Genomic DNA, 144,179 nt, shown 5'->3' with positions numbered 1-144,179 from the left:
ATGGGCCAAACTTCAATGGTGGTTTTCCTTTTCATTCCTCAGTGAAATGTACTGCTTTATCTTGCAGGGTTCTCTAAACTTTGGGAATCACTTCAGGGATGGCAAAGTCAAACAAAACTGGTTTATTTTAGTTATAATTACTTCTGTCTGGTAGCAATTAGGAAACCAGAGAGGCCAGACCAGTTTGTAAGTGGCAGGAAGGCTAAATTTATTGAGATTTTCATACACATTAAGATCAACTTTTCCAAAGAGATTTTTCAGGGAGAAGTCTTTAAGGAAAAAGGTAAACTAATGAGAACTCAGGCTGGAGTCCAGTTGTGCTACCAATGTGTCCTTTTTTGCTCTTTAGAACAAATAATTTACCATCTTTTGCTCAATAGTGAAACCCTACATTGTATTACCCTGCAATAGTATTTCAGCAGTCTCTATAAAGGTCATTAACAGGAAATGTAAGAAGAATTGCATGATGTAGTTGATCTTAGTTTGGTATACGAGAATAAGTGAAAAAAAAATCTCTTTTATGATTCCTCAGTTGAATTACAGCAAGTTGCTTCTCAGGATGCTGAAAGGTCAAAGCTGCTGTTTCTTGGTGACGTGTCAGAGCTTGTTTTGTTCTGTTCTCTTTCGTTGGCTGCCTAATTATGGTCTGCCTGCAGAAGGGAACTGGATGATCCATGATGAGTTGCTGTGCCTTTGGCAGATGGGCATTGCAGTCATACTCTTGGGCTTTCATTTGCATGTTTCTTACATCTCTGTATTTCCACAGGAAGATTCTTAGAATACATGAAAGTTCCAATTGTTACATAGCAAACCATTTTAAAGATCCACTTTAGAGTTTTACCATTTAACCAACACATAGCTGTTGTTTTTACACAAGGTGAGCCCCTGCAGTACAGACTGGGGCTGTACTCCAACCCTCTTTTTAACTGGCACCACATCCCAGGAACCCGTGTATGGCTCAGCCTGGTTACTGGAAAGAAGATGGTGCATTCGCACCTGTGTGGAAAAATTCCTGGTGCATACTCCTGCTGGGTGGCGTGAATTTCTCTGAGCACTGTCAAGACCATCACCCACCTCTTTACAGCGTGTGTACCCCCAGTGCTACTGATGTGCCTGTCCTGTGGAGTCCCTCATTGTTAATGCTGTGCATGTGTGCTCCCTGGGGCTGCCCTGAGCTATTCTGGTGTCAGCTTGATGTCCTGCACACTAGCAAAACTTGCACTTATCTCTCGGTCTGGAACATTTTTTTTTTTAATGCCTAAAAAGCTGATTGTGGTAGCCAATGTTGCTATAGAAACACACTGTATATTGGACAGAAAAGGATGGCTGCGATGGAAGTGTGTTGAACCTAAGTGCTAGATGTGACAAACTTGCTGATAGAGACTTGCTGTCTGTAGGAGCATGTTAGTTGAGGAAAGACAGGGATTACTGCACCATCAGTTGGTGATACTCAGATCATACATTCACATGTATTAGACCTGTTAAGTTACTTATGAGAAATAACCCAGATGTACCTTCATGGGTATTAATAACTTCCTTAATGTTATGAAAAGGACTTCATCCAAAGAGGTACAAGGCTGTGTCTTCTTGCCCAGTCAGCAAAATCAAACCATGTGTAAGTGACTTGCTGAATAAGAGTTTGCTTAGACACATCCACAAATAGCTTAAAGAACTAGATGAACACGTGTAAATGTAAGAGGAGTAATGGTCTTTGAAACAAAAAGCAGAACTCTTCCAGACGAGTGAAATAAAGTCAAACTTTTACTTAAATGATTTTGGCAACAAGCTCAGTAATCAAAACGTGAAGATCAACTTGCAAACCTTGATTGAGTGTGGAATATTTCAGACAGGTGAGCAGAGAAAGGGAAGAGAGCAGGCAGTGAGGACATCCACAGGCAGACCAAAATGAAGTTTGATGTGGCAGGTTTCTACCTGGGGGCATCCAAAATTCCCAGCATAATGAGTATTTTTTTCTCTCCAACCTGTAGCTGTTACAGTGAAGCTGAGCCTTTCACAACAAAACCTGTCCCTGAACTGAAATAATCCATCCTGCTGCTGCTTTTCAGAGTGGAAATGGTGTGCAGCAGGAGGGGAGGAAAGGATTAAATGAACCTTGACTTTAGTGCTCAGTGTTAGAATCCATTTTAAAGGAAAGTAAACATCTTACTGTTTTGGTGCAATTATGGGCTTAGAACAAGTTTATTTTAGGAGTGGTTTTATTTTTATCTTGAATTCAGTGGTAAGAACTTCAAGTTCTCTTATTTGTACCTATTACCTTTTGTTTCCCTTGGCACCCCTTTTTTCTGTCGAGCCTTGTAAGTTTGTAATCTGTTGTGCCTTTACATCTGTCTAAACACAAATGGTGTTTCTGATGTTTTTAACACCCTAAAGGAATTTATAAACTCTGACCCCATGGTTGACATTAATGGTTCTGACTGGCCATGGTTTGTTTTGGGCTGGCTGGGTACAGTAACACTGATGTAGGGGGCTGAGACACAATCTTGAATTGCAGGATTTAAGAAATAATTGTTTTAAATATGAATTTTCTTTGATGTTAAAATAAAATGGGCTGGCAAGCATAGTGCTTCTATACTTGTGCCTATAAATAGAACAAATTTTCCTTTTAAGCCTTTGATAAAGTCTTGAACCAGCTGAAACTCCTGCTTTCTTGTGTTCCAGCCACTAGCAATGAAATGACTTTAATATTTAAGTAACTGTTTTTATTAGACTCTGGTAGGCTTTAATAGGTGTTCCCGGAGTGCTGTTGACTTGTTCTTTATTGGTTAGCTGAGAGAAAAAGCTTTTATTCTTTTCCAGCAGGACCCTGAGGGTGTCATTCAACACCCTAGGGCAAGATGCTGAGCCAAACCCAGCAATAGGAGGCAAAGACAAATCTGGATTTGAGGGAAATAGAGCAGGTTAGGCCTCAGCTGCATTCTGTTAAATTTCATTTTTGACACATTCAAAATGTATTAATCAGTTTCTATTTCCAGCTGATGGCCTTCAAAATATGTTTATTCACACAAAATAATTTCTGTTGGTGCTTTGAACTGGACTAACTTTTATGTGAAAATGGTTCTGATAAGTCACCTTCTTGCCTTGCATCAAAGACAACTTTGTCACTTTCAAAGAAATGTTTTGGAGAAATAATGAACAATAGAAAATTGCACCATAAAACATTAGGTCTTGTGTGAAAGTAGGCCCTGAAGTGAGACTTCCTGTCCTACAACCCTAATGCCACTAAACATCATTTTAGCAGGATGTATAGGATTTTCATGTTAGACTGGAAAAACAAAACAGAAATGCCACTTCCACTAGTGAAAGTTGAGTCCTTTGCAATGTACATTGCCATCCTTTTGTTGGTCGGTTTGGGAAAGAATAAAGAACTTCTGGCACGTTTAAAACCCACCAGCACAACAACAAAGTAGCAATAGTTTTTGCTAGCTGGGGTGTTGAGCTTTGTATTTTATGTTTGGGCTGATAATTTGAATTAAGTAAAAAATGTATATTTAGACTCTCTCCTAAGCTGTAGGATCCCTATTTGCTAGATAAATACTGCATTCCAGTAAGGAATGTTGAAGCATCATTTGTTCCCACCAGACACTACAATCCCTGTCTAAAAGGGCTATTCCAACTCATTTTGCTGAAAATACTAAAAGAAAAGTATCATCTTATACATAGGACCTGGCACAGGAAATACCATCTGAAAAAAAAAATTCTTATACAAAGCTTTAAGCATATTTATCTAGGTTATAATAAAGTAATGACAGTATTTGCTGTCAGATTCAGATTCTAGAGTATTAAACAGTCCAGAACGGAAATGTGAATGTCTGTTTTTCTGAGTTTTCACCTTGTTTTTCTGTTATTGCTTTCAGCAACTACTGTTGTCAACTGGGCACTCAGGATATTTTTTCTCCTGCACAGAAGTGTTGATGGGCTGGGAACACTGCTTTAGGGTTAATTTTCTGAAGTGATGTTTTGAAGTGTGGTTATTTTTGTAAGTCACTAGTCAGAGTAAAGCAGACAAACTAACAAAATGTGAAATATTGGGGCTGCTGGGGATGACTTGAAGACTAAATATAATTAAATTGAAACAACAGGATGAATGATGCCATGCTCAGAATAGAACGCACATAATTTACAGTCCAATAGGATGTACTTAATGTTTCTTGCTTGAGCAGGTCTAGGACATTGAGCAATAGGCATTTAGTGGTTAGTACTTAAAATAGTACTGAAAAGAGAAGTTTAGTAACAGAATTCATTGTTTAATATAAAGGATACAGTTTTGCTATAGAAGCTAAAGAATGTGAAGCTCTACTTGCTAAACATAAAACTGAATATATATTTACGGGGTGGGGGGCAGGTCCAAAGACATGGGTGTAAATAGGTTGTCCCTTTCAGTAAGCATGTCTTTAGGATGAGATCAGAGAAGCAGAATCCTGATTTTCAAATGTAATTTTCACCCAAACACTTCCTAATCTTCAATTTATAAATCCTAGTGGCATAGTGGGGTATGTTCATCAGCAAAGCATCTGTGTGTGACTCCTCCAGGCCTCCATGAGGTCCTGGCTGCTCTGCTCCATCCTGAGCCGTTCCCTCAGCAGCTGCTCCCTGCCTGTTCTTGAGAGGTGTCCTTGTAGGAGAGACCCCAGAGAGCACAGTGCCTGGATCCAGCTGCTCCCTACCAATCAAACATGTGAGCAGAGATGAGGAATGATGATTGTTTACCTCATTCACACATCGGGACAGCTCTTCTCATTCAATCCCTCTTCTGTCCTCCTCACAGAGGTGCATTCCTGGCTCCTGGATGGGGCACGCTATTGCTGGACAGCCACAGAAACTGAGTGACGGAGCCTGTGTAAGCTGCACACCCTCCATGGGTGAACTCAAGAGCCTTCTTGATATATGCCTGAGAAGACTTTACTATCTTGTCTCTCAGCAGTCACCTCCCCTTCCTTTCCCTGATGCATACATAGTAGAATGAGTCATGTACTCTTGTGTCAGCACCATTTGTAACACATATGGAACATTTTATAATGGCTCCTTTCCTTTCAGCTTCTTTCCAGATACCTGCTGATGCTTTTCTAAGACTGAAATTTCGAAGGCCAAAAGCAGGTTTTTCTGTCCTGAGTTACAAGGTAGGCTACTGACTAAGATGTATCAGTGTTGCAGTGTAAATCAGGGATAATCGTAACAGCCCTAAACAGTTTCCAGAGGTTCTGGATGGAGCCTAAGTGCACCTGCACAGGTAATTGCTCTTCCTCCTCTAACAGGATGCTGGGGCACTGTGCTGTGGCTGCATGTCCTGGTGTTGGAAGGATGAATTCCCACACACTGTGTGAGCTTCAGCTCCCTGAAAGCCCATTTCTCTGGGGTCTTTCCCCTCTATTCTGATCGTTGTCTAACTGTGCCAGCAGCACAGAGAGCTGCTGATCCCCAGGAGCTAGGTTCATGGATACCACAGTGGAGTCACTTTTACTGAGCTGTATGAGCAATTTTAAAAAGTACATTTACCTATGCCTATTAAAAATGATAAATAAAATTCTCTATGGATAAATATGGAACCTTTTGCCAGCTAAGGCTACCATTGCAAATAGTAAGAAATCTGATCAGTTTTATACATATAAAAATAGTAGATAAATATTGTATTTTATGGACATTTGTATATTTGCCTGTATACATTTGTAATTTTCCTTCTTTCATATTATAGAATTGCTAGAAAAAATAGTTGATTAGCTTTTCTAAAAAAATTTAAAAGGATGAAAAAAATTCTAGAAAGTTAGAAAGATTTGTTTGGCTTTCAGCAAGAATAAACATGTCAAGTCAAACATCCTAATCTAGGCAATTTAGTTCAGCTCTGACATTTCTGCCTTAGGCACTGATTGGAAAATTGTGGTTTATGTCACAACCAGCCAACTAAGCTGCCTAATTTTGATCTTGATATTTCCATGATAAACATATTTTGGTTTGTTTCATCCTTGAAATTGAAACCTCTTTACTCTGGCTGGTTTTTAGCTAATTAATATTTTCCACTCTTCCAAAATGTTTATGCTTACCGTGAAGTAATGAGGAACTGGACCTTTTGCAAGGCAAATGCAGCTTAATTTGAAATTTTTATAAAAGCTGTGGGGCTTATTCCTGGTTCCTCTTGTCAGTTGAAGAATTTTCCTGAAAATCCTCCATGTATTTTACCAAACAATCAAACTTATGGGAAAAACAGTGTGCCATTCCTTATAAACCTACAGGCCTTTCACTGTGCAAGGATGAAAGACAACAGACATAAACTGAAACAAAGCAGGTTCAGATTGGATAAAAATCTCTTTTTTTCCCTTTTTTTTCAATATATGAGAGCAAGGCAGTGAAACAAGTTGCTTAGAGAGATTATGCAGTCTCCATCCTTTGAGGATTTCAAGACCCGACTGTATAAATCTTGAGCAACCTGATCTGACCTCACAACTGCCCCTGCTTTGAGTAGGAGTTTGCCCTAGAGACTTCAGGTCTCTTCTAGGGTGATTGTTGTGTCAACTCACCCAGTTGCTCTGACAAACATGCAAACCCAGCCTTTTTTATATATAAGGAATATGTGTGCATGTTCCATAGGAAACAGCTCGTCTGAAAATCAAAACCTCTGAGAAAGAGCTGTGCCTGAGACACTTCAGTAGAATGAGCCATTAAAATTGTAATTGTTTGAGAAATCCCTCTAACAGGCACTTGCTTTCCCTTACTGCTGTCCATTTTTGGGAGCTTTTCTGCTTTTTGTTGCCTTAAAGACAACTTTAAAGTTATCTTCATCCTTTTTTGCCTGCTTGATCAGATGTGGAAGCACCTGTCTCAGAATTGGCTGCTGCTTGATGGCACATTTCAACTTGAGGCTCCTTTTTCATTGTATGAAAAGGTTAAAATAAATGTTCTGGGATATGCCTGAGAAATTACATTTACATGTTGAAGCTGTTTCTGTGCAACCAATAAGGCAAGAATTACCAAACTCAAAGATACAAGATATAAATGCCTGATAAGATGATTACAAAACTGGAAAGAAAGCTTAAGAAAGAGCATCTCTTTACTGGTCTTACTAGTGTTGAAGGGTTTATTTCTAACTCTCAGAGCTTAAGATTTCTTGGTTTGCTTGGAAAAAATCTTGCTCTATTCACAGACATTTTTTCCTCCATTACATGTCTCTGGTCATTGTTTAACATCAAGTTCCTAGTAACCCTTTGTTTACCTTGCCCTGCTGCTGATGCTGCAGGGAGAGTTAAGCTCTAAGGTAAGTTGAGAAATCCTGTTTTGAATAGGGAAAATCAGTGCAGTGGTAGTGAAAAAGGGGCAGGAGCTGACGGAACAGAGAGTGATGTTTACAACTCTCAAGTTTGGTTGTTTGCAATGCAAGCCTGACAATTTAACTGGTCCAGTAAAAACAAACAAAAAAACTTAAAATCAATGAGTTCTCCAGCAGCCAACACCAAACCAAGTATCCAAACAAAAAATGACGAACTGAAAACAAACCCACCTTTCTTAGTGCTCCTTTGACCAGAGCAGCTGCAGTGGCAGTTGAGAAAGCTCTGCAGAGGCTTGGCCTCTGACTTCCACAAATGTCAGGGTGCACAGGGAGGAATGTCCTCCTTCCCATCTCAAAAATCCCTTGTTTAGCTTTACAGTTAGTTATTTAGATATATATATTTTTAAACCCTAAGTTCAACCTTAAATAAGAAATCTAGTTTCAGGGTGCCCCATGAGTACCGCCGAACAGAGTTGGGATTCCCAGGTAGAGCCCCTTCTGTGAGCTTTGAGTTATTTATTCTCATATCAAATAAACCTTTAATTTATACTGATGAGGAAAATCTGGTCCCTCCTCTAATGCACATGTCTAAGGATATTCTGAATTCTCTGTAATGGCTGAGCAGACTCAGATCCACATGGCTCAGGTTCGGTTGTGTTGCTTAAATCCACAATAGAAAAACCTTGCTAGCCAGCAAGAAAGCAAATATTCAGAGGTCTGGGAGCTCTACAGACCATGGCACACTGTAAATGAATTTAAAATCCTATAATATCAAAAGTATGGAAAGATAATGTATACACAAGTTATTACTTGTCTATTGCCATATTTGACATCTTTCCATCTTGGATGGAATTGATTCTTCTATTGCAAAGATGTGAAGGCCTCACTAGCATAGAATGGTATTCATAGGAATCCAGAAAGCACTAATCTGCACCTGAGAAGAATAGAAGCAGTGCCTTTAAAGTACTCTGTGTTTACCTGAGCATGGGAGGTCCTGTGCCCCGTGCTCAGTTGTAGCTTTCAGGGGTGAGAATTGAGTGCCTTCAGTTCACAGTTGTGAGAGCTTCTCTCGATTCTTTTCTTTTGTGACCATTCTTTTTTGCCTTTCTTATGCTAAAAAGATTTACTTTTTAAAGCTTTTAACTTAAAAGAAAATACTTCATAGAGAAATGGTAATTTTAAGGCCAGCTGAAAGGCCGACTAAAGTCCTACAATTGCCACATGGCCTCTGCCTTCCTTTGTACAGGGTTTCAATTTGGACTTTAGGGAAAGACCAGCACTTGCAAAGCACCTGTGGGGTCTTATCTGTGGCTGGGGCCCCTGGGTGATGCTGGGTGTGGGCTGCTTGTCCCAAACTCCTGTGCCTAGTGGGGACATGGGGGAAGAGTGTCTGTGCTTCGGCTGCTTGTGGGAGAACATCCTTTATGCTCAAGATGACTTGTCAGCAGTGATCAGACACCTTGTGGCATCTGAGCCCCACCCTCCATGTTTGTGTCACTGCTGGGAATGTAATCGCATGCAAGTGTAAAGGAAAAAAAAATCTTGCGGTGTTTGATTTGAGGATGGTTTGAAAAAAACTGATTAAAACACAGCTGATGCTGGGGTTTTGTTAAAGACTTGTGTGAAGTGCCCATGATGTTATTTGGGAAATAGAATGCAATGCTGAGTGTGCCTGGGGAAAAGAAAAAAAACAAACACAGAAAGGAAATAAGCTATTAATCCTAGAAAACAAAGAGAAAAGGACACAAAGGCGATAATTTTCTTCCATGCCACTTCTTCAAAGTGATTCTTCCTTATGCCATCTGATGTAATTTTGGCACTGGCTGAGGTGATGTTTCTAGCAAACCGCTTCACTCTGTGTTTTGTTTTCCTCTTTTTCATCTCTGATTGACAGTCCCACCAAGAAATAACAATGAAAAATTCATGAGGTCAATCCCCAAGTGATTCAGAAAGGACTTTCATGGGATTAGATAGAGGCAGTTAAATTTCCTGGGGCACAAGTGTGCTTTGAGGAAAGGGATAAAAGTGTATTATTCTCTGGATAATCCTGGCTGAAATATAAAGGACCACTTTTGGTGAATAATTAGAGAAAATGTGCCAAAACTATCTTTAATTGCTATAGCATAAAAACATGTATTAACAGAGATGAAAGATATTTTTGCTTTGGCTCCAGATAAGTGAATAATCTGTTGTATTTTACTTGCATTGGATTGTAACTTTTATTATTGGTTCACTTTAGTGACAATACTGACTCAGTAACTCCAACTGAGTCAAAATTATTAAATGAATATTAAGGTGAATTTTTATTTTATGGCATGACTTGTGTTCTTGTATCTTCTTCCTTCATTTTCTTCCTCTATAGGTAAGGGCATTTTCTTTTGCTTTATTTGTTTTTTAACTCTCATGGAAAACATAAAAATTATACGTATGACTGACATTGATTTGTATTTATGATCTGAATTGCTAGGAGATAAGAAGCTCTTTGTTCCTATCTATGGGACAGTGCGAAGAAGAATAGCTACAGAATTAAGCTATGCAGTATTCACCCCCTTCGTGCAACAGTCTGTTGTGCGCTGGGAATCAGCCTCAGGGCCTGACCAGGAGGAGGTAAAGACGCCTCAGGAAAGCAAACACTCGTCTGTGTTGATCTGCTGGTGCTTACAGAGGGACTTTCCGAGGGGGGCTGAGCCAAAGGAAGTTCAGGGCTTGCAGTGTCATGCAGCCAGAGAGCAGCCAGTCCAGGAGCTCTGGAAATAACCAGTATTTCTCATGGTGCGTGGGGAAGCTGGTTTGTTTGCAGCCTCTTGGGCTGCTGCAAGAACACCAGCACCAAACCCCTTGTGCTGAGGGGGCTGGCAGGGAGCCTTGAGTGCAGCCCACAGGACAGGGGTGCTGCCTGCTGAGTCCTCACTGTATCTTTGGCGTTTCGCTCGGGTTATCGTATTGAGCTGAGTTTGGACAGGTGGTTTTGTCCTTTGTGGAATGAGATTTGGTCTTGCTGCCTGCTGACTTTATCCTGTGTGCATCTGAAGCTGCCCATTTTCTTTGTTTCTGTGGCTTGTGGTAGCTGCACTGTGACCTTCTGCTGGGGAAAGAGGAAGAGAAATTACAAAGTCTGCATGATCTTGATGGAAGCAACATGTTTGGTGCTTGCCAGTTTGAATAGTGTCAGTCAGGTCATCAGCACATGTCAGAATCACAGTTCAGAACCATTGTCCTTGGATAATTCATTACCATGATAGCTGTAAGCTTTCACACACTGCTCTGCCAAAAGGAAAAATGTAACATTTATAAAGAGAAATCATATGGAAAATTGGTACTTATAAGGAAAAAAAAATCTGGTTTTTTTTAATGACAGTGTTAGAATAATTTTGGTCAGTCTAGATATGTTGTGGCAAAGTGTTTACGTGAAGATTACATCTTTCTTTGTGTGATGTGTAGGTATATATTTACCTATGTGCTGAAATAGGTTTTGTGTCTTTAAAGTTTTAGTTTTAGGAAAGAAGAACCTGTCCCTTTGACAAAATATAAATATGCTCCCTTTGTCTGATATCCTGGCAATGCACATTCTTTGTCCATCTAATTCTCAGTGAGAATTGTCCCTGCTCTTCAGTGTGGCTGTTTTGGTTCTGCTGAGACTGCCTTATACCAATCAATGATTTATAAATACCACAGAACAAGTTTGAGGGGATTCACTTGTGTTGGGAAAATTTTGGGGTTGTACTGAAGAAAAAGTTACAAAGTAACTTCCCTATTACAACTCACAACACTTAGTTTCTATTATTGCCTCGTTTAATTAGATCTACAGATAAGATACACAAAATTAATCTATGTCTGATGAGGTCATGATTCCTTAGTGCTCTCAGAACATTTGGGATGCCTGTTGCTGTTTTCCCAAACTCATTTTCTGCCTTTCACCTTGTGTTTCTGCTGCTTTTCCAGGGAAGAGCCAAATCCATTTGCCTTTCTGTAATAGCAGAGGAAGCTGAGGGTATGAGCACTTTGATACTGTGGGCATTAACTGAGCTATTTCACAGAAAGCCTCTGGAGAGGTGTTGGAAGGACTTGGAGCCTGCAAGCTTCCACAGTTGGGTGGTCTGCAAAACAGCCACCGAGAGCCTGGATGAGGTGGGAAAGGAAAGAATGCAATTACAGCCTAATTAGAAATCCAGATTCTCTTCTGCAAAATGTGTAGTTTCCTTTTCTGCCACAAAAGTGACTTTTAAGGCACTTAAAAACAAATGCTCCAGCAAAAAAATTACATAGTTCAGAATAGCCAGTAACCACTGGTTAGGTTTTCTTTTAGATTCAACTCTACAATCTCCAACCGCTTGCCTAGTGGCTACTCTGATGGGAGAATAGAGCCCAGCCATTACAAATCTCTCCCATAAAACCTCTTTGACATGGGTATGTTCCAAGAAAAAGGTTCTTTTTTTCCTTCCTCCTTCCTGCACCCCTGAAATGAGCATATTCTGACTACAAGAAATTTTTTTGCAATATCCTTAACACCTATAACTAGCAGCTGCTGAGTACTTTTTTTTGTTGAGGAGTGAAGTAGTGTGGTCTGAGCAATGTGGGAACTGGCCTTTCTAGAGAAGAGACAGTCACTTGTGAACATGATTAATGACAAATCCATGCTGTGATGCTGACTGGGTACTTGCTTTGGGTGGTGTCTAAGGAATTTATTAGTGGGTAAAAACAGTTTGCAGAAAGATCAGTTTACTAAATGGGTCTAGCAGAGGTTTTTCTTCAAATTTACTACATGTTTTAGGATTGCAGGAAAGCATGTCTGCTCAAATGTGTTGCTAGGCTCCTAGTGGAAATACTTGTCAGATATTCACAGTCAGATTTCATACCTGATTTAATCTCTGCATAACTGTTAACTAGATTTTATTGATTATCTATGTTAATTATGTATTTTAAAATGTCAATTCCCTTACTGCAGAGTTCTCAGATCATTTAGAAGCTTTATTTTTCCCTTGACTTAGTCATGTCTCTTGAATCTAACCAAGGAAAGCAGGAAGCAGCATGGAGCTGCGTGAATCACTCACACCAAGCATTATTTGACCTTGGGGTATCTTTTCTTCCCTTGCTACTTCATATAGCCATATAGTGGCTATTTCACTGTCAAGGGATGAATTGTCCATGAGTCCTGTTAGAACCAAGCTGTAGATAATGAATTACCACAGCATAGAATGACTCAATGCTTCCCAGTGGGTGATACAGGAAAGAGCAAAACAAATGAGGAAGATGTGCTGGAAGGCCCAGGCTCTGCAATCTGAGTCACCTATGCCTGCCTTGGGCTTCTATTTCAGTATCCTTTTAAATCATCTGTTCCTCTGCTGAGATCCTTTACAGTAATGCAAGTAGACTTTGTGAGTTGGGCCCTCTAAACTGACCTGAGATGGGGAAAGGTTGCTGCCTAAAATGGGAAAAGGGTTCCATGTACATGTTTGGAAGAGATAGTGTTGACGAAATTAAGTTAATTTTTTTTTTACATAAACATGGGTATTTTGTCATTATGTTGATGATTGGTATACTCCATATTGGTAACTGACTTTTTGGGGGAAGAACAAATTGAACTTTTAAAAATATTTCAAGGCAAAGATGAGGTCATCATCTGAACACCACTGGGGCCGGTTGGGAACAGAGATAGCAGCAATCCCAAGCAGTAGTAGAATCACGGGAAACAGGAACCTACAGGATTTGTGAAGCCATTTAACCCACTTCCCTGCCCCAGAGCAGGATTAATTTCATCTGCTGGAGTTTCAGACAAAGTGGTACATGAAATTTCAGTTTTCCTGGCTTGCAGAACTAGCTGATGAATAGAGCCTGAAGGGGAGGAACCTCTGCTCAGAGGACTAGTCGGGGATTTGATACCTGTCAAGCTAATTCTGTGATCCATCAAATCACTCTGGTCATTCTTTCTCCATTGTACTCTGTGCAGCGTACAAAAAAAGGACTGAGCAGGCTGCAAGCACGCCTTGGAGCACTCAGATCAGTGGGGCCATACAAAGACACCAGTTCTCATTCTTTGAAAACCAGCGTAGCCCGGGGCAGTGTATGTGATTTACCAAGCCCTGCTGGTGGGACAGTGCTGCTTTGTTTTGCTTGGCGCTGGGAGCTCAGGTGTCGTTTTACTGTTCTTTATTACACGATTCGGGTGTGCTGTGTCCAGTACCGGGAGACTCATGAGGACAAGGATTGTAAAGCATCTCAGATCGGCTCACACATAGAGGCACCTACGTGCACAAGCACACAACCACTTATTCATCCCAGGTACCTACATGTGTTCTGTTTGTCTCTGCCTCCCTGCACGTTGGGCAGTCACCAGAGCATTTGCCCTGTCCTGCTGGATTTTTATTATTCCAGTAGATGTCCCATCTGTGAAATAAAAGTAGCTTTCTCCTGTCTCGCTGTGGTGATTGCGAGTTACACGGTGACAGGGAGTGTAAAATACCCGCAGCAGACAAAAGTTCAGAGAATCTATACCAGTGTAAGGAGTCTCTTGGGTCTTTTGTCCCTTTGCTTGTCTGAAGTTACTCCCGGTTTATATCATCCTGATGGAATCATCAAGTCTGGGTTGCAGATAACAGATGACTCTAGCGTGGCTAAAAGAAGAGTCTTGAAGCTCGAAAACTGTGTCCACAAACTCTCCCCCGGTTCAGTCCGAGGCACAGTAACCCCATCACACAATGCCAGTGTCCTGTTTCACTGATGGCGTCGGTTCCTCTCATCCCCGGGTTTGCATTTTGTCAGGTTCACAGGCAGCTTTGAGGAGCGTTTGATCTCCGTTTTTTCAGTGTGTGACACTTTTCCTAAGGCTATCACAAGGAACATAGAAAGGCATCTGCTCATCCGTAACACATCTGAGCGCAGCGGGGCTCCGGGCTCGTTAGCACCTGTTAACAGGGACAATGCTCATTTGCATTTCTAAGGGTAAATGTGGAGAGCTCTGGTGGAGTTTGGGTGGTTTGGGGTGTTTCGTTTGGTATTCTCTGCACATACTAGCATGGTTTAGCTTCTTCATGTTGCTTTTTCAGCAAAGAAAGTAAAACAATGTTGAACTATCGACCGGGGTACTTAAACTACTAAGTACCTTTGAATCTGTTTATTGAAGTCTGCTCCGTTTGACCTGTATCTGAGGCTCTTCTGCACTAATTCAAGTTACTTTCAATGAGTATATTTTATTTCTTCCGTATTCACTTGTTTTAGCTTCTTGCTGTTACAGTGTTGTGTCGGACCCTATAAAAATCCCTTTTTCGAGAGCTTTAAAGCTGACAGTACTGTATGAAACTGCAGCATGGTTTAACCACATTTTTGTCTTTTCTTCTTAATCAGCTGTTATGGGTTCTGCCAGACGGTCAGAACTGTCACCGTTCGTCCAGAAATCTGCCAGTGTTTTTTTTTATCCTCTGTTCCTAAATCAGGGTACCCTCTTCCATTTCATATTTATGTAATAGTCGTCTGTCAGAGACCCTTCCTTTTCCAGTATTATTGTCTCCCTCAAAACCAAACAGAAAACCTGCCCAATGTTGGTGATGGCCCATTAAGCACTACGGACACCAGTAAATTCAGCATATGCCAGCAGTTTGCTGCAGTTATTCCTCAGTCTGATGAGAGCAGAGCTTGCCAGCCTGGTCCATGTATTACAGAAAATCTTCCTGTTACTCACTAGAGCTGCAGCCTCTCTCTCAGGCTGAATTTAGGTTCAAGTGTCTTCTCTCCTCTCAGCCTTTTTAATCAGACATCATAAAGTACATCAGTAAATGACTTGCTTTACCACTTCCATGCTTAATGAGCACAGGGCAGAGCAGTGGGTCCCCTAAAAGCTCGCTGCTGAATGGATTGATTTCAATCCCCTTCGAAAGAGACTATTTTGTAACGGTGCCAAGTGAGGCATTCATTCTGACAAATTCATTTAAGCACAGGCAGTTCGTGCAGGAGCCACATTCCCAGCTGACACACTGGTACAGACTGGTACTGGCAGCAATATTAGGAGGTGCATTTGAAGAAGCTTAGACCCTGATCCTATCTACAGCTCCTTGTGCGAGAACAGATTTGGCAGTGGACAGACAAGGATTATGTGTTGCGTCAAGAATTAATGTGGTCCCCTGGGTTTTAAGAATATATCCATGGACAATGGGTATTCTTCTATATATATATATTTTTTTTTTTACAAAAGTCATTACATATGAGCAACACATTTAGATATTTTTAATACCCCTCCAGTCTCAAAAAAACCCACCAAACAACACAAAACCCACCAAACCAACTCACAACAGCAACAAAAATAATATGGAGTTTCAAGATAATTTGTAAACCTACAAAAGGTGGGAAAGGGGGATTGTGATGGGGGGTTTTGTTTGTATTTGCTTATTTTTTGGTTGTTTGTTTACATTTATCTAAAAACTGGGATGACTTTAATTTTGCACTTTAATTTTTTAATGATATACTGAAAGCAAATCTTGTAACTTGGAATCAAAGAGAGAATTTCCACTCCTTTTGCTAGTTGCCATTATATTCTAGGGTAGTCGGAGTAAGGCAGTGAAACCTCTGGGAGAGCATTGTGCAAATCCTAGCTCTCAATGTGTCTGAGTGAGATGCAAAATAGTACACAGTTTTGTTTTGTTGTTGGGTAAGACTTCAAGACTAGTTTTCAATAGATAAAAGTTCAGTTTTTTCCTATGCTTATAGTATCTTTATTTCCTACATTTGCACAATCTTGAGTTTCTTTACTTCAGTTATTTCCCCCTGACTCAGTACAGACAATTCATGTCTCATATTTTTGCTTGCAAGCCTCAAGGATTTACGTAATTTTCTGGGAAACACAAACCAGCTCCAGACTAACAAGTGTTCATGGACCTTAACACTACTTAAAGAACAGATGATAAAAAATAGAAGTAAAATAAAACATCCAGCTTGGCTGTTTCACTATAAGGTCTCATGGAATTTTTGGCCTGACTCAGCATCTTTGAACACTTGGATCTGATAGTACCACATCATCCAGAATATGTCCATGAATCAAAAGATGACAGTTAAGAACAACAAAGAAAACCTCCTAAACTATTCATTTCATTTGTACTCCATGTTTAAATTTTAAAATTCCCTTTTGTAATGGTAAAGAAAGGGGTCAGGAAACATTTGAGAGCATGGTGGGTCTTGGCAAAAACAGTCCTGCTCTCTCTTTCTAATAGGCATTGACCCCAAAAAAGGCTAAAACCCATGCAAGCAGTTTTTCAGTTTTAGGTTATGAGCAGTGTTCTTGCCCCCTGTACGACATTTATTATCAGCATGTGTATCGCTCCTCCATGGAAATCCTCCAGCAATACTCAGATTAGTAAAGAGGTTCATAAAGGATGAACTCTTTCCTAGTAGGCAATGTGTTAGCAGCAACAATGTTACTGGTAGCAAATATTTTGAAAATTTAAATTCATGCAAATACATGGAGCAGGTAAAAAAATTATAACCAATTTTTTTTTCATGCGTTATTCTTTTTCATGTATAGTTTTTCCTGGACAACACCTGATAATCCTTCACTTTTTTGAAACCTTTTTTTTTAAAAAAAAAAGGAGAGCAAACAGGAAATTTTTGCCCTGATTTTCTACCCTAAATGTGTTCATGTGCAGTTTATTACAGGTTAAATCACACTAGCTACCCTTTGTGTGAACTTTCACTGGGCTCAGATGCAGTCAGGAAGAACAATTAAAGTCCTGTAAACTACAGATTAATTCTTATTGATTGCTCTAGTTTGAGCGCCCCACAGGATCTACAGCTTTATCCTACAGACAGTTATGCACATGTCTATCTTCACCTTCTGGGAGAAGTTATTTTTAGCTGGAAACGTGACAGTGTGTGATGCTCCTCACCAGCTGTGGCAGTGGCTTCTGTGGCTTCATTTTATATATATCTGTATCTATATATATAATATATTCAGCAGAGTGTACATCGTGCTCTCTGAACTGGCAAAGGTCTCAGGGAGGAACGGGTTAAGAAATGAGCTTTACCCAGGCCACACACGAGCTGGAGCTGTAGCATTCCCATCTCCCTGTTAGTCTGATCCAGACAGTGAGGGACAGAGAGAGGTGTCAGTCTCCTGCCAGGGGTAACACACAGAATCCTCCCTCACTCTTGCTGACAGCTTTGTGAGGGGGCTGAGGAGCCCCAGCCAAGGGAACACAGAGGAGGGACAACCTCCAGACCAAGACTGGGAACTGGGGGGAGTTTAAGAAGCAGCCAATGTTTATTTACATTAAGACCTGTGGAAGAGAGTTAGGTGTTTTGCGTGCACTGAGGCAGCACTTGATAGTTGGTGTTTCTTTATTAGGTTCTTTCCATGGCTCTAGTAATTGTGAGGTGATAAAGCAGCCCAAATTTAAGCATCTGCACTAAAACAAATCATATGAACTGCTCGTCCCTCTTTGGGCAAGGTGCACCTGGGTTGCTGCAGTGGTGGCTGCAGGGTGATCAGCTGGCAAATTGCCTGTCCATATGCTGTCACACTTGGCTGCGTGCTGGGCACTGAAGCAATGTTCCATGGACTGCTCAAATGGATGGACGTGTTTAATGGAAAGTTTTCAGTTACAGAAATTTTGTCTTATAATATAGCAGGAGATTTTTAATCCCCCACAGGCTTTGCAACTGTTGCTTCCCCAGAAGTTTTAGTAGCACTTCAAGTCATGACATGTATAAACCAAGGAAGGAAAATGAAGATATAGGTGAGGGTAAGATAGAAATTCTTAAGGGGGAAATTATCCTTGTGTATGTGTTTGTACAGTCTCTTTGTTTTGTTTTATTGCTAGTCATTTTTGCGACAAGCAGATTTTCAAGGAGCTCACTGGTGATGTGTTGTGCTGCAGCAACTGAGATGTTCAAGATGTGAATAATGGAGCCCAGAGCAGCCCTTCGGCAGGAGTCTCACTGGTGGGGCAAAGAACTGAGCTGTGAGGAGCTGGGTGTGTTCACAGCTTTTTCTGGTCGGGCCAGGTGCTGGGTTTGGTGGTCGTTGACCCCACCCAATGATCAGGTAGGACATGCCACAAAGCTTGTTTATAATGCTTTTCTCCATCAAACAAAACAGTGCCTGTAGCGGTGAATAATGACTTCCAAACTAATCTCACACTGGCCAGTTTGTCCAGGTGTTTATCTGAAAAAAAGGACCAACACTTCAGTCACTTTTGTTACTGAAGCAGAGCCTGGGCTGGTTCCAGCTGCATCCCCTGGTTTACTCAGTGGGGGGTTGCTTGCAGAATTTTCCATGCAGAAGGAATTAAAACAATTCTCTTTCCTCTCCTGTCCCCTCCCCTACCCCCCCCTATTTTCACCTGTCTTAATACCCTTTTATGCTTATGAACCACATATTACTCAAAAATAAATGCCAGGGGCAAATCTAAGTTTAACATTTTTTTAATAATACTTTTGGAGACATTGAGAACTGATACCAATTCTCTCTGAAAGAGTTTTAAATCTTCATGTTCAATTAGCGGGGAGATCTGATTGCTGTAAATGATAACATTGGCTGTGCAATCTGGAGCTGATTGACAGTGCATTTAAAGGGACTCTCAAACGGCAGTGGCCACATGTACTCCTTTATGCAGGTGGAAGAGGTGTGTAATTACCCACAGTTAGCGTGAACATGGAATTCGTGCTTTCTGAGAAGACTTGAGAATAAGTTTTGTAAATATACGATGTTACTATGATTTTTCCCTGTAACTGTTCACAGGAAATGCCACAAAATAAATTAATGTTTGAAATAGTAGAACTACAAATGTCTCCATTCTTCAATACAGATTTTTATACTCCCACTCTTTATACTTAGGTGGTACAAATGTTGTCATTTTCCTTATAGATTCCTTTATTTTCATGGGTTGGTTTGTGTCAGATGATGAGTTATGCCATGGGAAACTAACTCTTAGACAATTTTCAGAGAAATCCTACTTTTTTTTTTTTTTTTTAAATGAAATCATACCAGGGTTGACATTTAGCAGGAATGTCTTACAAATTTGGAAAAGGTATTGTTCTATCCTAGAAATTTTAAACTTTGCTGAAGAAAATGCATTCATGCAACAGAATCCTATTACATTCTGTGGGATATTTTTGAAGTAATGCATAAAAACAACTCCGTTTTTATTATACTAATTTTTATTAAGTTTTGATAACATATAGCCCTCTGCGGTTTTTGACTGAAAAATTAAGAAACTTCAAATTTAACCACATGTATGATTGATGGTCTACTTCTCTTTTGAATTCAATTTAGTATCTAAAGGCTCTTTTGCCTCTTAGTGAAAGTATCAGTACAAGAACAAGAACATGTTGCTTCAGCCTTAGTTTTAGCTAATACTAAGAAGAAAGGAAAGGTTCTTTAAATAACTATGCATTGGAGGAAATTAATCTGTGTAGAATTTCTCAGGTAATATTAATATATGGAAAACTGAAAGGAAGGGGAAACCAAATGGACTCCAGTCACCAACTGTGCACACAGTGTGCTCTTATTTCTTTATTTCTTTTTGTTTTTATTTTGAACAGCACATGGTGAACTTAAAAAATGTAGGTATATAGTTACATGACATAATTTGTTCATTTAAATATATTTCTTAAGGAATCTTGTAAATCTTAGGTTTTATGCAATGGACTTTTTAATTTGTTTATACAAATGTTGCAAGTTTAGCCTGAGTTCAGCTGGGTTCAGCTGAAGGTGATGAAAATTGTAGGTCTCTTGTAAAGTACTTCCTTAATGGCTCTGGTTTTTTATATACATGAAATAGATGTTGTTAAATTATTTAAGAATTCAATTTAAAATGTTTCTTTAAAAAATTGGGAATGATACACTGTGGCACTGATTGTCTAATCTGGGATGTTATTGATTGTACCCTGATGCTGACAGAACTGTTTTTCTTCCTTTTGTGGCTTTTTCACCTTCAGAACTTGCACAAGGTGACTCAGATATCCACAGGCACATTCAGTGATATGTAAAAGTAATAAATTATAAATCTCCAAGCAGAGTCTGAAGTTATAATTAAAAGGAAATGTGTTGGGGTTTTTTCACCCAAAGTTTGTAGATATTCTTAGGTAGCCAAACATGTAGAAATTAAATTCTCTGAGGAGGTTTGCCATCCAAGGGCTGTCTGTGCCACAGCTCAGAGTCCACAAAGTACGATCTCTTCTTTTACTACTAACACACAAAATGAATATATTAAAAAACTGTAGTCTCAGTTGAACACAATTACTGTATGACATAAATATTTACACTGTTATTAGTACCGACTGCAAATACACAAATGAAAATCCCTTACCTAGCGGTGCTTTTGTGCTTGGGTAGGAATTGCTCTAAATTTAAAATCAACAAGCAAATGGAAGAAGTAAACAAGAAAATGATCCAGACTCCCCCAGCCATCTGCTTGAAATACTGTATTTGAAATCTGTGTAATGGGAGTTACCACTATTTGTTTTTCAGAACAAATGCCTTTGTAACTCAGCGAATAAATTTGTAGTTGTGAATTAGTGAATGAATTTTGGCTTTTTTATCTTTCTATTTCCCCATTGTCCTCAAGCAGACTGTCGACAACTTTTTGTTAATTTTGGTTTTTGTTCATCATTCACAGGTTATTTCAGCAAATCATTTCTGGTTGGCAAATCATTTGAGTTCTTTACTGTGAATATTTGCTGTTTGTTTTCTGATGGTTTGGGCTTCTGTTCCACAGGAGTTTCGTATGTACAGGATCTTTTTTAGTTTGATGCTCTTAAGTGAAATTTTAGGAAGAGTAATTTAGTGCAATGAGAGTAGAAACCAAAATTAACGTCTCAAACCTGTCAGAATTGACGTACATTTTATCTCAGTTAAGGTTATGGGACCTTATATACCTACATATAGCTCTTGAAAGAACTGTAGGTTCATGGAGCCTGTACAAAATCAAAGACAGAATGTCAGAGGAAAGGAAATGATGCAATGTATTTTCCTCTGTTCACTTATAGTCTGAACTTCTCTGGAATCACATGTTATTTTTAAACTGCAGAAACGAATTATGCAAGGGAAAATGCAAAACTCCTGTTGCACAGCTTTTTTTTTCTGATAATTTTTTATTTAGAAATAGCAAGGGAAACTTCTACCTAGATCTTACCCAGCATGTCTGCAAAGAGTGGGGCAGTTGGTACAACAGGTGTTGTATCATAGTGCTTATTTCATAGTTATGGCTGCATATTTGTGGGTTTGGAGGGCAAAGGAGAGAGTTTGTACAGCTTGATGGACCCTCAGTAAACATTACCATCTATGTTTTATACTGAGCATCAATAGATCTCTCTTTTTTCTATAGCACATGGGGCAGATGATCAATGGTCTTTACCTCTTTCAGGAATTTGTTTTTTACTTTTTGATTTGCATTCTGGTTGCCTGAAGCAGAGGAGTTTTGTTCGGTTTTTTAGACAGAAAAATATGATTTAAATATTGTGTTGGGTTTTTTTCTTCTCTGCAAAAGGTGCTTTTAAGACACAGCTTCTTTGTGATGCCCTTTGCTTGGTATCTGCTCTTGCACAGCTGCTCTCACACTCTTGCCTGGGGTGTAGCTGGTGGCAGAGCTTTAGGAAAAAATTTACATTCCTGATGATTGAAAGAGCTGCTAAGACTAAGTGGCAGAAAAAGAACTGGTTGATGCCTCTGCAAGAGTCGTATACTTTCTAAATATTTGATAAATGATGATTGTCAGCACTCACACAGCACAGATGTGAGAAAATGCAGATGATTCACTGGCAGATTTACTGAAGGCAAAGCCCAGCTCAGCTGTTCAGCCAGGATTTTGCTGTGCCTTTTTGACTCATCCGTTTGGATGGGGCAGCCACCACATCCTTCATCTCTGATACTCACACTTGCTTACAACTATGGAATCTATTTCCTTGAGATGAAACATCACGGTCATGTTTTAGAATACTGTCTTGTTATAGAGAGCCTTAGTGGTCAGTGGTTAACAGGTAGTACTACTGCTTATTACTATTTAGTCTTACAGTCGTACTGGATGGATGGTGTGGGTTCAGAAGGAACATCTATTAAGTGTATTTACACTGCACATAGCTTCTCTGGAGAGTAACAGTCACTGATTTTCCATTCCGCATAGAAAGCAGCATCAGGTTATAAAAAATACCTTTGGAGTAAAACTAATCCTATTTTTATTTCTGCTTGATACTGTGGAAATTAGCTTACTTGGGGCTTGCTTTGCATTAAAAAAGAAACCAAAAAAAGCAAAAAAACAAACTTCAGTCTACCAGAAGTGTCCGTTGTTTGCATATATTATTGATTTAAAACCTCGCAGTAGAATAAAAAGGATAGATTCTCTTGGAAGCATAAATACTTGCCTGTGACAAGTTGACAAAACCGTGGTGGTGAAGGTGAAACATTTGTCAATAGTATCTGCAAATGCTTCCCTCACCTGCAGGTTGTCACCTTCACTATCACCCATTTGGGTGTGGCCAAATACCACGAAGACAAGGTCCCGGTCCCGCGTGTGAGGACTGCCTGTCAGCAGTGAGTGTGGCACACAGCCACCTCGTTCACTTCTCAAGCACACCAGATTGCCTGGCGTAAGCTACTTGTGACTTTTATTTGATGTGTCAGGGGTGCATGTTGCAGTCTCAAAAACTCCTGTGTGATTACGTGTTCTGGAGCCGAGGGTTAGATGAAGATTAGGGGAAACATCAAAGCTGCAGTTAAAATGAAAAAAGATGAGTTAAAGCCAAGTTATTAGAGATCCCTTTGAAGTGTTTACAGATGAAGCCTTGTCTCTTTTAAGCAGAATATTTATCTGCCTTTCAATATTTAAATAATAAGACACGACAGGCAGTGCTTTTCCGAAGGGTTATTGTATGGCTGTGCTGTGCTGAACGGCATCAGGCCAGGGGCAAGTGACTTCAGTCGTGGAAAACCTGTAATAATCCTTTAAATATCTCTCTGTGCCGATGTTAAGCAGACCTTTTGAAGGTGAGAAGACCACACAGTAGCACACTTCCAGATGAGTGTTGTAGACGATGATGTGACACTGGCGTTGGCCAGACTCAGGGATGGCTTTGAATGGGATGCTTGTGTTCTAGGACAGATAATAGATCTTCCTGTGAGATGTTTTAATGGCATTTTACAAGAAACAAATTTATTGTCTCTTGATCAATTTGAAATGCTTCCTTTTCTACTACCTGTGCTAATCCCTTCTGGCCTGCCAATCTCATTACAATTGTTAGAACAAGCACAGGAGACCCGGTGGACTGTTACTGTTAATGCAAACGAAGGTAAAGTGAGTCTCAGAATGTTTTTCTGCATAGAAAGGGACAGTTGGTTTTTTGTGTGTGGATATAGTGGATATATATATTGAGAAAACTCATGACATTCCACTAATAATTCTGAATATTCATAGCCATACCTAGAATTGTTACTTTTATAGTGTGAAATAAAAAATTGTTTTTCGGTTGGGTCTCTGTACAAAGCGCTTTTTCCCTGGAGAACCTGCATGACAAGGGTTAATGGAATCATCAATAAATTTATTTTGGAAGAGACTTCTGCAGGTCATCTGGTCTAGCTTCCTAAAGTGAAATATAACAAGAGAGACAGATGGGAGGCAGGTATGGAATAATCAATATAAGTATAAAAAGGGTACAATTCTCATCCAGATCCAGTCATTGCCACTGGATGCAGACTTTTGTGTTTTAACAAGTAGTGGTGAGTTGACACAAGTCCTTTGAGGGACAGCTTGATCAGCAGGTGCACTGAGAAACGAGTGGCACTGAGCAGGAAGGGGAGGGAAAGGGGAGCCTATTTCTGCTTTTCATTGTAAAAAAAATATTCACCATTTTATAATGATAAATTTGCATTCCATGGAAGGGTTTCTGAGCTTTACTTTAAAAGTGAGAAATGACCTGTAGGTAGTGGAATGAAATGCACAGTCCTGCCAAGTAACGGCAGGGAAAAAATGATCATAATAATGGTTTTGGATAATTGCAACTACATTTCATGGAAATATGGCACCCTAAACAAATGTCTTCTGTGCAGTTTACTGCAGCCTGTGTATTCATCCCTTCCCTTGAGAGCTGTTGCTGTAATTTCTGTTGGGGCAGCTCCCAGGCTGTTGTAGGAGGGAGTGTGTTCCTGGCTGGTAGTAGCTGGTCTGCCACAGGAGACTGGAATTAGATTGGGTGTGATATTAATCTGCGGTGGGGGGAAGATGTTTCAGAGGGAGTTGTAAAGCAAAGCCTCCTCTGTTTGAATGAATGTTGAACATGTACAGATGCCTGTGATGGGCACGAGTCTGTCCTGGCGGCTTGTCAGTGGGAAATTGATTCCACGAGAATCAACTTTCTTAAGGTTCAAACCCTCTTCTCCTGATGATGTAAAGATAGGTGCTTGATAACTGAGATGTCACAAGCAGCTGGTGTGCTCCCTTGGCTCCAGAAGTCTTTTATAAGAGGATGAGTACTGCAGAATGGTTACTTGTAGGTCCCAGGTCAACTAATATGAGCTCAATATGCATCGTAGGTTTTGTGGGTCAGTTTCCATAAAAAAACTCTGCATTCCACACCTACATTTTCCTATTTACTTGTTTAGTGCCATTTACAGTACAAAAAAGGCAATTTGTTTTTTCACAGAAGGAAAATATTTCTTTTTGATACGGTGCCTTTCAATTCACATCTGATGCCTTTTTAATGTTTAAAATTTTACCATTAGAGTTACAGATCATTCATCGTTGTCATTGCTGGAACTGAAGGTGTCTAATTGTAGTGCTTTTAGTACGATGAAGACTGACTACCCCCTTCCATGCTACATCATTGCCATTCTCTACCTAGATACCTGTGGAGTTTTTGTGAGGGCTTGTTGAAGCAGCTGACAAAGTGCTCAGAAGCTGAATATTTTCTGTGTTCGACATCTGGTTCCAATATAAAGAAAAACTAAAGAAGTTACACAGCAAGCTGACCAGCAAATTTGATTACATTTAATATGTATTTCTGATAATGTGAGAGGTTTCTAGGAAAAAGTGATTTCCCAAACTTCGCAGTCCAGTCAGAGTAACAGCCCCTGTGGCCCAAAGCAGGAGCTGGAATGTGCAGGCACATTCCCACTGCAGGGGCACAGGTTGAGTCAGTTGTGCTGCAGCTGGGTCAGTGACAACAGTTGCAGTCTGGGAATCTCTCCTTAAGGATGTGTCCTCGTCCCTGTGCATGTGGAAGCTGTTACACGTGCTGGAGCTCTGAGCCTGTGTGGCCACAACCATGGCAGTGAGGGTGGTTTTCCTCTTTTGGGGATATTTCAGTTTTGCTTAGCAATGATATTTTCAGTTAAGCAAATACTCTTTGCTGAAAGGTTCAAGTTAAATTCCAAACAAAATTGCTGTATCGTAATGAAATCCCCTTAGGTTTGTCCTGGCATGAGAGTACCTGTGCAAATGGCAAGTACTTTTCTCTGGGCAGAAGGTAATTTTTTGGTAATGTGCACATGACACATAATTTTCACGTTAATGCTGTTTTCTGCTTGCAACAGTTAAAGGCACAATATTTGGCAGCATTCCTGCTAAAAAAAAATACTTTAGAAGATTGCTTTTTCATTATTTTTTCCCCAAAATTCAAAAATGTATTTGGATTATAAATGAAACTAAATTAAACCTTTATAAGGTACATTTGGGGATTATAGCCAGACTCAAAATTCCAGTTTCTCCCTCTCAAACACGGAGTGCCAGGCAAGGAGTCCTGTTAGGCGAGGAAAATAGATACAAGGCAATCACAGAATTCTTGCAGATCGTTAAAGGGGTATTGAAAGGTCTCCGCTGTTTCAGGGCCTTATGGGTGTCAGATGCTGTATTGTATCTTGTGTGAAATGTTGTCCCCTAACATGGGGTTAACCATCAGTATCACATAATAGGAAAGCTTATTAATCATTCATGAATCTTGTATTGACTATTTCTAAATGTACCTTAATATGTTATCCAGAAGCTACAGGCAAAAGAATTCTGAAGAAGGCGGTAATGTATGGTGAGAATTCCCTTTTTTTGTCTGCTGCAAGTTTCCAGATTGCTTGAGCTTTCCTTGCACAGGACACAGCTGAATGGCTCTCAAGCAGTTTCCTGACAAGTGTCATTTTCGGTTTCTATTCTTTTTGCCACTTCTCTCCAAAATTGTCAATATGTTAATTTATTACTTTTTTTTTTTTTCCAGTGGAAAACTGCAGAGTGTTTGTGTTTCTTTCCTAGGTGAGGAGGATTGGTAGATGAGTTGCTTATTATGTGTTAGGTAAAAGAAAGCTCAGGCTGAGAAAAGCAGGAAATAATTGCTTAGTGAGAGTAGCTGTACTGCATGGTGGGACATGAGGGGTTTCAGGTTGTTCTGCCGAAGGTGTTTGGGTGGGAGAGCACTTCCTTGGAATGGTTATTAAAAGCTGTTGGATTGAACACAGAGTTTCTATTTTAACTTGTTCTGTTTTACTGTTCAGCTCTCTAACAGGATGTAAGGGAGGAATGCTGTCTATCTGTATTCCAGGTCCCAATCTGTTTGGGATTTAGTTGTTTGGGCAATGCACAGTAGATGATGTTATTGAAACAGAAAGTTTTTTCCTCTCTTGGTGCCTTGTGTTACTCACATTGTTTAGGAGCTAATGGAGGATGCCGTTTACCCATCTGGAGCTTTCTCTTCCAATCATATTTCTAAAACCGACTTTCACAAATGTGTCAGTACACAGTAAAAGTGTTCCCTCAAATTGTAACTCATACTACTAAAATATGTGACTCTCTCAGATACATTTCATCTACCTGCCCTTTTTGTTTCACTTGGCAGATAGAAGGTGGTAAGAAAAGTCTTTAGGATAAACCTTTAGATTGGAGTTGTCAGAACAGCCTAAGGGAATTCAGGTGTCCAAATCCCTGCCCCAGACAGAGGTTTTAAAACAGTATTTTATTCCTGCCTATCAGCTCATCAGTAATGATGGGGCCACATTAAGTCTTTCCATTCAGTCAGGTTTTGTGGGCTAATGTTTACTGAGAGTTTCACGCTGAGACACCGCTTTTTTCTACAGCACCTGCGGGTACACCCCAGGGGTTTCTCTCTCTACCCAAGGTCAGGCCCACCTTGGTTTCGCTGTAAGGCAGGGAACATCCAGCCCAATATGTGATTGTGAAAAGCATCATTTGCCAAAAATACTCTTTTTTGGGGGTAAGATTAATTTTTCCACTATTTATTTTCATTGTAATGAGAAATTATAGTACCTAAACAAAAACTGGTAGTGGTTAAAATGAATTAATTTCCCTCTTGTTTATATTACTGAGGATTGTGCCTATAAAAATTTTTATTGACTACATCATTGCGGATGTCTCCTTGAAAACATTCCCCATTGTATGCTGGCATCTTTTATGATGTCATAAAACTGCAATGCTACATAATGCCTGATTTTTCACCCCACTCTGGTAAAAAGCCTAAGTCCTGCTTTCCTTTTGAAAGGTAGATAGGTAGTTTTATACTAGCAAGATTAGAGCTTAATGTTACCAACCTCAGCCATATTCCTCAGGGACAAATGAAACAAAATTCAGTGAGATGGTTTGGAGTTGGAATTCTTCATTTTAGTCATATTCCCTACCATTGATAAGTAGTGTAAGATGGGAAGTCTGTTAACTGATTTAAAGAAAAAGAGCTGCCTGATTTAAATTTAAATTGTATTGTTCAACAATGTTGTGTAATTAGATGGAAAAGCAGCAAAGTCCTTTTATTAGAGATGTCTTTGTAGACAGTAGCCATGAAAGCCGCAGTGGTTGATGCTAATTACCATATTTTGTTTAAACTTCCATCTAAATGAAAGGATCATTCAATTCCGAAGCTGCAGCCATACAAAAACCACAAGTGAAGTTGAATTGCTGCTGCCAAGCAGATGGGGCTTTGATCAGAATAAGTTATTTGCAGCTTTATTGTCTAGCTGCCAGGGAGGGGCTTGTATTGAACCACCCCGCTCAGAAGAAGGGGAAGGGGAGAAATGAGTCTTGCTGATCTGAGCTAAGTTCATGGGAGAATGAATTTTCCCATTCTTAGATTATTTTTGCAGATGAAAATCCAGGCTTGAAAAGAACAGCAGTAAGGCACTCGATATTGGGCTGCTGTAATGTGTCAGATGGGTTTGGTAGGAAGAGATTAAAATGTTTATTTTAGAGGAATAGAGGGGGGACACAGAGTGTTGGGCACAGCTGACTGCATATTTCTCCAAGGTCGATTCTAAAACTTGCACTACCTGTGCCTTTTCACTGATGTGTTTCACACTCTATGGGATGGACAAAATCTGAGCAGCCTCACACATCCAGGATGCTTCCTGTAAAGACAGTGTTAGACATGGGTCCGTTTACAAAGCTATCCAGAGAGTAGGGCGGGGGTAAGTGAGAAGGAATTCAGGAGAAGGGGCTGAAAGGTTAGGGGGTTTTGGGGGGCTGTGGGTTTTTTCCAGTTATATAGTATTCCATGTGCAGGGGGATCTTTGATTATAGCAATTTACTAATACAAAAACTGATTTCCAACAAAGAGTGGAGAAGGAAGAAAACATTACCTGGCACCGTGTGACTATGAGGTAGAAGATCAGTATAAAAGTAGAAATGACAACTGTAGAACAGGACTATCCTGAGAAATGCAGAGCAAACTTATTTTCTATTTTTAAATTTTATTGGTTGTTCTCAGTCTTGTCTCCCAGTGAAAGTCTAAAAGTGAGAAATAACCATTGCTTCTGTGATCTTGTTAGTCAAAAAGTCTGGCTATGAACATGATCTTATTCTGACCTGTACCATAACTATCTAAATTCAGGCATTGAAGTTTTCTCAAGCATAGAAAGCCTTTCACATGCAAAGACAGAAAGGAGGAGAGTGGGGGGTAGGGGAAAAGCCAAACCCAAACCTGATAACTCTGAATTTCTTCCAAGTTGCACTACAAATACTGTGGCAGAACTGTATCATTTCCAGGCAGTTACAGTCAGGGATGTTCTGAGGTCTCTTTAGAATGACATGTTTTTTCCTTTTTTCTGAGGTGATGATCCTGTTTGTGTGCATGTTTGTACGTGCTGCTGCTCAGTGTCATGCATGTAAAACTTGATAATGGTTTATCCCCAAAAAACAGTGTGTGGCCTCCAATTGGTTTAGATTTTGAGGTCTGTGTGATTAGTACAGTTGAAGTGGACTGAAGATAAAGCTGTAGACTTGCTGAGACTGGCTTCCATTTTCACTTACACAATACAAACCAAGCCAAATCAAAACCCTCAAAACCTATAATTTTGATATATTTTGGGGTTTTTTAAAGTCCTTTCCTTTTCTTTAACAGTTTCATTTCTTGTCATGTCTCTGAAAACATCTCCACAGTGCTTTACACATTAGAAGGGTCTCAAAAGAAAATATTATAACCATCTAGACCTTGTGTCAGACTATCTTCAAAAAAAAGCATGAGAAAGTTTAAAGTGAAAGGGTATTTCTTAGCACTTAGAAATTTTAATCACATTTTGTAAGCCAAGGTTTGTTTTAGAAGCACAGCAACACAGATGTCTTTGTTTTAAGTAAATTGAGTTCTCCTCCTAAAAGAAATAAATATGATCACTATTTTTGTAGTAAACAAAGAACCCCAAATTTGTGTTAAATTGAACAGATTTTGGGTGCAAATTCTAAAGCTTGATTCAGAATTTTAACCCCTCCTGCTTCGTCCCTGAAATGAGACAATAATAGAGAATATATTTTAGTATCTTATGCAGTAGAGTATTATCCTAAACATATGCAATCCGCTGTTCTAGGGGCAGTGAACATGGAGTTAAAGGGACTTTAAAGGATGCCCCACTGCCGTAAGTGGACTGGTAACAAATGAATCAGGCACCCAAATCTTCAGCTCTTCTGTAGGGATGACATGACAAAACTACACACTTAGGAGTAAGGGGGTCAAATACTGGTTCCAAGACTGTATTAATCTGTTTTTCTGAAAGCTCTTAGAGGAATTCGAAAGCTCCCAGGGCACAATTTTTGGAAAGTCTGTTAAATTGTAGGACAGGCTGTCTTCCCCTCTCCCCCCACCATGAGTAATGGTGAATAAGCAAAACCTTTTTGTCATATTTTTGGCAGCAATATCATTTACAAAAAAAATAAAAGGGGAGGGGGACTACAGAAATCCTTAAAAAAACCTCCTTTCTGTTTTGGCTTTTCTCCAGGTACAGAAGGCATCAGTGGTGATGGAGAAAGAAGGCATTGGTGGCAGGCAGAAACTTTGAGGTTTTTGGTTGGTTGGTTTTTTTTCTTTTTTCATGGTGATGGGGGAGTTCTGATTTCTCTCAGCTGTATAGTTTGGCCTAATGAGAAGGTAAACCCTCATGTTTTGGTCACACACAGCTCAAATTCAGTGTGTTTCCAGCATATCAAAGAAGTTCTGCTGCCTTGGTGCTGAGAGTGGTGCAGTAACTGTCTGAGCAGAGCCAGGTGTCAGGTGAACACTCCCGCTCAGGACTGGACAGTGAAACACAGTGGGATTGTTCCCAGAGATTCTCCTGCTGCTTCTGCCCCTCTTACTGCCTCATGCCAGGGAAATACCTGGTGGAGACAGGGGTATGTGCAGACAGCCGTGGTTTTTGGGGATTTCACCACAGCATTTCTCTGATCAGTAGAACCTTTTCCTCAGTAAAATGTTCAGATCAGTCCTCAAATTGAATTTTCAAGGTTACATATTATGGTATCATTGAAATACTTTTCACTATTGAAATAGTCCTTGACATACAGTTAGATGCAGCTCTGAACTTTTCAAAACTGGGACTGAAAATCTTTCCATGTTGGATTTGTTGTGGTAAAGAATAATACATCTGCACACAGACCTGTGCAGATGGCCACTCCTTCCACTGATCCGGAGCACGAAGCCAAGGGCTGACACTGCAATTTGTTATCTTGACAGTACAACGGGTGTTGCAGTCTAATTCGCAGTTCTAAGAATTAATGGTGAAATAATAAGAGGCGATAAAGATCACAATCTGTGTGAAGCAGCAAGGAGCAGGACAGAGTTGTGTCATTTACTTTGCTGCAAATTAGGTGTTTGTTCTGCATTGCTCTGGTAGTTCAAATGAGGTGAAGCACATGCAGAAAAACTGAGAAAATTGGTTTGTATTTACCATACCTGTTCATTTACCGCCAAGCTATGCTAGAGACCGATATGTCTTTATTGGCTGGTTTGTATCTTTACATTTGGACATCTTTACCAGAACAAAATAAAAATGATTAGCTGAAGAGCACTGTACTTACGTAGTTTGTTTTCTTTTTGCTTTGTTTAGTGAAACTTCAAGGTATTTCACGAACCATTATCATAACAACTTCTCAATTCACAGGTTTCCGTTCTTCTTAATGATTAATTGAAAAACATAAGCTGACAGCTCTGTGGCTGCTGTAGTGATGGTTTGAAAATAAGAAATGCAGTATTTTTTTAACCAGGAAGGAGGAAACAGCAAACCGAACTCCTGATCATGTGTAAGTGATCTAAAACTGGCAGCAATTCGGAGAACTTCCCAAATTGTTAAGGGTGGATTACAGTCATTTGGCATGTTAGCCTCGTTGTGCAATGGCATTTAATACAGTAGCTGGATGTTTTTACCACATTTCGGGGGACTATGTAAGTTCTTGAAAGCTTTCATGTAGTGACTTCAGTCCTTTCAGCCCTTCAGGAAATAGTTCTATTTTTGATACTCGAGTTTAAGAAGTCTCTGTGAAAAGCATTAAGTGTTACTAAAGCAAAAGGCTCTGTGGGTTATGGATTTGTGTTGCTTAGTTCCCGCAAAGCCGGTGGTGCATATATGGGTGTTTTCTGATTTATGTGGGGAAATGAGTGCTCCCCATGTCGAGGGTGAAATCACAGTGTATTCATTGCTGTTGTACAGAGCTTCTGCCTTTAGACTCCCACCTGAGGCTCAGGATTCCCACACAGCTAAAAGTAACACATAGGTACCCCCAGCCGGTGATTTACAAGGTAACAATAACTATCACATAACTAATTGATCTCTGGATCATACAGAGATCAGATCCATACAGACACCCCGGTGCTGCCCTCCAAGGGCCAGGGCCCAGTGAAAGGACAGAAGCTCTGGCTGTCCTGGTTTCGAACACTCAGACCTTGTGGGCTCTGGGCTCTCAGCCGCACCTCGGCTGCTACGGTTGGTCAGACTTCCACAGATTTTGATGACCTCATTTTGTAAACATACCTGTTAACGCCTCTGAATCACAGCAATCTGAGAACCTGTTGATGTGGAAAGTTTGCTCCATGCAAGATTTTAATCTCCATGATGTGCTTTAATGTATATTTTGTCTATTCAGTGGGTGGAGTAGTCGGTGTCTCCATGAGTACTGCTTTGTGATTAGCTTCTGTTCTCCGCATCGTAGAATTTTCCTTACATCATGTTTCAAGAACAATATTTGTGGAAACAAATGTGCCCCATACTCATGGCAGATCTGCCACTCATTTCAAAGTGAGTCTACTTGCAAGCAGGTGTAATTAAGGAAATAGTTTTAAAAATACCTGTCCTGACAATTCATAGTAGTTTTGTAAACTTTCACCAGAACATGAAAATTTCACAGGGAAAGCTTTAGCAGGGTATCACCAGCACATTTAATCTAAATGTATGGTTCTGTGACAGATGCACAAAAATGCTTGTAAATCTAATTTTCTAAAAATAATAAATAATACTTAAAATAACAGATCCTAATCTAAGAAGGTTTTCCTCCATCTTACTAAAACAAATCTATTTCAGAATAGGTTCACTAGAACACTGATTAGTTTCACTAAATTGATCCTTTTTGTTCTACTCTGAGAAAATCTACATGGTGAATTGCTTAAAGAATTGTAGTTAACTCAATTCTGTGCACTTAACCGATTTCAGGATGGTTTTCTTATTTAGAGAGAACTTTACTCTGCAGAAGAGCCCTGGAGGGACAGACTGCACCGGAAACAGGGAGAGCTTCCTCCAGGTTGTTTTGCTAAGGAGTATTTTTCCCTTACAAGACTTTCCCCTCCCTGTTGGCTCAAGGTCAGCAGTGACTTTCCTGGCTTGCTTGAAGCGCAGCAGTAATGAGAACACACTCCTGGAAATGTCTTTGTTGTCTGTTGCCCTTGGAACTAGTCCTTAAGAAGGGGGTTGGCCTTAAAAGCGTGGAGGAGAAACATTCAGCCTTGGCTCTTAGGTTCACAGATTTCGGGATGGGATGTGTTCCTTGGGCTTTCTGCCTGTTCTGCCTCTGTCCCCTCCGTGCTCACAGGGCAGAGCACCGGGGGACGGCCGAGCTGAGCCGCACTGGCCTCAGCGCTGCTCCTCAGGGCTTAATGTTAATTAAGACTTTGGTACATTGTCTTGAAGATTATTTAATCCTGTCATTGTTTTAGTGCTGATTGCTAATGCAATTAACAGATATTAATCCCTGTGCTCTTTAAGAAATGAGCAAGAATAGATTTCTATATCAGCTTGGTTTTTGCAAGCATCTTTCCCGAGCTATAGCTTTTATGGCAAGATGGTACTAACTGCAGCTATCTGCAGCTCTACTCCGTTTAAAAAGTCCACCATTTCACTAGAAACGGCTTAAGAGGCCCTAAAAATACATTTGAATTGTAGTCACCTTCATGTCCCTCTACCAAATATCGAGGAGTTTATTTTTTTTTCATTTCCATATTCTCAAAGCAACATTACTTCAATTTACAAAGTCTGTTGTCAGCAGCATGAATTAATGTTATCAATCAATCTATCTTCCTCCATAAAATAATTTTTGAAAGCCTGCATTTTGCCGTGTTGTAGTGAAAAGGAAGTTGGTGCCTTAAATGACTAAGTGATGGTTGAGATTTTAGTATGCATATATTTTGGCTACTTTTCCATTTCATATGGCTCAATTGATGATAAAGAGCCCTACACTCAATATTTTTAAACTTTTTCCTATCAACATTTTAAGTTACTTGCATCATGGTTTCAATGTTACATAATTAAATCAGATCTTGAAAGTATTTAATTTAAATTTTCATAGATATGTTTAGCATCTTCATTTTAGAAATCTCATAAAGAGATTATCTTTTACTGATCGATCAAAATTTTTTATGTAATTTTGTTGGTACAAGTCTGTAGATTTTTATTGGGCTTTTCCTTACCTGGAATTTTTGAGGGTGTAATTTTGGGGTTTTGTTTGTTGGTTGGTTCTGGTTTTGTTTTGAGGCAAATTATCAACACCTTTTTTGCTTCGCGAACAAACTTGTTTCTGTAGTGAAAATCTGTAAATATATGTAGTTGAACTAACATTTCGAAATGTTGATTGAATTGTATTTAATTTTTTCAATTATCTGGATCCACTTTCAGGAAAAAACCCTGAGAATGTTCTCAAGAGTTCCTTATTCAAAGTCAAGTGTAACTATCTCGAAGCCCAGAGAGAGAAACACATTCACAGGGAACCGTGTCTCAATAGCAAGGTTTCAAACGTTTCAATGGCAAACAAGCAATTATTTAAATAATAAAACAAACACCTGCTCCTTAAAAGCCAAAAGCAAAGAGAACGCAACGCCCCCTGCGAGCCCCCAAGGCAGGCACACACTCCTGGGCAGACAGAGGCACTGCCTCCGGAGTTTGCTGAGCAGAAAGGCTCCACAGCTGAACAATGCACCCAAGCTCCAGCTTTCTCTTTAAATAGATGTGCTTTGGCGAGTGCCTCTTTACTGAACATGCTTTTTGGTTTTTTTGGGTTTTCTGTAGCATCCTTTCCTTTCATCTCTTAGATTTTGAAATAGTTTTTGACAGTGTGATGTATTTAAGGAAAAAAAATAAAAAAGTTTTATGCATTCGTTTAGGGACTTTTTTTTTAAACCTAAGAGAATTGTAAAGGATCTTGTAAAAGTTGAGTTCTATGTGTTGATCTAAAGAAGTTGAGTTAAAAGCTTTTAAGCTTTTTGAAGTGTGTGGCAACTGCATCAGCAATTTATATGGATGGGAGATCAGCTCTATAACAAATAACTAGCTGCATATATATAACTTCTGAAAGCCTGCTGTCTTGTCTATTAAATAACTCTTTTTTTAATTAAAAGAAGCCTCTAATTAAGCATATGGTAATGTTAAGGTGTGATTAAGGGAAGTTTCATTTGAGCTAGAATTCTTCTATTTGCCAACAGTCTGACAACATACAATTTAACTCCATCTCTGACTCGAGCTTTCTGCATGGCAGTAACATTATTAGTTTAATGATAGAGCTGCTGAGTTACAATTCAGTGAGTGTGCAATTACAGAGCCTCCTGAGCAGCCTGTCCTCCTCCCTGCCCTGCTGGCAGAGATTCCTGGAGATGACGCCCCAGAGATGGCTCGCACTCCATGCTCAGGGTTCACCTCAGCATCTCACAGCAAAACATTTTGGGGAAGCGAGGCCTGTGCTCCCGAATGATTTCTGGAGGGAAGGATTGACCACTCCACCCCTACTTCATAGCATCAGGTTTAACAGGGAATGCTCAAGCCCTAAAACTAACAGGCAGCAGTGAAATCTCCCTTCACACCCTCGGCCATCACTTCCTGTGTCTGTGTCCTCAAGCTTTGCTTCGCTTCCTGCAGAGCTCAGGGAAAGGGTATCCGTGGAGGATCATTCTCCATCTATCGCAGAATATTGGTGAATATTGGTGGTGAATGCAGTTTCATGCTACTCTGAGGGGCCCCAGGGGCTCTCCTGAGTACCCAGCACCCAGCGAGGTCCTTGTAGAGGGTGGCAGGACTGGTTTTCCTTCCTGCTTCACTTTCCAGTCTGATTGTGCAGGCTCCTGCTGGAGGCACCTGGAAGTTCCTGAGAGCTCATGGCCAGACAGTGCCAAAACCACGAAGGATGTGCTGCTCAGAAAATCCCCCAAACTGTCTCTGCTGTCCAGTGTTCTGCTGCTGAATGTGATTGTTTCAAGTCATATTGAAACACACACTGATTTTGTGGTGAAGTACCCAGGTAGTGGTGCTCTGAGCATCATCTGAAATTTAGAGGTAACAGAAATCCTCTTATCGTGTGTTTTGGGATTGGACTGATTGCTGAAGGATATGAGAGGAAAAAAAACTAATCTGACCCTCCTTCCAGAGGGTTTAATGCTAAACTTTGGTTTCCTAGCCCATGATTGAAATAGTTGTCTTTAATGCTCTCCTCATGTGAAAAATCTGTGGCAAAAGTAGTTAAGCACGGAAGACCTCCAGTAATATACGAGATATAGAATTCAGACTAGGCTTGTGCTGATGCTGTTCTGTCTCCTGTGCGAAAACAAGGAAAGGTGACAAGATGAGGATCTTTTTTTCCCCTTTTCTGAGCAAAGAGGATTGTTCCTCCATATGTGTTTTGTACTTAACATTTTAGGTCCCATATCTTTTCTCATCAAATGTTCAGTCCTGCTCTTTTGGTACACCTGAAATAGACTGAAGCTTTGGCTGGTAAGGAAGGCAACTGAGGGTTCAGAATGGGTAAGAAAATGTCTTTCTGACAAAAATGTCATGGAAATTTGGCTTAAATCAGGAAAGTCCAGTTTTATATATGTATATATATATATTTAGGTATCATCAGTGATGTGTAAGTCATTTGGCAGGTCTGCTGTTTTGTTTTGCAAGGGTATGACATGGTGGGCAGCTAATGTGAGAAACGAGCATGGCCTTGCTGGCTGAGAGGATCTGCTGGTTTGGGCTGGGATAAAGTTAATTCTCTTCCCTGCACAACATCGAGGCCCTTTCTGCTTCTCACCCCACCACTGAGGAGACTGGGGGGTGCACAAGGATAGGGAGGAGACGCAGCCAGGACAGCGACCCCAGGTGACCCAAGGGAATTTCCATGTCATCGTGCTCAGAATGTGAAGCTGGGGGAAGAAGAAGGAAGGGGGGAACATTTGGAGTGAAGGCGTTTGTCTTCCCAAGTGTCTGTCACACATGATGGAGCCCTGCTGTCCTGGGGGTGGCTGAACACCTGCCTGCCTATGGGAATGATGGATGAATGAATTCCTTGTTCTGCTCCGCTTGCATGTGTGGGTTTTGCTTTGCCTCTTAAACTGTCTTTATCTCAGTCCACAAATTCACTTCTACTCCTCCGATTCTCTCCCCCATCCAACAGGGAGAGTGAGAGAGGGGCTGTTTGGGGCTGAGTTGCTGGCAAGGGTTAAGCCATGACTGAGAGCATCTCAGATGATGGCAGGACAGGGCAGAACCACATAAGTCAGCACCTTCTGTGGCACTGGACTGTATCAGCTCTGCTGAGATAAAAACTCAGCAAATTAATTTTGGGAGTGTATTAGCATTTTTGGTACTGAGGGGTTTTTTTAATGGCACTTCGTAGGCTTATAAAAACAGAAAGGGGGCCTGTAAGCAGTATCAGTTTTCCCCAAAGATCTTGCAGAGTGAGTGGGTTTGCTTTTTTGGAAGGCCATTCTGATGAGGTTTAGTATTTTGTATGTACTCAAGATGGGGTTTATTGTTCTGGCACTACGGGCACATCTGACTGCTGGAACATGCTGTAATTACCAGTTAAACTCTGAACTCGGGCACTGAACAACACAAGATTGCTGTTACATGTCCTCTTTCTTTCTTGTCAAATAGCTCCTCTGTCATATGACAGAATTGGGAAGAATTTACTGTTCAAACATACTCATTTTTCTTGACAGAACAATCTGCAACGGCAGATATTAAATGTTACAAACCACATATATAGAATCCATAAGATATTTTACATATAATTTGGAGTATTCCCTGAGAATACAGTTCATTATTAGAGCTAAACAATTACTCTGTTTCCCTTAAAGATGTCTTTTTATAAGTCTGATTAAAAGGAAGAAAAATAAAAGTTTTCTCTAAAAAAGTGAAAATAGTTGAAGTGCTTGGAGTTCAGCATTGCGAAATCCATAGTACCATGCAATTATTATTTAGATACAAACCAGTCAATCTTTCAAACAAAAGGAGCTCTTGTCATATCCTGTTTCACGTACTGGCTGCACTTCCTGGTGTCACCAGGTGAGGTATGTGACAGCACTCCTTCCCAAGAGGCAGTTCTCCTGTTAAAATATTTGGATTATGGAAACTAGAAAGAAATTAATTAGAAGTGAATAGCTTGTAGGTAGGAATGCTGTGCTTCAGGCTATGTGTTCATCCAAGTAACTGGAGGGAGGAAAAAAATTAGAGTTTATGAAGTCCTTGTTTAACTTCCAGCACAGAAAGACGTTAATTTTTCCAGTCTTGCTCTCCACAGTTTCCATTGAATGTCTTTTTCTCCCAGTGAATTCAAGGAAACTCAAGCTGTTAACTGGCTTGTAGGATGGTGTTTGTAGCGTGGAGTTGGTCTCAAGCTAAATGCAGGCTAAAATTTGGAAAGCAGGCTCAACTTAGAGACAAAATATACAGTAGCATTAACTCCTAAGAAAACCAGGTTGGTAGAGTAGAAATTCTGCCTGACTCAGCTACCTCGATATAAACAGGACCATTTGACTGATGAAAATGTATAGCTCCAAAGGTGAAAAAACAAAGATATCTCCAGCTGCACACACACTTCATTTTCATTTTTTGAGGGTCAGAGCTCTTCTGTGGTAGAAATACAAAAGAAATCCCAGGTCTCTAGGTTTAGGGGCCTTTACATGAAAATTTCAGCTAACAGAGGGGACTCCATATTAGTCCTGAATACTTCTTTCCTTCTTTCTCTAAACAAATTAACATAGTCCTGTTTGATTCCTTTTCTTAAAGTTGCATTGTGTTTTCTCTATGCTGATATGGTAGTGACACATTTCTAAATTGGCTCATCTTGATCTCATTCAAACTTTACATGTTTCCTGAACAAAAGCTCTCCTCAATATGTTCCTCATCCTTGTTCTTCCATGTCCTGCTGTACTGGTGTCATAGCTCAGCCCCACACAGCCCCTCACTCACTCCCTTGTCAGATGGGGGAGATAAATGGAAGAGTAAAAGTGGCAAGATTCATGAGCTGAGATCAAGACAGTTCAACAAGTAAAGCAAAGCAGAACAAGGAATGGATTCACCACTTCCCCAGGGTGAAGTGCTCAGCCATCCCCAGGACAGCAGGGCTGCAGCAGTGAAACGGTGACTTGGGACAACACCACCATCACTTGGAATGTTCCCTCCTTCCCTCTTCCCTCCAGCTTTTCCAGGGTCAGCTGTCCTGACTGCGTCTCCCCCCAGTCCTTGTGCATCCCCAGCCCATTCGCTGCTGGGGTCAGGAGCAGAAAAGCCCTGACTGCGCAGTCACTGCTCAGCAGTAACAAAAACACCCCTGCATTCCCTACACTGCTCCCAGCACAAATCCAAACTATACCCCTGCACAAGCTACTCTGAAGAAAATTAACTCTACCCCAGCCAAAACCAGCACAACTTGTGGGAGCAGCTGTTACTACAATACCACCTTTTCCCCCATCTGGCAGGCAGATGGGCTAATCCACAAAGAGCCACTATTTGTTCATGGATCAATTTTCAGAGTCTAAAGCGAACAACCGACAACCTTTCCAAAGATGCTGAACATGTCCATGCCTGGGGAATGTTTCACAAAACAAGAAAAGTCTTTCAAGACTTTTAAATATTCCTCTTCCTCTCTCTCTCAGAATAGGAAGAAAGAGCACAGTAAAATTTTTAAATTAGGAGGTTGTTTTGTGTACCCATATATGCAAGAGCTCTGCATTTCTTTATTTCATTCTATTTTTAGAGAGAGAAAATATTACAAAAGGAAAAAGGAAGGACTTTTCTTTCCTAGACAGCAGGTAGCTTAAGTATTTTACAAATTCGGCAAGGATTGTGATCAGAAGACTGATATGCTAGTTTGTATTGACCTATGATCTCTCTGAGTTTTTGGTTTTCCTGCTGACATTCCTGGTCTTTATTTAAATATCTGGGCTTTATTGCCTGTTGAATTACTATATCCTTGCTGTTTAAATACGATGTAAAACATTCTATCCTCTCCTTTTTTTTTTTTTTTTTTAATTTTTAGAGAAGGGCTAGAAGTACCCTTGGTCTTTCAGAGTTTAGTTAGCAGTGGGATGTATGCCAGAATATATCTGACATTGTGTAAACTGCACATTAAGCACCATAACAAAAAAGCTCCATTGGAGGGCAACTTGTTACTTTATGAATCCTATTTTTAAATCAATCATAAAAGATTGGAAGATAAGGGAATAATGGTTGAGTGTGTCAAATGATGCAATTGTTTTCTTTGTCTGCTCAGACCCTGAGTTTCTCTTCCAGAAGTCAGCCAGTGAGCTGTGTCCTCCCTGACAATGAGTAAACCAGAGCAGTATCTGGCTGCAGCCCATGTTGTTTTCCTTCACAGAGGTGGTACCTCTCTGGTGAGGCCTGTGCATCGTCCCAGGTAGGGCTGGCAATACTTCAGAGGCAATATTAACAGTGGGTTTCTGCCCTGTAGGGCCACACTTTCACTTCTCAGCCCAGGATGTCGCAGGAATTGTACCAGGTTGGAAGACAGGAGTGGAAGTGCTCTCCTGGCCCATGCGCATTTTGTGCTTTTCACCTTTGTTCACCATCTGTCCTCGCTGGAGCTGACGTCTGCCATGTGAGGGCTGCCTCCCTGATGCTTAATTCTCTGATTAGATGCTTATGGCACCCTCAAAAAGCCCCCTCAGAAACCCAGAGACAATCGGGTCTCTTTGTAAGGCGCACACTTCCCTATCCCCGTGGCGCTTTTGTGCACACACCCTTCCCAACAGCCTTTTGTGTGTTCAGACCCCAGATGGTTGCCTGCAGTCACAGCCTTTAGCAGAAGAATCATATTCTAATTGTCTAGTGGATAATAAACAGTACTGACTTTGCTTCTGATGTGAATGGATGTCTTCAAGTTGAAGAAACAAAAGATCTCCTGGGGAAAATCACTGAAGATATGTATCACTGTAAATCTTGAACTGGGGGGGAGGGAAGCTGAATAAATTAAAATTCCTTATTGGTTTTGCTGAGGAAACAAGCACGGCAGAAGTTGAAGATTAAACCCCAGAAAATATAATAGAATTAGCAGAGTGTCTCTTAAATCCTGCTTTCTAGATTACTGCAGCTAAGCAACTAATACAGCCTTTTTCCTATGTTCTAAATTCACACGGGCCATATTTGATACTCGGAATGCTTAGCAGTTTATTTTTGCTGAAACAAAATGCTTTCAAGAAGACTTTACAGTTGCTAGAGTATTCCCAGAAATTTCCAGTGGCAATAGCTGAAAACCTTTGAGGCTCTCTTCCCTCCGTTCTGCCCTTCAAATCAGGGAACAGAAAAATGTGACACATCCTGAGAGTTTCAGATGGAGTTTCCTGGACTTTCAGATATTGGTAGTCAATCTGAGCAAAAAAAGAGTCCACACTGATATTAGTCAGGCTTCAGTGTTAAGTTTGAGCAAGTATTCCAGGGTTGGAAAAAAAGTTTTCTGTTTGGTTTGGGTTTTTTGTTTGGTTGTTTTTTAATGGGATGAAAAAAATGTGTTAATGTAAACTTTTTTAGCTGTCTAAGGCGTGTTGCTATGACATGTTTTTCTAATATCTAAACAGAGATTTTCAATCTTTTTAGAAGTAGTAATTATCATTTTTATCATAGATAAAATTATCATTTTTATCATAGATAAATTATCATTTTTAACATAGAAAGTAGGATTATGAAATAGTAAAACTCTTAGGTGCACTAATAGTTCCAGAATATTATATATACATATATATTAAAAAAAACCTGTAAATCACAGGTGAATGTCCAGAACGTGCTGAGTAACAGCAGAAGTGTATTTTTATAGAAGGATTTGAATAAATCTGTCTTTGATACAGCTTCCATAACTTTTGGAAAATGCAGGATTTTTCTTCCAGAAGCAAGGCAGAATGCAGGATAAGCTCTGGCTTTTCAAAGAGAAGGATCTTTTTTGGACCTACCTCTTCACTTGTCTGTTAAGTTATATGTTGAAATCTCATGGAAGTTACCCATTACGCACTTCAGGAAAGCAGTGTTGAAACAAAAGCAGTCTTTTTCAGTTAAAAAATTTCTGGGCACTATATATGAGAAATATATTATTATTCCTTACATTTCCAGAAATACATCGCAGGGAAATCTGGGTGACAGACCTCCCCACATAAGCTCATGACAGGATTTGAAACAACAGCTAATGTGCTACGGTTCTGCACACTCAAATTGCCTGTGATCTGAAGTATGCACCTTGTGGCTTTCCATAACTAATTATTTTGGGATGATGTATTCACACTAAAAGAAAAAAGGAGACAAAGATCATTGCAGCCACTTCTTGCTAACTATAGAGTCAAAACTTTCCTGTGGGAGGCCATAAAGACCTATTCTCTCACTGGCTCAATGGACAAGAACCAATATTATCAAAAGTATCAATAACATCTGAGTTTCCTTCACGTGTGTAGTAGCTGAGTTAACAGAATGAATACACAGGGAACAAATGTAGCCAGAGGAGTTGGACCCATCATGATTTAGTCTAAATCAAGGGGAGATGCTATTGATGCATCAAAGAGACTTAAGTGAGCTAATGAGGATCCACTTGCACCCAAAACTCAGTGTCAGTATCACTGTCCTGTAGCAAAACAACCACTTTATGTAAAGTGTCAGCAGTCTCTTCTACTGCCTTGGGTTTAGGTGTTTCTGTGGCAGCCATTGTCCCAGGCTCTACATCCATCTCTTCCAACTGAAAAATCTGTGTTTGATTTTTCTCTTGACATCCATGTTCCTACAGTTGCATGTGATTGTGGCAATGTACTGCAGGCAGTGTGATGTAGTAATACCACTCGAAAGCTATGATTACAGTTATTATTAGAGGCCAAAGCAGAGACCACAGAGTCTGGGATGTGAATTAGCCACCAGTCAGGTTCTGATGGGTTTTGTGGCACTGTAATGACTGAAAGGGTCTGATGTAGTTTCAAAGCAAGTCCTAAGCAAAGGCCTTTATGACCTGGACTGCAGCAGGCAGTGGAGGCACAGGCTCAGTGCTTCCCAAACAGGAACTGCCACCTCAGAGACCATTCTCAGACAGAGGTTTCTGTGTTTGAATTTAACTACTGGAATTTGCTCTTCAAGTTATGCAGAACCCAAAATAAGTAAGTAGAATCAGTTTTGGATTGTTTTCAGTACTGTAATAACGATCTGCATTGTTTATCAGCTGACTCTGTTGCATCCTCTGAGATGTCCCTACCCTGTTTACTGCTGGCACAGGCCAAGGAGTCATTACAGTGTTTGAGACAAAACCCCTCCCTAAAAACCTTGTACTCTCTTGTTTCTGTGTTAGTGGAAACTTATGGTTGTCTTTGTCCAACTATATTTTGCCTGAGAGAAAAACTTGAATACCAGCTCCATAGAGAAATCAGCTTCTTCAGATAGTCCTCGAGACCATGAGCTCTGATAGAAATAACACACGAGGAAAATGAAGGGGAAGCTGAGCTGCTTTCTTCTTACCTGAGAGCACTGTGTATGTATAGTCTGATGTTTTTTCCCTTATCTGATGTGTTTGGGAAAGGGACTTGACTGTGTTATAGGACATGAAGTACACAGTAAGCTTTGGAAATACATCTCAGAGTGCAGGTAGCTCTGCTTTTGAATAGATGGACTTCTGACATTTTAAAATACTCCACTTTTGCATTGTTAAGTATTTCCGAATGCCATCCTTATTTCTCAAATGTGGTGTACATGATCTTTATGCTAAGAATCTTTGAACTAAGGAAACATTTATGCAAGTGCTGATTCCCTAATCTCTGTGGATTTTTGTCGTTGTGCTTGCAGGGGGATGAATTCTAAGAAGGTAAATTCTAACTTCTGTCCAATGGCCTAGGGGAGCAGATCTCAGCTTCAGTAGCAATTTGTCAGTTCACTAAGAGATGCAGTATCCTGGCTTCCGGGTTAATGGTTTTGCTAGGCTCCAAGGAGCAGTGGCAAAGTCTGAATTCATGGCTACCAAGATATGGCTGGGTCAGAATGGAAACACCCATGCAGAGAACCTCTGTCCAGACAGTGTTTTGAATGTCTGGAGCAAGGTAGAGGCTTCTGTGCTTCTCTGGGTGCTTTCATACAAATGTCCAGCATTCATGGAAGCAGAGCTTTAGGACTGGAATACTCCTAAAGTTTAAACGTCTTGTGTGGGCATTTTGTGGACTTTAGATTACTATAGTTAAGGTCACATCTTCACATGTGGGTATCTAAAATGCATGAAAATACAGATTTTCATCATAATTTTCAACTTTGGCTCCTCTGTAGGAATGATGACTAGAGTATTGCTGTACTTAAGAGGGCTGTTAGAAATAATATGCATTGCTTAAGCACCATAAATGGAAATTGTGGTGCAATGAAACACAGTTCCTTACAATCCATTAATCTCAGATGTGTATTTGTTTTGTCTTAAGGATTTCTAGGTGGGCTTTGTCCACACTGTCCATCAGCTGATAACCTTTTCTTTGTGGCCTCACTCAACTCTCCCCTCTATCTTATCTGGAGTTCACCCAAAACTCCAACCTGCATCTAAACAAGAAGAATTCCAGGGATGTAGATATACAAGACATAGCAGTGCCTAAATGGCCTTTTGTTGCAAGCTCCTTCTGCCTGTGCTGGGAGACAGCTCTGTCTGGAAAGCCAGGCAGCTGCAGGGCAGCCTGGACTGTCAGCAGAGTAACTCAGCCTGCTACTAAAAACCAGAGCAGATGTAGCCACCCTGAGTACAGCAATGCCCAGAAAATAGGTGGGTAAAATATCAGTGATCTGATGGGTTGTTTTGATGGATCACAGGATCAGGGCTCAGTACTTTTGTGAGCGTGTGTAGGAAATGTTTCCTAATTGCTTCTGAGTGGAGCTGAGGGTGTAGGAAGGTTCACCATGCAGTAATGTGGAATCTACCTTGAAGGTGAGTGTGTAGGGGAAGAACAAATTTGGGCAGTTACATTTTTTTGGCCTGTTTGCTATCAGATGCCAAGATACAACTTCAAATGATGAGTCTCACGTGAGACCCAAGTAGAAAGCAGATTACCATCTTCTTGATCCAAATCAACTTTCTTTTTCCTCACTTCTTTTTCTTAACTGCACCACTTCATGGAAAGCAGTGAACAAACAACTTTGATTCTCAACTCTCTGCCCAGCAATTCCAAGGTGACTGGAGAGGCAGAAGATTTCTCACCTGGCCCTCAGCACCTAACCATGGTGTTTCCCAGTCAAGTATAAAGTGTATCATTCTTAAGATTTCCTTTCCGACTGTGATTTTTATTTTGTGAGGTAATTTCAAAGTAGTGGAAGATTTGGGGAATGTGAGTAATGCACAGTGCTTATGATACAGCCTGGGTTCTGCACAGGCTTTATGATGCACAGCTCCAGGAACTGTACCTAAAGGTTCATTTTGTTGACTTTGTCACAGAGTTTATCTTGAAAGGTTTGTAATGTTACACAAACATGTGCCTCTTCCTCCCCTCCCCGGGTATTTTACGGCATCAGCTCAAAAGAATGGGTTGTATCTGTACCATGCTTGTGTGTTTTAAAATCACGTTAATATTTTAAAATGTGATTGTTTCCTATTCTTTTACATTCTCATCTATATACAAATAGCATGTTGTAGCCCTCATTAATCAAAATGACGCCTTCTACACCCTCAAATGTTTTCACATTTGCACATGAAGTGTGTTCCCAAAACTCTGTGCTGCCTGATTGATCTCTGCATTGTGCACTTTTCAGACCTATGTGTCTAAAGCTGGCTGAAAAGATACAAAGCTTGACTTCTAATGTGATTTCTTTAATCTCCTTTTGTAGAATTAGTGTTACAAACCATGTAGAAAGTCTTTCTAAGTTTGCTTTTTGCATCAAGCTTGGCACAGGCACGAAGAACCACATCCCATCTTACACTGGAAAACACACTGCTGGCTGTCAAAAGAAGTGTTAGGAAACACTGCTGTTTTGGGAAAGGGTGTAAGAGAAAAAAGGCTGTTAAAAACTGAGGAAAGCAAAACATCGTCCATGGCACAGACTTGCCCCACTGACTGTCCAGACATGGCTCGTTCTAGGGCTCCTCTTCCCAATGAGTGCCACAGAACTGACATTCGCTGGTGCGCACATCCAAGAGGAGGATTTAAATTCAGTAACTTGTCTGCTGGTAAGAGCACAGATGACTACTCATGTCAAGACTTCCATGTATGTATATATAAACCAGACAAAGACTGCCTGAGGGAATGGGAAGCAGCAGAAAGCCTTTTCTAGGCATAAAGAACTGTGGAACAGATAGAAAACTCCCATTCATCCTTTGTTTTCTATCTACTGTACATCCCAAAGGCTGTGGGGATGGGTGTGTATGCAGGGCCTGGAGAGGAACTGGAGTTTAATACTCTGTTTAAAATATTTCATTGGGGTTCAGGAGTGTCTGACCCCTGGAGGCACTGCTAGGTCCCCACAGAAGTGGTGCTGCCATTATCTGACACTTTTTCTGCCCACATGGCATGTGTGAAACACAGCCAGTTTTACTGCAGCTCGTATGGAGGATTTCTTGACTGAAGACTCTCAAAGAATTTGCAGAATTTCCTTTCCATTTTTTTTAATGGTCTGAGCACGGATATTTCTCTTGTCTATCTCAGTTCTTTGCTAAAAGCCTGTCTGAACATTTTAGTAAAAGAAATAAAAATACTGTAGAAATAAGTATCATCATGAAAGTGCAGTGGGGGTAAATTTTGCCCCCTCCATCCCCAGAAGTATAAAGCATAGGTAGAACAGCAGAATTTGAGGAAAAACACTAATCAGAAAGGTTTTCTTCAACTTTCTCAGTTTTTATTGTCTTGTCCTAGAAGACACAGTAATTTTACGTCACCTTTCTGGACTGGTCTAAGGTCTCTAAGAGAAGATAATCTAGTTTCGGGGTGAGAAGTGCACAGCCCGAGCAGAAGCAGCACCTAACATTTCTTGTCTTGAGTGTGGCCCCAAGCACTGCATGCATGAGAGAGAAAACAGCATGTGCGTGAGCCTGTGCTGGTGTTTCTGGGGGCAGAGGGGAGGGAAGGCGGTTTAGGGCCGAGCTTATTAGGATTAGAAACCACTGCTTTTCAGGTTGTTATTTACTGGTATCAATGAGCAGTGATGGAAGCACTCGCCTTATGACTGTTTTGTAAGTTGCACTGGGTTTGACAGGACTTGCCTTGCCTGCAGCCTTCTGGGAGACTTGAAGCTCACCCAGAAGTGTGGGGTTAGTTTTGGCAGCCAAAAGTTTAATTAGAATTTCACCCGCACGTATCTGGCTTACAGAGCCCGGATAACGCAAACCTCCCGGCAGCCCCAAGGACGCGTGTGCTGACTTTTCACGGCAGTGCCCGATGCCCGGCATTAATCCCGCGGGCGATCCCCGCCCGGCCCCGGCTCCGGCTCCGGCTCCGGCTCGGCTCTGCCTCGCACACCATGAGCCGCCCGCAGGGACTCGCTAGCAGGACTTTGGGCACCTCCGCGTTGCTTCCCCTTGCGAGCGGCACGCCGGAAGATGCTGCTGTGCTCTGCCGGAGGTGCGAAGCCGCCCGCTCTGGCCCGTAGGGCGGCGGCGATGCGGGCGGCAGGCGGCGAGGGGAGCGGAGAGGCGGCGGCGAGACGCGCTGCTGAGAAAGTTTGCCGGTGCCCGAGGGCGAGTTTCACGCGTGAGCGGCCGGGGCTGGCGGGACGGCTCGGCGGGTGCCGGAGCCGCGCCGCGTCCGCGGGGGCCGGGCCGCGCCGGGGCGGGGGGAAGGGGCGTCGCCATCTGCTGTTAATTCTCCGGTCATTGGATTAGTAACCCGCGGTGATGAGATCAGCGGGATCGGCTTTCGCGAGGGGGCACGGCGCTCGCCGCGCTCCCCAGCTGCGCCGGCTCTCGCATGAGGCGGCGGCGGGCGGCCCAGGGGGAGGCAGCGCGCACAAAGCCCGGTAGCCGCCGCAGGCCGCCGCCCCCGGGCACCGGGCGGGGCTCCCGGGCGGCCCGGCCGAGCCGAGCGCAGCCGCCCCGAGCCCCGCAGCCGCCCGCAGCCCCCCGGCACGGCGCCCGTCTCGCTCCGGGCCGCGGCTCCCCCCGGCCGCCCCCGGCTCCTCTCGCTTCCCCGGGGCAACCACGGGCAGCCGGCGGCGGGAGCAGCCTCTGCCGGGCGAGCGCGCTCCGGGCGGGGGCACGGGCTCCGAGCGTGGCGAGCTCGGCCACGGTGGCTCCCGAGTTTGTTTACTTGTACTCCGCGTCTCGTCCCCGGGATCACCTCTCTGCCGGCATAGCGGATCGGTGGCGGTGCCGTACTGGGGGTTTATGGTAAGTTTGCGATGGGCGAATCCCTCGGTTCGTGGGAATTCGCTGTTTTGTTGCAGTGTGTAAAGACACGTTTGTGGGGGGCTTCTTGTATTTTTTTTTTTTTTTTTAGCACTGGGTTTCAAGCTGGTGTTTAAAGGAATACACTTGCGAAGCGTCTTCTGCTTTATAATGAAATTGTTTGCAATAGAAATTAGTTTCCTGAGCTAATTAAGAGAATTATTTCTAGATGTTGGATAACTAGAGATCTACGTTTCTCATAAACTGAATGTATCTGACTTTGCGCTGCCGAACGCATACCCTCTTGCCTAATGATTGCCACAAGCTAATGTTTTACAGTGGTTACTTGGTGCTTTTTCGGGCAGTAAAAGCTAGACCTCAGTTCTAGAAGGAAACAGATCTGAAATACTAAACTATCTTCTTCGTAAGAGTAAGAGGCAAGCTGAACCTTTGTCAAGACAAGCCTGAATTTGTATGCGAGACTTGTGTTTCAACAAAGGAAGGTATTGACTGAATTTGCCCTCATGTTACTTGTAAGAACTCGGAGCCAGGCGGTGGGTTTGCTGTCGCTGGTAGGAAGCTGTTCCTGCCGAGGGACCAAGGGCAGGGGAGCTGAACGCTGCTCTCGCAGCCCCATTCGTTCCTGGAGGGGCTCTGGCGTTGATGTGGCAGCGTCCGTGCTGGCAGCAAGTCATTTTTATTTCTTTGTGCCTAGAACTTGGCGTGTAGACTGCTACAGGGTGGAAAGTGTCCTATATAGAGAGATGGCCGGCTACCACTTCAGCTGCCGGTTTGATGTTGGCTATAGCCCTTTGGTGCTGAAGTCATACCTGATATTTTCACAGTGCTCTGTTTGCCTTCCGGTGACAGAAGCAATCCCTGATAAGATATCTCCACGCTGCAAAAGAGCTTATCAGGAGAAAAAAAACAGTCCCAGAGAGTTGATGCTTGTGGGTGAAACTGGCCTGACTTGTGCAGTGTATCTCGAAGGATGCTACATTTTTAATGTTGTTTCTGTAACTAAAGCAGACTGTCAGGGACATGAATATCAAATTGCTGTTAGATTATTTGGTGCTGCTGACAGAGAAATGCCAGATACTGTACGTTCTCCTAACAACAAGCGGAAGTTTTATAACTGGCCTTAGTCATGTAAGTCTGGTTTCCTTGGTAGCTAATGTGCCTCGGTGTCTTGCTGCTAACTCCGGATGTCCTTGGATGACCGTCCTGTGCCTCAGTGTCCCTGCCAGGGCTGAAGGGAGGCTCGGTACTTCCCTGCATCACCAGCATGACAAAACTTCCCAGCTCCGTGCCTTGCTGAGGCCCTCATGTGGGTGTTGCTCTGGAAGTACACACTGGTGCTGTTGGGCTCGAGAGCCCTGTATGCATTCCCATCCCATCCTGCCGGCCTGTTTGTCTTTGCAAATGTCACTGCAGCCAGCTCTGAAGCACCGGGCTTCCTGCTCAACAGGCTCTGGGGCTCGGGACTAAGAAAGCAGTGCCACCTTTTTGCAAGGAGCTTTTCGGAGTTGTGAGACTTTTGGTCTGTTTGGTTGTTGGGTTGTTTTTTTTTTTTTTGCGGGGGGGGGATGTCATGGTGGGGTTTGTTTGTTTTTGTTTGGTTGGTTTTTTAACAGGAGCATAAAACCTCCCATGAGAAGTACTGATCGGGTATCTGTTTTCTTGAAAGAACCTGAACTTCTGATTCTTGGTTTGACCAAATGACAGTCATCTTTATGGCTCGTGCTTGTGCAGCATAGGAATTTCTGAATGATGGGACATCTCTCCTGTGACTCCACAAGCAACAATTCATTAACTCATCCGGCTTCATTGTTGCTGTTTTATAACTTTTTATAATGGATTTTCCATGTACCAAGAAAAACCAAGGAAGCTATTTTTGTCTCCTTTTCCTTCACAGTCACTGTTTTCCCTTCTTCTGTGTATAGGACATTGACCTCTTTTTATGGAGAAGGGAAATAATTTTCACAGTGGCACTCAGTGCCATGTGACAGGACTCCATGTGATGGTTACTTTGAGTTGGCTTCTTGTAATTGAGACAGCTGTGGAGTTTTCCTTTGAGGAGCTGATTTGCTGACACATTTGAGACCTAGTGAGAGCAATCAAGGAAGAAGGCATTACATGATCTTCTGAGGTAGTATTGTTAAAAATCCTTGGCTAAAGTGAGTAGTAAGATCATGCTAGATATTCAACTGTCCCATCCCCATAATTCTTCATGGCCAAGAAGAGGAGGGTAGAAAGAGTGATGCCTTATTCAAATTCTGTAAGCCATGCCATGTTTGAGCTGTCTGCTCTCTTCAGTCTGCTTGGCTGCTCACTACTGCTGCACTGACATCCTCTGCTTGATTCTTTTTGTGCTGGGGCAACTTCAGTGTAAACTTGTGGCTTTTGCAGTGGTAAATCCCAGGCTGAATAATGGTAATGCAGAGTGGCCTTGATATTCGCATCTATTTCCTGCATCAGTTAGTGAGGATAAATGCACTCTTAATAGAATATCTGTGTAAAGAAAACCTGGATGTATTCTCGTCTCAGCAGGTTTCCCAGGACAGAGGATGGATGTAAATGTTGCTGGACTTCATAAATCCTCTCTGAAGACTGAGGCGAGACTGATGGTAGAGAGGAGTGGAGACTGGTACTGCTGGGTGCCCGCCTTCCTGGCGCCATCCAGGAAGCAAAGCTGGGCTTGTGGCTCCAGGGATGAAGGGCTCCATGCTGGCAGAGCTCTGGATGGATGGATGGATGCAGTGTAGTCTCTCTGAGCTATGTCAATTCAGTATGCACCTTGAGATTAGCAGAGATGCAGGTCACACGTGTTGTCCTGGGAATTTCAAGTATTTACTAAGCCAGAATAAATCCATTTTCTGTGATGAAGGCATTGCTTAAACCTGCCCACTGAACAGTTAACCGGTTTTTGCAATCAAAGCTCTTTGTAAAGTTTCTATGTATGGCTAAATATTTGCTTATAATTTGGAAGTTGATGTTGTTGGACTGACTGAAAATAAACGAGTGCTGTGGGTTGAAACTTGCCAGACCAGATAGCTACCTCGCCCACTGTATTTTTCGTGGCGTTGTGTTCATGCTGGTGAATCTGTGTCACTCCCTGCAGCACACATAGCCTTTGGGGGTGACTTTAGGCTGTCTTTGCAACATGCAACCCCGGCAGCCCAGGGCTCTGTTAGCCGACATAGGTTGTGCTGTAGGATAGGATGTTAATGCATCATGTGCTTCCTGGAAGAGCAGTTCATGTTTTCCAACTTTTTAAACTTCAGTCAACTCATGCTCAGGTTGTTTGTGGGGATTGGTTGTTTGCTTTTTGCCTTGAAAAGGTGTGTGTGCATCACTGCCACTGGTGCTAGACTGTGTACTGCCAATATACTGGGGATTGCTGCTCCAGAAGGGCTGAATGCAGCTTCACTGAAAACTTTCCCAAAGAACAACAGGTGTCTGTTATTTTGTTGTAGTGTCCAAGATCTGTCGCTTGAAGAGAGCAGAGTAGTGTACGTGACCTGTGCTCCCTCAAGAGTTAAAGTATTTGAAATGGGGGGTGCTGTCTGAATCCTGCTTTCAGGTGATGTTCCGAATGATGTCGGGAAATACCTTTTCCTCAGCTGCTTGTACAGTTCTACAGCCCACAGCCCTTTAGATTGGATGGTGATTAAGTTAAAATTTAATTTTGGTTTGATTTTTTTGTGTTTGGAAAGCTGGCAGTATAATCAGTAGCATTCACAGCCTATCAGGGAAAAATCCGTGCCCTGAAGAGATTTAACAGTGTGCTCCAGTGGCCTTGGTGGCAGCATGGAAAACTGTATAAAGGAGAGCTTGAAAATGTGGGTTATATTTTTTGGGAGCAGTCGTGGTTAAGAAAGATCAGTGCTCACAGGGTGCCATGACTTTGGGCTAAGAACTGTCATTTGGCTGGCAATAATTGATTAAAGCTTGATGGCTCTATTTTGTCTTCCTCTGCTCTGTTGAAGACTGGCCCATCAAGAGTGCTGAGCAGAGCTCACCACTTTCCTTCCTTTGGCTCTTTTCCACCGGAAATGAAGTAGTGTCAGGTACTAGCCTGTTGAAATGTACATATGTGTGTTTGTATTTTTTGGGGGGTGTCTTTTTTAAGTGGATGTCACCTTTGCCTCAGAGGCCAATGTGGAGCAGCATTTTATTTCTGTAGGAATTGGAATGCAGAAATTTTACATAATTTGCTGTGGTTTGGCCATAGCAAAGAAGCATGTGAGGAGAATTTATATGTTTCCATCCTTAGTAAGAGGTCAGGTGCCTGGACTTGAACATGTGTGCTCTGTGACCTAAATCTGTTCATTCTGAAGTCATTTGAACTTAGACCAGTGCTGAGCAGTATTCTGTATAATTTCTTGCTTCTCTTTGCTTATTTGTGTATCTTTAGATTGAACATTTTGGGGTAATCCTGCTCCTGACTGGTGTCAGATGACAAGTTTTATTGTGTTGCATTGCAGAGTGTGGTGACTTAGCAACTTTATCTTTGAGGATTTGTCTGAGGCTGAAGCGACAAGTAAGCTTTGGTGTGCAGCATGAAGTGCAGCAATGTATGAAATCCATCTTGGAGCTGATTGCAAGCTAATTCTTTCAGAGCTGTACAGCAGACTCCTTAGATGAGCTTGCTTTCTTGATTAAACTTGTTTCTAAAAGCTTGTTCTTGTACTACCTTTCTCTTCCTAACCTATTGTTAAAGCCAGGGGTGCACTTGTCTGCTGTTGTGCCTTTCTGCAGTGACAACTCCTAAGGAGAATATTGCCAAGAGATTTCGAGAAAGAGAAAAGATTGGTTGTATTTACAGTGTCTCCTCAAAAGAATGAGGATTTGCTTCCTGCAGAAGTGGGTCCATGCCCTGGGACCTAACCATGGTCCAGACTGCAGGAGCTCATCTCCTGAAGCCTCTGCTTGCTGGGATAGGGAGCTGCTGAGGGAATTCCCTGTGGAGGGGCTGGACAGCCTGGACCTCTTGTCCTGAGGCAGCACAGGCGCTGCTGGCAGCCGACTTTGCTGTTCTGTTTCTTCAGTAGTTTTTCTGCTTGGCACCTGAATATGGCCCAGCTCTGTGTGAGAGGGGAAAGCGAGGCCAGTACCTAGAGACCATTCAAGCTCCTTCTACACCTTGCAGCAGCAGCTTCATGTAGCCTCTGTTAAAAAGGTTGTTTCTTGAATGTTCAAAAATCAACATACTTAGAATTGCTTTTTCAAGGGAGCATTAATCATGCGGGAGCACTCGCATAGCTTTAGGCATGGAAAAAGGTGGGATTTTTCAAATCTGATGAAAGGTTTAGGTACTTAATTATTATTTAATTTTAACTGTTTCTCCTCTGTCTCTTCTTCAAATGAATGCAGAAACAAATTACCACCAGCAGACGGATACCTTTTCCATTAGATATTGGAGGTCATAATTTTAAGAGAGCCACGTTGTGCAAAGTATTTACATCAGTGCTACATTTCATACTGAGAGTGAGCTGTCCACAGAAATCCCTACGTGGAGGTTGTAGGCGCAGTCATGATCTGTGTGTTGGTTCTAAAAAATAGTTTTGCTCTGGAAGGATGAAAATGGCTTGGAAGAAAGTTGGCTGGTATCTTTAAACACTGAACTAATTCTCCAAAATATTGAGCTTACTTCCCGATTAAACTATTTCATGATAGAAGCCACGCAAAATGAAGCAATAAATTCACAGTGTTGTCAACAAGGATTGTATTACTTCACCTGTGAGAAAATGCCATGACAATCAAATCGATGTATAGCCAAGGAAATAGTTTGTTTAAGTGGTAAAGGGCATTTTGAATTTTGAGCTTTAACTGTTTTTTGAGTTACTAGTGAAACTGTAAACGGTTTCTTGTTTTGAGAATGACTTTAAGGGCAGCTGGGACGCAGCAATTGGGGCGGGGGCCAGTACTGGTACTTCTGAACCTCTGTTTTCCGAGTGTTTTAGACTCCATGTCCACAAGAAGCTCTGCTGTCATTTGCTTTTGACAACAGAATCATTGCAGTGTTATGAAGTCAATGGTTGCTTTAAAATAAAGCTCATATATTAGTTTGCTTGAACTTCCTTGCTCGATGATGTCACTGCATATAGTTTTGTAGTGTGTCCTGTATTTTACTTCATTTATGTTAGTTGCTGGCTCAAGTTATAAATAATCCCAAAATCCAGTGTAGTTGACCTGGGAATTTATGAGTTAAAACTGAAACTTTGTCCTTACAGCATTGCTTGTGGTATTTTCTGACTGAGACACTTTCTTGAGTTAAAAAAAAGCACCCATTGAAATTTAACTAATTCATTTGTTTGATTATCTTGAAAGTTAATTCTAATTTAACTTGTAAAAAGGTGTACTTGTAGATACTTCAGATTTGTGTAACATCTTTGCATGGGGAATTGAGTGTCTGTTCCTCATGGCTTATCACTGGTCTGCTTGAATTTAAATTGAGGGTCTGAGAGTGTGATAGGACCACATGCTGAACTCTTTCTGAGACTGAGGATATTTTGAGGCTCCAGCTAGTTCACTTGGGCAGGGCCATTACTTTTTTCTTTGCCTAGGAAAGGAGCAGCAGCAGTGCCCTTCTGGGCATGTGCTAAACCTGAGAATAATAAATGAAATTCTGATCTTTGATGTTTTCATCTCATGCTTGAGCAAAGTCCCTGTCTGTAGAGCAGATTGTGAGGGTCTGACCCTGCAAGGAGGTTCAGGTGCATCTTGCTTTCAGAAATTATGATGCAGCATAAAGAAATGGAAATGCTATTTTCCTTGTTGAAATCTGTTGTCAAGCATGGCGGAGATGACAGAAGTTGTTTGAAATAAAGACAGTGGCACATCAAAGTCTATAAAAGACAGAAGCACTGCCATCCCAACCTCATTTTACTGTTGCTGCATACTAGTGTTACATCTGGTTTGTACCAGCACCTGACTATCCCTGTGCTTCAGTACCATCAGCCTCTGATGCTGTTAACATCTGGGTAATACTTGCTGTGATATTCTCACTTCTAAGTGTACTGATCATTCACTAAATATTTATAGAGTCCTTGGGTTTTGATGTTGCAAGATAAAAAGGGTGCATTTTCCATCATCTGTTGTATTCAAAGGCAAATAACACATTGAAGCTGGTGATTATTTAAAATATTATCACATCAAGAAGTTCCTTTGTACTTTGGTCACTGCTGACTTAACTCTTTCCAGTAGTCTAGAAAACCTTGCACGTAGTTCACTGCTGGCCTGTTTAGACTAAGATGCAGTGTTGTAAGTGCAGTGATCATCTACCAAAGATGTGAGAATGTGCTCAGGAAGGATTTGTTACAACATGTGTAGTATCTTGTCTTTTCAGATTTAAATAGAACAAGATGTATTAAACAAGCATGAGCATGAGACCTGGAATATGTCCTTGTTGTTTTTAAATTTTTTAGCATTCATATTAGCGTTGTTTGAAACAAAATGTGTGGGTGGAGAGAAGGAAGAGAGGCTCACCTGTGAGATCTCTTGGTAGCAACGTACTCAAGTGTGGACAGGGAAAGAGAGGAACACAGAACAGCAGTTCTTGAAGGTGATGGGGAAAAAGGTGATTAATTTGTCAAAGGGACTAAGCTTAAGTATTTGTCAGAATTTAAAAAAGGAAACAGGGGAGTGAAAATAGACTTCACAGGCAGGGTGCACAAAGGGAACCATCAGGAATTGCTGCAAGGTCCAACTCCTGTGCTGCTCAAACTCCTGTGAGGAGTCAGCAGTGATGTGGTAACAGAACTTCCCTCACCTCAGTAAGCTGCAGTGGGATGGGAGGAAGTGCATGAAGCTGCTGCCTTGACTTCATGCCTAGGGTTACAGTAGGCTTTCAGTTTATAATAATTGGGGTTTTCAGTGAGTCACCTTCAGCATTGATAACTGGCTTGCATTTCCTGCTCTTAGGCTCGGTAACAAGAATCAGCAGCTTGTTTTCACTCAAATACATCTCTGTCTAGCAATGGTGAATAATAGTGCAAGGGAATTAAAAATCCATATGTTCTAGTTCATCACAGTTTGACTGCTGGAAAAAGACACCAAAGGGAAATTCAAGCTGAAATGTCTCAACACTCCCGGGACATGAGAGTGACTGATGAGCTCGCTTTTACTGCTTTACTCCATCCACATCCTGCTAATAGAGGACATGGGAGCAGGAAGTCTTCCTCAATGCAGAAGCCATCCCTCTCCCTTTACTCCCTTTATTTTTAGGTTTTGTTTTCCCTGTGGTAAAATCGTTTGGAACCTGGGTGAGCAGTGCCCAGGGTTAGACAGAAATGTGACTCAGTAGTGCCTGCTGCCTGGTGTGTCATTCAGGAGATGAGCAGAGACTCTTTCTCTCACCCTGTAGCTAGAGGCTGGGGATGTAATTCCAGTGTGTGGAGTTCTGACATCGTGTTTTCTTCTGCACATGGATGAAGATAGTGAATGGATGCAGAACTGTTTTTCTTTTTGTTTTGACTGTTGGAAGAAGTGGAAAAACCACTGGCTAAACCTGACATCTAAATTTAGATGTCTGAATTAGCAATGCAGGAAGCAGTAGCGAAGCAAACAGCTCGGTTCCTCTGGAGCACTGCTGGCTGGCAGGATAGAAAATCTGGGCACTTAACAGATGCAGGCATCTCTTCACACCTCCTGGGAAAAATGTGTGTGGGATGCTTCCTCTGGATAATCCTTAAGCCTAGGCTAAACTGGCAGTTTAACTTTCGTCAGAATTCCCAGTGAAGAGGTTTTCACAAGGGATTTTTTACTTGTAATTTTTTTTTTGTCTATTTGCATACAGTGGGGTTTGCTTCCACAGCTGTTCTGCATTTGGTTTCCATAGTGGTAAGGAATGTGGTGTGCTGAAATCAAGGCTGAGCCTAATAGTCTATTGTAGAAATAGGATTGTAAGGAAAAATTCAAGCAGTTACTTTATTACAGCAAAGATGTGTGGGTTGATGGTCTTGGTAGAATTCAGTTCAGTCTCATGGTACAAGAAGAAATTTCATTACCTGTAATAATTAGCTTTTGAAATAGAGAGGTTTATCTTTCATTTTAATCACCCTGCCTTAATAGCAGGGAAGAAAAACCATTGTTTTATAAGAGTCCCAACTCTGTTCTCAGTGTTTTCTAGAATGACATTTTAATTGAATTTTATATTTACGGGACTGATACTTAAAACTTGTCATTCTCATGGGTTCTTACCTGTTTCCCCCTGTATATTTACCAGTTGTATTTTTAAAGAGTGTAAGCTTCTGTCCTGCTTGTCCTGCAAAAAAAAAATTCCGCAAACAATTCTTTATGAAGAGAATTATTACTTCTAGTGGTCATTTTTAACATGCAACTCTTTAATATTCAGCCACATTTCTCTTGTTAACACAAAGCATTGTATATATATGCTTCATATCCAGTGTGTGAATAACTTGTAAATAAATTACAAAAGTAGGTTTAAATTTCATGCCTGTACTTAGCAAAACTAATGGATAGTAATCAGTGTAATGGCTGATGATAGATTGTGCTGTGCCAGCAGGGGAACTGGCACCCAGAAGAAGTAACACCAGCTCAGGAGTGGCTAGAGACTGGCTGGTGAACGTGTTCTTCTCCAGATGCTTTTTTAATTCCTTCAATTAACTTGATTAAGCAGCTTAGCTTAAGTAAGCAGAATTTGTGACTTGGAAGTTCTCCCGTGTAGTATTTTCCCATTGCCTTAGGAATTAATTCCTTTAATGTCGTGTCTGTGTAAAGCAGGCAGCCGTGGTCGCTCCTGAGTCTTGCACAGACACGAGATGGTGTGTGCTTAGTATGAGAGGCACACACAGGGGTGGTGTTTCCCCTCTCTGCAGTTGGCTCTTGGCAGAAGTCATAAATCATGGTGATTTCTGCACAGTGCAATTGAATGGAGCCTGACTACTGTATTTTTTTATTGGTGTTGAAAGTTCCCCGTGCTTAGATCACTCTGAATCCTCCATCAGGAGAGAGGAGCACGCTCTCTCCTCTGTGCCCTGTGGTTCCCAAGCAAGGGAATTGCTCTCAGCAACCACTTTGGAATTTCCTAATTGTATCACTGGTGTCCCAACCAGGTAACTTGGTGCATTCTTTTTTCTACCCAATGTTTTATCTTCACAGCATGTGTCATTAGACAGGGAATAGGGACAGGGATGTTAAGTAGGAAGTCAGATGGTAGCACAGAGTTCTTGTCCATCTGTTTGCTTTCCTTGAAGACATCCCCTCCTGTTCCAGTAAGGATGGTGGTTATGTTGCAGTAGCCTGTATTTTTTAGAGCACAGAAAAGTGGCCTCAGCTGGAACCTATTTTGTGTGTCCTACAGATCCTGATGGTACTGGGGAACCCACCCATCAGTAACTACTGCAGCACAAGCAGGATTGACGGCTGAGTATTGTGGCAGCTGGAGCTCTCTGAGGCTCAGCTCTTGTGTTTACAGCTGCTGGCCCAACAAATTGTTGTTTTCCAGATTGTAAGTCATTCATTCTGGTCCTGGCTTGCAGTTTTTTGTATAAATATAAGTCTTTCTGCAGCATCAGAAGTTGCAGTGTCTTATATAGATTGCCATTAAATCAATGCAGTAATTTCAGAAATTTAGATCTGTGTTTACAGGTGGGACTTTTCTTAAGAGAATTTCAGAGAGGAGCCTGACACTACATCTCCTTTTTCTGCTCCCCTTGGTTTTAGTGTGTTAGTCAGATGATGATGTACTTTGGTAATTGCTCATGAGTCTGCTACATAATGAAAGGAGAGGGTTGAGTGTGCTTCCATGATGCTTCTCTTTCTAGCAGTGCCAGGTGGCGAGGTAAATAACAGGGTGCTAAAAAAAGGATAAAATTTTAAGCCGAATGTAGCTTCCCAGTATGAAGGAAACTGACAATGGGATATACAGGAAAAGGAGGGGAAGAGATGAAAAGGAAACGGAAACTAGAAAGACTGGGCTTGTAACAAAAAGCCCTTTGCCACAGATGTGATGAAGATATGTTGGGCAGTTGAAAATACTTTTGTTTTCCATTCCCTCCTTCACTGTGGAGGAAGATCTCTGTTCATGAGAGAGGTTCTTCAGGTAGTTAGAAGTGTTAATAGACCTCTGGGTTTTAATGCTTCTTTGAACTTCCATACTGTGTAAGTTACTTTCTGCAAACTTGCCTCAATTTTTGATCTCTTGACTGTAAATTGTAACAGAGTTCATGCTAAAAATGAAAATGCACAACTGCTCTTGATTCCATGATTCTTGTAGAGATTTCTGTGTCTGCACAGCGCTTCAGCGAAAAATATGTCAGTTTATCTGTTCAAAGAATGGTTGGAATTTAAACTGCCTTTGATTTCCAGTATCCTTAGACACTTTTTTCCTTAACCTGTAGGCCAAAAGTCTTGCTTTCCTCCTCTGAAGCTATTTGTAGCATTTGTGCAGTATCCCACATGGTTTTACATTCAACAGTGGTGTGGTTTGTATGTGACTTCCAAGTCTTTTGCAGCAGTAAATGATTGTTTGAGAAATGCAAGTTTGCATTTAGGCTCAAGTGAACATCTTGGTTAGTTGTCAAATGATTCTGGAAGGATCTTTGTATAAACCTACTTCATTTTATGCTACTTGTGCTGCTCTTGAGGATGTAGTAAACAAAAACAAGTTTAGCTCTGATGAAGTTGAAAAAAGAGTAATTTTCCTAGTATTCATTCAGGAATGCAGGCTGTACTGAGTATGTTACAGTTTTTATAACTCAGTGGGAAGATGACATGTTTTCCTGGAGTTAGTCCTTTACTTTTAAAGATATTTCTAAATGTTACTTTTATTCTTTATCATGATGGAAGTCAAGATGATCTGTATATGCCAATGCAATCTAGGGTTTTGTTTTTCCCAGAATTAAAAACTCTGAGCACTTTGTTTTTAATATATTACACCTGTTGCTGGAGCTTAGCTCGTGATTACTGATGGGCTTTCTCTTTGTCTAAAGTACAGCTGATCCAAATTTAGACTGAGCACATTTTTCTCCAGGGCAGAACAGGTCCCTGCCTGAGTTATTGGAGAATCAGAGTCTGGCAGATTTAGATCATATCTGGAAGATTGTCTGCAATCATATCAAATATGGGGGGTTTGTGCAAAGATTAATTGGAATATGCTCTTTTTTAATTTTTAATATAGCTTTTGCAGGACTTCTAGAATGTGATGCTACTTACTTTATTTCAGCAGCAGTACAGCTAAAGATTAAGTGCTAGTATATTTTTAGTCCCATCAAAACTTGCATCCTGGTACAGTTTTCTTCCAAATAACTTTGAATCTTTTTTTCCCCCCTTTTCATCCAATGCATTAAAGAAGGAAATATAGTTAGTAATTAATTGTTACAAATAAATTGCTGCTTAAAAAAAATTCCCTGCAGAAGACTGCTTAGCAGGGTGAACTAGGGTGTAAAGTTATTTTGAGAAATACAGACCTTGTGTTTGAGCTTATAGATCAGTCTGTGTTGAGAGTTGTCCTGTAGGCTGGCACAAAGCTGATTTATTTTTATCCATACCTCTATTAGGAAGTCTAGTGTGGGTTTTTTAAAGTATTTTCCTGTGGTCAAAAATACCTGGAATTGTTGGCTCTTGTAACATGAAATTCTTTGAGGATGTACGTTGTTAGGTCAGTAGTAGAGAGATGTAAATGCTACTCCAAGCAGCAACTTCTTTCACCATGGCTTTTCCTCGTTGGAGGCCCTCTCTGATTTTAACACTGCCAAGTCTGGGATAGTTTTTCTCTACAGAACAGTATTAATTTGAAAAAGCGGCATTTCTGCTTAAATCTGGCTCTAGGGCAATGAAAGAGCCAGAAGCTGTACCTGACAAATTTGGTGGCCACCTACGGCGACATTTTGGCATTGGTGGATCAGGAAAAAGGAGCTGGTGTAATCTACCTGGATTTATGCAAAGCATCTGACACTGTCCCACAGGACATCTTTGTTTATAAACTGGAGAGATGTGATTTTGATAAATGGATCACTCGGTGGATAAGGAGTTGGCTAGAGCAGGATGCCCAGAGATTTTTGTAGCTGCCCCGTCTCTGGAAGTGTTCAAGGCCAGGTTGGATGGGGCTTTGAACAACCTGGTCTAAGGACAGGTGTCCCTGAACCATGGCAGGGGCGTTTGAACTAAATCATAGAATCACAGAATATCCTGATTTGGAGGGGACCCATCAGGATCATCGAGCCCAACTCCAACAGGACACCCCAAGAGTCACACCTTGTGTCTGAGAGCGTTGTCCAAATGCTTCTTGAACAGGCCTGGAGCTGTGACCCCTTCCCTGGGGAGCCTTTTCAGTGCCCAACCACCCTCTGGGTGGAAAACCTATTCTTAATATCCAACCTAAACCTCCCCTTACTCAGCTTTATGCTGTTAACCCGAGTCCTGATGATCTTTAAAGGCCCTTCCAAACCAAGCCATTCTGTGGTTCACCACTGTGGGACCCATTCTGGGTTCTCACCAAGGTGTCCTTTGTGTCTTCAGGAGTCAGATTCTTTACAAGGGGACATAACCGTCTGTAAATCTTTAACTCCTTAAAACCCTGTGCCTTTTTTTTCCCAGCCTCTTCTGTATTACCAAGTGCCCTATTTCCTCAATTAATAGCAAACAGACACAAAAATACTACTTGGTAAAATGGGAAAGCTTTTATGAGCATGAGGAAAATCAATTTTGTTGCTTAGAGCTTAGACGGTTTGTTTCCATGATACTACTTTCCCCATCATCCCCATTTGTCTGTGCAATTGTTCTCTACTGACAGATGGGCTTTAGCAGTGGCTGGTGTTTGAAACAGACAAAATTCATTGCTGTTGTTTAAAAAATGTGGGGTTTTGAGAAAACATTTATTTGTTTATCAGGAAGTAGTTTTGTCTTTTTGTCAGCACTCCAAAGAGACTTGATTTGTTGCCTCACCTGGGAAATACAGAATCATCTGTGCAATCTGATTTTGTCATGATGCTTCCTTAACATATGTAAAGTGTGTTTACTTAATCTCTGTCCTTTAAAAGAAGGAACTGTGGGACTAATGAAGCATTGCTTCCTGGTTTTGTGTCTTCTGGCTGACTTGACATGAAATCTTCAGGTCACTTTGCCTGCAGTTACAGCTTTGATGTGAGCTCATTCTCTTCAGGGTTTCTTGGCAAGATGTGGCCTTGCAGCCCAGCCTGGTGTTCCATGTGCTCACTTCCAGGATGTCTGTCCTGTCCTGTAGGAACAGTTATCCTTGAGCCTGCTGCTGCTCTGTCAGATTGGGCTGAGGGTGGCTATTGACTGAAGTAGCTGAGGGGAAAGGGTTAGGAGGGATGCAGATGGTGTGATTGTGCAAGTCTATTTTCCTATTAAACAAAAGAATATGCTTTTGTTCAGGATCAAACTTGTTCTCATGCATTCATCTCCTGCATGTTTGTGCGAGAACAATGGCTGGGTTCCCTCCAGCCTTGCCCTCCCTTTCACACTGTGCAGCCCTGAGTGAGGGGAAGTGGGTTTGACCCCCATGTCTGTTTATGTCCACCCGTGGTTTGTCCAAGACAGCCTTTTGAGGCATCTCTTCAACATCAGTCTGTTCAGTTCACTGCAGGGGGAGGAATATCTTCCGCTCTTGTCTGCTGTATTTGGCTGGAGGCGTGGTATCTTTGTGTCACTGGAGTTTTGCAGCACTGCTGGAAGTATTAAAGTAATCCAGGTCACATCAGGAGCTGCCTCTTGTGGGCTGCTTCAGCTGAGCAGAAGGTATTGTCTGTACAGTGCTGCTTCAATCCAGATGGGAATTGAACAAAGACTTGGATGCAAAAGAAGATGACAAAAGCATCCTGGTCATTCCAGAAGCATTGCAAATTTTAAGCTGTTAGTGAATGTCTTTTTATAAATGATACAGAGGTGAGGCCCTAGAATCATCCACTGCAAAATGTACAGACAGGCACTGAGAGAACGGAGCCATCTCTTGTGGAGTCTGGCAGATCTACAGCAGCCTTGTGATGCTGTAGATGCCTGTGGAGCTACTACTAGTGAGTGTTCCTCCTTATCCCCATCCTCACCCTGGTACTGCCCCTAGAAAACCAATTGCAGACCAAGGCTCCCTCATGATGTACGCAGGCTTGCCAAGCTTGGAAAACATTGACACAATCAAAGACTGAAGCTTGAGCTGAGGGGCCAAATTTTCTCTCCAATGTGTTATTACAGTTTCTGCAGTTGCATTAAAGTTCTGGTGAATGATTCTGTCAAGCCAGAGGAGCTCTCATCTGTCTGATTGTCACTTTCTACCATCTGCAAGCCTTTCCTCAGTCTGCTCAGGGATCAGCTCTGGCATGTGCCCTGGGATTTGCAACTGGCTAGACTGAGGAATGATGCTTTCCAGGAGTATTTCTCTCATTTATGGCTTTTTAACTTATTTCATTTTAAAGGCTGACTGGCTCTACTACACATTACAGCAAAAGGAACTGCAGTGAAAGAAAGGCAGTGGGAATGTATTCGGCGACGTTTTGAGGCCATCACGTAATGGATATTCCAGTTTTGAAGCTGTAGGGCTACTGATCCTCTACAAAGCCATAGAGGTAAAATGTAACATGAATTGTCTAAAAAGAAAAGGGTTAGGCTGGTGAAAAGTAGTAATGACTGAGAAATTACAATATCAAAACTTAATCGTTCTTTGGGCTTTAAATCTCACGTGTGTGACACCTATTGGTATTACTTACTTGGTGAAGCAGGGTGAGTAGAAATGTAAAATGGCAAATTATCCTGTAAAATGCAAAGGGAAGCTGAAAACATAATTTTCAATTTAGCATTAAGCCTTCTTGGTGTGTTAATTTGCTGTTTTAGTATAACCCTGACACTTGAATATTCAAAATGGTCACATCAGCTATTTGGCAAGTCAGGAAGGTATTCACTGTGACAGAAGGGTGGCTGAAGGGTGAAAGATGAATGATTTTGTGCCCAAAGAGAGAGGAAGATGTAAGCAGAAGCTCGTGCCTGTGCTGAATTCAGACATGAAGTTCAGCTGTGCCCCTTAGGGCAGCTTGAAGTGACTATGGAAATTTGCTCCATGGTTTGGGCTGCTGCCTAAATAGATGGTTCTGCCTTTGAGCTTTTAATTTTTTTCCCTCCCTCTCTCTTTCCTTCCTTTTGCCAGAGCCAGTGTTTACATAACTGTCTGATATTCCAGATCAGAGGGCTTATCCACCTGAAAATAACCTGGCAAAATAAAACACTAGATTTTGCTTGCTTTAGTTTTCTGAGGCAGACCTTTTTCAAGGCCATTTGAATGCAGGTGGCTGAAGGCAAAAGGGAAGAATGACTAGGAAGGGTTGGTAGAAAGGAGGTAGCAGCTTGAACATTTGCACCCTTATGGTAATTGTGGGATCACATGGGTATTCCTGTTAAATACCCTGGAAAGAAAAGTGCCGTTTTCTTTCAGGAACTTTAGACTGAAATATTGCTAGTTTTAAAAGTACTTGCATAGTACAAGAAAGCAATTTTTGTTGTAATGTGTTACTATATTTGTTTTGCAAATTGCATTGCTGTATTCTGAGAAGGGATTATGCAGAAGAACTGTTTACAGACTTGAAAGTGTTTTCAGTCTTCTTTCATGTTTCTTCAGGATAGAAATGTCTACATTTAAAACCAACTTTCATCATGAGAGGGGAGAATTCCAGAAACACATGCAGAGAGAGGAAGGCTAAAACCAACCCAAAACCTCAAGTCAGCTCAGTTCCAGAGTACAGTAGATGGAAGTATTTAAAAATATATATTCCACTGTATTCATTGCTACTCAGGATTCTTTCTGCATTCTTCATCATATGACTAAACTGCTTCTAAGTCGGGTGGTACAGATGGTGTGGTATTTCAGATTATTCTAATTCCAAGCAGCTAAATGCACAGTCTTTTTTAATAACAAGCTTATCCTGAATTTTGAAACAATTACATTTTTTTAACATTACAGAACAAGTTACTCTTTATGGAGGAATGTCCTTGGGATTTTCAGGATTTGCATTCCTTTCAGGAATCGAAGAAATCATGACTTATTGCTGCATTGTTCATCCCACATATTAAATGTCATTTGCTAAGTGTGCACGCAGCTTAAAATTTTGTCTGTAGCGCAGGATAGCTTAGAATAGCCAAGCATTTTTGTCTGGTTGCTTTGTTACTGCATATTCCCAATTTGACAAAGGAAGCCAACACTGTTGATATATTGCCCATATTGAACAATGTTGGATACCAGCATCTATAGTTGAATCCAAGCTAGCCAGCCTTTTTAAGGTGCCAAAAATGTGTTTAATTCATTGTCACCCTCAAAACTGTGTTGTCATGGTTATGTAGCTGTTTGCACACTGGGAACAAAGTTGATAGACACTGGGCCTTGTGCCTTCACATTGTCTGGGTGGGGGTAAAAGTCCTTGTCCTTGAACATATAAACCCTTTTCATTGATCTGCCTAGCACAGCATATCATGTTTTTTTCTTCTTCCTATTCCTTCTATGGGGACTTTGGGGCTGGAGTTAGATTCAGTGTTCAAACACTGAGGGTATCTGTTCTGTTCAAGCATCTGGGGAACGAACAGTTTTGGTGCCCACAGAGGAGTGGCCTTGGTTCAGAGCCTCCTGCTGCCTCTCTTGGCATTCAGGAGTCTTGCTGGCTGGCAACAAAGCCCACATTGGCAGGGGAGGTGGCACTGAGGTCTGGCTGAAGGAGGAAAAAAAAGAATGAGGGCAAATATCGGAAAGAATGAGAACTGCTCTGTAGACATTGGAAATGCCGTTGGATAGAGGCATCTCCTTCCCTGTTTTTTGTGATAGCCACTGTCACTGGTCAGTGTCATTAGCTGGGGCTCACCTGCTGCTTCTCACTCTTTGGCTAAGTGTTGTTTTAGCAGGATTAACCTGAGCCCCCTAGCATGTTCCTAATGTAGTTTTGAATTTCGTTTTATGTGGTTCATTTCTCATGCGTGTTTGTCAAGCCTCCTGCTGTCTAGTTTGTGATCCAGAGGGAAATACAACTATGAATGCTGAAAGCTGACTTTGCAGAAGGCATGTTTCTTTTATCGGAGTTATGTTCTGCTGATGCCAACATACCAAACTGTTAAAAAATGCACCCTATTTAATTACAGCAAAGTGATGTCCCAGCAAGCCTTTCTCTGGTAAGTGTAATTTGTGGTTTTATTGTGAATAAGTTCCCTAAATATTTTAGCAGTCTGAATGAAGACACTGCTAAGTGACATTGACACACTTTTCCTGTTTGGAGTTGTATTGTTCCTGTACAGTACATTTAGTCTAATCATTGTAGCCTGACAAAGTTTGGCATGAATGGGAAGCTGTGAGACAGAAATTATTTAGGTTGCAAAAGCTAACAGTCTTCTCATCAGAGATTTCCAGGTGCTGATTATTTTCCACAAAATATCTTTTATCGCAGGGATAACTCGTGAAATTTAGTGTTAGTCACTATACCAGTGTAATGGAGAGGTCATACATTAAGCCAGTAACTCCTGTAGTGGTTAGAAATTACTGGAAGAGCAAAGATTTGGGAAAACCTTCAAAGCAAAACTTTACAGTGGAAATTCAGGTCTTTCTATTTCTGAATATTCATGTGTCTGGTGAGAAGATTTAGGCAAGGAAATCGAAGTTTCTCTAAGAGGTGTAAGATTGCAAAAAGTCACAGGAGTCGAATGACACTGTGCTTTGACAAGTTTTTGTTAACTCAGGAGACGGTAAGAAGGTTTTACAACCAAATATTTCTGTAAATGGGTTGAACACTAATGAGTCTGACAGGAATAATCTTCCGTCCCTAACCCACAGCTTTTGCTAGTGTTGTGTGGTGTATCCATCCAGTGCTGCAGACGGGAAGCCAGTCTGGGGTACCTCTGCCAGATGAATTGTTTGTCACTCCCCTTCCCTCTGGGGGAGTGTGCTCGGCTTTCCCAGGAGCTGCTGGGGTGGGGAGAAGCTGCCTGCAGATCCCCGTAGTAGGGGGGCAGGTATGACTTTGCTGAGGCTTCTGCGCTGCAAGTGTGTGACCTGTGGAAGTAGGGAGGGGATGTTTGATGGTGCAGATAGGCTGAGCCCTGGTGAGCTGTGTCCCTCCAGCAGCAGCTGCTGATGGGGTGGAGGGCAAAGTGGTGCTTCCCTGCTGTTCCATGCCTCGGCTGTGTCTCTGCCATCTGCTTGGTGTAAAAGGACAGGATACAGGCAAGGCAATAGATGATCTGGCCTTTGAGACACATTGCTCCTGCAAGCACCCAAGGGGACTGTTGTGAGCTGCCAGGAGGAGTTTGTGGATGAGTTGCTCCCCGTGGAGCTCACATTGCTGCTGCCTGGCTTGGGAGGCAGGGCTACTCCTCACGTAAAGTCTTCCTGTCAGCTACTACTCAGCTCCAGCAACCAGAGCTGTCTAACTGTAAGATTTTTCCACTGTTGTTTCAGCCTATGTCCATACAAAGCTATTTGGCAAAATATTCCATTATTTAATTAATTTATGTGGTAATGTTCATGTGTGAGGGAAAACCTAATATTGTAAGATACAGTTTCAAATCAAAGTACTTACCGAGGGCATCCCAGAGTACAGGCAGGGTTGTGTGTGTATCAAGGTACTCATAATGGTGCATTTTACTCCTCCGAATTACTGATCTATCTATTAGAAGCCTGTTTATGTTACAGTTTGGGGCACATGAGGAAGAATGTCTTTGGCTTGCCAAGTGAGTCAATTCAGTGTTTATAATTTCTTGGTGATTTGCCAGGTAAACCTCTGTGCCAAGTTTAGTTTCTCATGTGATCAGGAAGTGATACAGCAGGATGCACTGAGGACTTCCCCGGCTGTCTCCCCTCAGCACCCTGACAGGAATGTGGTAAAGTAGAACTTTTCAAAGGCATGTAGAGCTAAATCCTATACAGGAATCACTGACATTCCCCTTGAAAATCTGATGTTTTCCCTTTTCATTTCCTTTCAAGCTCAAATAATCACCTTTTTAAAAGGAACTACCCAGTCCCTGAGCATGTGTCCTCCTATGAAAGTTTGCTTACAAGATTTACTCCTGTTGCTTCCCTGTGTGTGTATTAGTGTCATTATTTAATTTCTCATGGGATTATTGGTGTGGAATAAAGTCCTGAACTTGCTTTTCTGGGCCAAATTGGCATTGTAGCTTTGAAACAACCCACGAGTGCTTCTGCACTACTGGAAATGGGAAGCATCAACTTAAATGTAATTGCTGTTTAAAGCTTTGGATTCCTTTTACATGGTTTGGAAAGGAATAAGGGGGATCATTCAAGTTGATCTCATGTGGAGAGCTCCTGTGAATTGTGAGTCTTCCTGCAAATGTGACATGAGAGGATTGGATACCTACATATATTTTTTTTCTTTTCAAAGATTAAAATTAGGTGCAACGAGTTGGTTCTTCCACATTGAGGTGTGGGCATATGCCCTTGTGGGACCAGTCACCAGAAAATATTTTCATGTAGTAACTTAACTGTCATGTGGTTTTAAAAATTCAATTTTTTACTTTTTTTTCTTTTTTTTTTTTTTTTGAAAGAAGGCTTTCACATAACATAGATGTGGTTTAATTTCTGTGTTTAATATGTACAGAAAATACTTTACATGGTATTTGCCATTGGAAATAATATGAGGACTTCATTCACTTCTCAAATTCGGTTGGATGGTAAACTTCACAGGGTTTTTTTCCCTAAACTTTTTTGTTTCCTTCTATTGTGATTGCATGTTTCTTATCTTCTTTCAGACATCTTTGGAATGGGATAGTATGTTTGGAGTAGAAGTTCTTTAAAAGGAAGAACATGGACTTGACTTACCAAGTGAAGTCTTGCAGGATGTTTTTTGCAAGAACATTTCTGCCCATCTGCTGTTTGGTATTTTATGACAACCCCCTGTCACCTGGGCTCTTCAGCCTCTTGAGAGTGTGGAGATTTTTTGCTTCTTGAAACACTTCATCACTCTGTCAGTAAATAAACAGAGTGGGTCTACTTGGCTATATTTGAGCATTCCTGGACTTGGCACTGATTTTGCTAGAAGACAGAAGTATGTCTGGTGCTGCAGATACTCTTGTTTGATCCCATGTCAATCCCCTATTTGAGTTTTTAGGACTTTGTCTTCATCTTTATTCCTTTAGTACTTTTAGAAGTTCTTGATTTACCTCTGCTCTCTGCCTGAGCTCTAAAACGTGACTAAATCTAGATTATCCAGGTTTTTCCTGGTGCTTTTTTACCATGTTCGTCTGTGGAAGCAGAGAAATAATACACTTCAAAATTATGTATTCCCCTTAATGTGTCTTAATGTGTTCTAGGTGAGCTGAATACTGAAATACGGGAACTGTGGATTAATTAGCCTGCTGTCCATTAGCAGGAGGAACATCCCCAGCTGCACTAGCTGCCCATTAGAAATGTCTGCCCAAGAACTGAAACTGCCATTCTTCATTTGTCCTTCCGTGGCTCCTCTTCCTCAATCCCTCTCTTTTTTTTAGCTTTTTTAAAAAAAAACAAAACTAAATCTTGATGAATTTATGATGGTTTTCTCCTTTTATTTAATGGCGCGATAAGTTTAAAAAGAAACATTTACATTTTGCAGCCATTTGCTGTTGGCTGCATTTGTTTTAATGAGGGCAGAGAAGCTGAAGTCTCTGTCACCAGGGCCCAGGGCAGAGCACATCTGGAAGTAAAAGGGGATTCTGACCTAGTGCATGTCTGAGACTGAACCAAAAGCACAAGTGAAAGTGAAGCTACTGCTGCACATAAAGTTTATCACTGTTGCTGGGGAACAGCGTCCGCTTGCTTTGGGCCCGCTGTGAACTTGGCCAGACAAAATAGGTGGAAGGGCAGAAGGTGGGGAATGTCTGCATCCTATTATGAATTGGAGGAAATGACTGTCTGCGCTCTGTGCGCTGGTGGGCTCCACATCCTGCTGGCAGCCTGGTTAGCGCTGCAGGACACTTCACAAGGAGGAGTGAATTTAGCTCTGGTGTTTCAAATAGCTCCTAGGGATGAGAAGAAGCACTTCAAAAATATGCTGTGGGTTTTCTGTTGGCTTTCTTAAACTAACTGGAAACTTTCTGCTTTCTTTCAGGAGCATTTTTTACTCTGGAAACATTGCTGTTAAAAAGCTCCAAACAGGAGGAGTAAATCCAGTCGGCTTGTCAGGTCACTGGCTCAGTGTAACGGTGCTTTCATGAGGTGACGTTGGGCCAAAGTCAACTTTTCTTTCTCCTTTGTAAACCTGCAGCCAAGCAATGGGCCAGAAAATCTCAGGGAGCATAAAGTCTGTAGATGTGAGGGAGCCCCCTTATAGACCTGTGAAACGAGAGCTGAGAGGCCCGGATTTTTGCAAGCCCGCACGCCTGGACATGCTGCTGGATATGCCCCCTGCCAAGCTGGAGGTCCAGTACAAACACGCTTGGAATAACGAAGATCGCTCTTTAAATATATTTGTAAAGGAAGACGATAAACTGACTTTTCACAGACACCCGGTGGCCCAAAGCACGGATTGCATCCGGGGCAAGGTGGGCTACACACGGGGCCTGCACGTGTGGCAGATCCACTGGCCCACGAGGCAGCGGGGGACTCACGCCGTGGTGGGCGTCTCCACAGCCGAGGCGCCGCTGCACTCGGTGGGATACACGTCCTTGGTTGGTAGCAATAGTGAATCCTGGGGCTGGGATCTGGGGCGCAACAAACTCTACCACAACTGTAAAAACCAGCCCGGGGTCACATACCCTGTCTTTTTGGAACCAGATGAGTCTTTTGTACTCCCAGACTCCTTACTGGTGGTTTTGGATATGGATGAAGGGACGCTTAGCTTCATGGTCGATGGACAGTATCTTGGAGTGGCCTTCAGGGGACTAAAAGGGAAAAAACTTTACCCCATAGTCAGTGCAGTTTGGGGGCACTGTGAAATTACAATGAGATACATCAATGGACTTGACCGTAAGTGTTACTGCATTTCTTCATTACCCTCTCAACTTTTCTTTTTCTTTCTCCTTTTGCTGTGGACAGTGTGCAGGAGGGAGCAGACTGTTCAACTGTGAGGAGACTGCACCCCATACTTACTGCCCACAATGAATATATCTCTGTTGTGTCTTATAATGATGGTATGGATTGTATCAAAATACCTTCCTTTTTGGCAGGCACAGAGGCAAGAATTCGATGTCCAAAGAAACTGAACAGGCTGAGAAAAAGATACTGAGAAACTTCCTGGGTATATTTAACAGTAAAACTCTTGTTTACTGGAGGATATGTTTTAAATCTGTGGTTTCCAAATAGGATTTGCGGATCCTGTAAAAATTTCCTGTAGTAGTGGAAACTCTTACATGGTGTGCATAAACATACTTGAACACAGGCCAGACAAGTTCTTTCTATAGTTGCCTTCTCAGGACCCTCAGAAGCAGCTGCGGATCCCCAAGAATCTGGAAACTGAGGTCAAATACTGCTTTCAGCAGTTTTTCTGAAAGAGAGCTCTGTTCCTTAGTTCACTTCAGAAGGTACTCTCTGAGGGTATTGTCCAGAAATCCAGTGTTTGGGATAAGCATGAGCTATTTCTGATCTAACAGGGTAATACCTAATGAAACTGTTACATAATGAGGAGCAGCATGTTGCTGCTGTGACCTCCAAGCAGCAGCCCAGCAGAAGGTGAGTTGCAGAAGTGGGTCCTGTCCTGTTTTCCATGCCCAGGAAGGCATGGGCTCTGCCAGGTCTGTGCCCAGTTTGCTCGAGGCCAGCCCTTCGCCGTCAGCTTCTCAGCTGCTGGAAGCTAGGGGATAAAAGGATGGGCAAGGTAGCAGGTGGAACTTGGTTCTTGTTTAAAACTGTGTTATCTGAGGTGTAGTAGGAGCTACAAATATAAATATATAGAAACAAGTAGATGGCAGGGCAACATTTTCATGTTATTTTGGGCTCTTTGAATGGAACTTAGTCTTTTAAGAAGACAGTAAGAGCAAGTGTTCAACACTGGCCTTTCAATTAGTAATTTCTAAAAGAATTTACTATTCTTTTCCATTAGGATGAAGTGGTCTACATTTTTTTCTGTCAAAAATTAATTATCTTCTCATTAACATTACATCTGACATCCCAAGTAGAAACATAATTAAATAGTTCAACCCTGCTTAAGATTACGTTTTCCTAAACATCTGTAATAAGCTCTGGGGGGAAAGACTTTTTATCCACAGAAGCTGTGCAGGTTTTACAGCTAGATGCTAAATGGCAGCTTCCCAAGTGCTTTCATACAGGGGAATATCTGAGTATCTTGAGTATTTTGCAATTACTTAGTCGTTGCAGAATGATGTGCTGACAGTCTTTTTTTGGATTGTAGGGGAGAGAGACTTTTGCAAACTGAGTATTTGTTTGCGAAAGCAGTTTTTGTAATACTGGGAATATCTGCCAAACTAAGCAAAGTACAGCTCAGCTTGGTCCACCAAGTCCACACAAGGAGTTGTTCTGCATTCCTTTTGTAGCTTTCACAGGGCTGCTCAAGGGAGCTCTAGAAAGATGAAAACACAGGAGGAGGATGTGAATGAGTTAGGTAGAAATCATAAAATAAAAGGGACTAAATGGAGAAGGATAGCTGTGGTCTGTGAGATGTCAGAGAAAAATTCCTATCCGGTTTCTCGTGGGATAATTTCGCTGGAAGAGGCAGGATAGCTTCCTAAACTATCCCTGAGAAAGTCAAAGTCTCTATTTTTTTTAAGCACGTGAACCCGTGGATAAAAGCAAACTTGTGAACTAAACTTTTATGTAGGCCTGAGTGTTAATCTGATCATGTGAAGAGGAAGTTTAAAGCCTCTTCGCCATGGGGCAGTTTGACATCCTGGATTCACATAATTTGCTATCACATGTTTGCTGATCCATTACTGTCCTACAACAAAAACAGCATTCAAGAAACCAAATGAGCTTGTTTAGCTGGTGCTCCAAAGCAAACACTGTCTCTTTTCTGCTAAAGGTGTTTCTATATAGCTAGCCCATGTGCAACAGTGCAAGCTTGGCTGTGGCACTCTTCATGTTTGCTCTCATTGCACTTTTGATTGCAGGTTTTTATAATTGCTTGTTCTTGTGAAAATCAGAGCAGGTATTGAAGGACAGTTGTGTTCATGAATGTAAATACATTGGAACATACATGTATGTGGGGTGTTGTTATTTTTTGGTTCTTTTCTAATCTTACCAATTAGCTCTGGTTTTCTTTTTTTTCCCTAATACTTTTTTTCCCCCTTCTATTCCCTGGAAGTATCTCCTGCAGCTTTTAGTAGATCTGGCCATAGTAACTTAGCTGGTTTTGCAGCTGCTGTCAAGCAGTGCCTCGTAACTTGCTATTCAGTGATTGATTGTTGCTGCTCAGAATGCAAACCACAGCTTGTGATGGTTGTTTGTGTGGTGTCCTACAGAGCAAACGGAGACCTCCACGGCAGGGATTTCTAGTGTTTTCAATACTTGCTGCTTAAATTGAAGACCTCTGAATATTTTAAAGGCCCATGTATTTCAGTTGCTTGGCAAAGAATGAAAAGCTTGCAGGAATGGAAGAGTGAAAGGCTCAGATGATGGGCTTTCATGCAGCTGCAATGAACTTAAACATACGTCACAGATGATGCAGGCTTCCAAGTGTGTTAATTACTGCAGAGATGGCAGATTCACAGGAGGATAAGGCTGCAGGTCAAAGATCAAGGACCCGTGTGCCCTCCGGGCTCTGGATATTGCTCCTAGAATAATGCTGTAATTAAAATCAGTTGTACTTCTTCCAGCTGCATCTGATACCCACAGTATTCTGCTTCAGAAACTACTTTGAACATCACATGATGATGATCTGTGACTTTTCACAAGACTTTTTTTCCTTTTTTTTTTTGAGAGACTTGGAGTTGCAAATATTTTCAGGATTTGGGAGGAAAGGCAGAGGGACAGGATGGAGAGTGCTCATAGTAAGTACATTGAGTTCTTCCCAGCACAAACTCTTTGATCAAATGCTATCAGTACTTACCACACTGATGTTTGCCCAGTTCCTAAGCTGGACAGAATTTTACATCAGCCTTCTGACTTACTGCCTATTGCAATAATTAGAAACCTCAAATAACATAAAAGCAGTAGATGTTACTTTTCAGATCAGGGTATGTGCTTGTGTACAAAAAGCTGGTCTATTTATATCTGGTGTCTGATGAGGAGTCCTGGAGACTATTTATAGACTGGAACAGAGAAATAGCAAAACACATCTGTGTAAATGTACATTGCAGATCATGAACTGATCCATTAGTGTTTAAACAAAGCATTGGGAGGACAATCAATGTAACAGTGCTGTGATGGAAAACTTGGTCATTGAGTAGGTAAACTGAACTCATTGCAGTTCTTGCACTAAACCTCCCACGGTCCTTACTCAATTCTGAAAATAATTGTTGAGCTCAGGAAGCTGGAAGCATTTGTCTCAGAAGAGAAGACTTTACTTCCAAGTATGATCTATGAAAAACATTTGTCTGTACCCATTTGTGTTTTAACCTGCAGATCCTTCTTGCAGGATCTGGCCCTCACCAGCAAGGGTCCCTGGGCTCTGTGTCAGCAGTTACTGAGCACTGCCATGCAACAGATCCCCTGCTTTTAATATCTCTGTTTACATCCCCAAAGGAAACAGAAGTATTATTCGATGTATATTCTTTGAATTTACCGACCATGAAGGAATAGGTGGACTAAAGATCATCCGAACAGAAATTTTGGCTCCTGTTTTTGTGTGCCAATTGCCTGCTCGCTCTGCCTGCAAGTTGGTTCAGTTCAGGGAGTTACGAGCCAGTGCATGCTCCTGTGTAGAGGCCCAGGAGCAGTAGTTCATGTTCCTGGATCCTGGGTTGCCTGGGGAAAGGGTGATGGTCCCTTGGGCTCCTGCCTCTCTTGGCTGCTGGGGTGCTTGCAGCCCACCAGGGAGGAGCTGGGGGTGGTTGTGTACTTCAGGTCTGGGGAGGGAGGAGGGGGTTCAGTGCATGTCCTCTCTGTTAGCTCATACAGCTACAGAACTTCTGGCATGTGGGGTGAGTTCAAACCTTTGGCTCTCAGCTGTTAAGACCACAGTGTAACCCCTGAAACTCTTTCAGACCTGAGGCTCTGTGTGTTTAGCATTTTGAATGAAGGGTGGTACTTCTAAGCTAAAATAGCAATTTTGGAGCTATGCACAACTTCTTTCCTCTTTCCTACTGTTCTCAGTTTATTTTCATTTGCATTGGTCTAACACAGCACAACTGCTAATTATAAGCATACACTCTTCCCCTTGGAGGCCTTTTTGCCATAAAGAAATCTAAGTCAAAATTGCGGCATTATTAACTGCCAGGAGAAATCCATAATCTCTCATCAGACTGGGTTTTCCCCCCACATGGTTTTCAATTAAAATTTTTAAATGGATTTGGTTTTTTGTTTATCTAAACTTGTTTTATGCTATTTATATAATACATTACTCAGGAGACTGCAGTGGGAATAATGTACTCTGAAAATCTGGTATTGCTAAACCTTAAAAAGGATTTTCCCTACAGACATGTAGTCAGAGGATGAAGCAGCAGCAATTAAGCAGCCAATGCTGTGAAGAAGCAATCTTTAACGTTTGAGATAATTTAACAGGAAACAGCATTTCAAGCTTCAAGAGTCTGATAACTATTGTTGGGGGTTTTTTGTCTTCTTCTATGTGCATCCCCCATCTCTGGCTTAAGTGTGTTTTTTGTCCTTTAATCTTAATTTGTTGACACTTTCTAATTAATTCTCAGCCTTTTCCCAGCAGGTTGAAATCACTTTATTGTCACTAGAATATGCCACTCTGCTAAGTGGCTTTTCACCCCAGCCACCTCCTGCCCCTTCTTGGTGATCTCTGCATTACATCTCTCTCCCAGATACTCTTCATTTATTCAGTCCCTGTTTCTTTCTTTCCTTCCCCAGCTGAGTTTCTCTTGTTTTCTGTTACCACACTAAGCAATAATAAATTCCTACCTATCTTTTTTTTTTTTTTTCTTGTCCCCAACTTCAGGTAGTGCATTTTTGTTACTGATAACTAGAAGATCAGATGCAGTATCACTCTTCCAGAGAAGGACATTTCAGATTTAAATGTGTGACTTCAACTGTAATGATGAATGGCATTTGTTTTATATAAGTGTGTCCTGTTAATACCTCCAGTGACAGAGCCTCCTCAGACAATCTAAGGCACATATCAGCTTTACAGATAGCAGGTTTGTTGGTTTGGGGGTTTTTTGTGAGGGTTTTTTTTTTTTTTTTCCCCTCATTACAGTCTTGTCTACTTTGTTTATCAGCAAGGAATCCAGTTATCATTGGCCTAGCACGTAAGAAGGTGCTGGGATACTTTATTTCAAGCTCGTTAGTTCCCAAGGCTAAGAACAGGCATCAGTAGTCCACAGCTGGGTTGTGGTTTCTTTGCATCCTGACATACCTGTGCTGTATCTTCCTTCTTTGGTTCATAAAGGTGCCATGGCAACTGCCAAATCTACAGTTTTAAGGAAAAAGTGCCTGATCATGTTTCCACTGATTTCCCATGTATCATGTTTTTAAGAAATAAGAACCTTGAAGAGCAGTGACTCTACCTCTGTTCTCAAAATTGATGTGAACAAGTTACACTGTGAATATTGTACTTACTACACTGAAATAGCAGCTTGGTAGCATTGCTTAATTCTTTTATGAATTTGCTTGAGCTATGATGCTGGAACTGCTCAGCAATATGAACTGGTTATCACAGGTTCATATTAGAAGTGGAAATTTGTAAAGGATTATTATTTTTGGATTTTCTCTATCTCTCTTGCTTTTGGGGATTGTAGACTAGAAATCCAAGTTTCAGGGCAAATAGTGGTGCTTCTGTTATTCAGTGAAATATTTATTTTATTGCCAAAAATGCACACTTTTTAAATTAAGACTGTTTTCATACATGTTTCCTCATAAGTTATATTTCTCCTTAAGATACTCCTTTTTTTTGTCTCTCTAGCCATGGAAGTTTCTACCCTTCCGTAATCATAAGCTCTTTTTGCAGATGGCCTCTTTCTCTTAAATCCAGTGTAGCTTCTTTGCTTGGAGAGGCAGTTAAACAACCTGATTTCTAGTTTGAGCTCAGAGAAATTTACACTCTGAAAAAGAATGTGTTGTGGTGAGTGGCAATTCCTACACCAGTCTTCGTATTATGGCAAAATCCATTTTGTATGGTAAACTGACAGGCAGTGGGTCCAAAATGAGCATGTCCAGAGATGCTGCTTTATTCTGCAGGTGGTTCCACTGAAAGCAGTGCTGGTGCTCCCTGTGTAAAGGAGAATAAAGCTAGCAGTAACACTGTGTGAAAATAATGCTGAGGCTGTGCAGTCAAGCACCTGGAAGCTGGCAAATGGCAGAATGGGTTTTGCTTTTTTGCTGCCGTCAATCTGAGCTGGGCAGCCTTATCCCACTTGGTCGAGATAGTTTCACTCTGCTAAAAGGTGCTAGGTTCAGCTGCAAGTCATCCTTTTGTACTCACTTTTTCCTTGACTCTTTTCTCCCCAGTCCTGTGTGTCCATGAGTTGGTGTATTCTGTAGTTTCCCCCGGAGAGCCAGAGTGGAAACCCCCAGAGCACGCCAGTCCCTGTGTTCTCAGGTTCAGGTTTGTGTTACCCTTTGAAGATAGCAGTGGAAAAGCCCTGCTAGCAGGACGGCACTGGATCAAAGCTCCCCCTCATCTGCTTTGGTTTGGCAGTATACCTTCAGTCTTTCACTTCAAACTGCTTTGGGGTGGGACTGATGATCAAATCTGTCTTCAGGTCTGTTATCAAACCTGATTTTTGCTGAAAACCTCCAACACTAGAAGTGTGAGATGGAGCATTTCAGTCTTCAGTGCTGGAACTCAGGGTTGAGGCAGAGGAGATGTTATGCTTGAAGTTATTGACAAAATTGAACTTCATGTACAAGTACTGAGAGAATGTTTTCAGTTGATTAAATGTTAGTTGGTGATGAAATACAGAAGATAAAATGATGACACTACAAAGAGAATTTCTGTTGGTAATTTCCAGTGTAACCTCAGATCAGTTAGTGAAAGCTATACCTGTATTTTCCATGGTCATGCTTAAGAGAACACAAATTTCATTTTGATACATGTGTCAAACTTGTATCATGAGTAACAATATAAGAGTATATCTCTGCTTTCTCTGAACATTTCTTTCTGAAAGTAATAAACTTCAGATGTGGGATGTCTTTGAGCTGGGTTGGCTTTTTTTTCTAAGAAAAGGTTCTTATTAGCTCTGTCTCTGCCAATTTCTTATCACTGGTTGGCCAAACAAATTGTCTTCTTCCAGAGAAGTGATTTGTATGAAACCAAAATGTATTATGACCAAAGTAGGTAACATTAAAAAAGGATAACTTTTGTTTGAGAGTTTTATTTCTCACAACAGACACTTGAATTTTTACAACATGCTGTGTCCCCATTGGAAATGGGAATTCCATTTCTGCATGTGTTGGTTTGGACACAACATTTAAAAGCGTCGTGTTCCTGCTTTTCAATAAAAAGTAACTATAAAAGTTAATAATATTCTTGTGTGTGCCACATATCTGCGTGTCTATTCACTGTGCCACTGAATGGGCCACAAAGCTTTGAGACACCATCTTGAAGCTAAAAAAAATCTGTTTCCTCCTCCCTCTGGTTTCAGCAAGCTTGACAGCTACAGTTTATTTGAGCAAGACAAAATGATTAATTTCTTTTAGATCCTGGTACTTTTCATCATTTCTTGTAGTGTTTACCTTTCATATTTTGGTGTTCTGTTAAGCATAGAAGCTGAAATTGCTCTCAAAAATATGTTCCTCTGTCCATCAGAACAGAACAGAATGTGGGGTTATACTAATGCCCTGTTCACATGTTCAAAACTGAAATGCTTTGTGCTTCTGAAAACTCTTTTTCAAGTGATTTGTATTACGTAAAATACACTATCTGGAGAGGCTTTTAAAAGATCTTAATGAAAGTTAAAATAATTTTTAAAGGCTTAGGATCTTGGTTTGTTTAGAACCTGGTGCTCAAACAAGTGCAACCCAGCAGCGTGTTTGGGGTTTGTGTACTGTCAGCAACAGCTTCTCTTCCAGCCTCACATTCTGAGCTTTTATATTCTTTGCAGTGTTAACTGCCACCCTGCTGAATTAGCTCATGCACTTAAAATTTTGTAATATTTTGACACTGGTGATGTCAAAGGCTGCCACTTCTCATTAAACAGGCAGTGTTGGGGTAAGTGACTTGGGTTAGGTTGGCGTGGAAATGTGTGCCTTGGCTCCTGAAGAAATACCAGTTAATTTCTTGGTTCGTACTTGAGTTTCACTGCACTGGAAGGTCTCCTCATCACATGTGTGGACTCACTCTGTCTTTGTTGTTTTAACTAAAGCAATTGCTTTAATGTGCTGTGTTGTAGCCATGACTCCAGCCCTGTTCCATGCATGCTTGCCATATGTGTAAACAATTTGCTGATTTTAGTGGTATGACCTGATGGCCTCTGCTTGTATAAACAAATGAAGGCCAAAGTTCAGAGAGATCAGAAGGGAAACTTTAAACATCCTGCAAAATCTGCAGTCCATTAAGTCTACGTTAGTATTTGGTTACAGCCAATCCTTTTGTACTTCTGAGTAATTTGTTCATGGCACGTTTGGGAAAGGAGGGATGGCTTCACCTGGGGCTTGGACTTACACTGAGAAATCAGCTTCAGTGGTATTTTCTTGACTTGGGAAGGCAATGCTCACACATGCTTCACTTTTCATTTAGATTGTGATTTGGAAGTCAAAGTTGTGGGGACCTTGGCCAAAGGGCTGTAGTGTGCAAAGGATGTGTGATATCATGAAGGACCTGTGACCCACAGGCAACAGAATGAAACGTGTGGCAAGGGAGGAGGAAGAGCAAGAGCTAAAGTGAGAAGTGCCAGCAAGATCTAGGAAGATGTACTTGGAAGAGCAAATGTGAAGAAGGCTCTAGTGCTTAAAAGGAAGAGAGAAAGCAGACAAGTCTGGAAAGAGGGTTAAAGGAAAAAGATGCTGAGATTTTAACAGAAGGAAATAAGCCTTGATGTAGTAAGCCAAGTAGCACATGGAAAAGAAGGGTCAGGGCTATCCAATCTCCTGAATGACCAGACATCCCTCCTGTACTTTCTTTACTTTCATCACCAGTTTTTCTGGCCGGAGCGCAGGAGCTCCGATTCCAACCCCCAGCTGCATGGTAGGGAGTGAAAATTCACCTGGCTCCTCCTGGTGTTAAGCACAGCTATGCTGAGCTTTCCTGGCCACTGCTTGTAACTGCTTGTTTTTGTAAGTCAGACTAAGAGCCTGTATAAGTCAAACAACCTGACACATGTTCCCTGTGTTTTTAGTATGAACTTTGCAGGAATCACTGTGATGCTATTGGCATCTCCCAGGATTTTTTGTCATTCGTGACTTTACAAATGGAGTTTTCAATTTGAGTAGAAATGAGTGAATTGTTAATACTTCCGGATCTGAGAGGCTGAATTAATGCTGCATATTTTTGAGTGACATATTCTTAATTTCTGATAGACCTTTATAAGTTCTTAAAATTTTTTTCCTCAGTTTTCTGAACTTACTGTAAATTTAAATCTGTTACTTCTATGTAATAGATCTTGTGTCCTCTAAAATAATTAGCTGAACTTGCAGGTATTACTGATCATCAGGAATATGTTCAAGGCATTTTATAATTTCATTTCAAGAATAAAGCAGAAACTAAATCATCTGTGATGTAAATGTTTTCAGAGTCCTGCATGTAACTTGATGTACTTGAAGTACTGGAGTTCCAACCTTCTAGCGTCATCCCCAGCAGCATTTCTGATAAGAAACTCTGATAATAATTCTGAAATGCAATTCTGTTAACTGGGCAGCATCTGTATGCAAGCAGCGACTTCCCGAGAATGCAATTTTTTTTTTTTTCCTAAATCACTTATGCAGAGGAAGTTCCAGACTTCCTCTGGCCCATTTTTCCCCCAGCACCTTTAATACATAATGCATACACAGGCTATAATCTTCAAGTGTTCATGAAAATAAGTTTGTCTTTAAAACAGAACAGAACTGGAACAAACCAGGATGGTTTGGACTTCGTATCGAAGTGGGTGATGCTTTCAAGCAGCTTCCCTTGCCACAGAGCAGCAGTTCTGTGCTGCTTCTTACCCACGTGCTGCTGCTGTGGCTCATGATGCCCTAGCTCCAGGCTGGGGTAAATGTCAAGTGCTGCACATGAGTCATTAGTGGTGAAGGCTCTGCAGAGAAGGAGCTGAAGGAAGAATTGGCCAGGAATTGACTGCTTCCAGAAAAACGAGCTTGGGGAGGGGTGTCTGTGCATGAGAGGCCTCTCTGGCAGTGTTCGGCTGCTGTCATTAGAGGCTCTCTATTAGAGGGGGAAGCAGCCCATCCTTCTGTGCTGCTTTGGGAGCAAGAGCAGCCATTACCCTGTTGTGGTGGATGGGTTTCTCAGCAACCCATAGGAACGTGCTGGTCAACAAATCCCACGGCTCCCAGGAACTTCTCATCAGCTGGAACTACCATCTGCTTTCTGTTCCCCAGATTTCTGTGCTGATACAAACTTCCTTAAAATGGCAATACAAAGAAGCATTTTGTGTATGAAATGTGAGCGTAAAATCGAAGGGTCACTTTGACCATGGTACACTAAATCACTTATTCCCCATTATTGTGAATTACTGTAATTTTGATTTAACAGAAATTCTAAGTTCTCATTTGCTTTATAAGACACCCTTAACAAGTTATTGCAGTAGGCATCTTACGTTAAATAGGGAAAAGATTTGCTTTCCTAGGTAGAAAATAAGAAAACATTTTGTAGAATTTCTTGTTTTCCCCTTGCTGACAATTCCTTGCAATAACAAATGTCCTAGTTTGCTATTTTCCCTGTTGTATGCTTACCTACCCTTATAAGCAGGATGAGCTGTAGCCCCAAAACCCCATCAGTTAGCATCTTCTGGTTATGTTCTCAGTACACAATTGCCTTTGCAGTGGTAATATTTAAAAGAGAGATTAGGCTTTTAAACTAGAGCTTTTGGCTAACTCTGCATAATTAGTTTTTGAAGTAGTGCATGAAAGGAGGTGTTTGGTAGGATCTGCTCTTGGAGCAGGGGAAAATGAAAATCCAGTGTTCTCTCTTCTTGAGAAGTTGCTCAGTACTAAGAAAAGAAGAAAACCCCATTTACATAACCAATACAAGAACACACATTGAGTGTAAAAAACTTTGTTTTTCAGGCTTTTAGGATTAAGATTTTGGGCCAAAAAGGCAGATGGTAAATTCATTTCCCAATGCTAATCTTACAGTAATGTTCTGATCCTCTGTGGAGCTCAGCACGGTCGTGTGCTTCTCTGAAATGCTCTGGCTGCTGGGAAGTGGTATCTCCTTGTGCAAGGAAGTCTTCTCTGCTTTAGATGGAGATGGAGGAGTGTCTCCTTTTTGTGAGCAGGTGGACAATACTGTTTCTCTAGTTTCTCTGCAGGGAGTATGATAAAATGTTTTTTCAGGAGTTGGGGAAGAAGAGTAGAGTGCTTTGGTGTCCTTCTCTGAGTGGACAGCTGTAAATTGTCTCTTACTCATTCTTTCCTTTCTTTAATCTGCAAATGATACTGTCTCTGTTCACACAGGGGCTCTGTTCAGCTGATTCTGCCAGTTGTTTTGCAAAAACAGTATTTTAAAATAGTCTTTTGAGATAAAATGTGAGAAATGACCTTTGAAGAAATTAGGGTAAACCAAGTGAGTCGTACAAATGCAATTGTGCAAAGCTGTCTAGGTGTCGTGAACACAACTAGATTTTACTTGATCCCCTGAATAAACCCTAGAATTCTTGTGTTTTTAAAAAAGAACAATATTCTTTGACTGTCAAGAAGTCACTAGTTTCATTTAATGTGGAAAATCATGATAAAGCTGATTCAATTGTAGCGCTCTCCTTTGACCTTGCAGAATAAGAAGCAGACAAAGAGATGGATTTTCAGGTGGTAGATGGGGGAGGTACTGACTAAAGGCCCTTCTGGATCTTCTTGCTGCCAGTGCTTAGAAAGACCCGATCTGCTTCTGTTTCTCTGTCCAAGTTAGTTGCAGTCACAGGAGTTTTTAGGGGCTCTCTGGCTTGGTTTGACAGCTTTTTACTCTGTTCTACCTAGAGTGCAGTAAATGGGTAAGCAGAGAGAGCCTTTTCACGGAAGGGCTGATGTTCTGTATTACACAGCACTTCCAAAGAATGAAGTGTTCTGGATTAAGCAGGACTAGACCTGTAATTTTTCAGATCTTTATCTGTTTTTTAGGTAATAACTTGCACATTTTGGTGCATTATAATTTTACAAATAAGCTTCTGCAGACAGAGCCAAACTATCCATGTCTCAAATGGGCCATCCAAGATGAATGATAAGTATATTTCACCTATATCTATCTATATAGCTATATATATATATATATATCTATATATATATCTCATTCTTATCCCTTGTAGGGCCTTTCTTGAAATTCTCATAGACTGCATTCAGCTATTTTTGGAAAGGTGAAACCAAATCCTTTATTAAACATGTAATTGTGTGGTGCAGACAGCAGGCTCCAAAGATGTTACTACTCTTTTTGCCGGGTAATTGTAGCAGGGAATTCAGTGCCTCCTGGGGCACTTCTGCCAGCGGTCTCCAGTCATTTCCCGCCTCTCAGGGAAAACAATGAGCAGTAAATGATTTCTGGTTTTAATTAGGCTGACAAGGATGTGCCCTGAAGTACATTAGAAGGCGCAGTCATTAAGTGTAGAGTCCCTGGAGGCATTTCCTGCCTGTGCCTTGGGGCTGCCCATGTCCTGGGATTTGCTGTTATGCAGCATCAAACACCTATATTTTCAATTATATAGTCAACGTTATGTACGGTAGATTCCATTACAGAGGGGACCTCGTCTAGTCTGCGCTTCCCATTGATCCAGGCTGGAGATCTAGTGTTCAGATAAAGACTAAATTAAAAATCTAACAACAATTTCGGCTTTTGATATTAGAAACTGTAACAAAGAATAGGATGATTAGACAGGTGAATATATATGATGATTATTTCATGGAAGGGAGTGTAATGCTTTTTAGTTGTCTGAAGGTGGGAATGTGTGGGAGTAAGGGCAGTCCAATAGGTTTTGAAATTTAGATACTTTAGAGAACCTGATGAAAGAATCCCTTCTGAAAAACTTGTATGTTGGTGAAGTCAGGCAGTTCTTTTGGGAATCTTCTTTAAAAACAGGCAAGAAAAGATGGAAGCAAATGGTCAGGTTCTAAGTTGGGAGGAGATTATTAGTAGGATTTCTGCTGGGATCTACTCTGCTCAGTATAGTAATAGTAAACTGGAAAATAAGGTGAAGTAATTTACACACAATCTTTCATGGTAGATAAATCCAAATTGGACTCTGAGCAGAATCCTGCAGTAATTAACTTGACAGTAAAGAAGTAGGTGAAGTTTGGTGATGTCATCTGCCCAGTGATGTGTAACAGGATGGGGTGAGGGGAGCAAATGTGCTTCTGTGTGGTGTGTGAGGAGTTCTGTGCAGGATGAACTCTTGCCACCTTGAAAGAGATCCTGGAGACATTGTGCCTAATATGATGAAAATGTCACTAATGAGTCACCCACAGGCTGAATGTGATGTTGTGAACTGGGACAGAGCAGGGAACTGGTGATGTTATTGTGGCCAGCTTGTGTCTTGAGTACCACGTGCTCTTGTCCATACCTGCCCTCTCCTACCCCTTCTCCCCAGATGTTAAAACATGTAAATAGATACTAAACTAAATAAATACTAAAAATTAATAGGCTGAATAGGAAGAAAAGTATGGCTTCTGCACAAGGAAAGAATAAATAAACCTGGATCTGACCAATAGTCCCCCTACATCTGTATCCTCGACAGCTACAATTACTAGCTGGCTAAGGGACAGTGTGGGAGCTGGATAAGCTTAGAGGGAGAGTGATCCCTTTCTTTCCCTGATTCCTCTGAAGCTTTATTTCATCTGGGTGATCCCTTAGCCTCTATTCATCTGGATTTCATACTTAGCCAGATGTATATGTGTTTAGGAACCCTTAATAGTTAGTTTCCTAAACTCTCTGGTCTCCTTTTGTGGAGCTGTGTAAGCTTTTTGCATCCAGAGCACGTTGTGGCAGCTTACATATGTGTTATGTGACAAAACACCTCTCTTGGTTTGTTTTGGCTTAACTCTTCAGTCTGAAAAAGAAATAACTGCAGAGAATATTAAAAAAATGTCTGTGCATTCATAAATGGCACAGAAAAAGTCACTGTGGAAGGTTCTGTGTCAAAATCTGATGACTGAGGTGTTCCAGTGAAATACCAGGTGCCTTATTAAAAAAAAAAAAAAAAAAAATTGAAAAAATCAGTCCTATAAATTATTGCAGTGAGATTATGTGAAAATCAAAAGTATAAATGGGCTTGAAAAGGAATGAAATATATTCTTAGAGGATCTACTGATACTGGTTGAATGTGGCAGTTCGGTTACATCCTTCAGCACAGGAAGTGTCATAAAATGGAAAACAAAATAGCGCCAGGCAAGCTATCATAAAATTATCTGCTCATAAAAAAAAGTTGAAATTTTATATGGTGCTTCCTCGTGTATTAAAATAAATACGAGATTTAGCTATATGTTTTTTGAAACACCTAAAGGTAACAGAAGTGAATCTGTGATAAGCACATTCTATGATCTCTGACAGGAGAGACAGGATAACTTGATATTTAGTAAAATGTCAGGTATTTCTGAAGACCACTAAAGCTGCTACAGGAGTTGCAGCAGGGATTACAGGTTTGTCTGGTCATGTAAGGTGAATTTCTTCACCTCTATGAGTAAGATGAAAATAAAATATGGAAATACTACTGCTAGAATTATTTGATACTCTGTTTCTCACATGTGTTTTCCATTACCAAGTAAATGCTTAAAATAGTTCCAGGAGACTGAAAACAAGTTTTTGTCAGACACAGTTTATAAAATAGTTTCAACCACTTAAAATGGAAACAGCTTAAAATGGATTATTATAGGTAAGCCTAAAAACTGCCCTCAATAAAGATTAGACCATGGCAGAATTCCTGCTGTTGCTTGTTAGTGAAGTTAATTCTGTCTTTTTTCTTGAGCTGAATATGGGCATCTGTTCATACTTAGGTAACCTCTAGACCTAAAAGGAAGCTGTGCATGTTGTTTGCAGGTATCCTTATGGCTACTCACCAGTTGTTCATTCAGAACTGGTCATCACAAACACACTGTAAATGTAAAACTTCCCCTGGTGAAGAAAGGCAGCAGATCCTTTGCCTTCTCTCTCACTGAAGAAAGTAGATGGGAAAATATTCTGCTTAGAATTAAGTGCCTTATTAGGCCTGAACTAAAAATCAGCTGTTCATTCAAACCCAGCACCAGTGCTTCAGCACAGCAAGGGAAGCAAATGCTGCCTCCTGACTAATTTTAGATTGACTTCATTAGACACAGTTTTGTATGAGTTTTGTTGGCACTGACAAATAACTGGTATGGTATCTGAAATAGGAGTTGTATTGAAAAAATAGGGGAAAACTGCTATTGCTAAAATTGCTGATGGGTATCCTTGAAATGGCTCACTTTAGGTGGGTTTTCTCTGACTTAGAGTAAATCTGCCCTTTCTGGTCTGCTTACACTGTGTGTATGTGGATTGATTCCTTTTAAAGATGTTTTTTTTAATATCCTAAATATTTGGTGACTGACACCAGTCTGCCCTGCCTTGTTCCTGCTTACAGTTGGAGACTGATGCTTCATGATGCATCCTTAAAGCATCGTTCAGCATGGGACAAAAGCTGCCTCTTGCCTCATGTCCTTGCAATGCTGTCGGTCTAAGCCTTGGTGTAAGTTGGCTTTCAGTGGGCTGGTTGGCTTTCATTGCTGCTGAATCTGAGGGCAAGCAGTGAAGCATCAGGACATCTGTCTGGCAGTCAGTGTGGTTAGTGTGACTCTCTTTGTTGGAAATCCTCACTTCCACCAAAGCATTGCTAACAAATACATCTCTGAAATAGCATCTCAGTGAAGGTGTCTATCAGCAACACTTTGCTATCTAAAAAAGATAGATTAAAAGAAAAAGAAACACATTTATTTTTAACTTACCTCTTTTTTAACCTGAGAAGTTTATTGGAAAAGATACTGAGTTTTAGAAAAATTAGTTATGGATACCTTGGATCCCTGAACCAGCTGGGAGTAGTTCATTTGCAGATTGACTTATCTGCCAGCAGCCTTAATCTATTTGACATCCATTGATGCAGTCCATTAAAGAAGGTCACTTTTTTGTTATTGCCTGAATTGGAGCTTAAGATTCCAAACTGCCCAACTTTGGCAAGGTTTTACATTCGGTAACCAAGTCTTCTCCCAGCTCAGAATCACACCACCACCCCCTGCCTTGTTTCTTCCAGGTTTTATCCTTCAATAGCACCAGATGTTAAACAAGCTTATGTTTTCAGCAAACCTCCTGGGCCTGTTTATTCTCAGACTGTTGCACTGCAGTGTTGGGGGGTCAGCAGTTGACCTATTAAAAAAAATAAGTAGTTGATTTCAGGGGAAAATTAAATGCCTGAAGTGACAGGTGAAAGCGGTGTGCATTTTTAATGTTTAATTCTGTGTGAGAGAGTGAATGAGGGATGTTTTGTTGTTGGTACCTACTGATGAGTTCTTGAAATTTAAAAAAAAATCAAACCGTGGTATTTAATTAATTGAGCAGGAGAAATCGCAGCAGCTTCTACACAAGAGTTTCAACCATTTGGGTTTTTTTACCATTCGAGTTTTTTTATTTGGATGATTGTTTTAAATTCAGTGCTGTTTCAATTCACTTTCCCTGAAGAGGTTTTGTGTTTCTGAGGTAGGGAGGCAGGGGGCCACCCCTTCAGCTGCTGGGGTTGTGCTGCTGGTGCTGATGCAGCGCGAGCACTGGGCCAGCCTCTGTTAGGTGAGAACTGGCGCAGCTTCTCTGGCCTCCTGGCCAGTTTTCCCTTTTTATTGAGGTTTGCAGGGTGTCATACAGGCCACTATGACAAGTCAAATTCAACTTGGTACCTGGTTCACCCTTCTGGCTTTCCATTCTTTGGTTAAGCCCGTAGTTTCAGCATTAAGATCCCTTTCAGAGCTGAGTGTGTGTCCTGCTAAAGGAGTTACCTGAGCTTTGTATCTTCTCTACTTTATTATTTTTGTGTCTCTTAAAGTCTCTTTTTTTCCAAGTGTTGTTTATTACACCCTGTAACTTGGCAGTGTGGTCTGTGCAATCCTCTTCTACACTCCCTGCTGCTGTTTTATTGAGTGCAAGTAACCTCTTCAAAAACAAATAATGTAACAGTGATGTGAGGATGTCAGGGCTTTGAAACACTTCATGTTCTTGATGTTCAGGTCCCAATAAAGTGCCAAAAATGCCCAGAAAGGGAACTGATAACATGTTGTACACATCACACAAGGGACTTGACTGTGAAAAACATTGGTTTTCTTTTAACGTTGATGTTTTGGGTTTATTGTCTAGGTGCAATTGAACAAAATGGTGAACTACCCCTTCTCCTCCCCCCCGTGCTCTGTGTACTTGGGGTCACTTTTGGTGCTCTGGCCATAGTTCGCTTTTCATCCTTTGCAAGCATTGAACTTGCTTTCCCTTGGGAACGTGAAAATATTGGAAATAAGCAGACTTGGACTGCGGTCACAAGATAAAGAAGGGACTTACAGGGTCAGTGTTGTCCAATGACATTTAATACTTGACTAGATTGCTCCCCGAGCATGGGAGCTACATTTAGATACTGGGGCTGTGTTGGTCATACTGAGTTAAGTTTCAAGAAAAGCATGTAAAATCACACAGCATAATTCTTTGTGTTATTTACAAAGCTCATGTTCTTAAGTATCTGAGAGAGTAACACGTATTTTAATGAAACTAATAAATCCTGGACTGAAAAGAAAGAAGGATAACTTCGTAGTATGGTCACCTTGGGCTATAGGATGATTTTGAAGATAGACTTATTAAATGTTTTTTCATTAAGAAAATTATTTGAGCTTCATATTGGGATTGACTTCCATTTAAATAGACATCAGCATACTTAAAAAATAAGACACATGAAAAATTGACAGAAGAGGCTTTTGTATAAGAACCAGTTTTATCAGATACTTTTTCCTGTTGTTACTCTTTATTTTTGAAGCATTTGTTGCATAAGCGCTCAGTGCAAACTTTTATTTGCTATTAAATTCTATTACAAAGTTCTTTTGACTGGAGTACTACTGTGTTAGAAACACAGACTCTATTATTAAGACATGTCCTACTTGACATTGCTTTATTACAAGGGAACTTTTTGTGCAGAAAATGGTTGTCTGTCATGCTTCAGGTAGCTGTGATTACTGCAGCGTTAACGTGGCCATATGCTCCTAGAAAGTTCATAAGGCAAGGAAAAAAGCTTGGCACTTCTTGAGCTAAAGAGCTTGTGTTGGGATGAGGCCAAGCTAAACACCTCCAGGTTTATGATTTGCATCTCTCCTCAGCTGTTGGGGTTCCCTGGGATTTGTACCATTGCTCAGGGGCTGCCTGCAGGCACTATGGATCCCACTGTCAAGTAGAACAAATATATGGAGAGTACCTGGGGAGAAATAAAATTCCTATTCTTTGACCTTTTTAAGAGAAACTTTACTGCATCTGCCTTTGCAAACAGTTCCTGTAGGTGCGTGATTCCCGTTTTCCATGAGAGGAAGTGTTGAGAAATGTGTGGGTGAATCCACGCGTTTTTCCATTGCTGTTTAAATGTGCGCTTCAGCGTTAGATTTTAAAAGTATGTGTAAACCAACCAGCAAACCATAAATCCTTATAAAACTTACTGAAACTGTTGAAATGTGTATTTTTCTTGAAATCACACTCAGGCCTTGTTTGTGTCTTTGGGTTTTGTTTAAAAAAGTTCAGAAAAGTTTGTTTTTCAGAAAACTCCACATCAAGTCTTATGTCAGTTTTTTCTCTCCCTCTCCATACACCTACATATTTTTATAGGTATAAATAATAACCATAATGTTCTTGAGCTTGAATAACCCTTTTCTGTCTTAGTCCATCAGAGATGAGGTTGCCCTCTTTACTCAGCTGTCAGCTGCCTTGGTCCCCTCCCTGCATGGTTCAGTGCTCCTTGCTGAATGCTCCTCCAGCCAGAAACCACATCATGCTCTAGCAGTTGGTATTCAAGGAAAAAAATGATGAGAAAGAGTCCTTTGAGTTTGCATGTGCAGGGCCCAGCAGGAGCTGCTGGTTAGAAGGAAAATATGAACTAGAAGTTGTATGTTTTAATAGTGAGGGTAATTTATTATCCTTTCGAACGCTTTATTGGGATACGCGGTAAATTGCCCGGTTGTGTGGCTTTTTACATTTAAGTTCATCTACCTTGATACAGCTGCTAATTCTGCTTACTGGATCAGAGGCAGGAGTTGCAGGGTGATTTTTCCGTGGGAGCACAACTGAGCACCTTTGGAAATGCCCCCCGTGGCCACTGGCGTAGTTTGTAGCTATGGCAGCCGAGGTGACTCTGCTGTTGCTGCTCAGAGCACGTTTACAGCTGTGACAAGGCACATAATGTGGCCATTGTGTTCTCCATTCTGAAATGGAAAATCAGCGCCGGCTGGGGATCTGTCAGTTCCTGGGCACGGTGAGGCAGCTGCTCCTCTCCCTCTGTATCAGATCTGGAAGTTAAAGGTTTTCAGGTACACATGCAGCAAAGTAACCCTTAATACTGGGTCATTTTCATGGCCAGCTGGATAAAGCACAAAGGCCGTGACAGATTTTTGGTGTGCAGAGCCTCTGATGCCCTTGAGTAATGCCTGGCTGACAGCTGCTTCCATGGATCCCTGTGCAGGACAAGGGCTGGTTTGAGAGATCTGTACCATGGGGTTCTTGTCTCTTTGTCATTAAATACCATGTGCTTACTAACATTTCTTTCAGACAGCAGCTAATGGAATTAAGGGTATTTTATGTCATCTCTACATCAATAATGCAATGTGGGCCACATCAAGAATTGATTTTTTTGGTGTGTGTTTGGGGAAGGAAGTGGAAAGATAATTTAACTCTTGACAGTGAGAGATTTCTTTCTGTTACTCCAGTTTGATGTAGATTCTGGTTGTGACCTTGAAGTCACATCTAGAAGCAAGGAGGCTAATTAGTAGAATTTTGTAATTACTTTGGATGACTCCCTAAATTACAGCCATGCAGTAAAATCAATACCCCTGGAGCAAAGCAAGTTGTACTGCAAAGACAGGTTAGTGTGTAGGGCCATTCCGGTTGTACTGCTGTGCTGCATAGGTTGTAATATCAGTATTTTATTGTGTCTGCAATCTGTGTGTTGGTTGGTTGAGTTTGTTTGGTTTTCAGGGTTTTTTCCCTCCATAGGGTAGCCTGTGAGCAGAATTGTTAATTTTTCCATGTGCTATTTCACATGGCTGTTCTCCTTCAGTCAGAGAAAATCAGCACTTCTACTTGCTGGTGCCAAGTTTGCTGTGTCCTTTGAGAGGATCAGTGGCATCCTCTGAGCTGCCTCCATAAAGGAGGAATAACTTGAGCTTGCCTGTGCCTTTGCAGATGGTGAGGGAACGCCCTGACTTAGCAGAAATAATCCAAGGCAGGAGCATATCCAAAAGGAGATGACAATTCCATGGGGCAGTAGAGAGCACTGGCAGTGTTTGCCATTTCTAGATAAGCAAGGAATGGATTTTTATAAGCTGCAGGTTTGGTTGACAAAACTTCCCCTGAAGGCTGACAGGAAGCTTTTAATTCAACACTGAGCATTGCAAAGGTCTGGAGTTTGTATGCATGAGCTGCCATACACCTGCTTGGGTTTGTTTGCCCTGGGTATTAAGTACTGAAAAAACAGTATTGATGTGTTTATTTCTACAATTTGATTTTTTTGTTTTGCACATTGTAAATATATATTCCAACGTTTGTAGCAAACACGTATTTGGGGACATGATGTGCAAGAACTGATGTTTTTAACATATAATTGTTTGTTTTTTAAAGCGAAAAAGATTTCAGGTGAAGCTTTTGCTTATCTCTGTGGTACTGAAAACTTTCTGTTCAAGATGCAGCATTTTTATGTAGCAAGTACTTCAAAAGTCTTATGGCCATTACTGCTAAGTCACAGTTCTAATGCAGATTATTTATTTGTTGATGGAAAGGTAGCATTTAGATAGCATTTCCAGATTAATATATTGCTTTTTTCTTTGTTTTATAGGGTGATAAATATAAGTGGGATTTCTCTTTCATGCTGTTTTCTAGTGGTTTTGATTCCTTGTATTTGCAAATGGGGTACTAAAACATGAGGACAGGCCTTTTGGTGCTGAAAATCTCTCTGTATATATCATTCATTTCAAGAGAAAACTTTTTGGTCGGCTGAATCTTGTGTCTTGATGGAGAAGCTTAGAAGGTCCATTTTTATTTTAGACAAGGGCTTCAACCGTGTCTCTTGCAGCTGAAGAGACATGCAATGTCTCTTCATTCAGAATGAATGTGTTGGATGCCTGTTGAATAGCACAGAATATTCTTTTATTAAATATTAAAGGTTCTAATTCCATGCTGCGCTACAAACAGCTCCAGGGTTTCCTGGTATTTCTGCAGTTCACACAGGAACTGTTTGTGTGTTAGGCCACCCAGTGTTTCTGGGCGCTGGTGTAGTACAGAAGTCAAACTTCAGTGTCCTCAGGTTTAGCTTAGCAAAGGCATTCGGGCTTTTCCCATTCTCCAAAGCGCCAAAGCCATGGCCACGTACTAAGCGCCACTCCCAGTTCACAGCATCGTCTCTATTTACCAAATTCTTCCAATGTGTGCCTAAATTCATTGGAAGTCACCGACATGTAGGCATGTGCTTGATGACTCTCCTTGAGGACCTCCTGGTGCCTGGCCAAAATCTGTAGAAAGAGCCCAACCCACCTGTGGCAGGAGCTGGTGACGAGCCCATCCTGCTGAGCCAACTGATTCATCATTACCTACGGAGCTGAGGGATCCTGGCTCTCCTCTTGGTGCACCCTGCATTAAGGTAATAGGCTGTGATTATAGACTGACTTAGCCAGTTTGCAAAAAATCAAACCCACAAGCCCTTCTCAGCCTTTCATCAAATATTCTTTTGCTGATGCTGACAGAAAGGAGAGCAGGCAAGCTATGAATACACTTACCCTCTTTTAAATTTGTCTGTGGCGATGCAGACTCTCATCCTTGCCCATTGACACACGGAGCAGACGTGCTCCTGCCTGCAGCCTTGCTGAATTGACAGTCTCTGTCACCAGTCTGTGCTATCAGCCCATCATATGGTCATATTTTTATTCTGCTGGCAAATCTGCTCCATTGAGATCATTGATGGAAAATGTCAAGTTTTTTGTTTCTTCTGATGCTTCATCTTCCTGTGATGTATTTAAGTTTATGATAATAGATTTTTAATTTATTGCATGCTGTTTAATGTACGTGGCAAGGAGATGTGCACTCATGGCACTGGGATATCAGCCTTCGCGAGCACACAGGTACTGGAACTCTGGAGTAAGTGCCTGTTTATTGGTGGGTTTACATGTACTGAAATACTAAAAATTATATATATTCTAGGATTATTTTTTGTCATTGCAGACACAAGTAAAGACTTACGTTCTAATGTATTTTAAACACAGAGCAAGGTCTTTGCAATTCACCTTTCCCTGCTTCCCATGGGCTGTCACTCTGTCTCCATCTTCCTTTGTGTGATTTCAGCTGAAGAGGGAAAAAGGATGAGTCATCCATCAGCTTATTGTAAGACAGTGTAGACAGCTGTAAATATATCCTGTCTGGAGATTGGATTCCAGTAATCAGCACAAAATAACCATTGACATCACACAGGGTAATTCTGAGCTCGACTCGCTCAAAAAAAGGGGGTGGGGGAAAGGGATTAATGGTGCCAAAATAGCAAAGGGCAGTACTCCTTCCTGTCTACATCGTGTGTGTCCCTGTGGTGTTCGTGGCCTCCACAAACTGCATGGGAGCAATTAACTTGCACACTGTTGCTGGGGGCTGGTGTCTTAATACGGCTTTCTTTTAAAAAATATGAATAATAAAAATCAAGACACGAGGCCACAGCAGTTTCTGTGCCTAGGGCTAAACTCGTGGCATGGGGAACAGGTACATCATGGTACCTTTCTTAATTGTAGACAGTTTGGGTTGAAATCTTGAATTTTGCTTGCAGAACTATTTGAGGAGGATGTGGCTAAAATGGAATGTGTATTTAATTTGTATGAGCACAGCTTTTGTATGCCTGTGGTTCAAGGCTTATGGCTTGCATGTCTCCACTTGAAGTCTGAAAGTGGAAGTGAGTGAAGTGAACCAGTTTCCCCTGAATATCTTGCGTTTGTTTATTTGGAGTGCTCAAAGCTACCAAGGCATTAAGGCAAAATAGCTGCTTCCAAAGGCAAATGAGAAACATGGCCAAGAGCTAGGAATAGCATGAAGTTTGACATTATTTTCTGTCTGGCTGAGCAACAGCCAGAGAGACAACAAATATCCAGGAGAGATTGAGGAAGAGATTGCACTCTTCAATGTCACTATGACCAGCTGCTGTTTTCTTCAGGGATACTATTTTAGTATAGGTCTTTATTAAAGCTCCTTTTTCTTTCTGGAGTTACTAGAGTGGTTAGGATCACTCCATAATAACCCTGTCCAAACCAGCAGTTGCAATTGATATGTTTTATTTTACCCAATATTATGAGTTTCATAATCTGTTGAATATGTGCACAGTGTAAATTAGAGATTTTGCATCCATTTGAAAAAGGCTAATTTGTAGTGCCTCATGCAAATCAACTCTTTATCAAAAAGCTCCAGGGAGCATGTGTTCATGCCCTTCTCAGATGGATCTGTAGGTTGGAAGCTTCCACAGTACAGACCAGAAGAAGCAGGTCTCCGCCTGGCATATGGAAATGAGATTTAAGAAATCGTTTAAACCGTGGTGCCTAGATTTGCTGCTTTGAAATGGAAATTGGTTGCAAAAAAAAAATGTCGCTTTTATATGGGTTCTGATGGTCTTGCTAGTTCTGCTACAGGAGGCAGGAATGAAGTGAAAGATATTTTAATAACTAAACCACCAAATCCTCTTTTTTCCTTTCAGCCTAGCTGTATGTAGTCCATGTTCAAGGAGTTGTTGCTTTTGTTGGAAACTTCCCAGATTAACATAAAGACTGTAATTCTGTTAAACAAATGTTTGAAGTGTTCACATCAAATGTAGGTGCAGCAGGATCTACATCCATAGGTCTGGAAGCGGGCAGCCTGCATGGCTCCCCAGGCTCCTGTACCTTCAGGAAGCCCTGAAGGGGTTTTGGTGGTCAAGTACTGGCAGTCCTGGGCCCCACACACTGTGTGTGGCTCAAAACCAGCAGGAAATGCAGGTTCTAGACTGGGGTTTAAGATGCTTAATCCTGGAAATAGTGTCTCTGTGGGAACATGTACGAGTTAATCAGTGCTGTTACATTGTTTGGGGCTTTTTTTCTTCTCCTTGTTTTCTTCCAAGTTTTTAGAACCTAACATTATTAATTGTAATTTTAGTTCTTTTAGTGAGTGTCTTCCTCCTTGAAGCAGCAGCAGGTCTGCTGTCCCTGCTGTTGCTGGGGGCAGAGTACAGGTGACAACGAATGCTGCTAATGAAAAGCAGGACTCAAACCAGCCACAGCAGCAGCCCTCTCTCATACATAAGAGTACAAATAATGAAAAGTTTCCTCTTCTGGTTCAGGGCTACGTTTCATGCATTAAAAATTTCAGAAGAAGGGGAGGGTGGTGACTGTGTGTGGTCTGAGAAAAGAGATTCACCAGTTTAATACTGAAAGATGTGCCTTAACTGCTGAATTATGCTCCTGGGGATCCTTTGAACTTTAATGTGGCTGGAAAGAAGTGAACGTACTGTTTCTGTGCAGTATAGCATAAATGTGGTGCCTTTCTCTAAGGGCTTAGTATTTAATAGGAAATTTGTTATTTGCACTTAAAAATGTATTTAGAAGCTTGTAAATAAGCAGCTCAGGTTAATTGTTGGAATTAACCTGTGCAAAATGCATGGTCTTTCCCAGAGGGAATTCTGGATGAGCACTTTGAAGTTTTTGCCTTGTGCAGCTACCTAATTTTTTTCAGATGACTTGAAAGGCTGCCAGTATCTATGCTGATTCAGAACAAGCTGACAGTGTTCTCTGCAGAGCTGGCTGTGTCTTTGGGGGCTGGCCTGAATGAATTAACACAATGTTTACGGGGGACAGTCTGGGAAACCAGGGCAGAATCAGTTTTAGAGAGCCTCTCCTTTCATGTAAAATCAAGAAAACCAAAAGAGTGGTGTATTTCATATATGTGTAACTAGGAAATTTCAGTGGGATGTGTGGTGAGTGCTGTGCTACGAAGGTAGTAACTGGGTGGGGATCAGGAGCTTGTGTTTCTGTGTGTTTTCTAGGAATTTGTACAGCAGCTCAAGCTGCTGGCACAGGTGGTGTGGTGATATGTGCTTCTTATGGCTGTTGGAATTGGTGTTACAGGAATCAGTGTTCCAGTATCAATGTCTCATTTTAATTTGGAATAAACCTTGACTTGAATGCTACATATTATTGAAGATAATGGAGAATATCCAGAAAGTTGTTGTAAACAGTTGTATGCGATATGGAATATGAATTTCTCTTTTATTCTTTATTCTTTTCTGTGATGAGGTGATCATTTTACTGTATTGTGGTCTGCTTTCTGCTTTAAAAACCTGGGGATGAGTTGCTGCCAACAGCACAAGAAAATTACTGTGGCTTTGCTCACTAGTGGTGTAATACAGGAGCAAACCCTGCACTCCCTGCTGTCAGTAGGGCTTGCAGTAAGTGCCATGGACTTGCTTACAGTTACTTCCCGTAGTAACTTCACCAGCTCTGGGCCTGCCATCTCCTCTTCCTTGAGGGCATCTTGCCCTTTTTCTTACTGTTTCCAACCCCACAACCTTTTAGTTTCAGCTGATGTGCTGTAGCTCCATGTATTTGGAATCATGTTCATATTCTGGCTCTCCAGGTGTGTTACTATAATCAAGGGCAACTTTTATCCTTTTGTTAACCAAGGAAGCAAGATCAGAAGCATGTATTTGTATCCCACTGCAATTTATAAAAGAGAAGTGATCAGATTAGGATTTACAGGATGGTTTTTTGAAATGTTTTTCCTTTTACTTTATTTCTCCTTTATTAGAAATCTGAAAATTATACTTCTGCAGGAAGTTTGAGCACCAAAATAAAGTCAGTGGAATGCAGGAGCTGAAGAAGCAGGAGCAGCATGTGTGGAGAAGCCATGCTGGCTCCCAGGGAGGGTGGTATTCCTGGAGACTGGTTCTACTTCGGCTGGTTGTGATCCAAGGTGATGGAAGCCCACTGGCATATTGCTGCAGACTGATGGATTTTTTTTTTCGTTAAAATCTTTGGATAAGAGTATGAGAAGAAATCCAATTCAGGCCACATGTGTGTCTGTGGATAGTGATCCTCAGAAAGACAGTCTCAGGGAATAAATCTGTTTTTTATGAACGAGCACCTGTTGCTCTTCATGGAAGTGATAATCCTGGAGCAGCTGCTGGTCAGGACCAGTGGTATCAGCTCTTGGCCCTGCTTTAACACAGTGTGTTTCAGCCCCGTCTGTGGACTCGCTGATCTGCTTTATGATAAACAGAGGTGGCTCTTTGATCACGAGGACTGACAAATGGAAAGTCACAGAAGGCTCCTTGTTGCAGCCCCACATAAGTTCCTTTGCCCACTCGAGGAGGCGTCACTGCAGGGCTCAGTCACCCTGCATGCTGCCCTAGGCACTGCCTGCTCCTGTCCTTCCAGTCTCCCTGGAGCACAGAAACTCCCACAGTGTTTTAAAGTGAATAAATGGGTATGTTTCTGTTTCTTGAACCTCGTTTTTAGAATGTTACAACATAGAAAATTGCCGAACTGTGGTTGTGCTCCTTCTCTCGTGTGCTGAACTGGCACTGACGGAGACAGGACTTCAGGAGGTTCTGATTTAACAGGAGCTTGGAAGCCTGGTGGCACTGATGAGCCCTTCAAAACCTATTTTTAGACTGGGAATACTGAAGACTGACAGTGTAGTCTTTTGGGATCAGTCTTTCCCCATGTTTCCCTGTAACGCCAGCTCAACGGCTGTTTTGTGTGCAGAGTGTTTGCATAAAATGGGGGAAATAAACCAAACTCACAACATTTTAAGCTCCTACAAAATCAAATCAAGCCCAGAGATTGCTCTGTAATTACAGGGGGCTTGCTTCTGAAACACGTTTTTTCCTGTATCTTTCTTTATTCCTCTTAAAGTGCCTGCACGTCACTTTGTAAGGATACAATTGCCCTTACAAGGGCTGTGCAACTTCTTGGTAATGTCATTTATGTAGACCCAGGTGGCTGCTGTATTTCAGTGATTTCATTTGAAAGAATTGGACTGATAAGCCTCAGGTCAGATCCACCATTCCTATACCTGGGCAGAGGTCTGAAACTGTGTGGCTTCTGTAAGCAGACATGGATATTTATAAGCAGAAAATCAGAGGATGCTGCTTCATTGACCACTGCTTCTTATAATTTGCCTTTTGTAGAAAGTACCATGTGCTATGTATGTGTGCAAATGCACAGAGAGTATACATGTGTACGCACACCCTCTCAGCACTGGTTTCAAAACTTCAGTGGCAGCACTGGGCAAGCAGAATTATCCTGAGCGCTCCCAGAAGAAACTCTTGGTTCCCAGAAAAGTCTTTCCAGCCCCAGTGCAGCTCACATGGAAGCAGTTCTTATTAGCAAGAGGTGTGCCTTTCTCAGTTATCTAAAAGTCACAAAGCATGTCATAATTATCTGAAAGAAGAGATTAAAAATTCCTTTCCCATTTTCCTTCTCTCCCTACTATCTCTACTTCTCCTTTTAATCTGTTTTGGTGTGTGTCTGTGTATTTAAAATTTTTGAGGGGCAGGGAAATTTGTGGGGTTTTTTTTAATCAATCAGGATACTCCTTTAATGCATTAGAAATCTGCATTTTTTTATCTACATTTATCTCAGTGTTTTCTGGAAGCTGGGAGGAGGAAAAGAGACGTGGAACAGCAGTTGCCTGTTAGCTGTGTTAGATGGTCGCAGCCTGAAGTACACAGCTTGTTCTTGAGATGACCAGACTTTTATTCATGCTTCAATTTCTTTCTGTTTAAAATACAAAAGACAAATTTTTAAAAAACTCTTTCTGTTCTGGCTTTTGCTGTTGTTCAAGTATCATTTGTCAAGTTCAAGCAAGCATGGTAAATCCATTGGCAGAGGCTTATCCAGCCCTGCAGTGCAGCACCAGCAGCACACTGAGCCCTGGGCCCAGGCCAGGTGTTTGGCTAACCCCGGTAAGTTGATAAATGTTGATAACCCAATGGACAGTGGGGCAAATTTCTGCATTTGTCAAGGTACTAAATATGTTTATGGCAAAAAATGTAATTACAGTATTTTTAGGTATGCAATACATGCTACCAGCTGTATTAATTTTCTTTCCTCATCACTGCAGGTTTTCCATTATTCCTCTTTTTCACAAGTCCTGATGAACTTCAGTGTTTCCATGACTCAGGGTATAACATTTGTTAGTTTTTCAAAACATTTATCGCAGTATCATGAGCCCCAGTGACTGAGACAACGCACTTTGGAATGTGCACAGATGGATAATTGTAAGCAATGCTCAGTTTATATTAGCAGAAAATAAAATTAGATTCCCAGCTGAGGCAGTGGAGTGCCCCTTACACAGAGCACAGCCCGTCAGGAGCCACCCATGTGTCCTGTGTTGCCCAGCATGGGAACACCTGGCCTTGACAGAGAGGGCATCTCCTGTTGGACACAGCAAGGCAACTTGGTGGATGCATTTCCCGAGCCTGAGAAGCGGCAGAAAGATGACGCCACGTTTCATAGAGCTTGTTTTAGGTCATTGTGGCTGTTTGCCTGCAGAGGACGAGCCTTTGTCAGTCAGCACTGCTGCCATGAAGTGCAGTGACGTTCTTCTGCTGACTCCAATAGCAGCAGATCAAGCCCTGTCATGTTTGTAACAGCTGAAGCTCCATTTTCCTGCTCTGGCAGCATCTGGTGAGCATCTGCATGCTCTGTGTTGAAGCCACAACAATGAGACTTCTGTTACATGGAGTATTTTGGGAGAGGAGGAGGCTGTGTGAAAATTATCCCGGGGGGTAGCAGCTCATCCCAGCATGTTTCCCATCACCCTTGGGTTGGTGCTGCTGATGCAGTGATCTGTTGCCTGGTAAGGAGACTTGAGCAACTTTGTCACATCAGAAATTAAACCTTGTAGAGGAAATCATTCTCTGGAGCTTCTTTGTGGCCTCCTTAATGAGTGGGAGCTGGGATTTGGGCAAACAACAGAAGTAGGGTTAATGAAGTGGAACTTTCCCTGCCTTTCATCTCTCATAGCTTGTGATTCAACAATGACTTTTGCATTCAGTTGTTTCATTTGGTCTCCTGCTGCAGCCAGGTTTGGAGACACATGCTGATTGAATTATTTAGTAGTAATAGATCTGAAGCACTCACACATAAATTTACAGGAATATTAAAGAAATCAAATGCTATTCCAGGTGGGAAGTAACATTTGAGTAGACAATTCATAATAACATGAGCTCCTAAAACTTTCTCAGAACTGAGGAAGGCAGTTTGTAAGAACAAACTCTAAATGTCAAGTTTATGGCTTTTGTTGTTAATATTTATGTATTATTGATAGTAATGTATACCATAATGGTGCTATGCAACCAAGTTACTTTCTTCCAGTTAAGCAAAAGAGTTTAGTGTGTGATCAAAAAGCAGGCCCCAAAGGAAACCATTACAAGTCTGTTAATGTTTGCTCTCATCCTCTTCCTTAATAAGAGAAGTGACTCAAAGCTATTTAGGTGGGCAAGTTAGGGGTGGTTTGGTTTTTTCTGTTGGTTTTCCCCAGATCTTTCAGTAGAAACGCTTTATGAGAGAGAGGACTCCTGTCCCTGGATTGCCAGAGGGCCTTTCTAGTGGTCACACTGCTGTCCCCCATCCTCTTGCTGTCCTCACACTCAATACAGGAGTGGGTGGGCACAGTCCGTGTCCACCCAACCTCTTCCTAGTCCAGTGCTTAAGTTACAGATTTCTTTTTTCATACACATCAAAACTAATTCAGCTTTTAGGCAGTCACTAAGATTTCTGCAGATCAATGTTTTTGTTAACAAAGTCAGAACAGACAAATACTGGCTTTACAGTGAAGGCTGAGCAAATTCTACCAAAAGTTAAGACGGTATGACTGGTGATAAACCTGCTTATGCCTTCATTCCCCATTTACTGAATGTTAGTAGATGTTGTGTTTTTAAAAGGGGAGGGACTGGGCAGCCTAGACGAGGACTGTTCTGTTTTACCCTGAGGTTGCACCCTGCCAGCATGTGGGACGCAGGAGAGGAAGGAGTGACGGTTCCTTCCTCGAAAGCAGCCTTGTCCACGCAGCCAAGGGGTGGGAGGCAGCCGGACACAAGCCCAGAGGAGGTGACCTCGAGCTCAGCAGGACTCGAGCGGCTGCCAAAAGGAGCAGGAAGGTGATGCATGGCCAGGGTCTGTGTCTCTGAGGCAATGGAAGAAACAGTTTCTCTGTGGATGTGCTGGGGGAATTTGTTCCAAGCCGGAAAGCGGCCGAGTGGATTAGCAAAAGGCAAGCCAGACGACAGCACCTCCCTGCCAAACCATGGCAGGAGGTGTCTTTACAAACCTTCTGACTTGAGTAGTATTACCTATGGGAGCCAAATTTCAGTATTTAACATTTCCTTGTTCTAGTTTGTTCTGATGAAATGAGGCTTTGAAAAGGGGTTTCTGGGGCACTTACTTTAAGGTCAAGTTTGCAGAAGATTTTTCCCAAACTTATTGCAGACTTGCACATCCTTTTCTGTTGTTCTCCAAATATTAAGGAGCAAGTAAATTTTTTAAACTCTTATTTCTGTGAATAGAATAACAAGCCAGAGAAAGTGTATTTGCTCTAAATACTTGAGATCTACACAGCTGGTGTGTGTATGTGATGCAGTTGAATTCAGCTGGTTATGGTGAATATTACGTAAGATGCAGCAAGGAAGCTCTTTGACTGAGGTGACACTTGCTAATGAGTTTATAGCAGAGCTTTGTCATGGGATTTAATGTCTGCATGCTCTAGAGAGGAGGGTGGGATTTGAGAAAGGAAAGTAGGCTGCATGGAGCAATGGTGGTGGTGCTGTAATGAAGTAGTAATTCATCAGTCTGGTGACCTGCAAAGAGAGGGTGTGAGGGGAAAACTCTTGGCTGAAATGATGTTTAACAGATAAGTGCTTTCACCATACATCTACAGAATAATAGAAAAATTTTACTTGAAAACTCCTGACTTTTATAGTCTTAGTTAAACTTTGATTATGGGAGATCTGTCTGGAGCAGTCAAGCACTTTACTCTTCTCTGTCCCCATCTCTGGGCTGTGTGAGGCTGGGGGTACTCCATCCTCATTTGTCCTGCCTGCAGAGGAGATGTCAACAGTAAAGGATTCAGTGGGGGAAAGTACAGTTAAATCTCTTGTAAACAGTGAAACTACCGAGGCCTCTGTCTGTCACAAGGTTCTAGAGTTTGAAGATGGGCGGGGCAGCAGGAGCTGGGGCTGGTGGCTGCCTGTATTGGGGTGGCTGTGGTGGCAGGGACAGTGTGCAGGGCTGGGGCTGTGTGGGGTGGCTGTGCTGGCAGGGACAGTGTGCAGGGCTGGGGCTGGGGGCAGTCCGTAGCACCCAGGCCTTTGGAGCAGGGGAAAAGGAAGCTGTTAGGGATAGAAAGATAAACAACCACAGAGGTTCAAAGCATTAAGTATTTCCCTCACCGTAAGGGATTGGGCTCATAGTTTTTGTTTGTAGAGGAATAAAAAAAACTACTTGGAGTTTATTTGCAGAGCACAGTAAGTACCTTGACTGACTTACAAAACAATGAAAAACTGAAGCCTCTTCACCTGGCAGCAGCATCCCCAGCACAGTGGTTCTCATGGCTGTGGGATCAGGCCATGGGGAGGGCAGGAGGTGGCAGGTTATGTCCTATGGCAGCTGCAGTGTGTGGTAGGAAAGGAACGGTGGAGTTGAGAACTAGCTCCTTTGCAGTGCCTTCATTGCTGGGGACAGCTCAACGTGCAATTGTATTTCTGTATTTCTGACTCAAGAGCTTTGCCGTCACACACCCGCCACAGGCCAGACTAGCAGCACCTCATGTACAGACAGAATGGACAAGGATGAGCCTAAGGCTGCACAGAAAAAGAGTTTTAGACAGTGGAGGAGGGGCATGCATAGCCAAAGCAGAAAATGGAGGAAGGAGGAAAGAATCAATAGTTCATTAGATTTATAGAGTAGAAGAAGGAGAAAAGGGATCGATAGTTCATCTGCTCTGGAGATGCTGCTTGTGAGATGTGTGTGGTTAAGACAAGGACATTATGCAGCAGCTCATATCAGCATATGGGAAAGAATGAAGGAGAAGTAGAAATTAAAGGTAGCCAAATTGTAAAGCCTGATTTAAGGGAGGGCACCCTCTTAAAGAGAGTTTGTTGACAAATATGAAATAATTCTTTGAGGTTCTTCAGCCTTCCTTCACCAACACTGTCTGTGGCATGAACAGCTTTGCTGAAAATTCTGCAGTTTTCAATTAAGATTTCAGTGAACATGAGTTTTGTCTGCAGGATTTAGCGTTGTGGTTCAATAGTTTACAGCCCAAGTAAAAAGTAAATACTGTATTGTAACAGACAGATTTCAGACATGGGTGTGAAATTTTCTACAGAATGAGCTCATTTATTTAACACATATGGACTAGAAGTAATGCAGTGATGCAGTTTCCATGATTATACTGTAGAGAAATAATAGCTACTGTACTCTGAGGCTGTATTTTTAGAAGGAAGGTTGCAGACATGCAAGGTTGGTTTGGACTGGCACTTCAGAGTGGATGTAAATAGTTTAAGTGTAAAGGGCTGCTTTTAGTACAAAGCAGCTATTTTCTTTGGGTTTATTAATTTAAAGGATTGTGTATTGGCCAGCATTAAGTGCTGATGGTCTCATTAGGGTCCATGAAAGCACCTGTATAATAGCCACATGCACTGACATCTTCTAGTAACAAAAGCATTCTTTCTTGCCTTTAGGAATATCAGTTGGCTTAAATATTCCTTCATGTTTCCTTGCTGTGCCTGAGGGAGAACAGTCAAGTTCTCCTGTGAACTCTGCAGTGCCTGTGAGAACCAGAAGCAGGCTCTTTGCCTACGTGGGTAGGCTCTGTAGGAGATGCAGCAGTTAACTGTCTCTTGCTTTCAGATAAAATAATGCAGCTTGCCTTTTTAATGGCTACAAATCATGGGAGCTTCAGATTTCAAGTTCCCTGTGGCCCTCTTAGCTGAGTGTACTCCTGTCCTCCATGCATGAATAATGCATGACCTCACTGGCTTTGGTAAGATACAGCTAATTCTCTTGACCTTTAAGGGTTTTTTCTCCCTCCATTATTACTTAGCTGCCATCCTGTTGGAAGGGAATGAATGAACCACAAGACTACAAATGCTGGTGAATGAAGGAGACAATAACATTACATGGATAAAGCAGCTCCAGAGTTCAAATTCTTCAGCAGAGATTTGTGTCTCTAGACTTACTAAACATCTCTCTTGTGCTGTGGACACAGTTGGTCTACCAATATTCAGATAGTTTTGTGTGTAAAGCTTTATTAGACGTAGTGAAAGCCCCTGGGCGTTGCTGTGTGGGTGAGGTGGGCAGGGCAGAGCAAGGAGCTGCACACGCGGGGCAGGATCTGCACCTGGTCCCACCTGTTCTCCTGGCCTTGCCAGTGAGCATGGCACTGAGGTGGTGGCAGGGTGCCCTTTGCAGTCCTTTTTCTGCATTTGATACCATTTCTGAAGGTCAGACAGCTGTTGGAACACAGGTGCACCCTTCCTGGGATGGCTAGGGAAGAGAAACCTGCCTTTCTTTATTTGTTTATCCAGATGGAATATCCTTCTGAAAGTCGTACTTAAAGCTTAAATCTCTTTTTCTCTTGTTTACCCAGCACAGCTGCGGGGAGAATTTTGGCGTGGTCTGTTCATTTTAGTGTCATGTTCTCTCCATGTTGAGTAGGTAAGGCAAGACTTGAGAATGACAGGGATTGACAGAGCACCTGCTAAAACAGACTGCTCTTTATAATCTGTAATTCAAATGTTTATTTTAAAGGGAAATACTTTGGTTGGCAGGCTGTGAAGTGTGCGATGATAGCTGAGTAAGCCTCAGCCTATCTGGGTAGCAGGAGGTAGAACCAGGTTGTGACATGTTGTGCTTTTTCTCAAGGCACAATTTTTCATCTGGTTAATTTGATGTGCTGACCCCTGTAAAGAATAACTGAACCCTAACAAAATGATTTTTGATTCATGGCAAGCTGTAGCTGGACTGACAAATGAGGAACATTTAAAGTCTTTTGTGGTATCTAGTGACATTTATATACAGTCCTAAATAGTTGACAATAGGTGAGATTTATTGGCATAACATATTAACAGCTCAGTGCTGGGTCTTAGCTCTTATTCATTCTAAAATGAGAAAGGGAGGCCACTTACATTGTTTCACAGTACAGGAGAAACATTTTAGGAAAACAATAGGTGACGGAAAAAGTAATTTAGGCTGACAACATTGTGTTATTTTCTTTGCTTAACAGGTATTTTCTTATGAAAGAAAAGTGGTATTGTAAGATTTTTAAATCTACAGGTGCTGCATATTATATGCAGAATTTATCTGCTTTAAATTTTTGCAAGTTCTAACAATTGTTTAATTGGTGCATAAATTACTTACGTGTCTTGTTCTCTCTGACAGTGTTTCACTGAATTTTGTAAAGACTAATTACTGTCGTCCCCAGTAGAGTTGCTCTTTTACATCAGCAATCATTCACAACTTACTAGGTGCCTGCAGCTACAAATCAGTCATTTAAGCAACCCTGGAAAGTGTTTTGTAATTTATTTTTCACATTATCCAGCCCATCTGGTAATGGAAGAAGCTAATAGCTCTAACCATATTATCAACTTGAAATCCAGCCATTTCAGAAGCGTTGTAATTAGCAGTTCCCTCAGCCGGGGACACAGTCTGAGTGCCACTCACACGTGCCACGGTGTGTGCAGGGAGGACAGGGGCTTTTCCCTCTTTTTGTCTGCCTAAAAGACTTCCAGGAGGACAGAAGGGGTAGTTGGAGCTCTGATGTGAAGATAGGTAGTACACACAAAATTTAAACTAAAGGCCACAGCTTTGCTCAACCAACCAGGCAATTTCTGAAAGGATTTCAAAGTTCCAGGAAAAACAGTTAATACCTTGAGACCCACCTTCCATGAACTATCTGGAACAGGGCAGTGGCAAGCTTTAATTAGGGAAGCAGTCGCTCATCCATCACCTCTAAGAGTCAGTGGGCTGACTTCCAGGAGCAGGAGTCAGATGTGGCCAGTAAGAAGAGCCACCTGTCCTGTCAGCCCTGTGTCACCTGCCCAGCTCTGCCCCTGCCACAGTGCCGGTGCTCCAGCCAGAGCATGCCTGGGAGCTGCCAACCAACGCAAACACCAAGTGGAACCTGCTTGAAAGGCACATTTTGCATTGGTGCATGGTAATAGTGGGTATATTTTACAGCAGGAGTCAATTTAAAAAATAAAAATAAAAAATTAATGAAAAAGGTGTGTTTTGTTAGGTTCCTCAGCCATCTATTCAAAACCAGTTTATTTTAAATGGCCTTTGAACAGAAGCCAACTAGAAGTTTATGGCAAAAATGCAAAGTAACTTTCCTGTAGGTCCTGTAGGAAACAGTATTTCTCTTTAGATTATAGCTGTATATTTGGTGTTTCATTTTCCAGTGCCTATTGGAGTAATAAGAGGATAGAAAATAAAAATTTTTACTTATCCCCTTTCTAATTTACCCAGTCTCTTTCTAGATGTTGGGACTGACCTTTTGTTACTCTAAAGGGAAAGAAACTCAGCCTGCTCTAAGATGAGGCTCAGTCAGTTAATGAAATAGTTAGTATATACTGCATTATTTACAGTGGCAACATAGTAAACTCAATGACCCTTTTGTTTCGTTTTTTTGAAGGCTTTTGTTCATCTGCCTGAGGACTCTGTTGTTCTGGGCTGAATGGTTTTAGCATCTTTCCCCTCTCCACAGCCCCATTCCTATTCTGCAAGTACCAAATGATAAAACTCCCATACTCTGTCTCAGGAGATTATTCCACAGTTCATTTCTGGTATTCATCTTGGACCACTTTTGTTTCCAAAGTTGTAGGATTTCCTGAGCAGTTGTTCTTCATGCTGAGAGCTGCCGCATTTGATTTTTGTCTGTCCCAGCATCTCCTCATTACTGCTTTCATTTAAACGAGTTCTGTGGTGTGAGTTCTTTTAATCTCCCCTCCAGAGCTAAATTTAGTCAATCTTAAATCAGGCTTAAATGTTGTATTATTGCACACAAGTGTTGGAACATTAGAGCTGTACTAATGTAGTGCAGTCATATAGCATATACTACAATTTAATGGTTCTGCACCAGGAAACTGGATTAGGGATTGCATTTTACACCAAATTTGAGACGTTGAAGGCTGGTTTTTTTCTTGCTATGAAGTGGAAGGAGCTGGAGATTGGCTGGGCTTTGCCTTGGACTCACGCTCCATAATTCACTGCTGAGAGACACTTCATGTGTCCATCCCCTTGATGTGTTCTGTTGCCCAGTTTCAGAGCAAGCCATCTGTTATGCATTCAGTATATTTCACAGTCACTTTTATTCAAATATGCTGAAAGCTGCTTAAGGAAGAGATTTTTTTTCAGACTCCTAAGTCTGACTGCGTGGAATGAGTGATGTCTAGCTTCACTCTTCAAGACTGAATGGTTTAATAATGGAATTACGCCGGGCACATCCAAACCCGGAGTGCTTCAATGTCATTCCTGCCTGCGTGAGCAGCCACTGTGATTCTTCCTGCTTGGCATGATAAACCAGACTAAGACGACAGTATTCATCTTCTGAAAAATGAATTTGACAGGCGCTTTTGCTACTAAATTAGTACTGGGAATTTTGTCAGCAGTACCCAGGCTGGCTCTTGGTGCTGGCAAGTGAGTAACCTTGTCTCTTGGCTTATTTGCAGGAACTGCTGGCACTTAGGTGAGCTCTTTTCATCTGCTTGAGAAGAATGCTCCAAAGGCAGTCCTTGGGTTTTTTTGTGGGTTTTTTGTGGTTTTTTAAAGCTTGGTTTGGTAATTGTGCTTCAAAGGCAAGGATGCTGACAGAATGATGAAACTGTTGGTAAATAATTTATGCCGAGGTTGCCACTGGGTTGTGGAACACTGTCTCCATATTTTACCCTTTATGAGCAGTGACTGAGTTGAAGTGAAGGTGAAACTTTATTTTAGAGTAGAGAAGGCTGCAGTGAGTCAAACTGTGGTGGCTCATGGTTGCTGTTCCTGGCATTCTTCCCCTGCCCTGCAGCAGGACAGGCAGGCAAGGTGTGTGTGTTGCTGGGGAGGGAGGGCAGTGGGTTGTTACTGGGGTTCACACCATTCCCAAAGCCCTTGCTGCCTCCCTCAGTGCAGGACAAGGTGGTTTCACAGTTTGCTCACTCTGGGTATGTCCCCTCTGTCCCAGAAAGGTGCTGTGTGTGAGCCAAGATAATGGCCCAGGCTAAGCATGATAAACACGGTAGCTCCTCAAGAGGTGACCAGATGTTACAGTTCATTTATCCAGCTTAGATATTGTTGCACCTCTTCTGCATTATTGAAAAACAAAGAAGTATTTAGGTCTCTATCACTCATTTTTATTGGTAACAAGAAAGAAGCAAGCGTGTGATTTAATGCACTAAGTGTCTCCCTCCCTGTTCCTCCCAAGTGGCACAGCTGGTTTGTTTTCAGAACTCCTCTCTTTGGTATTGTTTTTAACTGAGCAAATTTCATTTCATGGAGGAGGCAGGTGCTCATTCTGTTAATATCTTTATAATTTTCTTCACTGTGTGAAAACTGCTGTAATGGAAGGCAGCCTGGCAGAAAGGTCACCTCCTTTTAATTACTTGGTTTTTTCTTTTCTTTCTTAGCAGTAGGAACAGGACAACTTAAAACTCTTTGGAAATTGGTCTTTAATATATGTGCTCTGGGAGGGAAATGTTTTTCCCAGTGAGAAAGGCAGACCATGGGGGATGTGTTGTCAAATGTTGCTACCAAGACAGAGGTCCAGTAAATGGATCTCTCCTGGTGATAAATTGTAACAGCGAAGAGATCGTGAGGTGACAGCACAAGAGCTGAGCTAGTCTTTATACCCCTGATTTTGGTTTTAACACAATTTTTACTTCACAAAGACACATTTTAATGAAGCTTTGGTGGGGGGGGGGGGGAGGGGGGGTGTTGTTGTTTTTGTTCTTCTTGTTGTTTGTTGGGTTTTTTCCAGAAAATTCCCACTGTGGCACAGCAGTGTAACAGATCCTGGCAGGAGCCAATCCCAGTTCCTGCTTGGCACAGGCACTTCAGGCATCCCTCAGCACAGGGTTGATGACTTGCCTGTGCCAAGCAGAAGCCACTGCTTTGGGCTGGGGTGGCTTCTTGGGTGCCTGTGTTGGGTGATAGATCCACCAGGCTTCTTGAGTGGTTCCATGAGGGTGTTTGCTTCTGGGCCAGGCCGTGGACCGGTTTAAGCTGAGTTCATTGTGGTAGGATGTCCTTTGTGGTCTTTTATTCACAGGGGGAATTTCTCAGCTCTTCAGGCCCATGTTACGCACACGCAATATTTGCCAGGATTTCCTGCCAGTTTTTACTTTGTCTCATGTCCAGCACATTCCAAGCAAACATTGCAAGACAAACATTGCACCTGGCATAGCCACTTGAGCGGGAGGATACAGACAGGAGACTCTGCATCTAAATGTTCTCTTACAGGATGCTTTTAAGACAAAGCCAAACGGTGTAACTCTCCTACAAATTCCAAAGCAGAAGCCCCCCAGGGATGTGTCTGTTTCAGTGCAACCCCACTGTGTTAGTTTGGACATGGCTCGATGCTGCAGTGCAGCTCCATGAATCCAGCTCCTCTCCCTACAAGCAGCAGAGCTCACTGATAGCAGAACCTTTTTGGTGTGGCCAACCTTGCATAGGAAATGTGTCAGAATCCTCCGTGACTGCCATGTTCTCACATGTGCTGTGGTTTGGTGTTCATAAAGCCTCCAGACTCCCAAAAACCACTGTGGTGGTTCTTACAGTGTTGAAATAATGATTTTTGTAGTGTTTTGAAGGTTCTGGCTAACAAACACCGCTGTATATTTACACCAGATGTCCGTAATCCAAAAGTAATACAAGATAATTTCTTTCTCTGATGTTGGTTTTTATTAGTTAGATGTATAGTTTTAAGTTGATTACACTGTATTTTTTTCTTATTACAGATGTGAGCAGTAACTTCTCAGTGCTGTTTCATGATACATCTAAAACCCAGAGTTACACATCTCAAAATTTGCTGACATGCAACTAAAGTATCACTGGATCTGAGTGAATGTGGCCCACTCTCTCCCATGCCTTTCATGTTGTTTTCCTAATTTCTGTCACTACTTACAGGAAATAAAAATGTGCATCAGGTGTGTAAATCATCCTTCACTGGTGAAAAAGAAGAGTCCATCAGTTGATGCCAGGTGAAAGCATTTACCTGCAGTTTGTTGGACTGTCTGCTGGTTTAAGAACTCTGCTCCTGTCATAATGCTCAGCTTCAGTGAAAATTTCCATTAGGAAGGCACAGTCTCAGTTGTACTTTAGTTATTCCTTCCTTTCTACAAGATCTTTCTAGAAATACTTTGAAAGCCTTTTAATGCCTTATTTTACAGTGACCTTGCTGGAATGAAAGATTTGATGAGGAGATTGGCCTGCGAGTGTACATTCCTTTATTAACGAAACTGGAGGGGGTGTGTGTAGGAGAAGCTCTTGCAGGGAAAAAGGTACCTGCTGTTGCATACCAGAGCTGCAGCACTTTAAGAGGTCCTGCCTGTTGCCTGACCACAGGTCAAATGCTCTTACTCGAATTTAAAAAAAATATTTTGCAGTTATTTAACAAACCATTTTGGAGCTCATAAAAGTGAACTGTTCTTTGCAGAGTGTTTTGATGCCCTTCCCAAAGCTTTCTTGAACGCTTGCAATATTTGTTCTGTTTCAGATATAGCAGGTTTCCATACTAAGGGCTAGTTTAACTTCCTCTCTCTATGGCTGTTAATCTGTGTAACATATAATTAATGTAGAAAAAGCAGTGTATAATTTGTTTGCGCAGATGGACCACACTATTTTATTTTAAAGAGTCTAGTAAAACTTGATGGTTTACCACTTAGAAACATTCTTAAACGTTCAGAATCCATGGTATTCCCCCAGAGTGATTTATAATACAGCAAGAAATGGAAAGCTTAAGAAAAAGGAGGAGGGTTTGGATGGGAACACTTAACATTTCTTGGCAGCTGTTTGCTGCTAGGAAATCTTAGGGTTTTTTCTCTTTCCTTCTGGGAGTGAGAGATTTCAAGGAGGAAATGGCAGATCTGGGTTGCTGAGAGTGTTTTCTGAAGGCATGCTCAGGGAGAGCCTCATTTACATCGCAAACCACATCCCTGGGAAAGTGTAGCCTGGGCTCCTCACCTGGAGGCTGCCTGGGGCTTTGGGAAGGAGCCCCAGCCGTCTGACCAGGGTGGCTGCCACTGCTGCCTGCCTGGGGCTCCCTGCACTGCCCACAGCTCATAGAGGAGCAATAAGAAACAGCCTTTTTCTCCTTGGAGAGAATGGAGTCACAGAGGTGCAACTAGAAATTTAAATTGCTGTTCCTGAAACCCAGGGGTAAAGACCTGCATAAGATTTAAACTGTTCTGGCATTTGCATGAGCAGTGCTATTTTGCTCTGATCAGATGCACTTCAGGGTTGTGATGTTTGAAATTCTCACAAATGGTAGATGCAGAGGGTCATGCTAGTTATTACATAAAAAAAACCCCCAACAAACAAATTAATTTCCAGCACTGTGTGTTGTTTATGATACTTAGGGGAATAATTATTATTTGCATTTCAGGTAACAGTTCTTAGTTTTACATTCTTCTGAGCAGAGCCTCCCAAAAACGTGGCTGACTGCTTCCAGGAGGCAGAGTTTTACTGAGGCTCTGCAGGGTTAAGACCATACCCCATGTTAGATATGCACAGCACAGCTTGCACAGAGGAATCTTCAAAAGATCTGGAGGCTCCAGAGAGCTGCTGGTTTGTTTACATTTTGTTTTCTTTGTCATTCTTTTAACTCCCCTGCTTTGTGGCCTCTAGATTACTTTGTGCATGCAAATATAATTAGTTTAAATGTCAATACTAACGTTTTAGTAATGGGTTGGAAATGTATTATGGACGTGTTCCCTCTGTATGGCAATGGGTCTAGCTATATGTTAGCAGTGTATTTGTTGTAATACTTGTATGTCTAATGGGCCATGCTGCCCAGGAGGTGTGTTTTGGGAAAACAGGAAAGCCAAAGCATGGCAGGTGTCACTGAAGCTACCTGTCAGCCAAAAATAGTTTAGGCGTTGCCCTGTCTGTATGGTGATGTTTGCCTTCATTTTCTCTGAACTGCAGCTTTGGCCTGAATAGGCAGTGGAAGAGCAGTGCCAAACACCAGAGCTGTGACTCTGAAATGGGTTTTCAGGAAGGAAATAGACAGTAGCTATTTAGAACAGCTCTGAAGTGCAGTGTGTGTAGGGAGCCATCAGCATCTGAAGGTTTACCAGGCATTGGGACCTTAGGGAAGACAGAAATTTTTGTAGGCTTGCTCTGAAGTCCTTCTTCTCTAAATGTTTTGTTACTATTGTAAATCCCCTCCCATTCCTCTCCTTTCCCCTTCTGGTGCACTTGTCCTAAGAGGAACCATAAGTCCTGGGCATGCTTGGAATTCTGGTGGGGAGTGGCGTGGTTTTAACTCTGGTAGCTCAGGGAGGAACTGCATCCCTGCTGCCAAGAGCATGGCAACGAGCTGAATCTTTCATCAAAACTGGGTAAAGCCCATAAGGAAAAATGTACATAAAATTAACTGAGGTTTGCATACTTGGAAGCAAGGATTCAGTCCTGCTGTGACTACTGAGCAACAGAAGGGGAACAGACAGGTTTGGAACTGGCAAAATTTTGAGACCTTTCCTGTCAGTGGTAGTTGCTAAACCCATATGGATAATCCTAGGCATGAATTTGATGAAATTACAAGTATCATGCACAGCTGGCTTCTAAAATAATGTGGGATGCTTCTGAGAGAGAAGTAGTGCAAATGTTTTTATTGGGAATGCGTTCGCATGGTGCTGGAAGGTTACAAACACAATGTGCTCAGTCCTGGTCCACCCTGGAAATCTGCTTAGAAGGGCTGTGGTCTCCTGTTGCTGCAGGGTGAGTGTTGCTTTTCTGTGAGACCCTCAAGCAGTGATGCAGGTTGCTCTCTATGACGTTTGCTTGTGCCCAGGCGTAGAAGTTCTTGTTCAAAGCTGAATGGGAGAGGGGTCTGGGAGTTTTGAGGAACTGTCATCTGGCTTTGTTGTTTTGAAGGGGAGAATGTCCTGGAATGTCAGTGTTAAGTGATGTTACCTACCAAGGAAGAGGCAGTGATGAATAATATACAGTCCTGCTTTTGTCTTTGGAAGGTACACCAATAAAGGAAAAAAGATTAAAACATTGGCCTTTTTTCTAATCTGGAAAGTTACCATAGAGACAGTGAAATATATATTTCAGTTAGTACCAGGATCCCAAATATACAAAGCCCAGAATTCTGGTTTTGTGTCAGTAAATAAAAATTACAGTATATATGATAAAAATATTTCATTCAGAATATGAAATTCATGACATCAACATTCAAATCATAGCAGAGATGATGGAAGCAATGCACTGAACAGAAACACAGAGAAAGGAAAGCTTTCATTTTTCCTTTATTCATTGATATTTTTCCACTGATCTTGGTGTGGTGCTGGCCACTCCCAAATTACTTTTGTCTTTGTCCATTAGTAATCTCCTGCTCTCTCAACCTTCCCAGGCAGGGTGTGAGCAGGAGGAAGCATGCCGTGCCTCGCTGGGAATGTCTGCAGAGGAAAGCAGGAGGGACAGGCAATGGAGGGCTCCAGGGCTCTCTTCTGTCTCTGCAGCGCACACACAGCTGCCTTTTGAGTTCCCTGGGAAGTATCTGGATGGTCACTGCCCTTCTTTCTTCACTACCTCTTGAGCTGGAAGATGTTTGGAAGGATAAAGTCAGCCCAGTTCTCTTTGCTTTGGTGCCACTTTGGTTTTTGCTCCCGTCTCCCAGCTCTGAAGGAAGGCGTCTTCCTTGATGTGTTAGTCCTTCTTACTGAAGAATTTTTTCTGATTTTTGAAAAGACAAAGAGATGCAGACCAAGTCTCAGCACTTCGGGAAGTAGGATACATCCTGTTTCTTCCCCTTACAGCTGGACTACAGTGTGCTTTGGGGTTGTGGGTTTGATTCTCTGTATGGTTGAATAAGATGTAAAACAAGCACGAGGTCTTGATCTCTCCTCCTGGAGTAAAAGCATATCCAAAGTAAACAATGAACTAATGCCATGGGTGTAGAGGATGGGTTTGGAATGCTCCCCAGGAAGTCTGCTCTGGTTGGCTGTTCCCACTCCTGTGAAGGATGGTTTTGGAAAGCTCTGTGTAGCTTTTTGCTCAGTCATTGTCTACATGATTAACTTAATTAGTCAAGAAATATCCAAGACATCAGAGTGGCCTGGGCATGTTCCTATGCCCGAGGGGTCAGTGTTTATCTCAAACTCTGAGTACTTGGGAAAAAAATCAAATTAATCTTACAGGCAGATTGACTTGGCAATCAGAAATGACTTGGCTACAGGGATAAAGTGAAATATATATGGATGGGGGACCCCATTTAGCAGTATTTACCCTGGTAAAAATCCCTTTGGCTTTGCTGACAGTGCTGGAGGAGTCAAAAAGGCTGAGTCGCCAGGGAGCGGAAGGAATTCGGTGGGAAGCATTCTTTTGTGCTCTGTGTAATTCTGAATGTGCTTTTAATACTTTGGGGGGGGTGGGGGGGTTGTACGTTGGATTAAGTACCAAGTTAAAGAATTTAGGCTTAGAAGTTAGCATTTCATCTGTTGCACCAGTGTCACCTAGATTTTTATATAAAACAAGTAAAATACTCTGTGCCTGATGTTTCCAAACCCACAAGTAGAAGGGCTTTTTCTTTTTAAACCCCAGTGCACTGACTGACACTATTTGAGAGTAGGAGGTTAGAAGATAGGGAAGGAGCCAGCTGATAAGAGAGAAAATAAGACAAATGGTTTAATAGGTCAGAAGATTTGACTGAAAAGAGTCAGAATAGAGTTATATATAAACGATAAAAATTACATATATGTGTATATCTGCCACACAAGCTTAAAATGGGATTGATATTTGTCTCTCACCTTTTTGGTTTTGTTATCACATTAATGAAACACTACAAATTAGTGTTCAAAATATGAGGCTGATAATTAAGGAGTCTGTCCAGAATCTATTAAAACATAGTAGAAATTTAGCGTCAAATTGATACGCCAGTACCTGGAAGAAAACTAAAACAGAAGTCCCCACTATTATTCCCATTGAAGAACTTAACTGTGTAAGTTTGAAATTGATATTCTGAACTGTAAATAAAATGTGAAAACCCCAAAAAATGACCAAAAAAGCCATCCCTGTTGTAGGGGCTGGAAATAGCCTCATTGTGTTCAGTAAGCTGTGCTGTCTGCTTGGCACTGTAATGAACCAAGTCATTTATTGTGAGACCTCACTGTGGGCTTGCATAAACTCATTTATTGTAGAAAATGGGTACCTGCATATTTACCAATGCCCAGATAAGAAAATAGATCCCACTGGAGCTAAAACCATATTGAAAAAAGTTTATATTTCATGTTAAGAAATTATTGTACACCTCCCCAGGTTGTAGAATTCTAGAAATGTTTTTTTTTTTTCTGTAGTGTCAATCACACACATATGTTATAGTGAGCTGAGTGCCTAGAGCTCCTGCCTGAAAGTCTTTAGGAATCTGAAAACACATGTGATAAGGTTTTTCGCACATATTTGGTTTCTTTCATTTTAGGTTTTTATTTGCTATCAGCTGTATTAGTGGGTGGATGAGATTCCCTTTCCTACAGAAATCAGGCGTGCAAGTACATGAAAGACGTGGGTGAATTGCTAGGCTTTGCTTTGTTGTTCCCAGATGCCTTTTTTAATTGCCAGCCTCACAAATTGACTTAGGGACCTGAAATTCTAGATAAATCTTTGTTCATAATAGCTTTTCTGCAGGCCAGATGATGCTTTCATTTACACCTGTGCAACTGCTGCCAGCTGGCTGCTGGGGCAGAGCGAGCTGGAACAGGCTGTTCATGGACAAGGCATGTTTGATAATGAATCAGTGAGAAGCAATAAAGCCAGACCCTCTGTGGTGTTTTGTAGTTCCTTCCAGAGCACGGCCACACCACTCAGGGGTTCAGCTGCTCCTGGCTTTCTGCTCTTCTTGTCTGACACCAGTGGGGTCCTGTGCAGATGGTGGTCATAAAACCACAAGTGGGGACAGAAGCGCCAAGCATGAAGCTGGGAGATGTGTCAGGAAGAGAGGGCTGGGGTCAAAGTCCCCCTGGTCACTCCTTGCTGCCCTCCGCTTTGTGCTTGAACTCATTGGAACAAGTGAGCAACTCTGGAGGAAGAGTCGTTGTGTGGAGTTTGAGAGGTCCAAAGGAAATGTGTTGCCTGGATCTGGTGGGCTGCAGAGGACAGGGAAAAGTTGAGTGGTATTACCCTGCAGGCCTAGTTCTCAAAGTATAAGGAGCAGTGTTGTGAGGAGTAGGCTGATGGATGGATGGAGAATGGCAGCAGGTCCATCCCAGCTGCCACCCTCTCTTCCAGCTGTTCTGGCCAGAGAAGACAGCTCATAGGGGGCTCCTGCTGTCCATGTATCCAGAAGGACCAAGTACAGTAAAGTTTTGCTCAGTGATGCTGCCCTAGAGGTGAAGAAATTCAGAGTGAGTGAAACTCGGTTAGCTATCAGATTTTAGGAATCCTGTGTGAAACTCCAGGGGATGTTTTTGTGAGTTTTAATGTTTGTCTTCATGTTGTATTCCTCTAACCCCCACATGCCCAGGAACAAGAAAAGTCACTTCAGTGGGCAGACCACTCCCTAGCCCACCTACCCTCTCACCTCTCCCGCCGTGTCAGTGGGTTTGTGCTGGTGCTTCAGAGGCTTGGGGTGTGATAACACATCTCATACAGTGGCTGTAGAATGCATAATATGGAAATCCTCTTTCCACACTCGTATATCTCAAAAAAAAAAGAGTTTGTAAGATGACGTGGCAGTATTGTTGATTGTAGGTGGGGCACAGGGCTGTGACATTTCAGACAGAGCTTTGTCAGCATTGAAAAATGGTAATAAGAGCTTGTGATTGAGAAGAGCTGCGCAATGGTGAGTGGAAGCAGCCCTGTGTGCTCTACCTGTGCTGCGAGAGTGCATTTGTGTTCAAACTGAATGCTTTAGAATGTGTTCAGAGAGCATCAGCTGTGTTTGCATGCCAGGAACAATGATGAATCCTAAATTCAGTAGGAAAATAATTCACATCATCTCCAGTACCCATTTTCTGCTGGTGAAGATTATGGTTCTTAAGAAAAAAATTGCTTTCAAGAAGTCCAAAATATAAATGGTACTAAACTAATTGGATCAAATTAATTATATTGAGCTTAATTGCAACTTCATGGCTCCAGATTTATTCCTATGTAATTCTGTTAATACCAAAACTAGAATAAAGTGATGAGTCAGGTCTATTGTTTGTGAATCTCCACTAGAGATCATTAGCTTGTATACAACTGCATTAAAATTTAAATGACATGCTGCTGTCATTTTTTCGCTTGGTTTGAGAAAATCTGCATTATGTTGGAGCCTCTGGTTAATTTAAATTGAAGCAGCTGAGAAAATGTCATGTAACGATGATACGAGGAATGTAGTCAAATATTAATTGTCTGAAACAGCTCAGCACAATTTGTATTAATATAAGTAGGAGAGTCATCAGTTCTGTTACCCTGTCAATATGGTGAAACTTAAAAGAAAGCTGCAGTGTGGTGCAAAAGATGCTTTGAATCAATTTAATTGCTAACTAGGGTATACAACTTTGGTATAATACTAAAGAGCCATGCAGAAAACTATTGTGAGAGGTTCCAGCTGAGAGTGGGAGTTGTAAGCAGTGGAAATGTCGAATGAGGGTGTGTTATTTCAGTGTGGTGGTGTGGAGAAATTCTGGTGAGGCTCCAGCATGCCAGGCACAGTACAAGAAAAGATGAAAAGGAATACTTCACTGTCCCACACAACAAACATGTCACACAAAACGCAACAGGTATAAAAGAGGCCAGTGGGAGAAGGGCAGAGGGGGCAGTCAGGCAATCAGGGACCCACTGGGTTCAGCGCGTAGTCCAACATTTTGATTCTTTGCATGCTTCTCATTCATTCTCTTCCCTTTTCCCTCTCCTCCTCTCATCCTTGATTAGCTAACCCAAAATAAAAATGTGTTTAAGAACAGCTGTGAAAACGTACGAGTTTGAATTTTAGGATATTATAATCAGTATGATTAGGTTTCCCACCAAGAAATCTCCTCATCTGCTGTCATGCTGTTAAGGCAGAAATGTGTTAATGAATTAAAGGAATCAGAAGAGGTTCACCAAAAATATCTTTGACTTCCTGCCCCCCTTTCCTGAGCAATAAGGACTTGTTCACAGCCGTAAAGGTGGTTTTAGGTGTGTGCCTATGCATGCTATTTTATATGCCCTTTTATGAAACACATCTCATGAAGAGATGAAATGCAAGGAATTGTTTCAGTGTATTTCAGTCAGGGTGTTGCTCACAGTGTGCGGGTGCCTGTTGGAATAGTTGTCTGCAGTGGTTTGTCCTTGAATCCTGAACTTTCCTTCAACTTTTTCTGTTATTACTTTGTCTATAAATCTGTCTATAACCCCTGAACAACATTGTCTTTGAACTCCGGTGCATCTACTCAGTGAAATTCTCATCCAAGCTTTAATCTTCTCTCACCTTGATACATTTTAACTTCCCTGTTTATGGGCTGGCACACAAGCTGAATTTAATGGTGATAAATGTGTTTCTGAGATTAAAAGCTATAAAGTATATATTACGGATTATTCTGAGCCAAATCTTCATTCCCAGCGTGGTAAACTTGGGGAAGTTCGAGCAGGGAGGAGCTAGGGAGCCTGTGGTTGTAGCTTAGGCTCATCTCTGATGTCAAACCACTTGGTTTTGTTTGTTGGTTTTAAAGGGCGCCTGTTAATTTTTGGTGTCTTTGCTATACAGGACATTTAAATTATCACTGAAGCAACTGTCCCAATTTACCTTCACACTGTGTTCAAGAGCAAAGCTTGAAATGTGGAAGTATCTGCGGGGAGAAGAACAACAAACAAATCAAGGCAGAAAGGAAATCTTTCCAGCCCATCCTCCTTTATTTACATTTTCCTGATGCACATAGGGAATGAATTCATGTGTCCTTCCTCTTTCAGAAGGGAAGTGGCCACTGGTTTTGCTTATGCTCTTTGTCAGCATGCAAATTTATCAAGATATGGCAAAACCAGTTTAATACAGAGCCTTGCTCCATTAAAAAAAAAAAAAAGCCACTTGTTTGCTGTTAAAATTTCTTAGTATCTGACTCTCTTGCAGTTTCTGATTCAGAGCAGTATAATTTAGTAATCTAAATTGTAGAAAGAGTGTGTTAAAATGTTTTAAAATAGGAGTTGTACATGTGGTTTTGGAGGTGGTGATGGAAATTGAATTATTATGATGCATATATACATTTAAATTAGCAGTTGTAATTCAGAAAAAGAAGATTTTCAGGTGAGTTTCCCAGTGAGGTGTGCTTGTAGATTTGGCCTGGGCCAGACTTTGACTGTGCCTGTTCTTCATATTAAATGTGGTGGATCAGGGCTTTTTTTGGGTCGATCATAAACCTACCTAGAGGGTAAGAACTATTAGAGACCACGAGGAGCCTCTCAAGAGGGGTCACTGCAGGTATAGGTGTGTATAACTATGGATATAGCCTTCCTACAAATGTACACAGACAAATTACTTTTCCAAAAACACTCCTATAACCAATACGACTAAAAAAAATGTTTAGGCCTATGCTTCAGTGTACTAAGTTGAAATCTTTAGGAGTAAATTTTAAGCCTGTGTTGAATTAATTGAATTTAGGCTCTGGTGCTCATGAGTCAGGACCAGTTGTCTGAGTCTTGTGTCTGCCTCCCAGGAGATTACAAGCTCTGAACTGCAAAAAGGACATTGCACGGAGCTGTGTATTTGTGCTGAAAGGACAGATTCTTTATCGAAGCCATAACAAGAGGCCACTGGCTTTGGGGCTTGGTTTTGGTTTGTTTTCGTTCTGTTCTGCTTTTCAACCATTTTCCTCTCAAGAAAGCACAGCTGGAGAGCATTAACTGAAAACAAATGATGCTGCAGAATATCTGCTTGTTCACTGCTGCTCTTTCTGCTTAATTCTGCTAAATGCTGCTTGATTGAAGTTTTGAACTGCCCTTAATTGCATCATTTAACACTTAAAAGCCAAAGGTATCTGTAAACTAATCCTCCCTGCCCAGCCCAAGGCATGCAGAGGAGTGTGGGGGAGGGTTACCCCTGAGCCCTTCCCCCTGTTCAAGCTTTCTTGCCTTCCTTTCTCCCTTTAACATACTAAATTCCAAGTGCCGAATTTTTGTGGGATGCGGGTGAGCTCAAATACAGGGCGGTGTTTGTGTTGTTTTTGTATTTCACCTTCCCCACCGTGCCTGCTAAAAGCGAGGGGCGGGTGTGGACAGCACAGAGCTGTATTTGTGCAGGCAGACAACTGTTGGAGACAGTGGCTCCTTATCAGCCGTGCCTGATAACACAACATCTCCCCATCTGCCACCCGGGAGCTTTGGAGGACCGAGTGCCAAAGCTCCCAGCTGCCTGGGAAGGGGCTGCCGGCGGGGGCGGATGGATAAACCTGGGACTTAGGGGAAAATGACAGTGCTGTCCTGCAAATCGCGCTGTGCCCTTTGGAATTGCAGAATTCTCGAGAGAGGTGATTGCTCTGGATCGCCTGGACCGTGATTTAAATGTGATTTCTAAGGTGCTTCACTTAGAAAGTTAGGCTGCACAGAGCTTAAAGACATCTGTGGGGAAAATAGATAAGTGTTATCCTTTGTCCGAGTTTTCGTTGCTGTTAGGAGATTTATTAGCATTTTTTATGGCTGGTCGTAGCCTGTGTTCTTTAATATATTATTTGCAATTTCCTTTCTCTAGATTGTGCCATTTGAGGAACACAGCTCAAATTCTCCATCAGTTGCATCAGGGAAGCCATAAATATGTCACAAGGGGTGTATTTATGTACCCCATTATGCTTTGGAAAGAATTTGGCCTGTACTGTGTAAAATTAAAACAATAATTAAGCTTTGACAGAAAGGTTGGAAGGAAAACTCCTGGCTTACATGTATTTATGTTCTTATTGTGTGTGATAATTAAATGGTAGTTACAGATTTCTGCATACTCTAAATCACCCTAATGGAAACACTTAGGCCACGTTACCTCTTAGCAGGTGTCTTAATAACTGGAGGAGGGATGAAAATTGAGGAAAAAGGATTTAATAAAAGCATGCTGCAGTCTGTAATACGGTGGGCACTTGAGTGCACTGCTGGGGGACAGAGGATTGTCCCTCGGAGCAGGTAAACATCAGGGAGCTGAGTGCTGGCAAGCTGTGGAGGAGCTTTCCCATCCCTCTTTCTGCATGTGGGAGTCCCACCAGAGCAGGCCCAGTGTAGGACTGATACCTCGTGTCCATATTGGAGCCCTTTCCATGGCAAGGGATCAGTCGTTGGGAGACACCATCCCTCTGAAGATCATGGTGCTCACTGATCTTGGCAAAGTATGAGGTAAAAATGGAGCAGTGAAAGGCAGTGCTGGGCAAAACCTGAGTGCTGCTGACTTAGAGAGGTAAAGACTCAGGAGCAGGAAGGGGAACTGGGCAATAACCACAAAGTGTGGAAAATACAGAAAACCTTGTGCCATGTAGGACACAAACAGTGGCATTGGGATATGAACAGTGGCGTCAGGATAGGAACAGTGCCATCCTGCTCTTTCCTCCTTTCCAGACTGCTCTCTGTGCACTGGCTGTGCAGCACTTCTGCAAGACTTCTTTCTTGAGGCATTGTGGCTTCAGCTCCTTAATGAGCTGCCTCATCCCTTGTGGGGAGTGCAAAGTTGGGACTGGAGAGATGTCCTCCACTTATTTAATGATATGCTATCCCATCTCTGTCTCCTAACACTGTATTTTTTTTTTTTTTTTAAATCTAACTTTAAAACTGCCTTTCAGCAGTTGGAAATATTAACATGGATCACTGAATATAAGTGCTTTTTAGTAAGTTTAAGGTCAAAACTATGGAAATATAAGGTAGCTTGGTGTCTTAGGTATGTATATGAACTAACTAAAAAAAAAAAAAATTCTTAATTTTTGTTGACATCAATTCTTATAAAAACTTCCTTTGTCTTTCACCCAGCTTTAATTTTGCTGATTGTGGTTCCCCCTCCCAGTTATATCTGCTTTGATAACATGAGATAAAAATACGTTCTTCCTAGATTATTGAAAGCCATGAACATGAGGTGCTGTTAGAGCTTTACAAATTTATTTTAAAAAATAGTGTTGTCATTTGGCAAATAAGTGTTGTGTGCTAAGAGCTGCTCTTTTGTGTGAGCCATATGTAACATTGCAGTTAATAACATTTAGTGTTATCGGCTGCTAGATGACTTTATCTCAACTACAAAAGCCTGTTTGCAGAGAGGAGGCAGCCTTGCTGGAGTGCCAGATTGTTAAATAACTGCAGGTTGCCAAAACTAAATGAACTTTTCGGCTGGTAATGATGTGCAAATTGCTCTCAAAAATGTATGTGCACTGGAGGAATGCTCACAAGCACAGGGTTGTGTCTGGTTACAAACTTCTTTGCCTTTGTCCTTAACCCAGCAATGACACCGTTAGAATGAATGTATCTGTATGTATAATAATACAGTTTTGTGTTATTCATAGCTGAATAGTTACTTAATAGCTATTTTAATTAATGTAAGTAACCAAATATATATTTAAGGGATTTTTAAGTTATTAGCTATTATGTTAAATAGCCATTTAAGCTGTGTTGTGGCCCTCTTGGTGAAATGCAGCTCTGGGTGAGAGGAGTGCTCCCAAAGTGTTCCCCTGGGTGTGACTGTAGTGTAGGGAAAGGAAGGTTTGCAAATGGCCTTTTTTTAAACTACTGGTACCAGACGGGGAGACACAGGAATTCAACACTGACATGTCAATTAAGCAGTATTTTTTTTATAATTAATTTTTTATATTTTTTATTTTCTTGAAAAATAATTTCCTGTAATATGGCAGATATGAGGAGATACCTTCGGGTGAAGAGGTCTCAGAGTAAACTTTGAATGAGAAGGTGATTAGTTAAAGTACGTTCAGGAAGGTGGCTGGAGTTGGCCCAGGCATGGAGCTGTGTTACCCAAAAGCTGCAGTTCCTCCCCAGGTGCTGCTGCAGCCCAGAGGAAGCGCTGGATTTCCTGTGCAAGGCTTGCTCCCTTGCCCTGGAGTGTCTCGCCTTGGATTTCTTAGCCTGGTTGGGAATTTTGTACAAAGAGCCATTCTTGTGAATCATGTTTTCTTTGCAATTTTGCATTCCAGCTCAGCAATTCATTCCTTCTTTTTCTAATGGCAAGGACATTCCTGGAGTTCACATGACTTTGGAAAAATGGTTAGTTCAGGTTCTTCTGGGGGCCTTGAATGTTCCAGTTGCAATCTGTTGGGGGTTGTTTTAAAAATACAACTCTTGGTATACCTAATATGCATTAGAAGTAGTGGGATGTTCAGACAAACAGTTAATATCCCTGAATTTAAGAGTTTTTCAAAGGTAAATATTTAAAGGTGTGAAAGAAAGGCTTTTTCAGTAGCCAAGTTAAAGCTAATGATGTGGCCTCAGAGTATTCATCTTCCCAACCCTCGCGTTATTAGATTCTTCCCAGCAGTATTTGTATGACCTCAAATGAAAACAGCATTTTGGAAATATGATTTGAGCGTTTGAATGTGCTGTGGAGTGTTTTGGATGCATCAAGTCTGTGTGCGTGTTTCAGGTGGGGTGCATGGCAACATCCTCAGGTTGAACCAGTCCTTTCCTTTCTGGAAGGACTGAGTTACTCGTGCTTTTATTCCTGCTTTGTAAAATACGTAGTAAAAATGTGAGATGTGGTGAAAGGGGGGTGCTGGCATTAAGGTACACACGAAATGGTTAATGATGGTTCTGTTGAGCTAGGCTGCCTGAAAAATGTCAGTCTTTAATTTTAAAGTTCTGCCTTGGTCCCATAAATTATTTTGAAATTAAGATTATTTCTTTTTCTGAATTTAATTTTTATTCATTTAGGACTGTGCACAGCTACATAAATTTTTAACTTAAAACGCTCTTATTACAATTTTTTCTCAAGTTATTACAACCAGCACCCAGAAAACACAATTTTTATTTAGTATTGTAGGACTAACCTGTTCTGAATTTGTTGTAGGTTTGAACTGCTGTCGGGCAGAATAAAAAGAATATAGTTCAATTTTCAAGTTGCAAAAACACATTTAGTGTGTGCAATTTAGCAGCTGTTGCAAACACTTGAGGGCATTTCTTCAGCATTTGAAAATTCCCTGTAGAAGTGAGACAGGAGACATTCATTTCGCATTTCAAGCTTGAAAAATAATTTAATCTTTCCTTAAATTGTGTTTTGAAGTTTGGGATTGACGCTGTGCCTGGCTGCACAGATGGTTACATTTTACATATTCCTTTGTCTAGGGAAAAAAAAAGAGACCACATGGTCAGTTAATGGCTTTAAACACTCCTAGTCCTCATTTTATATCTTCCTAATGGGACCTCAGAGATTGTGGGAAGATACTCAGAAAACTGTTGTTTATGGTGTAAGACTTGTAAGATGTGTTGTATTCTGTGTCCCAGAACTCATGGGCTATTTTTGCTCCTGCTTATTAATCCTGGTTAATGAATTTTACAGCTTCATCCCTTAAGATTTAACATTCATAATTCTGCTGTGGAAAAAATTGAAACTAAGATCACCGATGTATAGAAAATGTTGCTTTGTTACTGGAATGTGAGGGCTCTTATTTTGTAATTTTTAATAGGTAAAATTATCAATGAGGTGTATTTTCAAGAAGTAGACTCCATATCAAGTCACTGAAATGGGTTACAAGCTGAAAAAGCTTTAGTCTTTCAGAATGCTTTCTAAGCTTTTTTGCAGCCACTTTGGGGAAATACCATAGTGAACCGTGGACAACACAAATCAAATGTGTTGCTGGGATAAATGATGGAAAATCTATTAAGTCAGTGGTGTGTCACCAGAGCAGACAATTACAGCATATAAAACCAGTCCTTAATTGGATATTTTGTGATTTGCAATGATTTTTTTTTTTTTTAAGTAGTTTTAAAAATATCAGCTAACAAATTGATAGATTAACACAGAATTATAGAATAAAGTCATGGAATGGTTTGGGTTAAAAGGGACTTTAAAGGTCATCTGGTTCCATCCCCCTGCCGTGAGAGGACACCTTCCACTAGACACAGTGTGTGTAAACCTGCACGTGGCACATAAAAGAGTGCTCTACAATGTTGAGCACTTTTAAGAAATCTGTCAGGTTTATAAAATGTCATCACTACAGTATAGGCACAGGACTTTTTTCCCCTCCATTTGAAAGTGCTAGTAAGGGTTTTAAGGCTACTTCTGTTTTATCATGTAAAGAGGAAGAGCTTCCTTTAATCTTTTGAGTTCTTACCCTTTTAAACCAGCACGTGCAAAAAAATCCATCTGGTTGGAGTTCTTAAAGATAGCGGTAACTGGTACAAGACTTCACAGGTTTATTCCAGTTCCCGTGGCAAAAAGATTTCCATTGCCAACACTGCAGTCACAGAGATGATTCTTGCTACTATGAGGTGGAAATTTTATGATGTTCTTGCAGTTCTGTGCAAGCTTTGCAGGCCAGGATGAGACGTAGGGGTGAGATGGTTTGAGATGCTGGGGATCAGTGTTTGGGTCTCCAGTATTAAGTGCTATCAGCGAGGCATTTCTGGCAGATACTTAATTCACTTTGATTAAATTAAACTTGAGACATCTGAAGATGTTGTTTATATATTTTGGGGGTGTTGGTGTACATCCATATCAGAACACACACCCTGCCTTCCAGTCAGCCAAATTCTCCTCCCCTAATTTATTCACAGAGGAAAAGGTTATGTTTCCTCTAGATTTTTGAGGGTGTTTTGTTTGGTTTTTTCTTCCAAGGAACTTCCTAGAAAGTAAGGAAAAGCACTGTTGGCTGAGAAGTTTGGTTACCCCTAAGTGCCAGTTCCAGTTCCTAAGATGCAGAAGGAGCTGGGATGTAAAGGTCAGGAGCTGCCAGTGTAGTTCGCGTTAACACAACATGACAAATGTTGTATTATAAACACAGAAACTCTTTGTCTTGTTTGAGATCTGGAAATGTAGGAACTTCTCATGCTGCAGCTTAGTAGGGTGGCCTGAGGAGTGGTTTGGCATTATTATTGTAAACTTCACAGATAAAGAAGCTTAGTGTGAAACTTCGCAGCGCCTTACCATGGGTGAAACATAGAAAATTCTGCCTTGGTTTCTAGTGATTATCTTAACTGCTTCAAGATACCAAGGTTTTCCCAATACCATTACTATCTTTATGACTGATCGATAGAATACAGAATCTCTGTTAATAAATAAAACATCTGTAAATGGAGCTGCTGAAAAATTAACTCTTTCTTTTCTTTCTCCTGTTTTTCCAGCGGAACCCCTGCCTTTAATGGACTTGTGCCGAAGATCAATTCGTTTTGCTCTTGGCAGAGACCGCCTGCATGACATAGAAATTCTACCTTTGCCTCTGTCTCTGAAAAATTATTTACAGTACCAATAAGACATCTAGAACCCTCTGGCCTCACATTGGACTTCATCAATGCAAATGGCAGAAAATTGTTTACAGCAAAATATAAATCTTTGTGATGGACACTTAAGTGTTATTTAATTTTTAATATATATTTTTTTTCTGAACCAGTGAAAGCAGGTCACTGTGGGGGACTACTAAAGAACGTGAAAACATTGATTTGATTGAGATTCATGTGTTACCTGTTGCCTGTTGTGTTTACAGTCCTGAAGGCTAAAATTCTCATCTCTCATACATTGGTTTATCTTTGTTGCCTCTGGTAAATGCCAATAGAAAATCTGACCTGCAAGATTCACTGTCCTGCAGGAGAGCATTCTTCAATATTATGATTTTTATTTTTCTTTTTCTTTCTCTCTCCTACACTTTACCCCAATAAATAAAAATAAATTAGCAAAAGTCTTGACAGTAACTTCTGAAAAATATTTAAACCTTGTCTTTGGTAAGCAGAGTTGTTGAGAGTTCTGCATGTTCAGTGCTCAACACAATTAGGCCTATAATATCTAAAAGCTCTAATGTTTAAAAAAAGCAGGTTATTGTGTAGAAGAAGAGAATGTGGTTTAAAAACATGAGAGGAAAAAAGTGGTTTATGTGTCAGATCAGTTTCTGGACTTGGTAACAGTAAGGTGCAGTTCGTTGTTTTCAAGACCAAATCTAGTCCCTCCAAAGTTCTGCAGTTTAAAACAAAGTGTTCACTTTGTCCCAAGAATTTAGGATATTCATATTTTAGAAAGCTTGTCACTTTTTTTTATTTGAACAAATTTATGATTTTTATGTGGTATGAACTCTAAGTACTTTGTTTTCTTTTTAATGTATGTGTGGTTATAATGTTTATTTATCTGTTTAGCATCTGTGGAGTTCTCATTTAACTGTTTCCCATGTTGGGGTGACTGATTTTGGTTTTCTCCCCAACTCAATCTGAAATGTATCAATTTTTCAGGCTCATCCCTTTTTTTTTAAGATGCTGCTTTCTGTTTGCGTTTCTTACATGTTTCAAGTTATCTGCCTGAATCATTATCTAGTTTTTAAACTGGAAGTTGTTGTTATGGCAGAATGTCCAATGTTTAGACTGAGCTGCCTTCAGCATATTTTAATGTGAATTTACTGATGAATGAGGAGAAAATTTCTAATAAAGTCTACTGTCCAAAGTAAAACTCCTCTCTCCTTTGATGAAGTGTTAAAACCTGTACTGCTCATAGCCCAGAGGTGAAGTTCAGTTCGTCATGCAGCATTGCAAATGCTTCTGTTTTGTTCTTCTGTGGGATTGCTGTTCTGGGTTCCTGTGTGAGAGATGTGGCAGGCAACGTCCTGTCCCATTCCTGACTTGTCCCACTCACCGTGAGTGTGGCCTTGCTCTTGCTCCCAATACCATTCTGCTCAGATTCCTCAGAACAAAACCTTACTTCTGAGCCAAGCTGTGCTTTGGGACTTGGTGCTTTTGAGGCAGGTTGGAGTTTGACTGCTGTGCACTGGTGATCCAGGCAAAATCACAGCCCACAGAGGGCTGCCCTGCTCTCAGTCACCTCTGGGAACAGAATTACAGTTCCAGCTGGCAAAAAGAAATGTGAGATACAACAACACAAGCAAGAGTGGAAGCAACAAGGGCAAGGTAACACAGGGGTGTCAAAAATGAAATAACTAATATTTGCTTGTCTGGGCTTAACTGTAAGCTGATGTCTGCTTCAGCATGGAACTATTTTAGACTTGCTTTCACTTAAGGTGAGAGGTACATACTGCATTCCTTCCCTTAATCTTAACAGAGGGGAAGAAACTACTGCAGTGATCCCCATTTTTTACTTTTCCTGCTTGCTTTTATTTCATTTAAATGTTTTGTCTCAGTAGGTACGTAGGAAGAAGGAGCTATAAAATTATGATAGCTAACACAAAAGGCAGAACAAAGCTGTGCCAAGTGATCTGTTGTAAGCAAGGTAAGCACCTGTTCAGGAATGGCAGAGCAATCCTGGTAGATCTTATTTTTCCACCCCCAAAGTCCATGTAAGGTAAGCATTCCCTAAAGCTAGTGTTCTACTGTGTGTAACTACAGACTTCATGTTCCTTTGAATAACTGCAGTGACACAAGTGTTCTTTCACGTGACCCAGGCCAACAGCTTCTTAATGTTACGGTAAAGTCGGAACTGATATCATAAGACAAACGAATGGTGCCTCTGTATGTTAATTAACCTAATTACAGTTGCATTGGAATGTCAGTTGGTGCCCTTTCTGTGATGATTCCTCTAAACCAAACATCCTTACTTTTAACTTTCAAATATTTTTTCTAACACTTAGTGTCTTCCAAGGAGTGCTTGTTCTACAGGAACGATAATTTTCTTCTTTTACTGTTTCCTAATTGCATGTTGTGATTCTGTGGATGGTAGATAAACTCCTTTGTATGGGATTAGGGCCATGTTTTTGGAGATCAAAGTCTTTTTGATACAGTTTTCTTGGTCCTTGTAATGAGAATGCACTGTGGAGAATATTAATGATACTTCAGTGTTCTTCCTAACCATCCCTGTGCAAATGGATTCTCTTCCAAGAGCGTTTATAGGAAACGCAGAGTACAGGTAAGGATGAATCAAGCATTGAGGCTAAACAAGTGTCAGAGAACCTTCTCACAAGGAGTACCAGGAAGAGTCTCCTCTCTGCTGGTGAGCTCCAGCCTGGGTGCTGTGTCCCTCATGTTGATTCTCCAGGCTCCCTTTACTGGAATGCAAACGTTGCTTCAGGAGGGAATTGAGCAATAATTTAGAAAGTGGCCATGCATTGGCTTTTGCCCAAATCAGAGGTCAAACGCTAAATTGTTACCTTCCTTCAACCAAAGCAGTTGAAACTTCTCAGAATCTCTATCCTGGCCACCTAAATGCAGGAAGATCCCTACCCAGAGGTCCACTCTGGGGGATATCTGACAGAGGGGATGATCACTTACTACGAAGCTGCACTCCTTTGAGATTTGGAGTGAGATCTTCCTTGCCTTTGTATTTTTAATTTCCTGCCACTTCTGCCTTTCATTACATGAAAAAACATAATCGATGTGATGGTTTTCAGCTTTCACTGTGTCCCTGTGCCTGAGTAACAGGAGTGTGGCTTCTCTAGACATTCTATGGAAGTGAATTTCAGAATCACAGAATATTCTGCGTTGGAAGGACCCACAAGGATCATTGAGTCCAACTCTCAAGTGAATGGCCCATATGGGGATCAAACCCACAGTCTTTTATTAGCACTCTGCTCTGACCAGCTGAGCTAATCTCACACCCAGTGTTCCCATGGCTGATAAACTGAGGGGAACAGAAGCTCTGTAATGCAAAACACAGGAGTTTGTTGTAGTATTCGATCAGAAAGGGCACATGCCTGGGAACTGCAACCAAATTGCAACCTTTGTGAGGGGTGCATGCTAATTAGTGGGTTGCAAAAGGAAATATTTTACCTACTCTGCATGTGGTTCTCTAATGTGGCCCCTTCCTAGGAATTATTGAAGGTTCAGAATCCCTTCTGTTACAATAGTGGTTAAGACTTGTGGGAACATGTATCATAGCTTCTCTTCTTTACTTCTCAGTATTCTTCACCCCTCTGCAACTCATGTGGGGTTGGGGTATTGATTTATCTCCCTGGAGGTGCTGCTTTGGTGATCACGATTCACAGGTGCTGTAATCTGAGTGACACACTCAGCTTTTAGACTTACTAAGGCTGTAATTTTCTAACACCTACATTTGGAGTCAAATTTGAGAAGCCACTGTCCTTTGGTGTAACAGCTGTCACATATGTCCCACTACTAGGCTGATAAAGTCTGTGCTACAAAGGCTTTATTTCTGCTTCAGATTGAACCACTGGGGATGTGTTGAAATGTCTGCATTCTCATCCAGAGACAATGTAGTACAATCTGCAGGGAAACCATCAAGTTTTATTTTAGTCTTCACATGTAGTCTTTCTGGTGTTCATGCTTTTATATCAACAGATCAACTTTTGCTGTTGCGGTAGGACCTAACTTTGGAGCAGTTGCTCAGTGTTCACTTGAAGCTGGGAAAAGCTGTTACAGAGCAGACGTGTACAAATCATTTGAGTGTTTTTGATAGTTATAAAAGAGCAGCAAGCCAGAAATGCTATAAACTTTCCTTCTCATCTCCATTACAGTTGGTGTTGTTAAACTATAACCATATGTTCTCCTGTCAGTCAGCGGCAGGCACAGAACAGCCAGCTCTGTATCAGCCCCAGCAGAGCCCATTCAGGTGCAATTCCCACTGACATCAGCGGGAGATCTGCCTGAGTCAGCACTGCTGCTTTTGGTTCCCATGTAAAGATCCCCAAACATTTCCAATACATTGTATTGAGCCATACTTTATTATATGTAAGCAATCTCGAGCAGATGGTTTCTGCAGCAGTTTTTCTAATTTGGCAAAACATGCTGGCAAGTGGAGTTAGGTGAATGTTGTGAGAAAGTTGAACAAAAAAATGCATCTCGTTGAGGCTGAGAGCAGTATTCAAAGGGGAAGCCAGACTTCTTGGCTCCTTGGTGATGGTTTTTCATTTATAAACCTTTAGAATCTCACAGTGGTTTTTATTCTGTATGCTTAAAGGAATGTAGGATCTTTATCCACTCCTGTTTATCTCAAAAGAATGTCTGGTGATCATAAAGTGGAAATCCCTCTGCTTGATTCAAAAAGACAGCAAAAAACCTCCTTCCTCCTTGGGAAATGTTCTCTGTAGACACAGAGCCATGGGAAAGATACAATACACATCAGCCTGGATGGCCCCCGCCTTATGTTTTTTTTTTTCTTTTTCTTGAGGTAGCAACTGTTCCTTCAGAGAAGATGTCAATGGGTTCTGCAGGCATTTTCTAAAATAGAAATGTTTTGAAACACCTGCAACAAAGCTAAACATCCTGCTGAAGGTATGTTGAAGCAAATTTGGGTGTACTGAGGTGGGGGCAGAGAACAAAGAATCAGAGCTCAGAAGAATAGTGTTCACCTTGTTTTCTTTTTTTAGCCCCACTATTGAGTAGAAGTAAGTTCAGAGTGGAAAGGAATAAAGAAAAGTTGTTCATGCTTCCGTTGCCATCGAGTGTTTAGTTTAAAGCTTAAGCATCTGTTTTCCCCAGTAAACCTTTGTTGCACAGCCTTAACATCCCAAGGCTCTACCACTGACTGCTGCAAAAGCCTCTGAATGTCTCTGGACTCTGCAGTTGGGTGTAATAGCACCCAGTTCCATGTCTTGTCCTGTTAGAACTTAATTCATTAACTTCTGGGCAAAGAGCACAGCCACTCTGTCATCATTGACACTGCTGCAGCAACATGTGGGGGTACCCAAACCAGCTCCCATCCTCAGCAGAGAGAGCCCAGCCCTTGGCAGAGCAGAGCTCAGTGTGGGGCAGTTCCTGTGCCAGGCGGCAATGGGACAGCAGCGCGAGCATGTCTGCAGGCAGTGATGGATGGCTGAGCTGAAGCGGGTCTGCATTTCAGTTGGGAGGCAGCTTTGCAAATCCTGTTTAAGACAGGTGTCAGGATCAGGTACTTACAGTTTCATTTGTGTAGCTGTGAAGATTTGTAAGGTATATATAGGCTCTGATCTCTGCAGGTGACAGCAGATGTAGAAGCAGAGCTGATGTCTTTAATAACTTTAACATATTAGGGGTGCTTACAGTGGAGACAGCTATGTTGGATTTTCATGTACTGTTTCTCTGCCTTTGAAAGCTACAGCACAAAAGGCAGGTGTCTTCAGACTTCTAGGGAAGAGCAAACAAAACACATAAATGAGCTGATATTTCTGCCAGTCCTCATGTATGACAAATGCTATTGCCAGTTCCGGATGCCTGTCACAAGCCAGCATCACAGAGGCACTTAGCTGAGATCAGAATCTTCTCAGTGGTGCCTGCATCGGTTTCCTCCATATTTACCTATTTTTTTAAGAAGAAAAAAGGTATTAAATAAAGCTACTCAAATTGTGAGCTTAACTTGAAAATGCAGTCTTCTAATGAATAAAATGCTTATATCACACTTAAGACTTTATTAGTACACAAATAACTGCTGCACAAATACCTGGGAAACTAGTGCATGTTTTTAATGGGAAAATGGTTCAGCCTTTTCTCATTTTACTGAGAAAATCAGTTTGGCAAGTGCTGTGCTTCTCATGTAGCAAAATGTGAACAGCTCTAAGGCAAGGAGCCAGAATTTCAGTATATGCATTTGGAAGTGACTTCCTAAGCACACTAAACATACCTGTGGCATTATTTTGGGGACTGAAGTCTTACTTCATTTGTAGATAACTTTTAACTTTTGGGAACTAATAGGATTGGGATCCTTCTAAGCTAAGTATTCTATACTCTCTTTCTCTATTGTCTAGAAATGAACCATACCAAAACCAAACTCCCTCCTTTAATTAAGCTACCTGGGTAAACTTGGCCTGGCATCAGGTGCTGCTGGTATTAAAATGTTACCCAAGTACCATCTAATTACATAAATAAACCTCCACTGGAAAAAGCCATCTAGAATAGGAAAGGATGTTTATTAAATTGGCCTCCAGAAGTACTGAGATGAATTCCAAGTGGTGCTGTAAACTTTTATGTTCTTGATTATTTGCTGATTCTCCGTCCAACCCGCCTCTACCATTTCCTGTGTACATCAAAGACAGCAGTCCAATTTTTCCATTTTTCCTTTGACCCTAAGTTTTCATACAAATAAAACTACCCAATTCTTTTATTCATTGTTTCTAATCTTGGTGCATCTTTTACCTCATTTTACCTCATTACCATCTTTTACCTCATTACCATCTCTTACCTGGTATTTGAGACTCAGGCTGTGTTTCCCAAGCTGAGCTTCATGAAAATCCACCTTGTAATTTCATTCTTCTCCTCACCATCCGCTTTGGGAAAAGCATCTTACTATTGAACTTCACTGTTCATGACTCCAAGAGCCCACTCAAAAGGATATTGGGACATGTCACATTGGTGGCTTGCTGTTGAAGTGACCTAATTAGTTTTTAATGTAATAACTGTCCAGTTATTAAGGTCAGTGTCCCCAAATGGCCTCATTCTGCACATCTACACAAAGACACAGGAGACCATTCCTAATTTGCAGCTAATACACCTTTTGTCTTGTGTGTTTGCCTTTTATATGCAATTTCCCTTGACTCTTCTACTGGGGCGTCACCCTGGGAAACAGTGGGTGCTTCAGCCTTCCATGACCCCAGTTTAATTTGCCTTTTCAGAAGGATCAGCAGTATTTAAAGTAAGAATTTGTTTTAGATCAAAGTTCTTTGAGCTGTCACAAGAGCATTGCACAAGATCAGAATAAATCTGGATTTTAATAATAGAGCTGCTTAATGTTGAGGTTTAAAACTCAACGCTTCAGTTCCTCTCACATCATTAACTCTCCCACACTAAGGAATGTTATACACAACTTTACTATCAGTGATTACTCTGACATAAAAATAAGAGAAATAAATCTGTAGTTGTAATACAGAAAATTCCTCCTCTCTGAGATCCATGACCTCCAGCTTCCTGCTGAATCTGAGCTGGAAAAAAGAGATCTGGAGAGGCTGGTTCCTTGCATTGCTTGGTATTCCCATCCGCCACAGAAGGGGGAACAAATGTTTTTAGTTGTCAAATAACTGATAATAAATGGACAGCTGGGATAGGAACCTCTCCTAGGATGTTGTGTCTTGTGCACTGAAAGGTGAAATACATGTTTGGGGGTTTTTTTCCCAAAATTTTATCTCTCCAGAAAGATCTCCTAAATATTTATCTTCTAAACATGTGCTTCCTATTGGGCATGAGGAGATGCTTCTAATCCTTTTGAAATACTAGTCTTTTGGATCAGGCAACTTTGTGACTTGGGAAAAGGAAGGACACTTTATATCATGCCCTCTTTTTATTTATTTTATCTTTAGTTAAGACTTTAAAGTTTTGTTTGATTTCCGATTTTGGAATTTATCTGTAGAAATACAAAAATATTCTCTTTCTTTTTTGAGTTTCCTTACTGCATAGTCTTGCTATAATTAAAGAAATTGGAGAGTCAAATGATGTCTTTTATGAGACCAACTGAATGAAACTGAAGAGACATTTTCAGGCACAGAAATGCTTCACTGAAATACGAACACCAGTTTTCAAAATTAAATTCAGATTAAGAACTGTTTAAACTTGATTTTGCCGCACAGAAATTTGAGAGTTGATAAATGTACTGGTTCTGTGCCCTGTTACAATTTTTCCCATTCCTGAACCACCAGCAGTTCCTGTATGTGCTGCTGAACCCAGCTTTCCTCTCTGTCATGACTTACTGAGTCTTCCCTGTCTGTGTTGCACGTACAAACCTCTTTGATGGTGTAATTGATTAACTTGTGTGAGTTAAACTTGTATCACGAGTTTGAAGCTGTATTTTGCCTTGAGGATCAAAGCTTCAGCCTGCATATCCTGAAAGCTGGTCTGGCTCTTAGAGTACAGCATTAGTCACATTAAAGATATTATCTTTGTAAATTCGATCCTGTATATATCCTGCAGTAATGGTGTGTATGTTCGCACCATCCCTTCTACAGAGAAGGTAACTAAAAAGAGCAGATGTCATATATTTAATCAAGACCTTTTCATGGTTTTTCTGTTTAAAGAAAACGAAGATTAATGAGTTCTGAGAACTGAAGTCCTGTGCTGTTTGCACAGAGCTCTTTTTTGAATGGGCCTGTAGGCTTACACCTACTCTGCTGTCATGCAGAAACATGGTAGGAGCTCACTGTGAATTTCTGTAATGGAGTAATGGCATTCAGGCGCAGGGAGGGCCTTCCCCCCCCCCCCCCCCCCCCCCCCCCCGCCATCGGAGGTGCGATTAAAAGAAGGCTCTAGGGAGCGAGGCGAGCAGGGGCGCGGCGCGTCTTTGAGGGTGTGGCAGGGCAACTGGCGAAGGCAGGGTTGCAGTCATCCTCCTGCTAGTGGGGTTTTTATTTTGTGTTGGGGGTTGGTTGGTTGGGTTTGGGTTTTTTTTTCAGCAGTGGTCTCCAAACGATCAAAAACTATAGCTAGTAAAAGTGTACCGACCCAAACAGAACCCCCCAAGAAGGACACATCTGCCCAGATGCCTTCCTGTAAGGAGCATTTTAACTCACCAGTAGTACCAGGGGACGGTGCAAAAGGTGCCTGCGTGCGGTGCGAGCAGGTGAATGAGCTCCTCTGTCTGGTGGCCGAGCTTAACGAGAAAGTAGAAAGACAAAGGAGTGTTAGGGAAAGTGAAAGGGAAGGGAAGTAGACCGGTGAAGTTTCACCCTTCCATCCCTGAGAGAAGCCCACCAGGAGTCACAGCAACCTTACTTTCCTTCCCACCATCAACTATGAATAGGGGGTTTTAAAATCAGTGTTTGAGATCCCCTGACATTTGTATATCAAAGCTTTTATTTAAAATTGCAGATTTTTTTCCACTTTTCAACATCTTAGCTTTTGGCTAGAAACTGTGTCTCCTGGCACAGAATATTCCCTCTGTGTTCCTCTCTTATGCTGTCAGCTCCTGGAATTTTGAAATTATTTCACAATGATTTGCATCCTTTTGCTCTAGAGAAACTCCTTCTCTCTAATCCTTTTCTGCAAGAAAAGAAGCGCAAAACTGTTGCCTCCAGTCTTCTCTGGAACAGCAACTACTCTTGCTCTAGTAGCAGGAGTGTGAAATGGTAAGAGGGAAGAAAATAAATTGGAACTTAGAAATTACAGAGGTGGGTTCTTCAAATCACAAAACCTACATGTCTTGGCAAGTGCTAACGTGGGTGAAAAGTCAAATTTCACTCTTTAACTAGAACTTGCTAAGCAGTGCATGGGAAACACAGCTCCAGACTCATCTCTGAGTGCCTCTGTATAACTTAAAGCAGATTTTCAGCTGTCTGGTTCCTAACTCAAGCAATTCCAGGTGAGCAAAGCTGCTATTGGCTACCTGTTGCTCTCCCAAGATCCCTATGCCAGGTGTTTTCTCTTTCTGCAGTACAAGCACAGCAAGGACGTCCCAAAACATCATTATCTGCAATACACCTTAAGCAATGCAAAGAAAACTTGTGTTTCTGTGGCAAGATGTGCTGCTTGCCTGTGCTGGTGAAGGGAGGGAGAATGATGAAGATTTTCCCCAACAGTTTTATTCCATAGCACCCACATGGGTATAGAAGGGGGAAAGAAATCACAGGTTTTTACAGATTTTTAGGTCTAATAGAAATTCATTTAATAATTTTAGAAAGAAGGTCATAACTTAGCAAGCCAAATTCCTTCTATTGGACTATGATGGAACTCTTCTTGGACTATGATGAAACCCTTCTATTGGATTATGATGCTTAGTTAGAGAACAGTAAATGTGTTTTTCATTCACTTTTTCTTATTATAGTTTGTTCCAGTTCTGGATGACAACCACAATTAATGGTAGAATTAAGTTCTTTCCCCCACCTAAAATTATCTACCTGGAGCTCCAAGCCACTGGTGCTGGTTCTTGTGTGAAATTTAAGAATGATGTGGCACTGAGTATTACCTTACCAGTCTGATATATGTGCATTGTAAATTAATCACAACCTGATCATCTTTTGATGATCTAACTATACAGTGAAATCTTAAATTGTAAGGAAACATCTCTAACTTTTTATAAAGGTCATATCTCTCTGTGCCAGATTTTACAATCTCTTAAAAATGGTTTTATGAGTCAATGGTCTACAGCCAGGTAAAAAAAAAATTCTGTCTCTGGCTGTCCCCCACTTCATTTTTGATGTGAGGAACAGATTATCCTTGCTTTCACTTTCTTTCCTTGTTTCATTTGCCATGGAATTGCTTTGAAAACTCTTATTCTTAGCTGCATGTCTGTTGTTACCCACGTTTTTTAGCTTCTACTTTCTGAAATAGTCTCTCATAATTAAAACCTGGTATCTTGTTCTTTGATGTAGAACTTTATTTTTTTCATCAGCATTTGAATTGGTCTAATTCTTCAAGTAGCCCCATTTTTTTTCTGTACAACTGCCCTGTTCTCTGTCATTATCTCTCACCCCCTCAGTCCTTTTTTTAGTCTGTAAATTTGATAACCTGTGATCTGAGAGTTGCACCCGAATCACCATGGAAACTTCAAACAGCATCAAACTCCACTGGAAACACTTTTCAGTAATGATCACCTGTGGATAACCTCTTCAGGGGTTACCAGCAGTCAGTGCTTATCCACAAAATGGGCACTTTGCTCAGGGTGCTGCCATTTTCTAAAATAAGGCATCAGGTACTAGGTCAGATTGTTCACCAAAGTTAAAACAGTGCTTTCTTTTTTGCAGCTTAAAATGATGTTCAAAAGAAGCATGTGAGGGAGATGTGGAAAACAAAACTGTGGAGTTCAGGAATGGAACCGAGAAAAGGCAATGGGGGGAAAAAAAAGAGGATCTTTGTTACGAATAGAAGTATAGTAAAGTTTCCTGGTGACCCAATCATTTAATGCAGTCATTGTGACACTCTCCAAAAAACACTGAGCAGGTTCTTCAAGGCCAAATGATTAATTTTTTTTTCTTTATATTTCAATTACGCTCATGCTGTGCACTCTTTGGTTGTTGATGACATTGTTTTATTTATTTATATCATTTTTTTATTTCATTTTATTTCATTTATTTCATATGCTTGTGTTCGGACTGAAACATTGAGGCACTGTCAGTTCTCTTCCATTTGACTGTATTTCGTAAACACATTTCCAAGCACTGCATCGGAAAGTTAATATCAGTGATCTGATTTTGTCCCGTCTGTCTCATGTCTCAGTCTGTAGGGAGTGTTGGAGGTCGGGAGGAGGTAAAGAGTTACTGCTGTACAAGTGGTTGCCTCAAAAGAGAGTTGCTGAACGGAAATGCAGTTCCTGCAGTGCACTTCATGAGGAAAACATAATCACTTGTCACATAGTGATACAAGTTCGCTTTCTAGTTTTGATACACTTTTTGTATGTGGCTCAAGCTTGTGCCTTGGTTGCTCCTTCATTTAGAGGTGTTTGAACTGTTTCCAAGCAGTTAATAGGTGAAAATAGTTTTTCTAAATTGTATCAATCTCCGGTGCTCCAGAAGTACTTTGAGAGATAAAAGGACAATGAAGATGATAATGAGGTACTTAAGGTTACGCAAGCACTGCTGGGGTAGTTTCCTTTAGGCATCAGGTTTTTGTTCCTACGGAGGCTGATCCTACCATGCTAATGGATTTATAGTAATGATGCTGGATCAAGTTTTTAGGATTTATAGTGAAATGGTGATTTATAGTAAGATTTATGGTAAGGTGCACACAGGGTTCTCAGGAAGATGCCAGGTTCTTACGGCTTGGCAGCCTCAGGTGTATCTGTTCAGGAAGGAAACATTGTTTAGCACCTTGGCAGGGTTATCCGAGGCTTTGTTAGCAGCATAAATTGAAAATACGTTTGTCCCGGTGGAGTTTGGCTCATGGCAGGTGACGAGGGAGGGTTCGGGGAGCAGCGCTTAGTGGATCACCTCACATCAGCTGGCCACCAGGGCCATTCCTGCTGCCACAGCGGTGGCAGGAGGAGCCCGAGGTGGGATTCTCTTCTCTTACAGCAGCTACAAGTGAGGTTGCCTCTGAAAGGTCCTGCTTGCTCCCTTGCTTCAGGGTGTTTTTTTCTCCTGCTTCTGTATTAGCACTTACATGTTATTATGTAATTTATTTCCAGTCAGATAGAACGACTGTGTAAAATAGATCAGGGAATGCAAAACCAAACCAAAGCTGTCATTGCCTTTACTACCTCCCCTTAAAGAGACTTGTTCTTCAACTCTCCAGGAGTAAGCTAAAAAAGTACATGTCTTTTCTGTCTTAAGGTTTCTGCTGAGTTCTGCATTTTATATTTTGTTTTATTCACTTGATGATATCAAAAGCCATCATTGCCTGGCCCTGCTGGCAGCCCCAGGGTGAAGGTCTCTGAGGGCGCTCACCTGAGGGGGTGGTGGATCGAGCCCAAACGGGTTAGGCCCAGATGTGTTTTTACCTTGCTTGAGGCTGTTTTTTCTCTAGAGAAGGGAAAGCTGGTGGAGGTGGAAGGGCAGGATTGGCCTCAGTCATGTCTGTGTGTGGTGACCGTGGGAGGCAGCCCAGATGGTGGTGAGAAAGAAGAGGTACCTGAATCCTGGAAAACACAATCCCCACCTGGGGGGGCCCCTGGAGCAAACGGCACCAGAGGGGCAGTGTCAGAGTGACACACGTGCCAGGGACGGAAACACAGCTTTTGAGGTGAAGAAGACAAATCTGTGCTTTCCCAGCGAAGGGCAGCATGGCGGGCACTCCTGAGGGCTGGCCTTCTCCCCAGGGGCGATGCTCGTGGTGCCAGTGAGGTGAGGGGCGCCCTGCAAACCCCAAAGGCTGAGCTGGGGAGATGCAGCTGTCCCAGTAATGGGCTTCATGGTGTTTGGTCTGCCCAGGTAACACGTGGTGAGTTTGATGTTCTGTCCCTTCCCACAGGAAGGGTTTGGCAGAGCAACATCTCAGGCAGCATAAACTGCTTTTAAGTTTTGGGTGTAATTTGTCCCCTCAGTTTGGTCACCCTTGTTGGGTATAAGTAAATATTGAAGGGGAATGCAAAAATAATTATTTGTCCCTCAGCTTAGGCCAGGCAAGTTTTCATCTGTCCTTTTCCACAGCTCTGTTTTACTGCTCATCTTCTGGCTTTAACTGCATTGTAAAGGAATGGGAAACAGGGTCAATGTTCTGGTATAGTTTGTGTTATTGATGTATTTTTCTGTAGGTACATATGTTAAAGTGAGGAATCCAGCTTGGGCTGTGGTTGCTGACGTTGTATTCAGAGTTGTGTTCCTGAGTGAAATCATGATTTGCTGTTAAATAATTCAAACCCTATTCAAATTGATCCGTTTTACTGTCTAAGACCTGCAGAGATCATACGATATGGCAGGAGGCCACGAGCTTATCAGTTAGTACAAAGGGGAGATAGCTGGTGTTGACACAGCATCAGCTGTCAGCAATTCTCATAACCCACCAGCATCCACTGAGGCAGACTCTTAGATATTTCTGGGTTTCTTCTTTTTGTGTTTTATTTTCTTCTTATGGTGACCTTTTCTGATTTCATTTAAGAGGCTATGCTATGGTAATTGTGCATTACTAACTTTTGCCTAATTGAATCAATATTCTGAATTTGACTTTATGTTTTACAGCACCCTATTCATAAATTATTGCATGATGATTCATGTTGTGTTGGTTGCTAAATTAGCTCCAAAGAGTGAAGCATAGCATGTATTCAGCACTTTTTGCACAGAAAATTTGTGAATGCACAGAGCTGCCTGTCTTGGAAGACTGATGCCAAGTGGCTTGTGATGTACTTTATTGCAGCTCTTCAAGCTGGGTGTTTCAGGTTTCTCATAATTCAAAGTAATAGAAAAGATTAGAAAAATGTGGTTATTCTATGATCTTACTTTCCCAGGTTTGCTGTCATAAATCACCCTAAGAGCCTGTAGCTGCTGATGAAAAGGGTAATCCAATCTTTTCCTCTTATCCCTGGCAGTGACTGTGCTCTGCCTTCCCTGTGTCGGTGGTAGCAGTTGTGTGGCCATGTAGGCAGCAGAAGAGGAAGAAAACAAATAAACTTTTAGCTGTTTCAGCATGTTTTGTGACTTGCCACATACCAGTGATTGCTGGTGGTGACACAAAAAAGGGCAGGAGCACACAGACGTTTGTGTGGGCTCTGATGGGTTTAAGTTGGTGATGAAATCACGTCTGAAGAAGCAACACAAAGGGAAGAGGAATTCATCTTTTGTACAGATATGCTGTGTCTTGTTTTTTTTTCCAAATTAGCTATTTGCAAAGAAGGAACACTTTCTCAGTTTTCATCTGCAATTTTTAAACCTTCCTCTTGTGCTGCTCATCCCATATTCCTCAAAACAGCAGAGTGTTTACTGAGCAGAGGGAAGTGCATTAGCTGAGGAATCATGAGATTGTGCATGAAATTCCTTTGGTAACACTTGTATTTCATGGCAGCATGTTTTTGTTTTCTTTGTGACTTCTCTTGATCTTAAAACATAGGTAGCTTTTATTAGAATATGAATTACGCTCATTATGTCTTTTTTAGAGTTTCAAATAAATCTTAGTGCAAGTACTTTACCTGTTATCCTGGTAGAAGTATTTTTTTTATTTTTTTGTTGTTTTTTCTTTTTTAACCTGAGGTTTGCTCTGTGTTTATAGAGTTCTCTGTTTCAGAAGGCTGGTTGGGTTTGTTTGTTTGTTGGTTTGGTTTTTTTCCTCAGAGTGTTAGTGGAACGCAACTCAAGGTTACTGATTTAGGCAGTTATTCTTATGAGAGCTGTGTAGGTCGTAGGTCCCAGGTCACAATATATTTTATAGGTGTTCTTCAATTCCAGACCCTTCCTCAGGAAGGTTCTATTTTCCTTATTTTCTGAATGTCCACTTGGTATTGAATGCAGCAGGGTTTTTTGTTTTGTTTTAACAATATCCATCTTACTGACAAATCGATTTATAGTCCTCCTGCTTTTAGGGAAAAGTCCGAGATAATCTAACAGGTTGTGGTTTCTCTGAATTTTCTTAAAGAAGTGTAAGGATTTTGTAGCCCTCTCTTAAACCTGGTATGTATTTGAGATATAGATGCAGAATCCTTACTAAAAACTTTATCTCTGAAATACTGTAAACAGGTAAGCTGGCCAGGACACAGGGTGCTGCATCAGTGAGTGAGCTCTGGTAAAATGTCTCTGTCCTGATGGGGATGTTTTGTTTGAATGTTGAGGTAGTCTCTGTGATGCTGTGGATTCAATGAAAGCCCACGTGGATTGTCACTGTTTAGTTTTGGGTTTGTTTTCCTTACACTGCCACTCAGCGGTCAGTAATGTGCCGTCGGGAGATTCCAAGAGCTGAGAAATGACTCTCCCAAACGGTCAGCTCCTTGTTTTGGGAGTTCTTTCACGGTGGCATCACACTGGAACTGTCTCAGGGTTCAGAGGAAGCCTTGCTACATCACCAGATGAAATCTTGTTTAACTACAAAGTGTTCAAGCATCGCAATTGAATCCCCTGCCAAGAACTTGCTGTTCTGCTGTAGAGAATAAAGATTGCACTTCCATTTAGAGGAAAGAGAATCAAATAAGATGTTTGCTTTGGGTTTTTTGGTTGGTTTTTTGGGTTTTTTTTCTATTCTTTTCCTATTGCTGCTGTGTTTGTGTCTTGGTATTTGTCTCACTTAGATGACTCATCTCGCCAAAGGCCAAAGCAATGGGAACATCTAGAGCGCAACTCAGCCTAGCCTGAAGTCATTCCACAGAAATGAAAAAGAAAGGTGTTTAGGAGGAGAAATGAAACATTTTTCATGTCCAAAAATATAGGCATTTAATTTAGAATATTTGTAATATTTTGAAATTTAAAAGTATTCTATTTACTTTTGGATAATTGAATACATTTAAATTCAAACTATTAGTTTACAGATAATTATTTCAATTGTAATGCTTAATTTTTTTAATAGTTTGATTAAATGAATTGCAAAATCATGAACGCTTTCGATCAAGTAACCATCTGGAAAATTTTGCTCCTCTTTGTTCTTCCAGAACCATTCCATCTTCAGTGTGCATTTGGTGTGTTGTGGACTCTTCCATAGGATGCTGCAAAACAGATGCAGCAATCCAGTTTTAAATGAAAAGTTATAAATGGGGCCCTTTCATCCTCTTCTGTGAATGTGTGAGGAAATCAGTGGGACCTACCTGTGACCAGTTTTTCAGCTGAACATATGTGGGTGTTCTCTAAAACTTTTCTGTGATTATTTTTCAAGCTCTAAGTTTATTGAGACACCTGCATCTTGTCATTTGAATTCC

General features: G+C 41.4%; 1 protein-coding gene across 4 annotated transcripts; it reads left to right on the top strand.

The window, feature by feature from the left end:
- The first annotated feature begins 47,518 nt into the window (after nt 1–47,518).
- On the top strand, nt 47,519–128,564 carry SPSB4 (splA/ryanodine receptor domain and SOCS box containing 4). 4 transcript variants are annotated; one of them, XM_048314787.1, is made up of 4 exons: nt 48,249–48,492; nt 70,539–71,395; nt 71,596–71,666; nt 127,259–127,324. In XM_048314787.1, the coding sequence occupies exons 2-3, from the start codon at nt 70,702–70,704 to the stop codon at nt 71,652–71,654; spliced, it is 753 nt and encodes a 250-aa protein (XP_048170744.1). In that variant the 5' UTR covers nt 48,249–48,492; nt 70,539–70,701; the 3' UTR covers nt 71,655–71,666; nt 127,259–127,324. The 4 variants fall into 4 exon arrangements, with proteins under 4 accessions (XP_048170743.1, XP_048170744.1, XP_048170742.1 ...); XM_048314785.1 differs by lacking the exon at nt 71,596–71,666 and adding an exon at nt 63,888–64,037 and having other exon boundaries at nt 48,252–48,492; nt 127,259–128,564; XM_048314786.1 differs by lacking the exons at nt 48,249–48,492; nt 71,596–71,666 and adding an exon at nt 47,519–47,728 and having other exon boundaries at nt 127,259–128,564.
- The last annotated feature ends 15,615 nt before the right edge of the window (nt 128,565–144,179 follow it).

This window comes from Corvus hawaiiensis, chromosome 10 (assembly GCF_020740725.1).
Source record: "Corvus hawaiiensis isolate bCorHaw1 chromosome 10, bCorHaw1.pri.cur, whole genome shotgun sequence".
Lineage (NCBI taxonomy): Eukaryota > Metazoa > Chordata > Aves > Passeriformes > Corvidae > Corvus > Corvus hawaiiensis.
The sequence above is the reverse complement of the archived record's forward strand: the minus strand, read 5'-3'. Positions and strand labels throughout refer to the sequence as shown.

Excerpts from the sequence above, each read along its gene's own strand:
- SPSB4 (XM_048314786.1), top strand. The coding sequence starts at position 70,702 with ATGGGCCAGAAAATCTCAGGGAGCATAAAGTCTGTAGATGTGAGGGAG. Across the intron at positions 71,396-127,258 it reads ATACATCAATGGACTTGACC|CGGAACCCCTGCCTTTAATG; the intron begins GTAAGTGTTACT and ends CTGTTTTTCCAG.